This window comes from Mustelus asterias, chromosome 11, assembly GCF_964213995.1.
Source record: "Mustelus asterias chromosome 11, sMusAst1.hap1.1, whole genome shotgun sequence".
Taxonomy (NCBI): Eukaryota; Metazoa; Chordata; class Chondrichthyes; order Carcharhiniformes; family Triakidae; genus Mustelus; species Mustelus asterias.
The window spans coordinates 29,744,074-29,888,252 of NC_135811.1; the positions used below are offsets into that span (position 1 = coordinate 29,744,074).

Genomic DNA, 144,179 nt, shown 5'->3' on the forward strand with positions numbered 1-144,179 from the left:
TTATGCTGCAACTGTACAGGACCTTGGTGAGACCACATTTGGAATATTGTGTGCAGTTCTGGTCACCTCACTATAAGAAGGATGTGGAAGCGCTGGAAAGAATGCAGAGGAGATTTACCAGGATGCTGCCTGGTTTGGAGGGTAGGTCTTATGAGGAAAGGTTGAGGGAGCTAGGGCTGTTCTCTCTGGAGCGGAGGAGGCTGAGGGGAGAGTTAATAGACGTTTATAAAATGATGAAGGGGATAGATAGAGTGAACGTTCAAAGACTATTTCCTCGGGTGGATGGACCTATTACAAGGGGCATAACTATAGGGTTCGTGGTGGGAGATATAGGAAGGATATCAGAGGTAGGTTCTTTACGCAGAGTGGTTGGGGTGTGGAATGGACTGCCTGCAGTGATAGTGGAGTCAGACACTTTAGGAGCATTTAAGCGGTTATTGGATAGGCACATGGAGCACACCAGGATGATAGGGAGTGGGATAGCTTAATCTTGGTTTCAGATAAAGCTCGGCACAACATCGTGGGCTGAAGGGACTGTTCTGTGCTGTACTGTTCTATGTTCTATGTTCTGTGAAGCGTTTTCCTCATTTTACTCCTGAGGGGTCTGGCTCTAAATTTTATACTATGTATCCTAGTCCTAGACTTGCCAACCAGCAGGAATAGTACCTCAATTTATCGTATCTGTTAATGCATTGAAAACTTTGTTCAAATCGCCCCATCACCATCTAAATTCCCATTTAATTTAAGCTCTCCACCTGGCTTAACCTTTGGAGTTCAGATATCATTCTAGTAAACCTGTGTTACACTCCCTCCAAAGCCAATGCATGCAAGCAGATCTGCTTGCTCTACTGAAGGTGTGTTCTATCCAGGGCTTTGTACAGCTGCAACATGACTACTACCTTTTGTTTATTCTTGTTCTCATATTTGATGCAATAACTTACTATCATTTGATTTTTTTTCTGTATCTTTCTATGATATTGTCAAGATCTGTGCACTTGGACGCCTATGTCGCTTTGGCCCTTAACTGTTTCTAACTTTTCAGCAATTAGAAAATATACTGTTCTATTTTTGGGTCTAAAGTAGACAGCTTCACGTTTGACTGCATTGAAATCCGCCTGTCGCAGTTTTTGCCCACCAGGCTAATCTATGAATAATTTTATGCTTCCATCTACACAGCTTACAAAGCCACCTATTTTTGTGTCGTCGGCCAATTTGAATATGCACCTTTCTAACCCATCAACCAAATTGTTAATACAATGAATAGTTAAGGCCCCAACACTTCTTAGTGCAAAGGCAAAATATCACCGATGCTGAAATTTGAAATAAAAGCGAAATGCTGGAGAGATTTTGCTAGTCTTGGTAGCATCTGTGGAGACATGAACAGAGTTAACACTTCAATTCTGATGATGGGTCATAGACCTGAAACAATTTTGTTTTTCTCCTTAGTTCCTGAGTATTTCTAGCATTTTCTGAAAAAAAAATACAGATCCTTGTGGGACACCGAATTACATCTTACCAATTTGAGTATCTGCCCATTATCCCTATTCCCTGTCCCCTTTCCCTCAATTTCCTAATCAGGTCAATAATTTGCCTTCAATTTCATGCACTTCAGCTAACAGTCTCTCACGAATAACCATGTAACTGCTTTCTGGAAGTCCATATAAATAACATTCATAGGCACTCCACTTCTTTGAATTTTTTTGAAGCACTATTTATTGAGATTTATCAGGCATGACCTATCCTTTCTCAATTCCATGAAAACAGCAAAACACTGCAGATGCTGGAGATCTGAAATAAAAACAAAGCACTGGAAAAGCTCGGCAGATCTACAAGCATCTGTAGGGTTGCCAACCTTCCAAAATTGATCTGGAGTCTCCAGGAATTGAAGATTAACCTCCAGGGCGCGACTGTTTGAAACCCCAGAGAAAAATCGTTGGCACATTAAAAAGATTTCTTTGTCAATTTTTAAAAAAATTCTCTTTTCCAGATATAAAAATATTGAAAGAGGATAAAAGGGCTTTTTGGCTGACAGTCAAGTATTGTCCAAATGAGTAATGGATTTTTTGCTTTCCAGTTGGCATAAGGAAGAGACAGTGTGACACAAGGATGGATGTGTTGGCTGATTAATGTTTGGAGAGTGGGGTCAAATCATGATGAAACCTTCAGGAATACATTTAATCACAGCTGACAACCCTAAGTTCCTATGGAACGATAAAAACAAAGTTAACATTTTGAGACAAATAGAAAGGAGTTACAAAACCTTGCTGGCACCCTCTGATTAGCTGAAATGTGTCTAGGTGTTCTGCCACCCTATCCTAGCAATTTCCAATAACAAGTATTGGGTTAACTAGTCTACAATTCCCTGGTTTCCATGTGTCGCCTTTCAGACCACCAAATATTGTAGGACTTAGAACTCTTAAGACCGGATTACTTGCCATCCTGATCCGTATAAACTAGGGACGTCCACTTGATGCATGAACTTTAGCAGAATCAATAGTGTAGATTTCATGTAGGCAACTAATGTGGAGTTTTGGCTCCAAGATGTTAAAATAAAAAATCAGTAGCTGAAGATAATTGCAAGTTATACAATTTGCATGAGCTAACTCCTTAAGTATGAATTTAGTGCAGGGATTATACAAACAAGACATAAAACTATCCACTTTGTACTGAGCAAGCTTTCATCAAATGGGAAATTTGGTTTTGGGGAAACACTAAAAAGTTAAATACTGTCAGACGGTGTAGTCATTTGGTGGAATGCACTATGCAAACAGTGAAAAATTATATTCTGGAGGAAATTTTTGTTTCATGTTAACTGCGAGCTTTCGCACAAGACCCCATTACTAAAGCGGGTCGAGAAAATGTGCAGTGAAAAGGTACCACATTTCCTGCTCTCTCTTTCCTATAAAAATTGGATTTTTATGTCAATTTACAATCTTAATTTTAAAAGAAATTTATTAGGTAGGCAGGAAAAAAGAGTTGAGGCCACAAACCGATTAGCCATGATCTTATCAAATGATGGAGCAGGCTTGAGGTGCCGAACAGCCTACTCCTGCTCCTAATTCATATGTCACCTTGCACCTCCTCCCCTTCTAAATGCATCACTTCATTATCCAGATTTGTGACCCAGTCTGACTTTGGAAAGCTGCCATGTGACCAAATTGTTGATCTCGTACCAGTAACTACAGTTTAGGAATGATCCAGGCAGTGCTTCATTTACAACAGCTGGGCAAAGTTTCTGTTCTACTGCTCAGGCAAAACCTTGGCAAGTGTGGGTCTAATCTGAGAAAAAGCTCCTTTTACAGTAGTCGAATTTCAGGTCTGAATTTCCACAGAGGTTCTCTTAGTTTGCTTTAAATTTGGCGTTACCTCAGCAGTTCAGCCAAAAAGATTGTTTAAATAGTAAAATCATGTCTGTGTGGCACTGCTGTATATTTTATGAAATTCATACTTGCCTGGATGAACTCTGAGATCAAGAACTTGGGTCCCCAATGAACCCCAGACTTTCTGCGCATGCACAGGCTAGAATCAGCTGCATATGTGCAGCTTGTTATCTTTACGTTCTTCTGGCCTCGGGTAGACTGTGTGCCTGTGCATAGAGCAAAAAGAAAGGTGTGAATACTCAGGTCAGGTAATCGGATTCGGAGGACCATCGCCAGCAAGATTCTGAGAAAGGGGGACAGTAAGAGGTCCCAAAAGGAAGGCTCAGGTAAGGGACAAAGACAAGAGACAGAAAAATGTCCCAGTTAAATTCAGTTAAGAGGAAGCGTGGAAGCAGTCCAAATTAGAGGAAATGGCTTCAGAGTGTAGATTTTAAGTGAAGTGGCTCAGAAGAAGCCCTGGAAATCAAAGAGGGCCAAGTAAAAGACCTGAAGATCCAAGAAGGCAGCCACATGTTGGCGACTTTGCTGAGGGCAACTGGGGGAAAGGTACCCCTTTGGAGCAATAATGTTCTGTTTCAGATGGCCGAAAAGCTGAAATTGTGCTTGTAATTTGATGCTGGAGTGTACTCAGGAATCCAGGGGAACAGAATCTCGGAAGGCAAGATTAAAACCCTGCGAGGTGAACCATTGTTGAAGCTGTCTGAGTTGTAGCAACTTTTGGAAAGAATGTCAAGGCAAGATTTTTGAAGGTGAAGAATAGAAGCCCTTCTGAGAGAGATGGAGTTTGTGTGATTGGTTGACTTTGTAACTAATGTCTAAGTTGGTTGTTGAGAAATCCATGGAGTCTGTTTAGGTTGCATCTGTCATTTATTGTATAGTGTGGTGTGTTTGACCACAGTTTTGCCTGTTAATGCATAGTCATATAGTAACCCTGAATGTTGTATTATAAGATGGTTATTGTAAATTGTTTTATCTTTCTAGCTTTGTATAGTAAACTTTATTTTTGTTTGTTTAAAACTTGTGGAATCTTGTGACTTTCTTGACTGAGCAAGTGTCTTGAACCACAAGCTTGGTGTCTAATTCAAAAAACATTATTGGTCCCTAACTGTATCTTACCAACAAGGATCATAACAATTTCAAGTGAAAAGCTGGTGCTACAGAATGATCAAATAGGTCCTTCATCTTTAATGTTACATAGCATGATGTATGTAATATCTGTTTCAATTTACTTGTAGAACCTCCTATGCTGGGAACATATTCGCAGTGCCTCTCCATTGAATTCTCCCAGGGACTAACCCATTAGCTATTAGTCTATCCTCTATTTCGACCAAAATTTCATTGTTAATGGATTTTGCTTTTTTGTTAACCCTCTTACTATTTCAATATTGCAACGGTATCTAATTTCTGTAGTTATGTTTTATTTTCTAGTTCAATTCTTGCCTCTATGAAGCCTTAAATATTTATGGTTTTGTACATTCTTGTATTCTTCCCAGTAATTTCCTTTACCTCTTAGAGTTTGTAGAGATGATGAGGCTAATGCTGTTGATGTGGTGTACATAGACTTCCAAAATGCATTTGGTAAAGTGCCACACAACAGACCTGAGGACCTGAGCCTCGTGGAATAAAAGTGACAGTTATAGAATGAGGATCTGCTCTCTACCATACTGTGCTGAGCCCTTCCGGCTGACCTGCCACCTCTCTGTTTCTAGGTGCAGTTAGAATTCCAGGCCTCATCTGGTCAAGCACAGGCAAAGGAATTTTCTGATCCAGAGATCAGACTGCTGTTAACTGAGCAATATTTACGCACGTGTAGTGGTGTTGAAGGTGATTTTTGATCTTTCACATCAGGGTACTGATGTGTTTGAGCAACTTCCAAGTAGGTCTGATCTAAAATTTGTTAAAGTATCAGAAATTCCATTCTGAGCAATGAGTGGTTTAATGGATGTATGGAATCCCTTTGCATGCAGATGATTTAACTGTTTTCTGCTGATGGGGGAAATAAATCCATCCTGTTTTAATTTAGGTGAATAAATCTTTCCTTTGTATAAACACCAAGGAACAAGCATAGCACTGAGTCATGTAGAGAATCTTCCACAAAGCTCTGCGGTTAAGTAAAAGTTAAACTACCAAATAATGAAAGCTATACAATTCATTAATTGTAACCAATGTGGGGATTGACCCATCTTTGTAAACTTTATTTTGAGGGCTTTCTGGCTTTAAACAAAATGCAAGAAAACATTTTTGGTCCTGCGCATTGTACTTAAAGCTGCCCACTGGTTGAAGGATTGCCAAGTACATATTTAAGCCCTCTCTTCCTTAGAGTTACAAGCTGTACTTTACTAATTACAGTAGATGTGGTAGGTGCCCAAAGCTTTCAGACAGTCTAAATAAAAGCAAGTTACTGCGGATGCTGGAATCTGAAACCAAAAGAGAAAATGCTGGAAAATCTCAGCAGGTCTGGCAGCATCTGTCGGGAGAGAGAAGAGCTGACGTTGAGTCCAGACGACCCTTTGTCAAAGCTAAAAGGCATAGAAAGTCTATGTCTATGCCTTTTCTATGTCTTTTAGCTTTGACAAAGGGTCTCCTGGACTCAACGTCAGCTCTTTTGTCTCCCCACAGATGCTGCCAGACCTGCTGAGATTTTCCAGCATTTTCTCTTTTCCTTGCAGACAATCTGTATTTTGCTGCTGGGTGCCTTTTGAAAAATCTGTCAATAAGGAAGAAGCTTTACTTTCAAGCTTATGGCTGTTCCAGTTTCTGACAAGCCCCATTCATGCATAGATCAACACCACTTTTAAATATAATGAGCAAACTCAGACATACTTGCTATAAATTCTGTTAACATTCTTGAAGCTTTCAGAGAAATTTTGTAGTGAGTGAGTGAGTTCTCAGGAACAGTCTGCACATTGCCTCTGACTTTAGCAGATCTCCAATAGCAACTGTGAAAGCTTCTTTCTCTGTGCCACAGACCCAGTTCTGCTCATTAATCACATTATCACATGAACCTGTCAATCAACTTCCCAAGGAATGTTTTGTGTAAACAAAAGTCTTATTAGTTCTATCAAAGTAACAAATTCATGGCTGAATTAAGAAATTAACTTGTTTATACAACCCTTGAGCTAAATGTTTTCCAGACACACTGCCTATAGAATAGAGCTGCAATTTTAAACATTCTACAGAAACATAAAACCAAACCTGTATCTATAACAACAGTCTACCGTCCTCACACCAGACCAGGTAAGGACGGCAGATTTCCTTCCCTAAAGGTCATTGGTGAACCAAATGGTCTCATGGTCACCATTACTGAGATTGTTTTCAATTCCAGATCCATTAATTGAATTTCAATTCCGCCAGCTGCCACGATGGGATTTGAACCCCGGTCCCCAGAGCCTGGGCCTATGCATTTCTCATTCAGTGACATTACCACGACACCACCTTTTGCCCTTGAGAGTTTTGCTGTTGGCATCTGTTCCTCTCCAGTTCCTCATGCCAGCAGCCAGGCCTGTCAACTCTTTCGTGTGACAATACAATTAAATTAATGTGGAAATGACTACGGACTGAATTTTCGTGTCTCAGCACTGAGCAAATCCATGTTGGGAGAATCAAATGGGAAGTATGCAGGGCCACATTTTTATGCTTATCTGAACCCCAGCACTCTGTCAGGAAACATGCTGGATATGACCTGGCGCTCACTTAATGATAAGGTTAGCGATTTTAAATACCCTCTCAGGTTACTCTCTTCCTGGCGCTGGATGTTATCTTGAAGTTACTGCTCTTTGTTGAAAAACTATTTTTCAGAATTTTTAACTGAAATTCTGGAGTTTGAAATGAGTTGGAACAAACTGCTTTAAAATGTGAGGCTGCTTTCCAAGATGATGGTGAAAAAGGCAAACCAGAACCACCCAAAAGAGTGTGTGAAGAGAGACATTTTGCATCTCCGAAGACATCCAAAACCCATCTCCTGCTGATCGATATCTCACAATGTGAAAATAGTTGTGAGTTCAAAGAAATCTGACTCTGGGTGAGAGTCAGGTTGTTTGTTCCTCTTCAGAATACAGTAAGAAGTTTAACAACACCAGGTTAAAGTCCAACAGGTTTATTTGGTAGCAAAAGCCACACAAGCTTTCGGAGCTCCAAGCCCCTTCAGGTGAGTGGGAATTCTGTTCACAAACAGGGCATATAAAGACACAGACTCAATTTACATGAATAATGGTTGGAATGCGAATACTTACACACACGCACACACGAGGACGGCCTCAACCGGGATATTGGGTTCATGTCACACTATTTGTAACCCCCACAGCTTGTCTGGACCTGCAGAGTTTCACTGGCTGTCTTGTCTGGAGACAATACACATCTTTTTAGCCTGTCTTGATGCTCTCTCCACTCACATTGTTTGTATCTTAAAGACTTGATTAGCTGTAAGTATTCGCATTCCAACCATTATTCATGTAAATTGAGTCTGTGTCTTTATATGCCTTGTTTGTGAACAGAATTCCCACTCACCTGAAGAAGGGGCTTGGAGTTCTGAAAGCTTGTGTGGCTTTTGCTACCAAATAAACCTGTTGGACTTTAACCTGGTGTTGTAAAACTTTTTACTGTGTTTACCCCAGTCCAACGCCGGCATCTCCACATCATGACTACCCTCTTCAGAATAGACAGGGAACTGGAATTTTAAAAAAACCAACTGCAGACCTGTTCTGTGTGTCCTGGTGTGCTGATATGTCAGAGTGTGAGACCCCTGCAGAAGGACAACCAGGCAAAGAGTCCATCTCTTTGTCTCTGTGTTGATTGATAGAGAAAGCTCAGCACAAGCTAAAGGAAATTGAATGGTATTTCAGCCACCCTGCAGAATCCTGTGCCTCCAAACTAACTAAGCAAAAGAAAAAATGCTAGCCTGCCACAGCCAGCTCAACTGGAATCTCCCAACTTATCAGCTGCAACGTATCGCCATCTTGGACAAATCAAAGATTGATTTGTATATAGTTTTTTTCCCTTTCATCTGGATTTTTAATTTCTCCTCATCAGAGTGTGAATGTGTGCTGTCTTTTATTACTTTTTTTCAGGTTTTTTTTAAACTCACTCTTTGACTCGAACACCTGGCTAAATTGGCCCTTGAAACGGGAAAATGTATCCATAGGGGATTCCTTTTAAATTAACCAAAGAGGGAACCTGCAGTTGGTGGGAAGAACAAAATTGGGATCTCGTTCGAGAAGTTATATTGGGGGACCTCACCCGGAGGGTGTTTGTAACAAATTGTGGGCTTAGTGCTGGGATAGTTCCCATAGACAAAAACAAAAGAATTAGAGTGGGGAAAGTAAATTGTTCTATTGAAACCAATTTTTAAAGCTGCCAAAATGTTTCCTTGAGTCGTCCCTGTTAAAGTGTAAAAATGTTCACATTGAGGACGGCACAGTGGTTAGCACTGCTGCCTCACAGCGCCAAGGACCCGGGTTCAATTCCGACCTTAGTGACTGTCTATGTGGAGTTTGCACATTCTCCCCGTGTCTGCATGTTATCTCCTGATGCTCCGGTTTCCTTCCACAGTCCAAAAATCTGCGGGTTAGGTTGATTGCCCATGATAAATTGCCCCTTACTGTCAGGGGGATTTGGACTATAAATATGAGGGGTTACAAGGATGGAACCTAGATGGGACTGTTGTCGGTGCGGGCTCAATGGGCCAAATGGCCTCCTTCTGCACTATAGATTCTATGAATGCCCGTGTCTTTATAGATGGAAGGGAAGGGGCATTGCTTATGGAAAGGTAATGGTCCTGTCCTGCAACGTTAAAAGACCTAGTGAGACACCTGGGATTGGAATTTTGCCTGAAAGCCAGAAAACCCGAAATTTTAAAAGGAGCACCCAACAGTGTACTGGTGAAAATAGAAGACGATGAAACGGATAGAGTAATGATGGATTAAAATTGGAGCAGCAGAGATTAGACTTTCAGTAAAGAGGAAAGAAAGGAGAGGAAGGCACATAGAGAAGAGAGAATGTCAGGAGAAAGAAAGGAATAACACAAAGAAGGGACAGGGAGCAGAGGTAGAAATTTGGGACCGAGAGAGGGAAGAGAGTTTAAACCAAAACAGCTCGAGCTGAGTGGCAGGAATCCCACTGTATCTTTGGAAGTCACCACTAGCTCGGAGATCAGGGCTGAAGCAACCTGGTTTGTTCGTTTAATCACTAAATTTGATCAAGCAGAGGTGGAAGCCTTCATTATCTATTTTTCGAGTGGGTGGCACAGCAACTAAAGTGACCAGTCCAACATTGTCTACACTTCCCGCTGCCTCAGCAAAGCAGCCAGCATAATCAAGGGCCCCACGCACCCCGGACATTCTCTCTCCCACCTTCTTCCGTTGGGAAAAAGATACAAAAATCTGAGGTCACGTGCGCACCGACTCAAGAACAGCTTCTTCCCTGCTGCTGTCACACTTTTGAATGGACCGACCTCGCACGAAGTTGATCTTTCTCTCCACCCCAGCTATGACTGTAACACTACATTCTGCATTCTCTAATTTCCTTCTCTATGAACGGTTTGCTTTGTATAGCGTGCAAGAAACAACTTTTCACTATGCTAATACATGTGACAATAATAAATCACATCTCTCCCTCAATGTCAACAAAATGAAGGAGATAGTCATTGACTTCAGGAAGTGCAGTGGAGGCCATGCCCCTGTCTACATCAATGGGCATGAAGTAGAAATGGTTGAGAGCTTCAAGTTTTTAGGTGTCCAGATCACCAATCACCTGTCCTGATCCCTCCATGCCGACGTTATTGTTAAGAAAGCCCACCAAAGCCTTTACTTTCTCAGAAGACGAAATTTGGCGTGTCCACTATGACTCTCTCCAACCTTTACAGAGGCACCATAGAAACCATTCTTTCTGGTTGTATCACAGATTGGTACAGCTGCTGCTCTGACCAAGACCGCAAGAAACTACTATGGGTCGTGAACGAAATCCAGCCATCACGCAAACCAGCCTCCCACCCATTGATGCTGTCTACACTTCCCGCTGCCTCAGAAATGCAGCCAGTGTAAGTAAGGACTCCACGCACCGCAGGCATACTCTATTCCACCTGCTTCTATCGGGAAAAAGATAGAAAAGTCTGAGGACACATACCCAACCGACTCAAAAGAACAGCTTTTTCCCTGCTGCCATCAGACATTTGAATGGACCTACCCCGTATTACGCTGATCTTTCTCTACACCTTACGTCATGAGGATGGCCTAAACGGGGTGTTGGATTTATGTCACATTATCAGTAACCCCCACAGCTTGCCTCCTGATCTTGCAGAATCTTACTAGCTGTTCTGTCTGGAGACAATACACATCTCTTTAACCTGTGTTTAATGTTCCCTCCACCCACATTATCTGTACCTTTAAGACCTGGCTGGCTGTAGAGATTTGCATTCTAATTAGTATTCTGTAACTTGATGTTGTGTCTCTGTGCACTGTTGGAGAACAGATTTCCACTCCATCTGATGAAGGGGCAGCGCTCCGAAAGCTTATGGTATTTGCTACCAAATAAACCTGTTGGACTTTAACCTGGTGTTGTGAGACTTCTTACTGTGCTTACCCCAGTCCAACGCCGGCATCTCCACATCATCACTGAAACAAGACAGAACTGCAGCCAGTGCCCTTTGCAGAAGGACAAGCAAGCAAAGGGCATCTCTCGATGGAGAAAGCTGAGTAAAAGCCACAAGCTAAAGGAAATAGAATAGCTTTTCAACCACCCTGCAGAATCCCAAGTCTCCAAACTAACTGCTAGCCTGCTAGTTTCTGGAATCTCCTAACTTAACAGCCGCAACATACCGCTATCTACACTCATGCGCAAGCTAAAGACTGATTTGTATTTTTAAAAAACTTTTCTCTGCATTTTTAACTTCTCTTCTCATCTCAGAGTGTGAATGTGTGTGTTGCGTCCTTTATTATTTTTTTCTCAGTTTTTTATTGGAACTAATAAACTTACTCTTTGACTCAAGCATGACTGGTTAAGTTGGCTCATTCTAAAAGGTAAATACATTTGGACTGGGAAGATATCCACAGGGGTAGACATTGCTTTCAAATTAAGCTTGTTGTGACCGAGGTGGTGGTAAATAAGGAAGGGGAGCCAGCGATTTACTCCTCATGCAGAGGCTGAATAAAATTAGGGTCCCATTCGGAGAGTTTAATTAGGGGACCAGGCTTGGGGACTGGTTGTAACAATGTGTCCCTGAAGGTTATGTGAACCCTGCCAGGAAAGCCAGTTTGTAAATCTTGGGAGAAGCCTGCTGTGGAGTTGGGAATCTTTTGGCAGGCAAATTTAAAAGCCCCTGCCAACTTCAACGGTCGTATTTAACTTTTCAGGCAGTATTCAATTGTGTTATTAATGCAGTGATGGATTGTAGGGCCATGTGCTTAATAGGCACAAAACCATTAAATTGACCAGCATTGGTTCAGATGCATTAGAGTACTTTATCCTGCAGGTAAAGTCCTCTTCTGCGTTCCACGGGAACCCTGTGGTTTGTTTTCCATATTGATTTTAATATCCTATTTGAAGCACTTCCAGTATCCACTACATAAAGAACCAATGAGCCGTATAACCTTGGCAAGTCTTTGAATACTTGTGAAATAAAAAGGAAGTTAGCCATTCAAAATTACCTTTGAAAAAATTGCCCCTCTTACAAGCTCACAAAATTGTTGAATCAAATGCACCCATTGAAACTCCCATTGGGGGAAAAAACCTTTCCTTATCTTACCATCTCTTTTTTCCAAATAAACAAATGGTCATTGTGAAATGACTTACTGAAAGATAAACTTATTATATTTTTATTAAACTCCAATCAAACAAAGCCAACAGTCCTCTTCGCTGCTGGGTAAACAAGCTGGGACTGGTTAAATCTATTAAGTCTTGGAGCTCAGTCAAGCATTTGGAATGAGGTCATTTAGCAACTATCCAAAAAGCAAGTTGAAGAGCTGGCCAGACATTTTACACACCTGAAATTTGACTGCTTGGTGATGGGGACAGATTCAACAAGTTTCAATGGGGAATTGGCTGAATACTGAAGAGGAGAAAAGTGCAAGACTATGGGGACAGAGCAGGGGATTGGGACTAATTGAATAATTGTTCCAAAGACGAATATAGGCAGCATGAATTAAATTGTCACCTGTGCTGCAGGGTTCCATGATTTTATGTTCATGCTGTTTGCAGAATGTTATTTCACAAACACTGGTGTTATTTTTCTCCAGAATTTGATATGAACAACAATAGTAAAAGCTTCAAAAAAACTTTCACAGCACTCATCCCCAGCTGCTCAATGGCTAACTTCATAACTTATGTTTAGGGTTAGCATGAGGGTTAGAGTTAACACCTTTCTTCTGGATACCCATTTGTATTATTTTCTCCTTTCAAACTTATGAGAAAAGTGCAACTAGGATTTTGAATAAAAGTTAAATTGCATTACACATCAATGAGGATTAGAGTAATCTGTTTGAATGTGTACATATAAGCTAGTTGCAGCATTTATGTCATTTCTTTTGCTCCAGTTTGCACATTCCTCTGCAACAGACCTATGTTGCAAGTTTTAATTTGGAGAGGTGCCCGCAATCAAACCTCTAACAGACAAGATCAAAACACTTGAAGCAGAAAAAACTCCTGACTAAGCATCACATAAGCTGCAATAACATTAATTTAATTTGAAAGTAATAAAAGGTAAATCCCTTCTCCCGTATGAACAAAAAAGACATTTACAGTGAAAGGAACCTATAAAAAACCTAATTATATAGCACCTTTAATGTAATCAAATATCCCATGGTCCTCCACAGGGCCATTATAAAATAAAATGTGACAGTGCCACATTGGGTCAGGTAACTAAAGGCTTGGTTAGAGAGGGGCAGAAAGTGAGGTTGAGTGTGGAGGAGATGTATAGAGGGAATGCTCGACCTTGGGTCCTCGGAAACAGGAGGCAGGGCCACCAACGCTGCCACGATTAAAATCGGGAATGATTAAGGGATAAGAATGTCTTGGATGGTTAAGGCCTGGAGGAGATGCAGAAGATAGTGATGGGCCAGACCATGGAGTGAATTGAAAACAAGGATGAGGATTTTAAATCAAGATGCTTCTTCACCAGCAGTCAGTTTAGGTCAGCCAGAACATGGGTGATAAATGAATGGGACGTGGTCACAGGCAGCAAAGTTTTGGATGATGTCAACTTTATGAAGGGTAGAATGTGGGAGACTACCATTCGAGTCTGCAGGTAACGAAAGCAGGAATGTGGGTTTTAGCAAGAAAATGAACTAAGGCTAAGTTGAGTTGTGTTACAGAGATGGAAATAGGTGCTCGTCACAATGATGTGAAAATGTGGTCATCTCTGAGTGAAATATGACACTAAGGTTGTGAACTGACTGTTGCTGAGGGAGGGATGGAGTTGGCAGCCAGGGAACAGAGTTTGGTGTCGGGACCAAAATCAATGGCTTCAATCATTCACAGGTCTTCAGGTGATGGTGAGGGTCAGTCTGTAGGTGTAAAATAGGCAGGAGTCACATATAGAAAAAAAAGCATTGCAAGTAACAGATAACAATGGAATCAGTGAGAACCGGCCCAAAATGGACAATACAGAGGGAAGATGGCGTAGTCAACTGTATCACAGGCTTCAGAAAGGTAGAGAAAGTTTGGTTTACCTTTATCAAGGATGTACACAATTTCATAAGACGAGCCACTTTTGTCCTATGGCATGGGTGGAAAACTGGAGGGACTTAAATATGTAATTCCAGGAAAGATGAGCATGGATTTGGAAGGGCGACACAATGGCAGCACTGCTGCCTCACAGCGCCAGGGACCCAGGTTCAATTCCAGCCTTGGGTGTCTCTGTGGAGTTTGCACGTTCTCTCCGTGTCTGTGTGAGTTTCCTCCGGATACTCCAATTCCTCCCACAGTCCAAAAATGTGCAGGTTAGGTGGGTTGGCCACACTAAATTGCCCCTTAGTGTCCCAAGATGTGTTGGTTCGACGGATTAGCCATGGGCAATGTGCGGGGTTATGGGGATAGGGTGGGGGAGAGGGCATAAGTAAGATGCTCTGTCAGAGTCAATGCAGACTTGATGGGCTGAATGGCCTCCTCACCACTGTAGGGATTCTATGAACAGGCTCAATGACTTTGTGGAAGGAGGGAAGTTGGTGATGGAGTGCTGCTTTCCAAGGACAGTGGGGTCAAGGGTTGTTTGCTTTTTAATACAGGGGTGATGATGGAAAATTTAAAGGATAGAGGAATGACACCTAAGTAGAGAAGCACTCACAATATCAGCTAACGTAGGACCAATAGGAAGTTATTTGCTGAACAGTTTAGTGGGAATAGGGTTAGGGAGCAGGAGGTGGGTCCCACGAACAAGGTAAGTTTGAAGGTGGCATGAGGGGATAAAAACAACAAAGGTGTGAGTTCAGGGCAGGGCTGAGGGTGTGGCTTTAGAAGAGGTTTAGCTCGATAGGCCAGTAAGAGGAAAGTGCAAAGCAGAGGGCAGCTGATCAGGTGTCTAGACTTCAGTGACAAAGTGGCTTGTAAGGCCTTGCACTCATTGTTAAATCAGATGGCAGCTGCATGGGCAGCAGGAGTTAATATTTCAGAGCGTAGCTGTTACGGATGATACAGACTGGCACTGCCATTTACAACTTAGGTCTGCAGTAGTGTTGAAGTAAGCGTTCACAAGAGGAAAGGCGTTTGGTATTGTCAACTTGTTCAATAGAATGAGAAAGGAACCATTCAGAGTGAGAGACTGGTACAGCTGTTGGAACGTGTTAGCGTGTACTGCAAGTTCTACTGCAAATACTGCACTTTTTTCAGAAGGATGACAATTTATTTTAAAATTCTGAAATTAGCCAGAAAATGCAGAAGTGAAGATCACAACCTGAAATGTTAACACTTTCTCCACAGTTGCTAGTGTATTTTTATTATTTCAGATTTGCAGCATCTGCAGAATTTTTTATTTTGCGCTGAAATCCCTCTCCTCGCTCTCTCACTCTCATTCTCTCTCTCGCACTTTCTCTCGCACTTGCTCTCGCTCTCTCGGTGTCTCCCGCTCTCTCCGTCTCCCTCTCTTTCTCTCTTTGTGCAGTGATACCATCTTGTGGCACAAAAGGGGGTGAAATTTATTTTTAGGAGAGCAACCCAAGAGATGTACAGACATTAATTGGCATTACCTTATGCAATTAATTACTTTCTATCTGTAAAAAGACTCTCAAATTCTGTATTATTGCAGGGGTTTCCCACTCCCACATCTCTTTTTCCCCTTTTTTTATTCATTCCTGGGACATGGGCATCGCTGGGTGGCCAGCTTTTATTGCCCATCCATAGTTGCCATTGAGAAGGTGGTGGTGAGTTGCCTTCTTGAATCGATACAGTCCATGTGCTGTGAGTTGGCCCACAATGCTGTTAGGAAAGGAATTCCAGGATTTTGACCCAGCGACTGAAGGAACGGTGATATATTTCCAAGTCAGGATGATGAGGGGCTTGCAGGTGGTGGTGTTCCCATGTATCTGCTGCCCTTGTCTTTTTAGATGGAAGTGGTTGTGGGGGTTTGGAAGGTGCTGTCTAAGAATCTTTGGTGAATTTCTGCAGTGCACCTTGTAGATAGTACACACTGCTGCTACTGAGTGTCGGTGGTTGAGGGAGTGGATGTTTGTCGATGTAGTGCCAATCAAGCATCCTGCTTTGTCCTGGATGGTGTCAAGCTTCTTGGGTGTTGTTGGAGCTGCACTCATCCAGGCAAGCGGGGAGTATTTCATCAACACTCCTGATTTGTACCTTGTAGATGGTGGATAGGCTTTGGGGAGTCAGGAGGTGAGTTACTTGCAGCAGTATTCCTAGCCTCTGACCAGCTCTTGTAGCCACTGTTTATATGGTGAGTCCAGTTGAGTTTCTGGTCAATGGTAACCCCAAGTGTGTTGACAATAGGGGATTCAGTGATGCTAATATCATTGAATGTAAAGGGGTGATGGTTAGTGTGTCTCTTATTGGTGATGGTCATTACCTGGCATTTGTGTGGCACGAATGTTAATTGCCATTTATTAGTCCAAGCCTGGACATTGTCCAAATCTTGTTGCATTTGAACATGCACGGCTTCAGTATCTGAGGAGTTGTGAATAGCGCTGAACATTGTGCAATCATCGGTGAACGTCCCCACTTCTGACCTTATGACAGAGGGAAGGTCATTGATGAAGCAGCTGAAGATGGTTGGGCCTGGGACACAACCATGAGAGACTCCTGCAGAGATGTCCTGGAGCTAAGGTGACTGACCCTCGACAACCATAACCATCTCCTATGTATCAGGTATGATTCCAACCAGCGGAGAGTTTGTCCCAATACCCATTGATTCCAGTTTTGCTAGGGCTCCATGATGCCACACTTGGTCGAATGTGGCCTTGATGTCAAGGACTATCACTCTCGCCTCACCTCTGGAATTCAGCTTTATTGTCCATGTTTGAACCAAGGTTGTAATGAGGTCAGGGAGCTGAGTGACCCTGGTGAAACCCAAACTTGCCGTCACTGAGCAGGTTTTTGCTGAGCAGCTGCTGCTTGATAGCACTGTTGATGACCCCTTCCATCACTTTACTGATGATCGAGAGTTGACCGATTGGGCGGTAATTGGCCGGGTTGGATTTGTTCTGCTTTTGTGTGCAGGACATACCTGGGCAATTTTCCGCAATGTCGGATAGATGACAGTGTTGTAACTGTACTGGAAGAGTTTGGCGAGGGGAGCGGCAAGTTCTGGAGCACAAGCCTTCAGTACTATTGCTGAAATGTTATCAGGGCCCCATTGCCTTTGCAGTATACAGTACCTCCAACCGTTTCTTGATATCACATGGAGTGAATCGAATTGGCTGGAGACTGGCCATTCTCACAGCTCTAATTCCCACCCTGGAGGCACGGCAATTTTCAAGCCTCAGAATAGGGTCACTCACTGCGGTAAGTTTGGGAAACGCTTGCTGTATTATTTGTTGTACAATGCAGACTTCAGAGCAAGATTGATAGGATCTTTTAGGTAAATGATTCAACTTTAGTCACCAGCTTACTGGGCATTTTAACAATTTCCATTTAACATTATAGAACCATAGAAAAGTTACAGCACAGATGGAGGCTGTTCGGCCCATCTTGTCCATGTCAGCCGAGGACACCCAGGTACCCTTTCTAATCTCACCTTACAGCACTTTCAGGTATTTTTAAAAAAGAGTTTAGGGTCTCTACCTCCACTACCAACTCGGGCAGTGAATTCCAGACACCCATCACCCTTTGCGATAAAAGAAATGTTCTTCCTCGTCCCCTTGTAGGGAAATTTCAAGAGGTGGCCATTTTGTGTCTTAAACTAAGACAATTCAAAACTCACAAGGCAAATGTCTCTGTTCAAAAGATGTAACAGATTTATTTAACATGAAACATGAAAACACAAGACAGTACAGATGTACAGCTGACCGGAGTCTCTCAAAGGATTAAACAGCTCTACAGACAGACCTACAGAACTCTCTGGAAGAACTGAATGACAGAGTCAAATACAGATCAAATATACTTTTTCATCATCAATAATTCAGCATTCCATTAGCTTAAAATCAATTCCATTTAACAGTTATACATCAATACAGATCTCTGTCCAGTACTTCAGCCAACCATAAGATATCACCATGCTATTAAGTATCTTATTTGTCCAACTGATTCCGGATGTATTCTCCCCTTTTGGCACTAACTACCTCCCTGTCGCCTGGTATAGGCAGGCGCTACCGCAAGGTCAAAATGGACGTTCCCACCGGCTCACTGCCAAGTTGAATAGTCTTGTATTCCTGCGTCCAGGTTCATATTCAATGCCTGAGCAATGAATACATCTATTCATAATGTTGCATAATGCGTCCCCTCTTTGGAATGCCACACGATAAGACTTGCTGACTGGCCTGTTCCCAGACCTTTGATTTTAAACTAATGACTTTTACCATCATTCCTTTTGGTAATTAAGCTTAGCTAAAGCAAACAAGGCTTTTGAAATACATTTAAAATATCAGCATATATGTTTTAAAATCATAACTAATTGTTTTGACTCATTTACTTCACCCACATGTGTAAATTGTTTGTGTTAGCTTTCCCAATAATTATTTAACTCTTTACTGATTCCTTGTCCTCTGAAAGATTGCATTCTGTCTATAAATCTTATGAGCTAGTTAGAAATCCCCTTCTACACCCCTCTACACCTATATCTTGAATCTATATTCCCTGGTTCTAGAATTCTCCTCCAAGGGAAACAACTTCATCCTGTCCACTCTCTCTTCCCACCCCCCCCCCCCCTATAATTTTGTACACGTCTAACAAGTCACCCCTCAACTTTCATTGTTCCAAGGAAAGCAATCCGAACCTATCCAATCTCTCCTCATAGTTACACTTCTAGCCCTGGCACCATTCTTGTAAACCTCCTCTGCACTCCAGAGCAATTCCATTCTTTCTGTAATATGGTGATCAGAACTGCACACAATATTCCAGTTGTGGCCTCAAGTGTTTTATACAATTCCAACAAGATATCCTTTTATATTCTATACCTCTGCCAATGAGGTATAGAATATGTGCATGATTACACTAGTCTTAAAAATTGGACCGTTACTTATATTTGGTCCCTTTTAATTTTGAAGGATGTGTTAGTCGATGGCCGAGGGAGCTGAAATCCTGTCCATACAGAAAATGATACTGGCGTTGGACTGGGGCGGGTACAGTAAGAAGTCTCTCAACACCAGGTTAAAGTCCAACAGGTTTATTCGGAGCGCTGCTCCTTCATCACACAGAATTTGATTTGATTTATTATTGTCACATGTATTAACATACAGTGAAAAGTATTGTTTCTTGCGCGCTATACAGACAAAACATACCGTTCATAGAGAAGGCAACGAGAGAGTGCAGAATGTAGTGTTACAGGCTAGGATGTAGAGAAAGATCAACTTAATGCAAGGTAGGTCCATTCAAAAGTCTGACAGCAACAGGGAAGAAGCTGTTCTTGAGTCGGTTGGCACGTGACCTCAGACTTTTGTATCTTTTTCCCAACGGAAGAAGGCGGAAGAGAGAATGTCTGGGGTGCGTGGGGTCCTTAATTATGCTGGCTGTTTTGCAGAGAAGTGCAGACAGAGTCAATGGATGGGAGGCTGGTTTGCGTGATCGATTGGGCTACATTCACAACCTTTTATAGTTCCTTGCGGTCTTGGGCAGAGCAGGAGACATACCAAGCTGTGATACAACCAGAAAGAATACTTTCTCTGGTGCATCTGTAAAAGTTGGTGAAAGTCGTAGCAGTCATGCCAAATTTCCTCAGTCTTCTGAGAAAGTAAAAATATAAGCCACTTATGATCACAGTGAATGTTTGAAGACTACGGGAAGAGATGTTGAATCAGCTGGAAGCCCTCATAAACTGGAATAGATTTGGCATAGGCTTCATTTAAGTGACAGGAAACAAATGGGAGGACTTGGAAAGAGGTGAAAATCTAACATCTGAATGATATAGCTAACGCTGTACGGTTGGAAACAGTTTACCGACTCCAAATTCTGTTTTATATTATTTCCCTCAAATGTAATATGAATTTTTATTAATGAAACAACATGACTGTTGGAAAATATTCTTAATCAGGTACAGGGAATCTGTTCTGCGTGAGAAGTTCCCACTGCAAGTTACAGATGTTTATATATCCCCTTAAATTTCACCACTGAGGTTCACAGAACTGGCGTTCAGCAGTTAGATCAGAAATTATGGTATTTCAAACCTTACTGTTGGTGTCTGAACGGGAACCACTTCAGGCGAATTTTAGTAAAGTGCTGCTGAGTAAATGGTTTCTCCTCTTTGTGATGTGATGGGGTTACTGTTGGCCCCTTCGTGCAGTGAGTGAGATTGCCACCACTCCGCCCCCCGCCCCACACACACACTCCCCGCCATGAGCTGCAGTTTGCACTGGGACAGGGAGGAAGAGGGGGTAAAAAGGAAACAATTTAAGCTTTAATCCGCCGGCACAGGCTGAAGCACAGTTGATGTGTGGCCAAGAGGCGGATTTGGGGGCGGGTATTAGAGAGGCAGGGCAGACCAATGATTGCTGTTGTGCCTGACAGGGGAACAGTTTGATCTCTTCAGCCGTTTATAAAGAAGCCACTTGCACTGTGCTGAAATTGAACCTCTGGATAAAGTCCCTTCTTCCAGTGGGAGACAAGGGGAAATAACTTTCAACCCTTGGGACAAACTTTTCCCCCCACCCCGCCAGATGGTGCTGAGTTTTTAAGCAGTTGATTGCTAAGTTTCTTGGAAGGAAAGTTTCTTGTTGAGGAGCAGTTTTTAATGAACTTTCTGCCGCGGGATTAATCAAGTTGTGTCTCTGGGTGAAGATGATGCTCTTGTCTGCGCTGCTTTCTACCAGCTGCCTGCTGCTGCTGGATGCCAGGATCACCAGGCGCTCCCCCAGCTGCCCCCAGATGTGCGATGTGTCCAGCTGCCCCGAGCTGCCGGCGGACTGCCGGGCGGGGCTGGTGACGGACTCGTGCGGCTGCTGCCAGCTGTGCGGCGCCGCCGAGGGCGAGTCTTGCGGCGGCCGCGGGGATGAGGCGAGGTGCGGAGAGGGGCTGCAGTGCTCGGTGCCGCCGACGAAGAACCCGGCCAAGCGGCGGATCAAGGGCATGTGTGTGTGCGCCAACAGGGAGCCGGTGTGCGGCAGCGACGGCAGCACCTACAGCAACGTGTGCGAGTTAAAGGCAGTGAGCCGGAGGGCGCAAGCACTCAACCAACCACCCATCATCTTCATCCAGAGAGGAGCCTGCGGACTGGGTAACAGCACCACTCATAGATATGTACAACTGTGTACTGCATGCAACATCATTACTGTACACAAATACACTGTAACTGTAGGGAGCAGTATATAATACTTAAACTTTAAGTTATTATTGTCACATGTAGGCTCACATTCATACTGCTATGAAGTTACTGTGAAAATCCCCCACTCTGGTGCCTGTTTGGGTACACTGAGGGAGAATTTAGCATAGCCAATGCACTTAACCAGCATGTCTTTTGGACTATGGGAGGAAACCAGAGCACCCGGAGGAAGCCCACACAGACACGGGGAGAACATGCAGACTCCCACACAGACAGTGACCCAAGCCGGGAATCAAACCCGGGTCCCTGGCACTGAGGCAGCAGGACTAACCACTGTGCCACTGAGTGCGTGTAAAAAGTGCCTTTCCAGATATTATCAATGGGTCAACAATGCATTAACTATGATCTCTTAGGTCTTTTATTGCATAATTGTTACCTCTTGAGTTAGTGATTGTGACCAGCATTCTTATCTATGCGTTCTTGCACAAGTCTACACTTTCACTAATCTGCCACATTCCATATAAAATATTGGCCCTGAATTTCCATTCCCAAGTGGTGGGGTGGATAGGGGTTGTTCATACCTGGGAGGTGGCCCCCCGCCCCCCCCCCCACCAAAAGTTCTGCACATCAGCTGCCGAGACGTTGAAACTTCCAATGGGCCCTGTGCCTAAAACCATCCCTTACTCCAAACAGAGACCTCAGATGGCCCGACTCTCTGAGCAGAATAGTTACCCAGGAAAAGTTGAAGGATTAAAACCATTTCCAATTCCAGAGTGGCTACATTATTGACAGCCACCCCCCCCAACCACCCCAACCCCGGAATCCCAGCTGCCCTCCACAGACTACCCTCCCAACACCCCCCCCTCCCCCAATACCTCCCAAACCATCCTCCCCACCCCTCAGTTACCCTCTCTACCCCTAATTACCAACTTTCCCCTCACACTTCTCCAACTTCACTCCCAAAACCCTAAAAAGGAGCCTGGCTTTGCTTCCCCTGATGCTGCTGCCCTGCATTGCAGAGTCCCTGGCATAGGTTTCTCACCAGGCTCGAGTCGGACGAGAAACACGCAGCTTTTGGTTTAAGGCCAATAAAAAGGAACGGGGTGCCAATCCGACTGACAATCTGACTGTGATTGCCACTCATCAGAAGTCCTGGCCCAGTTGTGTGTGAGAGAGAGAGTAGGTGGTCTTCCTTTGCAAATTATTCAGGATGTTTTTGTAGTAGTTCAAGATTCTTTCTAAAATTCATTTTATTCCTAAAGTCAGATACATAAATATTTGTTATGGAAATGGGCCTGATTCTTTTTCGAAATCCCAGTACTATACGGTTCATACATTTGGAAATGCACAACAAAATCTTGTTCATTTACAGTTTATGCATTTTCCACAAGTTTAATTGCAGCATTGTTGTAAAATGTTTGTGTTAAAGCTGACATGTGTCAAGTAATGATTGTGGGCTAAAGACAATAGGTTTTTGTTCACTGTTTGGAGGGTAATCTGGCAGAATGCCAGCCTTATATAACCTGCCTAAAGGGCAAACTGGAATAGGTACATGAGGGAGAAAGGAATAGAAGGATATGCTGATAGGATAAGATTATGTAAGGAGGGAGGAGGCTCTTTTGGAACATCAACATCAACCTTTAGAGCTGTTGGGTTAAGTAGCCTGTTTCTGTGCTGTCATGTTTTATGTATTTCTACATCATTTTGTTACACTGCTATCAATAAAATTATATCTCCCCCTCAAGGGGAGAGCAACCTATGGGCATCTGGAGCTGTGGTAACTTCACCTTTTGCCTTTAGCACGGCACTTTATCTGACTCCACCAAATAACAGGAAGTCCTCACTTAACATCACCCTGCAAAACATCATTTTGAGTCAATGTCAATCTCTAATGAATGCCCTGTAATGTATTAGCATGCTGCTGCTGGTGCTGTTTCATGTGAATATCATTGTGTGCCTGGCCGTTCCGTGTAGCTGGGTGAGGTTGGGGAGCACGCAATTGTGACGGGCAGTTATGAGCCTCAGGCAGAATAGTGGCAGCCCAGATTTTTATTTGTGCTGGGCCCAGGTTGAGCTGCCCAGTAGTGGTTTTGAGTGAACCTTTTAAAGGCCAGTAGTTAAACACTCACTGCCTTCTACAATATAGATGGGTAGAGTTTGCACTGTGGCATTTTGTGAACTGTGCAAAACTATGGTTATCTCCCCACCACCATCATGATTGTCTTGAATTGTGTAATATTATTCATTAATTTTACGGTTACAAAGACATGCTTTACTCTAAATTTATTGTCCGGAAACCATTGATTGGATTTTCGTATTCAAGTGATTTGAAACAGCAGCTTCTAAAATAGCTGAAAATTTGCATCACTCTGCCTGATGAATTCCAAAGCCATTAAGTGGAACCAACCCATCAAGTTGCCCAGCAGAGCCAATTACTGTGCAGAAGCATGAATGAGATCACCACCTAATCCATTCACAGAACATTTTGTCAATCATCTGGCTGGGGACTATGCATTAAATGTAATGACCTCTGGCTGAGAGAGGAATCTACCCCAGCCATAATCCAATAACATTGAAACCGTCCACCTGGAAGACACTAGCCATGACCATATTTGTCTCATTGGTTTGTTGGTGGGAGAAAGGATGTTGTGACAAACCAGCTAAATCTTTTTGCATTTAAGAGGCTGTTTTCTCCAGCCCAGAAGCAGAGAGGACTCCAAAGTGGCAAGATCTCTGTGTGGGCTTTGTTCTCCTTTTTTCACCCATCTTGCAAGCTTGAACCATGTCTGCTATTTGACTTTCCAAGTGCCACAGACAGAGATTTTTAAAAAAACTCAACCCAGCAGCTCCTGTCTCCAGAACCGATACATGGGAAGGGATTTTACAGCCGTGCTCACCCCAAAACCAGAAAATCCTGCCCAAGGTCAACGGACCTTTGCATGATCTGCCCCCTGCCCGCTAAAATTCCCATGATGGGCAGGATGGGAAAATTCTACCCATAGTCTGTCCACATCTTCAAACTGCCTTGAAACTGAAACCAGAAGGTGCATTGAGCCCAGGCTGAATCCACCCAAGTCATCAACCTTCGAGAACCATGTGACTTTGGGATTATTTAATATAATTGGGATTTAAAATTATCCCTTAATCTATCCTCTCCCACTTTGTAATGTATTTTTGTATGTGTGAACCTGAGTCTGTGTGCGTCAGAATGTTGGAGTGTTTTTGTTATTTTTCTTAGACAAGATAAGTACAATGAATATCACCCTCTCTTCCTTTGAAAAAAAAGGCGACACAAACTTGTCTGGTTGTGTCTCTTAAACACAGTAAGAAGTCTCACAACACCAGGTTAAAGTCCAACAGGTTTATTTGGTAGCACAAGCCACTAGCTTTCAGAGCGCTGCCCCTTCATCAGGTGAGTGGGAGTTCTGTTCACAAACAGGGCATATATAGACACAAACTCAATTTACAAAATAATGGTTGGATGCGAGTCTTTACAGGTAATCAAGTCTTAAAGGTACAGACAATGTGAGTGGAGAGAGGGTTAAGCACAGGTTAAAGAGATGTGTATTGTCTCCAGCCAGGACAGTGAGATTTTGCAAGCCCAGGCAAGTCATGGGGGTTACAGATAGTGTGACATGAACCCAAGGTCCTGGTTGAGGCCGTCCTCATGTGTGCGGAACTTGGCTATCAGACTCTGCTCAGCGACTCTACGTTGTCATGTGTCGTGAAGGCCGCCTTGGAGAACGCTTACCCGAAGATCAAAGGCTGAATGCTCGTGACCGCTGAAGTGTTCCCCAACAGGAAGAGAACACTCTTGCCTGGTGATTGTCGAGTGGTGTCCATTCATTCGTTGTCGTAGCGTCTGCATGGTCTCTCCAATGTACCATGCCTTGGGACATCCTTTCCTGCAGCGTATCAGGTGGACAACGTTGGCCGAGTTGCAAGTGTATGTACTGAGTACCTGGTGGATGGTGTTCTCACATGAGATGATGGCATCCCATGGGGCGGCACGGTAGCACAGTGGTTAGCACTGCTGCTTCACAGCTCCAGGGACCTGGGTTCGATTCCCAGCTTGGGTCACTGTCTGTGTGGGTTTTGCACATTCTCCTCGTGTCTGCGTGGGTTTCCTCCGGGTGCTCCGGTTTCCTCCCACAGTCCAAAGATGTGCGGGTTAGGTTGATTGGCGATGCTAAAAATTGGCCTTAGTGTCTTGAGATGTGTAGGTTAGAGGGTTTGGTGGGTAAATATGTAGGGATATGGGGGTAGGGCCTGGGTGGGATTGTGGTCGGTGCAGACTCGATGGGCCGAATGGCCTCTTTCTGTACTGTAGGGTTTCTATGATTTCTATGATTTCTTCTATGATCCGCGTCGATGATCCGGCACGTCTTGCAGAGGTTGCTGTGGCAGGGTTGTGTGGTGTTGTGGTCACTGTTCTCCTGAACGCTGGGTAGTTTGCTGCGAACAATGGTTTGTTTGAGATTGTGTGGTTGTTTGAAGGCAAGAAGTGGGGGTGTAGGGATAGCCTTGGTGAGATGTTCGTCTTCATCAATGACCTGTTGAAGGCTAGTTGTCTACCAGATACACTGCAGGAAAGGATGTCCCGAGGCATGGTACATTGGGGAGATTAACCTGGTGTTGTGAGACTTCTTATTGTGTTTATCCCAGTCCAACGCCGGCATCTCCACATCATGTGTCCCTTAAAGCCATGGCACCTAACAGGTAAGCACCTCATTGAATTGGCGAGTATATTGTTTAAATCAAATCCTATTGTGGGGAAAGAAGGGAGCCATTCAACCCATGTTCATCTGATCATAATAGAAGTTTAGGGGACAATATCCATGGGATGGAAACCATAGACAAATAAGAAATTGGAAGTGGGAAATCAAATTAATTCCTAGAAGTATTTTAAAATCTTCCCGGCAGTTTTTTTTGTAGTTTGCAGTACTGGATATTTAAAATGTCCACAATAGAGGTCAGTGCCTTCTCAGAATAGAGTGAGATACTTTGGATACAAGCCCGAATCATTGAAGAGTTGAGGAATGCAGCCAGTATTAGAAATAGGCGCCCATCCAAAAGCTAGGAAATCCAAAATCCTGAAACTCATGGCCACCCATTTTTCATTTGAACCTGGAGAACAGAAGATGGACATAGAATCTGAAATATATAGGCTAGCATTAGCTGGAGCAGCGGAGACTGGAGGGAGAATTTCCGAGAACTCCAAGAATAAAGGAGAGCTGAAAGGAAGGAGGAGAGAGAATTCCAGGAAGGGAAGAGTGAAAACAAGCTCTCCATAGGGAAAGGTAAGAAAGGGAATTAAGGTAGCTTGACCCGAGTACAGAAAGAGCCACTGTATTCAGTGAGGACACCACTAGTGAGACAACTTCCCATAGCTCAACACTGAGTGTCCCATGTATTTACCCCGCTTATCCTCCTGAGTGTTGAGCTCTTAAAATACTCACAACTGATACCAAAGTTTGATGAAGGGATTGTGGAAGTGTTTTTGTCTCATTTGAAAGCTTGCAAAGAAATTAAAGTGGCCAACAGATGTTCAGACAGCTCTACTGCAAAGCAGATTAACAGGAAAAGCAGGTGAGGTTCATTCCCTATTGTACGATGGAATATTGACCGATTTGAGGTGACCAGAAATGCTATCCTGACTGCCTACAAGTTGTACTGCAAAACCTTCTGAACTTTCTGCAAACTTGTATTGAGTTTGGAAGAGTCAAACAACTTGCTCTCAATTGATAGACTCCACCTATGAGAACCTCAGAAACGGGAATTTCCTTGATGAGTTTAAAACTCACTTCTCATTCCATAAAGAGCCTTGTGGAGGAACAAAGAGTCTCCAAGGCCAGGCAAGGAGCCATCATGGCAGATGACGATGAATTAACACGCAAAGACCCTAACTTACAGTAAACATGTATCTGATGATGCCAGGGGGGAGGTAGGTGGGATAAATATGAATCTGAAACAGATTCTCAAAGACATTGGTTGTTTGTAAACTTTGCTTGTGGTGGGAGAAGGAGATTTTTGACATGAAAGCAGAGTGGACACTAGTGTGCTGGATGTTAGAGATTCCTTTAATAAAGATTTACCTGCAAAGCAAGCTAGGTACAGGGCTCATAATGGTGGGCGTTGTTGTTAGCATATCTTCACACCCACACTGTTTTTACATGGTGTGGAGAACAGTGGAAGGATTTCCGAGCTGATTATCAGCCTGTTGAACCATGTTGAACACTTCTTCCGTGGCCAATAAGTCCTGGCATTGGACTTGAACCCAGAACTTCTGGTCCAGGGGTAGGGGCACTACCACTGTGCCAAAAGGCTTCCTATGGTGGGAGTGACCCCAAGCTTGTCCATGCAGAGGGTAGACCTTTTATTGGGAAATGGCTTATCCATTCGGAAGGTAACATGCTCAAAGAGTCCCAGGGCAGTCCACAAAGACTGGGAAAACTGAGGGAAACAAACACAATTCTGCACAGATGCAGAGAGCTGACGAGAGTCTCAACAATCTGCCAGGAGGCGACAGAGCCAGTAAAGATTAAGGAAGCTACAGGAAAGCCAGTAGAATATAAAGGGGCCAGATGGATTCACTTGAAAGCCAAAGTGCTGGAACAGAGGCAGCAGAGGTTGAAGGAAATGCAGCAGATGTATGCATAACAGCGACCTTCTTCCAAGATTTAAATAGGGACCAGGAAATTTCCCAAACAGATCAACAGAAAGTTGTTGAAGTGCCACAGGTGAGTGCACCAGAAGCTGGACAGTTCCCTGTTGGCAATAGTGTCCCAGAGGATATGGGACAGATTGGGGGAAGCCCATTCCTGAAGTAAAGGGAAGGCAATACACCCTAAAACCATGGTGAGCACAAGGGAAATACAAGCGACATCTGTCTGGAATTACTCATTGGAAAATCTAATGGTTGGTTCCAAATTCAAATCTAACTAAATACAGCAATTCAGTTTCAGAGCCCACTAGAGTCAAAATACAGGAGGAAAACCCAGACCCACACAAGGTTCAAGAACAATTTATCACCCACTGACAGCTTAGAAATATGATTTATCAGCACATCAGAAAGAACGCTATTAAGCCCATGGGTTGTTAAAACAGCCATTAAGAGGTTAAGAACATTACAGGAAATGCAACAAGGCAGATAAATTAGCATTGTATTAAATCATACAATCCCTCCAGTATAGAAGGAGGCCATTCGGCCCATCGAGTCTGCACCGACTCTCTGATAGGGCATCTTACCCAGACCCTATCCCCGTAGCCCCATGTATTTACCCTGCTTATCTCCTCCTAACCTTCACATCTTGGGACACTAAGGGGCAATTGAGCATTGCCAATCCACCTAACCTGCACATCTTTGGAGTGTGGGAGGAAACCGGAGCACCCGGAGGAAACCCATACAGGCACAGAGAGAACGTGCAAACTCCACACAGTCAGCCAAGGCCGGAATTGAACCCGGGTCCAGGGCGCTGTGAGGCAGCAGGGCTAACCACTGTGCCACCGTGCCAACCTGCATTTCCCAACTGGAAGTTGTTCTTCTGGAGTTTGTGAAATCCAATGCCCTCAAACTCACGTATTGAGCTTGACCATCCACAAAGCCCAAACCCCCACAAAAGGCTCTAAAAATACCCAGAGTGCTAACACCAGACGTTAGTGAAAACCCAAATCCTCTAATTATAGTTAGCAGGAAAAAAGCTCTGGCGAAGGGTCGTCCAGACTCGAAACATTGGCTCTGTTCTCTCTCCACAGATGCTGTCAGACCTGCTGAGATTTTCCAGTATTTTCTGTTTTGTTACAGCTAACAGGAATTTAGACAGATAAAGGCCAGAAGGCACAAGGTTTCCAAAATGCCTTCCTTAATCTGGACCCCTGCACCAATAGAGATTTCATTATAATTGTTTCTGATCCAAAGAGGGTTTGAGGAGTTTGGACTTGTGCTGCAGCAACTATGCTCTGTTTAAGATGAATAGTTTGAGGATGGATGTGCTTATTCTTTTTTTTAAGAACAACATTGTAGTGAAATATTAGCACAGTAGCATTTCATTTTGCATTGCAGGAGATGCTACAAAACCATGTTTTATTTTTAGAAATGACTTTATGAATTTACTGGCTGGAAACCACTGATGTGATTTATGAAAAAAAAGACTAAAACCACATTCCATTGACGTGAAACCACAATTTATAAGATAGCTGAGATTTTTCCTCACAGTATCCCATTAAAAGCCATTAAGTGGAGCCAACCTGTCTGGAAAACCCACAGAGACATTTATCCTGAGGAGTGTGAATGGGATAATCTCTGAACCTATTCACAGAATATTCCAATGGGGACTGCATCTGAGATGTAATCACCACAAACAACAAAGTGTGGCTGAGAAAGGAATCAGCCCCAATAATAGTCTAAAAGCAAATGACTGTGGATGCTGGAATCTGAAACAACAGAAAATGCTGGAAAATCTCATCAAATGACAGCATCTGTGGAGAGAGAATAGAGCCAACGTTTTGAGTTAGGGTAACCCTTTGTCAATAATTGTCTGATCAAGTTGAAATCATCCACCTGGAATTCACCAGCGATGACTATATGTGGATCATTGGTCTGTTGGAGGGAGAGGGTGAAGTGAAAAGCCAGCAAATTCTTTTTGTGTTTAAGGTAGCTGCACTTTGCTGTCACTACAACTGCAGGGGTGCATTCACCCTGCTCGCTGTCTCACTGGCTACCCAGCTCCTGACCATTCACTGCCTCCTCCTCGCTCACAACTCTTGCTGTCTACAGGCAGCGAGCGGGTTAGAATGCATTGTGGAAAAAGATTAGGAGTGGGCCAGTGAGGGTGAACAATGCGGTGAGTGGGTCGGTGGGGGTAAGCAAAGCGATGAGTAGGCTGGCAAGGGTGTGTAAAGTGATGGGTGGGTTGGTGAGGGTCAACAAGGCGGTGAGTGGGTTGGTGAGGGTGAGTAAAGGGGTGAGAAGGGTGAGCAAATGGGTGACAAGCATTCACCAGCCCCACAACAATGACACAAGCAGCACCATGTATGTGCCAGTGGCAGAGTGGGTGCCAACCTCCTGTTCTCTCTGCACAAAGATGACAGCAGCGGCACCAACTCTCTGTTCAGTGTGGCAGTAGGAGATATTGTTTTAAGAAACTGTTTTCTCCCGACCAGAAACAGAGAAGCAGAAAAGATGTCAAAGTGGCAGGACCCTTGTGTTTGCCTCATTCTCTCTTTCCACTCATCCCACAAACTTGATCCCTGTCTGCTATTTGACTATGTATGTGCTGCAGACAGAGATTTCAAAAAGAACTGAACCCAGCAGCTGCTGTGTCCAGACCAGATAAATCATCCGACTGCATCTTTAAACCACCTCAACATCGAAACCAGGACCGCTGAATTCAGCCTGGGTCTACCCAAGTTATAAACCTACGAGAACCATATCATATCGTCTTTATTGGCTTTAAAATACGAGCCCAGAATTTCATTAGTTTTAAAATAGTTCAAGAACTGGGTTTTGTTGTTAGACACCACCTCACAAGCATCTGGCCCCATCAAGGTGAGGAAAACATTTACTTTATCCTCAGTTGCTATTTTATTTGCTTTCAGCCAAACTTGTACCAGTCCTCTTCGTTAGGTTTGAATTCTACTATCAATAAGCCTTAAGTGTCATCTTTTTCCAATCATACACCCTGCTGACTCAGTATTATCTAAATACGATGTACTCACAGAACAATCTTTCAAATTGTGCAATTTCCTCAAAATCAACTTTAGAAGTTCTAAAAATGTCTCTCAATGTTCTTCAGTCCTTAATTTCACAAATTGAAGTGCAAAAGAGAATTCCATCCCATCTTCATTGATGTCTTTCTATTGAATATTGCACTGAGTCAGACTAACATGTTCGCAATAGTAGGCAACCATTATTGAACAACTTTGTTTACACCTCCTCAGCAGTGAGGACGGCGGAATGCAACAATCAGCTGTTACAATATGTAGCAGAGCATTTTCCAGGATCCAATTGATGATGTTAGGTGAGGACTTCCTGTACTCCCCAGATGGTAAAGCTGAAAATCCATCAAGTGTACCAGAGTCAGAGCTAGATATATCAGGCCAAAAGCTATTGAGATGTCGATAAATAAGACACTAAACCCCAAGTAAGTGCTTTCGGTGAGAAGACATCTATTCAATCTTGACTTTTTAAAGCTGGAACTTGAAATGGTAAATTTACTGAGCGGATGAACTGAAACATCTCAAAGAGTCATAGAGGTTTACAGCATGGAAACAGGCCCTTCAGCCCAACTTGTCCATGCCGCCCTTTTTTTTAAACCCCGAAGCTAATCCCAATTGCCCGCATTTGGCCCATATCCCCCTATGCCCATCGTACCCATGTAACTATCTAAATGCTTTTTAAAAGACAGAATTGTACCCGCCTCTACTACTACCTCTGGCAGCTTGTTCCAGACACTCGCCACCCTCTGTGTGAAAAAATTGTCCCTCTGGACGCTTTTGTATCTCTCCCCTCTCACCCTAAACCTATGCCCTCTAGTTTCAGACTCCCCTACCTTTGGGAAAAGATATTGACTATCTAGCTGATCTATGCCCCTCATTATTTTATAGACCTCTATAAGATCACCCCTCAGCCTCCTACGTTCCAAAGAAAAAAGTCCCAGTCTATCCAGCCTCTCCTTATAACTCAATCCATCAAGTCCCGGTAGCATCCTAGTAAATCTTTCCTGCATTCTTTCTATTTAATAATATCCTTTCTATAATAGGGTGACCAGAATTGCACACAGTATTCCAAGTGTGGCCGTACCAATGTCTTGTGCAACTTCAACAAGACGTCCCAACTCCTGTATTCAATGTTCTGACCGATGAAACCAAGCATGCCGAATGCCTTCTTCACCACTCTGTCCACCTGTGACTCCACTTTCAAGGAGCTATGAACATGTACCCCTAGATCTCTTTGTTCTGTAACTCTCCCCAATGCCCTACCATTAACTGAGTAAGTCCTGCCCTGGTTCAATCTACCAAAATGCATCACCTCGCATTTGTCTAAATTAAACTCCATCTGTCATTCATCAGCCCACTGGCCCAATTGATCAAGATCCCGTTGCAATTGGAGATAACTTTCTTCACTGTCCACTATGCCACCAATCTTGGTGTCATCTGCAAACTTACTAACCATGCCCCCTATGTTCTCATCCAAATCATTAATGTAAGTGACAAATAACAGTGGACTCAGCACCGATCCCTGAGGCACACCACTGGTCACAGGCCTCCAGTTTGAAAAACAACTCTCTACAACCACCCTCTGGCTTTTCCAACGCCGGCATCTCCACATTCTGTCAAGAAGCCAATTTTGTATCCATTTAGATACCTCACCCTGGATCCTGTGAGATTTAACCTTATGCAACAACCTACCATACGGTACCTTGTCAAAGGCCTTGCTAAAGTCCATGTAGACAACATCAACTGCACTGCCCTCATCTACCTTCTTGGTTATCCCTTCAAAAAACTCAATCAAATTTGTGAGACATGATTTTCCACTCACAAAGCCATGCTGACTGTCTCTAATCAGTCCTTGCGTCTCTTACTGCCTGCAGATCCTGTCTCTCAAAATACCTTCCAACAATTTACCTACCACAGATGTGAGGCTCACTGGCCTGTAGTTCCCAGGCTTTTCCCTGCAGCCCTTTTTAAACAAAGGCACAACATTTGCCACTCTCCAGTCTTCAGGCACCTCACCCGTGACTATCGATGATTCAAATATCTCGGCTCGGGGACTCGCAACTTCCTTCCTAGCCTCCCACAATGTCCTGGGATATACTTCATCAGGTCCCGGGGATTTATCTACCTTGATGCGCTTTAAGACTTCCAGCACCTCCTTCTCTGACTGTTACTTGCGCATCTTGCATTCAACTTCTCTCCAATTCATTTGCTAACTTGGATGAAATGTAAAATGAAGTATCATTTATGAGTTTATTTGCAAATTAAGATGGGTTTTGTGCGAGAGAGAGAGAGAAGTCAGTGCCATTGAAATATAAATTTTGAATGAACATATTGTGAATGTGGTTCCAGGTTTTGGCAACTATTTCTAATATGTTTTGTGATGATCAATTTACCTAGATTGAAGTTGATATTCTAATATTAGGTTTGGAGGTACCTTGCCCTGATTAACTGTGGCCATTGCGGAACTCTATCCAAACATTCTGGTCATGTCCCTGGCTTGAGTGTTGCTGCTGGGGTCCTGAAGGTCTCATATTGCCCTCAAATTTTTCTCTGCTTGTATCCCTTCCAAAAAAGATGAAGGTGCATGGAACCTCCTGATTTATTCCAACACTTTTATCAATAAAGGGATGACTTCATCAGATATGTTATAATGTAGCTTTTGGATACATTACCTGGGATATTTACCAATCTGAGTGACAACATGAGCTTCACATGATCACATATGACTTCTTTCCAGAGACTCACTCCACCATTATCATTCCCATAATCTACCTATTTACATCCTCCATCATACTCTTTTGGACCTGGTTAAATAACTACTTACATGATGAGCCCAAGAGACTAGACATTAGATGACACCCAGTGAGCATTCTGATCCATTCTTCTCAAACTGATGCAAGCTTGATGACAACCAAGGGTTCACCATCACCTTTTTTGATCCTCTGTAAAATTTTTATTTTAAATATTAGAATATTTAAGCTTAATTAAGGGCGACTGTGTGAGCTAGCTGAAGTGGGGAGGTGGGGGGGGGTGCGGGGCGGGGGCAGGAGGGGGGAGGGGAGCAGGAAGGGGGGGCGCAACTTTTTCTAATTTACATTGATGACTTCAATGAGGGGAGTGAGGAATGGATGCCAAATTTGCAGATGACACAAAGATAGGTAGGAAAGTATTTTGTGAATTGGACATTAGGAGGTTGCAGATGGAAAAGGTAGGATAAGTGAATGAGCAAAAAGCTGGCAGTCAAGTATAATCAACGAAAATGTGATGTTCACTGAGACAGGAAGAATAAAAAGCAGAATATTCCTTGAACAGAGAATAGATGCAGAATTCTGAGGTGCAGAGGGATCTAAGTGTTTTCATGTATGAGTTACAAGAAGTTAGTTTGCGGTTACAGCAAGTAATTATGAAGGATAATGGGAAGATATCCTTTGTTACAAGGGGGGGCTGAACAACACAAAAAATGTTGGAAAATCTCAGCAGGTCTGGCACCACTTGTGGAGAGAGAACAGAGCTAACGTTTCAAGTTTGGATGACACATCATCAGAGCTTTATATTAAAGTAAGAATGCTATGCTTCAGTTATGCAAAGCCTTGGTGACACCACATCTTGAATACTGTGTGCAGTTTGGTTTCCTTATTTAAGGGAGGAGGTAAATGCATTGGAGACTGTTCAGAGGAGGTTTACTAGACTGATGCCTGGAATGTCTGTCTTATGAGAAAATGTTAGACAGACTGGGCTTGTTTCCACTGGAGTTTAGAAGATTGAAGGGTGACTTGATTGAAGTATATAAGATCCGGAACAGTCTTGACAAGGTGGATATGGAATGGATGTTTCTTCTTCTGGGTGAGTCCAGAACTAGGGGGCACTGTTTTAAAATTAGGGGTCGCCCCTTTTAGGACAGAGATGAGGAAAATCTTTTTTCCCTCAGAGTTGTACGACTATGGAACTCCTGCCTCTGGAGGCGGGGGTCATTGAATATTTTTAAGGCTGATAGTTTGCTGTTAGGCAATGGAATCAAAGGTTATTCAGGGTAGAAAGGAATGTGGAATTTGAAACAAAAACAGATCAACCATGTTCTTATTGTATGGTGGAACAGGCTTGAGGGGCCGAATGGCCATTCTCTTCTCCTATTTTGTATGTTTGTATGTTCTGTTCACAAAATATATATAGCCAAGTAAAGCGCTCACTGCATTCATCCATAAGAATATGGTACGTAACTGGCAACATACCATAATTTAGTAAAATATGTAAAAATAATTTGATTGAAATTAATTTTTTAATTAATTTAATTTTCTTTAATTTTGTTTGTGAAAAGCTCTGGGCCTGTTTTTCAGTCTTCTTTGTTACAATTTAAAAGAATGCATTTTCAAAGGGAATCAAACAGCCAAATTATTGAGAGGACTTTGCACAGGCTTTCCTTACAGATATCCGATAAGCACCTCAGCAAACACATAGTATAGCAAAATGCCAACCAGTTGGACAAGTTAATAGTATCCTGGAAATCTAGGGGAAGATCCTCTCTGTGCACCATGTTTAGTGATGTTGTAAACCTGATCTGTATGAATGGTTTATGATTTTGTAGCACCTCACACATGGGGACTGTTAGAATGTAACCGGTGACAACTTTGTTTTGGATGTAATGTGACCAATGGGAACAAGATGTAAGGGTCAGCTGATCAGCCGATTCACTATAAATAAGAAACTATGTAGAATTGCGGGGAGCTTGGAGTGGACCAGGGCGAGGCCCCAAGTTTGGAGTAATGATGTTTCTTTATTAAACCCTTTCTTTGATTTATAAGTTGGAGTAAGTTTTGTTATATTTTCATTGGCTGCATTTTGAAGAGTTCCTTCTGAAGAAACAGGGACAATCGTTCTCCCAGTTTATAAACTCATTGAATTGCATGGATGCACCACCAACATTTCTGAGCATTGGACAATAGCAGAACCATTTCATGTTCAAAACTACAACCTCGGACGCCTGAACTTGGCACATCTGCCAAATACTAAATGACCATGAATTTTCTGTAGCCTGATTGAGCAGTATTCTGATTTATAATGACTGCTGTTGGATAAGAGTCAATGGAAAATGGTGGGATGGAAACAATCCAGCGGATATTAAGAAAACACTTTGTTCTTTGCAGTGACTGGATGGTGGCTTAGTGCTATTTGAAAACATGTTTTGGAGGCTGGTAATTGCCTGTGTGTACACAGAACTGCTTTTTGTGTCATTGTGTTATTCAGCCAAACCTCACCCTTCCTTATAAAAGTCGGGATTGGGTGGCATTCTAGCACTTTGTCAGTCGAAAGTTATCTAATCTGAATGGCTACACTGTTGTTAAAGATCATGTGAAGCCGGCTTTATAAAACCCCACATGTTTTTTTAAAATATGATGCTTCAAGTAATTTTGCATCATTTTGAAGATAACATCAGTATTTAGGCATGGTGAACTTCTGTACTCAGCCCAAAGATCATAAGGATAACATAAGTTGAAGCAATGTTACTGCGAACCAAACGCCACAAACCTGGAGTAAGTAGAAATACATTGGCTTCGAGTTTCCTGTCCCAATAGTAACGAATGCTGAGATGTTTGACGCTATTAGGCTATGACACCATGGCTTCTGGCTATCTCACAAGCTGATGATTCTTCCATACTGCTACTTGGGTGGCAGAGTGGTTAGCACTGCTGCCTCACAGCGCTAGGGACACGGGTTCGATTCCTGGCTTGGGTCTCTGTCTGTGCGGAGTCTACACATTCTCCCCATGTCTGCATGGGCTTCCTCTGGTCCGAAAGACGTGGGAGGAAACCGGAGCACCAATAAGGTACAAATTATACCTGCCCATTCTGCATATGAAGAGAAAATTCCCCAGTTGCCTGTATTTCCATTAGGAGTTTTGTTCTTAGAAAGAATATACACTGGGAAACATATTCTAAAGCTGAACCTCTGCAACAACAACAAAATACACATCTCCAGTCCAAGTTCAAACAGTGCATTAACTTAAAATGCCAAGTAAAAATTAAATCTTTCAGACGTTTTGCTGAAAAAATTCAAAGGGACTGAACTGACTGTATTTTCCAGATTATTTTGTATATTTTAAAATGAGCTGCTTTAAGTGTTACATTTTTCTAAATAAATACCACCTTTGCAGCAATATAACTGCATGTTTTGCAGTGTTTAGGCAATTTAACAATAAGAAGGAGGCAGCAGCTGTAGAAGTGTTGAACTCTCCCAGCAGTAAAAATGAAGGCAGGATGAGGATTGAACCCAAGGCCAGGCAGGATGACAGCCTGAGGGGTCTCATTTCTTTTCTGCCCGGGGAGAGATGGACATGTTTCTGAGTTGAGTAATGGCTGTTCCCCGTGAGAGAATAAACACAATGTTGGATGGAGATAACACTTTTCACCAAAACGAGAGTTGGTAGAATTTCTTGGAATAACGAATAGTAATGATAAATAACTGAATAACTAAATACATCGAATAGACTGGAAAAGGAAAGTTTTTTTTTAGAACGTGTCTTTGGGGAGGGGGAGTTACTTTTATATTCACCCAGTTGTGGGATGTCTTTGCCTTGGCTCAGTGGCAATGCTCCCGCTGCTGATTCAGAGACTTGAGCACATTATTTAGTGTGACACATCAGCACAGTATTGATGGAGTAAAGTAGGAGGGGCCCCTTTTTTGGATGAGATATTAAATCAAAGCCTCATCTATCCTCTGGTCACATGGCATGCTTGAAGAGGAGCTGTGGACTTCGAATCATAAAGAATAGAAAAAGACCATTTGATGTATTGTGCCTTGGCTGGCTCTTTAAGAGAACTACCTAAATTATCCCACTCTCCTGCTTCCTCCCCCATTGCCCTACAATTTACTGCCCCTTTAAATATTGTCTATTGCAAGTCAATACTGAGTCTGTTTCACCAGCCTTTTCAGGCATTGCTATTCCAGGTCGCCATCACTCTCTGCATAAAAAATTCTCACCTTGCCAATTATCTTAAATCTCTGTCCCCTGATTACCAGCTCTTCTGCCAGTAGGGAATGCTCAATGTTAAACTCCTTTATTAAATCTCCTCTTAATCTTCTGCCTTCTAAGGAAAACAATCTGAGCTTCTTGCATTTCTCCACATAGCTAACATCCTTTATTCCTGGTCCTGTTCTAGTAAATTCTGTCTGCGCCCTTCCCAGGGCCTTGGCATCAGTTGTTTGTAAAGTCTGGTGTGCAGGTTGTCACACTGCTCCAGCTGTGACCCAACCAATGTTTCATAAAGAGCTGGTGTAACTTCCTTGCTTTCTTTGCTTGATTTTAAAATTCTCATCCTTGTTTTCAAATCCCTCGATGGCCTTGCCTCTCTTTACTTTGTAACCTCCTCCAACTCCAGAATCCTCTCTGGTATCGGGCTGTTTCAATTCTGGTCTCGAGCACCTGCAATTTTAATCGCTCCACCGTTGGTGGTTGCACCCTCAGCTGCCCAGGCCCTATGCTCTGGGTACCCTCCCTCCAACTCTCTGCCTTTCTTACTTTATTTTCCTGGTTTAAAAAACTTCTTAAAACTGACCTCCTCTTTTGTCCAGCTTTTGGTTATAGAATCATAGAATCCTACAGTGCAGAAAGAGGCTATTTGGCCCATTGAGTCTGCACAGTCCCATCAAGCCCTATCCCCATAACCCCATGCATTTACCCCAGCTAGTCCTCCTGACACTAAAGGGCAATTTAGCATGGCCAATCAACCTAACTCGCACATCTTTGGACTGTGGGAGGAAACCGGAGCACTTGTAGAAACCCACGCAGACACGGGGAGAATGTGCAAACTCCACACAGACAGTGACCCAAGCCAGGAATTGAACCCGGGTCCCTGGTGCTTGCCACTGTGCCGCCCCAACATCTGACCTAATATCTCCTGATGTGGCTGGGTGTCATATTTGTGTTCTGCTCTTGTGATGTGCCTTTGGACATTTTGTAATGGTTCAGGTACTACATAAATATAAGTTTGCTGTAACTTTTGTACTCTCTGCCAAGGTGATTAAGAAGGCATATGGCATGCTTCCCTTCATTTGCTGGGGCATTGAGTACAAGAGTTGGCAAATCATGTTGCAGGTATATAAAACCTTGGTTAGGCCGCATTTGGAGTATTGCATGCAGTTCTGGTCGCCACACTACCAGAAGGACGTGGAAGCTTTGGAGAGAGTGCAAAGAAGGTTCACCAGGATGTTGCCTGGTCTCGAGGTCATTGGCTATGAGGAAAGGTTGAATAAATTAGAATTATTTTTCACTGGAAAGACGGAGGCTAAGGGGAGACCTGATCGAGGCACAGACAGGGTGGATAGTCAGACACTTTTTCCCAGAGTGGAATTGTCAATTACAAGGGGGCACAGGTTCAAGATGAGAGGGGGAAAATTTAAGGGAGGTGTGCAGGGGAAGTTTTTCACATCGAGAGTGGTGGGTGCCTGGAACGTGCTGCCAGAGGTGGTGGTGGAAGCAGGCACATTAGCAACATTTAAGAGGCATCTGGATGGGTACATGAATAGGGAGAGAATAGAAGGATACGGATCGAGTCAGGGCAGATGGGTTTTTTTTTAGTTTAGTTAGGGCATCATGATCAGCATGGACTTGGAGGGCCGAAAGGCCTGTTCCTGTGCTGTACTTTTCTTTGTTCTTTTCTTTGTTCTTCTTTGATATAAACTCCCTCATGATGGGCAAGGGCAGGAATGATTAAGAAATGTGGAACATGTCCCCAATCTGCTGCATTTCACTGCTTTACAGTAATGGGCTTCATATTGTGTGGGAATACTGTTGTCAAGAAGTGGGACACTTCACTAGTATAGTAGCATCAGGCTGCCATAGTGCAATGGGGAGGCTAATTTATTTCAATAGATGCCACTCGATTGTCTCATTTTATAAAATCTTTTTACTTGCAGGTCAGAATGACCCAAATAGCCTGCGACATAAATATAATTTTATTGCGGATGTGGTGGACAAGATTGCTCCTGCTGTGGTTCACATTGAACTTTTTCGAAGGTACGTACATCTTTTATTGATTTGCTTCATGTAATTGCTCGAGAAGTCAGTTTGTTAATAATGTTTCTGCAGACAGGTGATGACTAGAAAAGGATTTGCTGTCATGTATTGAGACAAAGTTTCTAAACCTGTGACAGTGCAGGAGAAGCTTGGGGACCTTTTCCTAAACCATGTATGATGTGATGCTCACATGTTATCTGTACATTAATTAAACTCTATACTGAAATAGTCCACTGAGAAAGTTGAGAAATCATTGCTTCCAGTTCTAAAAAAAATTCAGCTCTCACCTCAGGCATGGTGTACTGTCCTAACTATGTTAGGGGTGTGGGTTTTAACAGAAAGAAAGGAATCTGGGTTGCACGCGTAGATTCAAACCTACACACAACAGGTTTTATTGAAAGATATGCTCTCTGCACTGCAGAATACAAACCTGAATGTAAAACAGCAGCCTGTGCAAGCACCCTAATGACATCACCCTCAAATCATGTGATCAGCTCTTAAAGCTACCTGCAACTCTTTTAAATATATAACAAATCATCCATCAGACAATCTCATTCCAAATGTCAGCTTGGGTTTTGGGATTTCATATGCAAACATAATCAAAAAAACTATTGTAATGAAGATCTGATTCATACAAGTAAATCACTGAGGTGGAATGCAACATATATATGAGGAACATTGTTAGTATGGCCTTTCAAAATTCTAACTGTATTCTAAATCTGTCCCATACAATAAACATATTCCTTCCTTAACATGCAGTAACTTGATGATAACCAGCATGGGGAAGGATTTGGAAATTAAATGAGATAGATGGTGCACAAGCAAAAGCAAACTTTACAAAGCTGTTCTTCATCATCATCTCTTCATTCCTGATATCTAAAGAATCACTGAGTTAGTAATGAGCATCCTTCATGGACAATTCACGCACCCCAAACCCCATCTCTTCATGTCACACTCCATCCAGACAACCACCAACACAGTGGTTAGCACTGCTGGCTCACAGCGCCAGGGATCTAGGTTTGATTCCCAGCTGGGGTCACTGTCTGAGTGGAGTCTGCGCATTCTCCCCATGTCTGCGTGGGCTTCCTTCGGGTGCTCCAGTTTCCTCCCACAGTCCGAAAGACGTGTCGGTTAGATGCATTGGCCATGCTAAATTCTCCCTCAGTGTACCCGAACAGGCGCCTAGGGGATTTTCACAGTAACTTCATTGCAGTATTAATATAAGCCTACTTGTGACACTAATAAATAAACTTTAAACCATACTCAGCGATGGGCAGCCGAGGTCAGTGAGTGGGCCGCATGAGTGCCCCCCCTTCAACTCAGTGGGCCACAAGATTGAAATCAGGCTTGTTCACTAATCATGACCCCGTGAATAAGATTAAATACATTTAATACACACCAAATATTTCAAAGCAAATTATAGAAAATGTTCAATTATTTATATATTAATAGAACTTCAAACGGTAAAAACAAAATAAATATTTATATTGGATGCAGAGGGAGCACACGGTTCTCACAGTCAATGCTGTATGCAATCAGCACGCACCTCAATTCATTTGCCCTTGCTTGATGTGCATATCACTTCAATCATACCAGCAGGAAAAAGCCTACGTGGACAGAAATCAGCAGAATGTGGAAATCCTGCACGTGGGCAGCAGTCAACAAAATGTCTTGTGGGCCGCAAACAGAACCCTTACTGACCTTACTCCTACCTGTGGGAAATATCTAATCAATTAAGAACCATTGGCTTATACTATTTACAGGTTCCTGAGATCAGGAACATGCCTCTCCTGGAATAAGTGACTTGAGTGTTATATAGAAACATACATAGAAATATACATAGCAAATAGAAGCAGGAGAAGGCCATTTGGTCCTTCGAACCTGTTCTGTCATTCATTATGATCATGGCTGATCATCAAATTCAATATCCTGATTGCCCCCATTCCCCCTATATCCCTTAATCCCTTTAGTCCAAAGAGCTATATCTATTTCCTCCTTGAAATCCAACATTTTCGCCTCAACTACATTCTGTGGTAGCGAATTCCACACATTCACCACACTCTGGGTGAAGAAATTTCTCCCCACCTCAGTTCTAAAGGGTTTACCCCTTATCCTCAAACTATGACCCCTAGTTCTGGACACCATCAGAAACATTCTTTCTGAATCTACCCTGTCTAATCCTGTTATAATTTTATAAGTTCCTATGCGATCCCATCTCACTCTTCTGGACTCCAATGAATATAATCCTAACCGACTTAGTCTCTCCTCATATGAAAGTCCTGTCATCCTAGGAATCAGCCTGGTAAACCTTCACTGTATTCCCTCTATAGCAAGAACATTCTTCCTCAGATAAGGACACCAAAACTGCACACAATACTCCAGGTGTGGCCTCACCAACGTTCTATACAATTGCAGCAAAACATCCCTATTCCCATACTCAAATCCTCTTGCTATGAAGACCAACATACCATTTGCCGCCTTTACTGCTTGCTGCACCTGCGCACTTACTTTCATTGACTGATGCACGAGGACTCCAAGGTCTCGCTGAATATCCACCTCTCTCAATTTACATCCATTCAAATAGCAGACAGCCTTCCTATTTTTGCTACCAAAGTGGATAACCTCACATTTATCCACATTATACTGTATCTGCCATGCATATGCCCACACACTCAGCCTGTCCAAATCACACTGAAGCACCTCTGCATCCTCCCCACAGCTTACCCTCCCACCCAACTTTGTATTATCTGCAGATTTGGAGATAATGGGTGTGATTCTCCAAAAAATATTCTAACTACCTAATTCATGTAAAAACCGGAGTAAATCCAGCTGTTTTTTTCAGCAGGATTTTCAAAATGAATCTCCCACACTCTTTGCATCACAGATTGCCCTAGCATGAATCACACTAAAAATCAGTGGACAGGGCCAATTCCCGCTGGAGAGGCCGACAGCATAGTGCTGAATGGGCCACTGCCCATGCGCTGATCTGTCAGAGTGGAGATTGGTGCATGTGAAGTAGCCCGGCACTGCTGGCTCCCCGATTACTGGCCAGCTTGATCACTGGCCAGCACGGCAACCCTGGATCACTGTCCCTCCGATCTCCCCACCTCCTAACCTCTGGCCTCCTGGATATATGAGGGCCAGCCTCGACTGCCCTTCTCTCTCCCCCCCCCCCCAATCCCCCCCCCCCACCCCCCCGCCCACCCCCATGGCCTGCCTTGATCTCCCGATTTCTCCCCCCCTCCCCCCCCCACCGGCAGCCCCAAGCCCCACTGACAAGCCAACTCAATACCTGGTGGGCAGTGCCAATGTGTCCCCCAGCATTGACACTTTGCCCCTTAGGCACTACAAAGCTGGCAATGCCCCTGGGCAGAGAGAGGGTGCCCTCTCCCTTACCCCCAATCTCTTGGGAGGCCCCAATAGCCCCCCTTCACTCCAGTGGGGTCGGGCCTCCAGCTCCCCGCTAGTGGGGAGCTGTTGTAAACCCTGCTGGAGTGAAGCACTCCTGGCGGGGGTGGTGAGGATAGCAGACCTGGAGACTTCAGTCCTGGGCCTGCTAATCAAATTTAAAACCGTGCTGATTTCTGGGCGTGGAGCTGATGGCACCCGAAATCCAGGGGCCACAAATGTCTGGAGGCCATAGTGCCCAGCAGTGCAGCGGACTGGGAGAATCACCCCCCAATACATTTACTTCCCTTGTCCATATCATGAATGTATAATGTAAACCATTGGGGTTCCAGCACAGATCCCTGTTGGACCCTACTTGTCAAAGCCTGCCAATCGGAAAAAGATCCATTTATTCCAAATTGTATCAATGTACATATAAATCGAATTGTTGCTGCTATCCCTTCCCACTAATCAGCAAACGCATAGAACTTAAAATATTATGGGGTAAATTTATATTGATTCAGTGTGCTTTAAGTTGTAGGATTGACTGCGGCAAATCATTTAATTGGTGGAAATCACATTTGTATGCAAATAAATGGATAAGAATCTGTATTGGATACAAAATATTATGTAAATAAATGGTTTAAATGAACTTGTGTAAATACAAATATCGAGAGCAAGTTGGTAATCTCTGAACTAAAGCACTTAAATAAGTTTTGCAGTCAAACATTATATTGTTATACTGGGACAAACAGTAACAAATTTAATGTAACCTAGTCAAGTTTTGTTGTATGTTTACTGCAGATACATATGTACGCCGAGACTTTTGATAGATTTTCAGTCCAGACACAAAAGGTACACGGTAAACCCAATGTAGTTATTTAAGTTATTTGTTAATTCATTTACTTTAGGGCAACTTATTCCAATCGTGAATTGTCCGTTGCAAGTGGCTCAGGCTTCATTGTCTCTGAAGATGGATTGATAGTGACGAATGCCCACGTGGTTACTAACAAGCATAGAGTGAAGGTGGAGCTGAAGAGTGGAGCCACATACAACGCCAAAATAAAGGACATTGACGAAAAGGCAGATCTTGCTCTAATTAAAATAGATCCTCCGGTAAGTTTTCTATTCTGTTAAGACATGGTTTAACAATAAACATTATTTACTATCTATGACAGATTTCTTTTAGACTTTTACAGAAACTACTGATTCTCACTGCATTGACCGACTATCTCCTAAAAACTCCAATCTTTCGTAGTTTCAGAGTCAGATTGCTAAATTGTCCGTTTTATCATCAGAATGCATTAGAAGTTCACAACCACAGAAACTGCTGGAAAATCTCAGCAGGTCTGACAGCAGCTGTGGAGAGAGAACAGAGCCAACGTTTCGAATTGGGATGAGCTCTTATTCCCTCTCCGCAGATGCTGTTAGACCTGCTGAGATTTTCCAGCATTTTCTGTTTTTGTTTCAGATTCCAGCACCTGCAGTAATTTGCTTTTACATTAGAAGTTTGAGTATAACTCCATAGGAAGGTGTTCCGTTTATAAAACATGTTGTTGACCTGTCAATAATGATGCACTTACAATTACGTAGCGTGTTGACACGTTTAATACAATTTAAATGCTGCTTAGGACACGACTTGCTGCCTGTTTTGCACAAATAATATGTTTCTGCTTTAGATGCAGTCAGGAAATTGCACCAAAATCGCTTTTGAAGAGGTTAGGGTCAAAGTTTCTGTTAAAATTCATTTGCATAATCACAAACGTATGGGGCCGAATCTTCTGTGGAGTGCCAATCACCATCGGATTGTTATTCTGCTCCTGTTTTCCTCCTTTACACTGGAGCTCCACATTTCTTGTCCAGACCCCTGAACTGGGCCTTCTGAGAAATGTGGAATGTTCTCTTGTAGCTTAGGAACATCGGGACCATGACCCAGTTTTGTAGCTTCGTTGCGTATTACCCTCAGAACATTCTGAATTGATGATGTAGTTCCTTTAGGAAGTGCTGGTTGATTTGGGAGGATATTGGTAAATTGTACTTCTTGGTGAACATGATTGAAGTATTGTTTCTACAGGCATATGATGAAACGTAGTTCATATGTAGACATTCAAAATTATTTAATAGAATTTAATAGGACGGCACAGTAGCACAGTGGTTAGCACTGCTGCTTCACAGCTCCAGAGACCTGGGTTCGATTCCCGGCTTGGGTCACTGTCTGTGTGGAGTTTGCACATTCTCCTCGTGTCTGCGTGGGTTTCCTCCGGGTGCTCCGGTTTCCTCCCACAGTCCAAAGATGTGCGGGTTAGGTTGATTGGCCATGCTAAAATTGCCCCTTAGTGTCCTGGGATGTGTAGATTAGAGGGATTAGTGGGTAAAATATGTAGGGATATGGGGGTAGGGCCTGGGTGGTATTGTGGTCGGTGCAGACTCGAATGGCCTCTTTCTGTACTGTAGGGTTTCTATGATTTCTTTCTTTCTATGAATTTGAGCCAACAAGTTAAATTGCAAATTTCCTTTTCATCCATGAAGAAAATTTGAGGCATTCTTCCCACCAGTGCCATTCCCCCATGCCCCAATTTCCTGGCCAACATTCATGCCTTAATCAGCATCATGCAATAAAGATCAGGGAAATGATCTGGTCATTATCACATTGCTGTTTGAGGGAGCTTATCATGTACAAATCAGTTGCTTTATTTCTTACAACAGTAAATTAATTTTAAACTGTATTTTGTTGTCTGTAAAGTGCTTCAGGACATCCGGAGGTCACAAGACGCGATTTAAATGCTACTTTCTTTTTCTCGTTTTTATTCTTTTGAGAGACTGTGAAGCACCTGGTTAAATATTCACTTGAAGAGAAATTAGCGGCTGATTAAACATGAATCCGATAAGGCCTGGGTGGGATTGTGGTCGGTGCAGACTCAATGGGCCAATGGCCTCTTTCTGCACTGTAGGATTCTATGATTCTATCCTTTAATTACATATTGGTTTTGTAACCTAGTTTTGTCAATTGATTGGTTATTATTGTAACAAAGAGTAAGCATTCACTCCAGGATTTTAAAAAACCTCTCGAAACTGAAATTATCTGAATTGATTACATACACTAGGAGTGTGTAGGGAACTTGCATCAGGTGTCCTCATTTGCAGATGTTTTCAAAATGTCATTTCATATACATTAAGCTGGATTCGCCAAATAGCTTGAGATTGGCTGTACCTCCTGAGGTCTTCCTTTTCTGACACTAACCTGAAACCTGCTGAAGCTGGACCCCTGTCAGTGCATTTGATTTCTGTTCATTGGCTATCCCAGTTCACTACCATCCCAGAATATTTTCCATTGAGGAGCAGATATCTTGATCTTAGGATCTGTCGCTCTGACGGCCTTTACGGGGGCGGAGGCAAGGTGGCTGCTGTCGGGTTGGAGATCGCAGCCAGATTTTGGCAGGGGTGCAGGAGAGAGATCAATGTCTTGCAGTCCCCAGTCTGTGACTCCCTCCTTATGTGTATTGCAGCTGCTAATGTATGACATTTTGGGGATGGATAGAGGTATGTTCATTCATACCTGATGCACTGGTGCAGAGAGATGTTCAGGATTGCCAACATTTCTAGCGACCTGACCAGGTGACACCACGAGCCCTCATTGCTCAATCTCTTCACTTCTCGGCAGCTCTGGAGATGCTCCCCCAGCCCTAGTTCTCCCTGACTAGCAACTTTCGATTGTTCCTGACACCCACTCGTTATTCCACAGATTTCCAAATAATTGGTCTCCGTTCTCTGCAGTGAAGAGAGTGATCCAGTGGGCTGGAGGCAGGGGCTTACACAGTTGAACTCAAAGCAATGGGTACCTATAAACTGAATGTGTGGTAGAATGAAGAGTTCTTTACCCAGCGTCAATAACAGCAGAGACACCGCTCTATCCCAGGGGTAAAGCCGTACAAAATTCAGTCCCAGAAGCAGAGTGGTTTCTCTATCGAAATGAACACATTTGGACACTTTTTAATGTTGGTAAGCAGGAGGACCAGAAAAAGTACTGGACAAATTAGATGGAGGGTGAATCAAGAGAACAAAAGGTGAACCTTGTGGACTAGAGGGAGGCAAGAGCAGGGGAAAGACTGAGGAGAAATCATAGAATGATAGGTTGAAAGATGAGTAGCTGGAGTTTGATTTGAGTTACAGGGAATAGGCAGGTGTTGAAGCACTGCTGGGATGGCCTCGAATCATGGTTTTCCAAGTTACCGTGGAGGAAGCAGGAACAGGGGATTTCAGTATGTTATTTGTGAGCAGTTTTGGGCCCCATATCTAAGGAAAGATGTGCTGGTCTTGGAAAGGTTCCAGAGGACGTTCACAAGAATGATCCCTGGAATGAAGAATGAGGAACGGTTGAGGACTCATTGGAGTTTAGAAGGACAAGGGGGTATCTTATTGAAACTTACAGGATACTGCAAGGCCTGGATAGAGTGGATGTGGAGAGGATGTTTCCACTAGTAGGAAAAACTAGAACCAGAGGGCGCAACCTCAGGCTAAAGGGACGATGCTTTGAAACAGAGATGAAGAGGAATTTTTTCAGCCAGAGAGTGGTGAATCTGTGGAACTCTTTGCCGCAGAAGGCTGTGGAGGCCAGGTCATTGAGTGTCTTTAAGACAGAGATAGATAGGTTCTTGATTAATAACAGGATCAGAGGTTATGGGAAAAAGGCAGGAGAATGGGAATGAGAAAATATCAGCCATGATTGGATGGTGGAGCAGACTCGATGGACCGAGTGGCCTTATTCTGCTCCTATGTCTTATGGTCTTATGAATGCTGGATGAAGAGATCTCCATTGCACAAAAGCTGTTTCTTCAACTTGTTGCCACTTTGTGCTAACTTGCAGGTCTCATGTTTTAGTTGTTAGCGGACTTGGTGCTTTGAATGCTGCCTGAAGTTAGTAATTTGTGAGTTTCCATGATTTCAGGATGAAGCTTACAGTGCAAGCTATTTAGAACTGTCAATGAATGTTCATTTATCAGCTATCTTTTTTGGGGGGTGTCTGTTTGTATAGGTTTCACTATATCTAGTCATATGGTAGTCCTTACTCAAATATATAAATTACTAGTCTAGATAGGGGCATGGTAGGGCAGCTCAATCCCATGGAGTGCACATCTTGTTCCTTGTGGGAGCTCCAGGACATATCTAGGGTGGAATCTTGAGCCCATACTCTCGGGACGTGAGATCACCGGAGGGGGTTCAAAATCGGGTGAAAAACGAAAATTTCAAATCTCACCAGTGTGATTGCGATTTCCGATTTTTCCTGTACCCTCGCTGGTGACATAATTATGAGCATATACCTAAAATTAGATTTTAATAAATTTGCGTCTGTTTTACCACCCCCTCACCAAATTACCCCCTCACCAAATTACCCCCCCCCCCCACAACTAGATTTTCATATCTTGCGCAACGTAATGGGATTGTTGATGATGGCGATCATCGTGGGGGAGAGGGGGAAGGGGATACTGGCGATGATCATGGGGTGGGGGGGGATGGGAGTAAGCTTTGTGTTCTGATTGGGGTGCCCTTTAAAAAGGACGCTTTGATCTCAGTGGAGTCTGTTCCCGGCTTTAAGATTCCCCGTCTTGCCAGAATGATGGCGTAAACCGCACCTCCCACCCCCCCACCCTGTTTATTTTCAGACTAAGAGGCTGAAAATCTGAAGAGAAAGCTGGTCAGTGGAGCTGAAGATCTTCACCCCAGTTTGCTCGCCAGATCTGGCACTTGGCCAAATTCTGGTAAGATCTCCTCCCCTAACATTCTGGGCATCCATGTGTGCAGGAGATGCTGTCAGCTGGAGGAACTCGAGTTGCTCACTCTTTGAGTCATGCTTCATTGCCGAGATGTTTGGGAATAGTGCATAAGCACGGCTTGACGTTAAAATGAACTGCTACATTTTCACCCAACATCTTTCAAGCCTGGCATTTCTTTTTTTGAGATGGATGTCCTGGAAAGCATCATTTTCCAGAATAAACCAGTTTCATTTCCATGAAGCGCTTGTTGAGGAGTATCTCCCCCCTTCTCGATGATGTCACTGAATGTTTTAATGAAGGACTTATTGTCATCGGCACTGGCAACTTTCCCACTTACAACAACATTATGCAAAGTCACAGATTTGTTAAATCTTGCAAACCATCCACAAACAGCATTAAGTGGTCCCATGTTTAAACTGTCATCACACTCTTTCTTATCATTGTGTGAACTCTTAGCCATCTCTTGAATAAGTATTAAATTTAGAGGTATGTGTTGTTGAGTTCAAATGGTTCGCAGTCTATCCATGTCCATCATAATTCCACGCTGATTGTTTCTACTTAACCAAACAGCAGCCAAATGAGTTGTTAATTTACCAAACTCTATTATTTTATCAGTTTTTAGTTATTGATTTTCCCTGTTATTGTTGGCAAGTCGAGAGTTCTAGCAATATCCATTGCATCTTCACCAGTTTCAGAGCACTTTACAATATCTAATTTCACTTGAAGTCTAACTTGTTTTTGTTCTCCTTTCTCAGCAGAAAGCATTTCGTAATAGAAACATAGAAGATAGGTGCAGGAGGAGGCCATTCAGCCCTTCAAGCCTGCTCTGCCATTCATCATAATCATGGCTGATCGTCCATAGCCTAATGCTGCTTTTTCCCCATAATCTTTGATCCCATTTGTCCCAAGTGTTATATCCAGCCGCCTCTTGAATGCATTCAACATTTTGGCATCAAATACTCCCTGTGGTAATGAAATGTTTCCTCATCTCCGTCCTAAATGGTCTACCCTCTATACTCAGACTGATTCTTTTTTAAATCTTATCATGAATTAATTTTATGGGTAAAATTAATAAATAATCCTACAACAATTCAAGACAAGATGATGACAGATGATGGGCAGGATTCTCCAATCTTGTCCGGGTCCCTCTGCAAGTGAAAACGGAGAATTTGGTGTTCCAGTCAAAACTCCATTCAATTTCAGCGGCACTGGAGAATCCCAGCAGCGAATGAGGCCGGAGATTTTTGGCAGATAGCTATTTTTTTGTGCAGGTCACAAAATGGAGTGGCACACACTCCATACTGTACATGGTGATGATCCTTTAACAAGACCATTTAACCTGTGGTCTTTAGGGGATCACTGGAGATCACTATTGGACAGTGCAACTTGTCCCAAAACAGCTTCCAATCTGTCTGAAGCTGTCTGAAGCTCATAACCATGTCCTAAGATTGCCTCACTCGAGATACAGTTCTCTCAGACTCAATTGGAGTTACACACCAATGTCCATCCGTACAGTGACATTAACATGAAACAACAGTGATGCAATGTGAATGCAGAGTATTGAAGATCAGTGCTAATGTAAAATGACGCAGGTCAGGACAAAGTTAGGACTTGTTGTATTATGTGCAATTCCACGCATTATTTTTTAGGAAAGGTGAGGAGACTTTGGAGAGGGTGCAGAAAAGAATTACGAGAATGGTCCATGGATGTGGGCTTCAGTTGCCAACAGGCTCTCTTCCTTAAAGAAAAGAAGGATGAGAGGAGATTTGATACAAGAGAAATTATCTCATTGGTGGGAATGTCAATCGCCAGATTTAACCTGAGTGCAATGAGAACCAACTGCGACATAGAGGCCCATAACTTCCACCGAGTGGTAATCAGTGGCGGATTGCCACTCCGTAGTAACTCACCTACACGAGAATTTCAAAGCACCTGTCTTGCTCGGCATTCCAGACTCAGGCCAGGTGCGAGAGAAGAAGCAAAACAAGTTAGTGGCTCTGGCAGCGCAATGTAAAAGGAGTAGTGCAATGGAGGACACGCTCCTTTTTGCATCTCTAGCTGCCATAAAGCAAGTGCATTTAAAATCCCATTGAAAGGGAGAAGGTAGGTTTCTAAGGAAAGTCGATGGGAATTCAGGGTGGGGGTTCAGACATTGGGGGGAGACCTGGAAATGGGGAGTGGATCCAGACATGGTGGGGAGGGTTGGGTGAAATGGTAGGGGGGAAGGAGGGGGGTGGGCACGAGGTCAGGTCAGATGGGGACACAGGGTTGGGTCAGACATGGGAGCACGTGGTTGGAAGATGGGGTGGAGGGGGAGAGGCAGACATGGTGAAAGGGGTCAGTCGGTCATGGGTGGGGGTCAGGACACTGGATGGGGGTTGGAGCGGACATCGAAGGGGGTTTGGGTCAGACATAGCGAGTTGGGACATGGGGAAGGGGAGGGGAGGGCCAGGGGTGTTGTTGTTTAGCTCGGGGGTGTCATTTGGGTTGGAGGGGTCGGGTCGGAGAGCTATTGTTTGGGTTGGGGGAGGGGGGGTTCGGACCATAGGTATCGGGTCGGGGAGGGGGGATTGGGTGGGGGTGGTTGGGCCCCGTTGTGTCAGGCGGTCAGGTCGAGGAGGGGTGTGGAGAATCCGGTGCAGCTGGGGATTACCATGGGGGATGGGGTGCTTACTTGTTGCTGTGTGGTGTGGTGTGCAAGTCCCTTGGTGAGTCAGGAGTGTCCCATATGGGGCTCAGTCTAGGATTTTTAAATAGTTATTCTGAAGTTTGAAGTATTTTATTTTTCTTCCTACTCTTTCAGTGTAACTATGCATGTAAAACTGGCAGAACCATCCGAAGTTATCAATTTAAATCATTTTGTTGGATTGTTCCCAGTGCAATTATCCTGGTGAAGTTAGCTCTTCTGGACAATTACTAGGTAAACACTTACATGGGAATTTCCAAGAGGGATCCTTCAGCGTATCTTTGGGTATCCTCCAAATCCAACGTTAGGGAGCCAGGAAGTTATGGCCCAAAGTGAAATGCTTGATGCAGGAATTGTTTAAGATCTGGAGTGTACTGCTTGTGAGTGTGATGAAGCCAAATTCAATTGTGAGTTTCGAAAGGGAATTAAATGAGCACTCGGAGGAGAGAAAATTTCTGAGATTATGGGGAAAAAGTGGGTTAGTCGGGTTAACAGAGCCGCTCTTGCTATGATCTGACATGGACGTAATGGGCCAAATGGCTTCCTTCTGTGCTACAACTATTCAGCGATTCTATGCTAATGTAAATTTATGTACATTTACAAACTGACTTGTCAAAACACAAAATATGGGTAAACATGATCCAAACATTTAACTTGCAGAATATGACTAGAAATGATGTTCATTGTTGAAAATAGGATTCTGAAACTAAGATATCCTGATGCTGAAAGCAACAAGGATCTATAATTTAGAAATTGGGACTATGGTTGTGGAATTGAGGTAATCTTTTCTCACTACCATGATCAGTTATGTTTAATGATTTGCTTACTATACTATAGCTTCTGATTGACTGTTTAAAAAAAATGCCATTCCCACAATGAAATATGATAGATAATCATGCTGGCAAAACACTACACTTCAATGGTGAAATTGTATTTATATAATTCTACTGCATTACTAAAACACTTCAAAGCACTTTACATGCAATTAGTTTGATTGAAGTGCAGTTAAAGTTGTCAGCCATTTGTTGACAATTTGGTTCCGCAGACAGCAAAACAGTGAATGACTGATGAAGTTGTTTTTATGGTGTTAGCTATGGGAGTAATGTTCGTCTGGACAACTCTCTACTCTTACTTTAATAGTACTGTAGGATCTTTAACACCATCTGAATCACTCACTGAATTTGATATATTGCCCAAAGGATGGCAACCCAGTCATGGTAGTGCTTTCTCCATATTGCTTTGAAGTGTTGACTTAAATTGATTGCACAATTTCTGAAGGAACTTGAAACCTCAACCTCTGACTTGAGAATGCAAAACCGACACTGACTCATTGTTGAGAAATAATATAAAATTGTTTTTCCAAAAATGTGTACGTACAGAATAGACAGGAGAAGCTGTTCCTGCACTAAAAGGATCAAGATCGAGAAGGGACAGATTTAAAATGATTTGCAAAAGAAGGAAATGTGATGTGGAACAGCGAGTGGTTCGGGTCTGGAACGCTGCCTGGAAGTGTGGTGGAGGCAGGTTCAATAGAGGCATTCAAGAGGATATTAGATGATTATATGAATAGAAACAATGTGCAGGGGGATGGGGGAAATGCAGGAGAATGGCACCAAGTCATGTTTGTTTGGAGAGCCGGTGCAGGCACAATGGGCCAAATGGCCTCCTTCTGCACGTAACAGTTCTGTACTTTTGTAAGTTTGTAACTTGATCTTAGATGATCAGGATTCTGTTACTGTCATCTGCTTTAAAATACTTTGAAATCTAAACTGCAACTTAACACCCAATGTTTCTAACTCTTCATTATTGTTCAGTCCCCTTTTATTAATGCATCTTTTAGCAATGTACAGATAGGAAACTACGATAGTTGGACCTCTGGCTTGGGTGGACAAAAGTTGGAAGAACCAGTCAGCTCTCTACACAGATTGATGGGTTCTTGCAAGTCCTGCATGGTTGGTTAGATGGAGCATTCCAAACATGTTTAGATGTGTTTGCTAGGTCATTTGTTTGGAATTTTTTAATGATCTTTTAAAAAAAAAGTTAATGAAATTTATTGTGTAGCAGAAATAATTAAAAAGAATCTCCTGTTGATTGACATTTTACCAACTGAGCTATCAGGGCGTCACAGTGCACAGTGGTTAGCACGACTGCTTCACAGTGCCAGGGTCCTGGGTTCGATTCCCGAATTGGGTGACTGTACAGTCTGCACATTCTCCCCATGTCTGTGTGGGTTTCCTCCCACAGTCCAAAAGACGTGCTGGTTAGGGGCATTGGCCATGCTAAATTCTCCCTCAGTGTACCCGATCGGGTGCCGGAGTGTGGCGACTCAGGGATTTTCACAGTAACTTCATTGCAGTGTTAATGTAAGCCTACTTGTGACAATAATAAATAAACGTTTACCTTTAAACCAATCGTGAGGACTTTAGCATCAGAGATCTTTGATTTGTCATAAAAAGGAACACCAGTATTAATGATTAATAAACTCTAATTTCTGCTTTCAAAATGTGATGTCTGTAACTTAATGTACATAGCTTGTTTCAAAGGACCGTGTGAATTCCAAAATATTTTACTAAGTAGGAGTTAAAATTGGGGTTGTGTGATTAGTCTTTGTGCTTTATATTTTCAGGGTTGAGGGTAATTTTCACTTCTTGCTTACCACTGTGCTTTACAGGTTTGACTGTTAGATATGCATGTTGGATAGATTTCCTATGAATGCACTGGACAGATTGTTTCAACCTCTGTGTTTTGGCGACTTGATTTAAAAGCAGCTGAGACTGGAGTGAAATTGATTTTCAACAGTATAAATGAACAGCACAAATGAACCCCTGGAGTGTTAGGACTTGATCCAACATTCAGTCAGCAAGCTGTACATAATAGTATTTAACATCTGTACAAATAAATTTTGCAGCTGGCCAAGAAACCTCCCATTCTACTATTTTTACTTATCATTGAGCGAGATCTATGTTGGGAAACAGCACACAGCCTTAGCTCAGGTGTGATTACTTGTGATGAAACCCAACAGATGTTCCTTCATTAGAGAGCCCATTATGGCTGATTTTACTGAAGTGAGTGCATGCTCAGTGATTTCTCTTCTATCTGTTCTTTAGCTGTACTTCAATTTATGTTTGCAGTGTCATCATGGCACCCTCTTGTTTCTTTTACCTTCTCATTGGTTAAACAGCAGTGGAATTTGAAGTAGAGGCAAATAGGTTAGTTCAATGGCTGAGGGAACTCCACTCCACTGTTGGAAAACCCTGCTATCCGGATTGTCTGTGTCCTTGACATTGACCCACTTCTCTCACCCATCAACCTCCTGAGTTGGGAGAACCTGCCCCACTTTTGCTAGATTTCCATGCTTCCTCTGCCACTTCGTGGATCCTTTGAACACTTCTCATACTTCAGTGTCTCGATTACCTTCGCATTATCACTTTTGCCCTCTTACAATTTCCGGTCCCCCCACACTAGCCCTTTCCAGGTCAATCTGTGTCTCTTCATACATGTCGTTTTATCTCTTGCCTTGTTCCTCCATTCTCCTTGCTCTTTGTCCGTTCCTTTTTAGCTGCTGTTCATCAATAATATCCTTCAATTCTGCAGATTGTTTTATACCAGAAAGGTCACTTGACATGCATTTTCTCAAAAGGTGTCTCTGGCATTTTATGTTTTTGTGACATTTCCACACTGCTTTCTAATGTAGAGAGCACTTTTGTTATTGTAATATTTTTTACTTTGTCTCTTTATTGTCCTTTTCCAGTTGGCCCAATTCTTGTCTGTAAATCAGTATCCAATTTTCATCTCATAAAATTTCATTTTTATGACACAGCTGTGCTACCGGGGCGGCACGGTAGCACAGTGGTTAGCACTGCTGCTTCACAGCTCCAGGGACCTGGGTTCGATTCCCGGCTTGGGTCACTGTCTGTGTGGAGTTTGCACATTCTCCTCGTGTCTGTGTGGGTTTCCTCCGGGTGCTCCGGTTTCCTCCCACAGTCCAAAGATGTGCGGGTTAGGTTGATTGGCCATGCTAAAGTGCCCCTTAGTGTCCTGAGATGTGTAGGTTAGAGGGATTAGTGGGTAATATGTGGGATATGGGAGTGGGATTGTGGTCGGTGCAGACTTGGGCCTGGGTGGGATTGTGGTCGGTGCAGACTTGATGGGCCAAATGGCCTGTTTCTGCACTGTAGGGTTTCTATGATTTCTATGAAATTAAATATTGAAAAAAAACCTGGTTTTGTGAATGCAGTAATGAAAAATGGCAAATATAACCATCATAGAACAAAGGCCAGTTGTGCACATGTTATTTTTATTATTTCTCACTTTTCTTTTCCAAGTTAACTAGTCACCTAAGGACAAAAGGTTTAACCGGTTATAGGTGAATTCATTAGCAGCTGAAGAATTAGCCGGAATTCTCCAATCTCGTACCGCCGCCACTGCTGCCAGCGAGAACGGAGAATTTGGTATTCAGCCAAATTCAATAATTAACTTCTAAAATATTGTAGACGTAAAATGAATTAAAAGCCTTGACAGAAGTAGTTTTTCTGACATTAAACACAACCTTTAATTGCTCTGTTTGCTTTTCCAGACTTGATTTTGTGAACAATATTGACTGCCACTGATGAATGGTGGCTGTCCTTCCCACAACCCCAAGCGGCCCAGAAACCGCTCTATCCACTCCATTCACAGCAGCGGAATCGGAGAATCCTAGTTGCGGGCGAGGTTTGAGAATTCTGGCCATGTTTGGGAATTTTACTGAGAAATAACTTTATTCAAGCATCTGAAAGAATTTGCAAAGAAAAGCAGATCTCACAATTAAAAAAGATTATAAACAATACAGGAATCTAGAATACTTGAACAGTTAGATATATTTTGTATAATGTAATCACATAAAGGCTGCTCTGAGCCTACAGTCTGAGCCTATATAGCCTTTATAAATATTATTTATCACAATTAAAAATGTTCAATTTTCCTCAGTTCTCACCAATAAAGAGAAAGGTAACACAGTGGCACAGTGGTTAGCACTGCTGCCTCACAGCGTCAGGGACCGGGGTCACTGTCTGTGTGGAGATTGCACATTCTTCCCGTGTCTGTGTGGCTTTCCAAAGATGTGCAGATTAGATTGATTGGTCATGCTAAATTGACCCTAGTGCCAGGGCATTAGCAGAGTAAATATGTGGGGTTACAGGGATAAGGCCTGGATGGGATTGTGGTCGGTGCAGACTCGATGGGCTGAATGGCCGCCTCCCGCACTGTCATGATTCTTTGATTCTATGAACAAAAGCAAAACATTCCAATGCAAGAAATAAAAACACAACGTGTTGTAAAACACTCAGCAGGTCAGGCAGCATCTGAGGAGAGGGAACTAAAGTTAATGGCCGGAATTTTCTGGTCGTTCCCGCCCCACTGCGAGCGAGGACGGAGAATTTGGCGCTCAGCCAAATCTCCATTCACTGCAGGCAGGACCAGAAAATCCCGCTGGTGTGAACGGCTGAGAAATTCCAGCCAATGTTTCAAGGTGACGACCTTTTACCAGAACAGAGGAGTAAGATATTAACATGAACAGCACAAATTTAAATAATGAGCTTTTTCTCTCAGATTGGGTGTCATTAATTAACATTAAATTTATTCAGAATTACTGTGCAACATCAGACAGGTTTGATCACGTATGGTTTTAAGAAAATTGCTTTGCATTGAATCACCAAACCACAGTCTCACCTGTCAGACTCCAATCATGTCCAAGGACAAGTCTGGACAAATTGCATCCTCTGAGTGGCTAAATAACACCAGTGTTGTCCTGATAGTGTTTCTTGTGTATGACTGAGAAATTTAGAGTGGGGGGAGGGTTGCAAATTCAAAAGCTGCCATTAACCCTCCAGGTGTAATGGAATACATCTGTATATTTGACTTTCAATAAATGTGTAAGCAATCTATTGGTAGGCAAATCCTATACTAGTTCTAGCTACAAATTTTTCTGTTAAATTATTCACATTGGCGTTTAGGAGCTAGTTGAATTTAGTATTGTTACAATCGACAGACTAGCAGTTCACAGCACAAAGTGTGATCACTATTTAAATGCTACACAGAATTTACTGTAACATTCTCATTTCTACCGGCTGAAAATAATGGACCTTGTGCCTAGGATGGTTGCTTGAATTGACAGATGAGGCAGAATTTAATGCCCTACCCTGAGGCGGGGTTGGCGGTAGGGGGACATTTAATTGGGTGGAGGTGGCAGGAGGGGACAAATTTGCTTTCATGCTTCTGCCCCAATTAAGTCCAGGACAGGACGACCCGTGGCAGCTATTACATCCTGCTGCTAATTGAGGCTAATGGTTGGGAATTAGTGCCCAATTAAGGGTCTCGTCCCACCACTCCTGGTCTTAAACCAGCGGCGGGAGAGGCAGTCACCATGCGGGAAGCTGGAAAATTAAACCCTATCGAGGTTGCTTGCTGGCTTCCAAGGGCACCTAGTGCCCGATCAGGGGATTTGACAATAGAAGGGGGGTAACCCATTGAAAGTCATCCCCCTACCCTTGCTATCGACCCACATTCTGCCCTCATACCTGCAGCCTTGGTCTCTTGGCAATCCTGGGTACATAGCTGGCAGAGGCTGCAACATGCCCCAGAGGCGCTGCCTGCAATGCACAGTGGCCAGCCTCTGATTTGGGCCAACGGCCCTCAGAGAACAGGATTTCTTCCCCTGGGATCCCTGACTTTGTGGAAGGGTCACCGCCACTGTCCATTTCCCAAAGAAGACAACGTACATCTCTTAGCGCTCTCCAGCCAGTGGGCAAGACCTCTGTCATCTGTGTTTAATATCACCCGTGGTCATGGAATTATACTGATTCAAGATAAATAAAATACAGAATTCCCTCTATTACTGACATGCTGCAGCTTGTATCACCACCTGGTGATCGTGGGTGGATATTGCCCTTATCCGTGGGGGGGGAGGGGGCAGGAGGCGAGGGTGGGATGTATTGTTTTAACTCCGATCAGGGCACTCTTTCTAAAGGGCACCCCAGTCTCTGTGGAGCTGGCATTGCTGGCTCTAACACAGAGTATGAAATTCCACTATGATGACTGATAAAAAAATGCCTTCTCAATGTATTACTATATTCGCATCTGCCACATGGACCCACTTTAGCTTATAGTGCAGATAGCCAACTGGAGAATATGTTTATGTCTCTGTTCGAGACGCCATCTTCATTTTTCTTCATTAGTGGAGCTGCAGAAACAGATGGAAATGCTGCTGTGATTGGGGGGGGGGCAGATTCTCACCAATTAATGTTTACAGTGACATTTCACTTATCTGGATTCCAATTATCTGCGGCTCTGACCGTCTGCCAGATTTTTCACAGCGGAAAATGTTGACCAAGCTGATGCTTCATTACACAGCCAGATAATGTAAAATTCTGACCTAAATTAGCAGAGAAAAAATTACACTTGAATTGATATTGTTAGCATTGTGTTCATTTTCTGACCTAGGCCATTGATGTGCCCGATGTGAAAGATTAAAGCTGCTTTACTGCCAGCTCTTAATGGCCAAGAGTCAGGCAGCTGGATACAAGCTAATTATAAATCTGCTGGGATTTGCTAAGTTTGGCTGCGAGTAAAGATTTTTTTTGTGGATCTTTATGGGTTCACAGAATTAACTAGTCCTATCCGTTTTATAAGCCGCCAGCTAACTACATGAGAACTACATTTTGAAAACAGAACGTGACTCTTGAACAATATAAAAGCTAGGATATCACGGTGGCACAATGGTTAGCACTGCTGCCTCACAGCACCTGGGACCCAGGTTCAATTCTGGCCTTGGGTGACTGCCTGTGTGGAGTTTGCACGTTCTCCCCGTGTCTGCATGGGTTTCCTCCGGGTGCTCCGGTTTCCTCCCACACCCCAAAGATGTGCAAGTTAGGTGGATTGGCCACGCTAAATTGCACCTTTGTGTGAGGGGAACTAGGTAGGGTAAATGTATGGGGGGTAGGGCCTGGATGGGATTGTGGTCGGTGCAGACTCGATGGCCCGAATGGCCTCCTTCTGCATTGTAGGATTCTATGATTCTATGCTCTGGTTTCCTCCTGTAGTCCGAAAGATGTGCTGGTTAGGTGCATTGCCATGCTAATTTCGCCCTCAGTGTGCCGAACAGGCACTGGAGTATGGCGACTGGCGGATTTTCACAGTAACTTCATTGCAGTGTTAATGTAAGCCTACTTGTGACACTAATAAATAAACTTTAAGTTGAATATGCTTGATTGTGATTAACGAGTCTTCCATCGGCATATTTCTTTAATTAGCTTTTCCCCCAATTCTTTTTGAACTCCATTTAATCATCTTCACCTGAACAGCATCAATTAATCACTAATGGATTGTTCTGCAGATGCCAGTAACTCTCGAGAATCTCACTCAAGTAGCCATACTTCACACATGTCAACACTCTGTGTGGTAGAAAGTTATTTGATCATGAGAAATTATATTTCAATTCATTCCCAAGCCAGATGAAGTATGAAGCTAGACACTAATACTTTCCTTGATAATGGGCTTATTCACAGAATGCAGCATTACACATGTCTGCTTTCTATCTACTAAGTAAGAAATCTCACAACACCAGGTTAGTAGCACAAGCCACTAGCTTTCGGAGTGCTGCCCCTTCATCAGGTGAATGGGATTTCAGTTCACAAACAGGGCATATAAAGACACAAACTCAATTTACGAAATAATGGTTGGAATGTGAGTCTTTACAGGTAATCAAGTCTTAACGGTACAGACAATGTAAGTGGAGAGAGCGTTAAGCACAGGTTAAAGAGATGTGTATTGTCTCCAGCCAGGACAGTTAGTGAGATTTTGCAAGCCCAGGCAAAAAGGGGCAGCGCTCCAAAAGCTAGTGGCTTGTGCTACCAAATAAACCTGCTGGACTTTAACCTGGTGTTGTGAGACTTCTTACTGTGTTTACCCCAGTCCAACGCCGGCATCTCCACATCATTCTATCTACTAACTCAGTGTCCAACAGTCTTTCTTTGTAAGTACTTTAAGTATTTAAACTATGCCCTTCTCCTGTGTGTAATGAACATACCATTAACATGGCATAGCCAAAGCTGACCTGTCCACACACGACATCTACACAAATGCAATTTGAACAGTGGTCAGTCAGCAGCAACCATGATCAGGAAATTTAGTCCATTTTCCCATCCCAGCAATGGAGCTAGAGACCATTTATTGCACTCCCACTGACACCCCAGCTGAAATTTATTAACTCAACACAGACTAGAGATTGAAATTGAAATCTCTCTGGTCTCTATGCTTCAACCACTGACAGACTTAAACAGCTGAACCTCTTTTAATGTATGTGTCTATATTGTACCAGTAGCTCCAGGTCTACCTATTTTAGTCATTTTATACCTGCTGTCTGGGCATAATAGACATTAGTTATGCTGCAACATTCTTCATGGTTTTATTAGCATTTTAAAAAATTGTTTGATTCCTATGTGGTTTTTTCAAGTAATTACAAATGAAAGACAATGGTTAACTAATTATGATTTTCTGCACCAGAGATTTAACTGATGTCAAGAACATAAGAACTAGGAGCAGGAGTAGGGCATCTGACCCCTCGAGCCTGCTCAGCCATTCAATAAGATCATGGCCGATCTTTTCGTGGACTCAGCTCCACTTACCCATCCACTCACCATAACCCTTAATTCCTTTACTGTTCAAAAATCTATCTATCTTTGCCTTGAAACATTCAACGAGGTAGCCTCAACTGCTGCACAAGGCAGGGAATTCCACAGATTCACAACCTTTTGGATGAAGAAGTTCTTCCTCAACTCAGTCCTAAATCTGCTCCCCTTATTTTGAGGCTATGCCTCCTAGATCTAGTTTCACCCGCCAGTGGAAACAACTTCGCTGCTTCTATCTTATCTTTTCCCTTTATAATCTTATATCTTTCTATAAGATCCACCCCCCATTCTTCTGAATTCCAATGAGTATAGTCTCAGTCTCTCCTCATAAGCCAATCCTCTCAACTCCGGAATCAACCTAGTGAATCTCCTCTGTACCCCCTCTAGTGCCAGTATATCCTTTCTCAAGTATGAAGACCAAAACTGTACACAGTACTCCAGGTGTGGCCTCACCAGCACCTTACACAGCTGCACCATAACCTCCCTGTTTTTAAATTCCATCCCTCTAGCAATGAAGGACAAAATTCCATTTGTCGCCTTAATTACCTGCTGCACCTGCAAACCAACGTTTTGCAATTCATGCACAAGGACACCCTTATAGCATTTAGTTGTTGAATAACTATAGCCTAGTCAGTGAGGGTTATGTTTAATGGTCATTGATTTATTGGTATACAAAGTGAGTTGGAGCATGCTTAAAGTGAACCATTTCAATGATTGTGTAGTCATAATGCATTGTTTTTGTAGTTCTTTTGATTTTAAGGGTGTACTTGTTTCTTTTTTCCACAGCTAAAATTCTGTACTTTTGGCCAAGTCCATTTCAAAATCTATTTTTCATAGTCACCTTTTGTTTGTAATTGAAGCATGTTCTATCGTTGGTTTTGATAATTTGTTCTGACAAATGATTGCAGTGCTTGCCAAACTGGTACTCAGCACTTTTGTAACAGATTATTAGCATAGTTAGACCATACACATCAATACCTAAAGTTAAATTGATCTGTTAAATTAGCTGAGATGGTGAAACCTGGAGCTAGTTTTAGAATGGCAGGTCAGTTCATAGAAACATAAAATCCCTATGGTGCAGAAGAGGCCATTCGACCCATCGAGTCTGCACTGACTCTCTGACAGAGTAATTTACCCAGAGCCTCCACCCTGCCCTATCCCTGTAACTTCACACTTTTACCACGGCTAATCCATCTAAACTACACATCTAGGGGCGCTAAGGTGCAATTTAGCATGACAAATACACCTAACCTGCACATCTTTGGACTGTGGGAGGAAACCGGAGCACCCAGAGGAAACCCACGCCGACATGGGGAGAACGTGCAAACTCCACACAGATGCCCAGGGCCAGAATTGAATCCGGGTCCCTGTTGTTCACTATTAATTCTCATTCCCATTACCGGCAGTAACCATTCTGAATCATAGCATTGAGAAACCTATCCATTTGTTTTACTGACTTACAACAGTTCATAGGAAGAGTAGACCCCAGGGAATAATTTCATTTCTTCAGTTGCTAACTTTATCAGTAAAAGAATCTGTATGTGTAGAGGTGCTGTTTGAGTTGGCATTTTTATTGATGCAGCTGACAGAAGAATCTTTCCTTCATGAATTTAGATTTACAAAAAAGCATTGTGATGGAAAAGGCTTGGTTCTTATTGCTGAGTTAGATGATTGAAAGCATCATGAAGCACAAAATCGCAAAGTAAACCAATAGGTGCCAGCTGTACTTTTTCAGAGTCTCGCCCCAGGCTACAGATTTTTGAATGCTTCCATCAATGGGAGGCTTTAAATTTGAGAGAAAAATGCTTTGTCTCAGCTTGCCAGCTCAGTTGATGTTTTTGCCTGTGTAATCCTGGATGTCAGTGACTAAAAATAGTTAATCCATTTTCTGAAAGTGTGGGGCCACTTGATGGATGTATTACATCCATCAAGTGGCACAGAGTGGTAAAGAAGGCATTCGGCATGCTTGGTTTCATCGGTCAGAACATTGAATACAGGAGTTGGGACGTCTTGTTGAAGCTGTACAAGACATTGGTAAGGTCACACTTGGAATACTGTGTGCAATTCTGGTCACCCTATAATAGAAAGGATATTATTAAACTAGAAAGAGTGCAGAAAAGATTTACTAGGATGCTACCGGGACTTGATGGATTGAGTTATAAGGAGAGACTGAATAGACTGGGACTTTTTTTTCTGGAGCGTTGGAGGCTGAGGGGTGACCTTATAGAGGTCTATAAAATAATGAGGGGCATAGACAAGGTAGATAGTCAATATCTTTTCCCAAAGGTAGGGGAGTCTGAAACTAGAGGGCTTAGGTTTAAGGTGAGAGGGGAGAGATACAAAAGTGTCCAGCGGGTCAATTTTTTCACACACAGGGTGGTGAGTGTCTGGAACAAGCTGCCAGAGGTAGTAGTAGAGGTGGGTACAATTTTATCTTTTAAAAAGCATTTAGATAGTTACATGGGTACGATGGGTATAGAGGGATATGGGCCAAATGCGGGCAATTGGGATTAATCATAGAATCCTACAGTGCAGGAAGAGGCCATTTGGCTCATCTAGTCTGCACCAACCACAATCCCACCCAGGCCCTATCCCCATATCCCTCCATATTTACCCACTAACCCCTCTAACCTATGCACCCCAGGACACTAAGGGGCAATTTAGAATGGCTAATCAACCTAGATTATCTTAGGAGTTTTTAAAAAAAGGGCGGCATGGACAAGTTGGGCTGAAGGGCCTGTTTCCATGCTGCAAACCTCTATGACTCTATTAGTCATTGCATCCTTTGGTACAATGGAAAGTCTGATCAACACTTGATTTGAATTGAACACGGAAAGTCTCAAATACAAATTTCTATTGTTGTAAGGCTGTCTATTTAATAAGGAAGGTGTAGAATTTACTTCTGGCATATTAAAGCAATCATCCCGTCTCGGCTGTTTGAAGACTGCTGGCCGTATTTTATCTGTGTCAGTTAGTTGCAGTTGGGGCCCTTTAGCGGATGGCCACACACCCCTGGACTGTCAGCCAATGTGAGGGTGGCAGTTCAGTAGCCTTAGCAATGCCACTTACATATTTTAACCTTGTACCTTTCTACACTCTCTCTGTGTGTGGGTTAGATTTATAGTTCACTGTTTAAATTATCTGTAGACCTTTCCAAAACCAGGTGAGCAAGTATTCAACTTGGACATTGCAAGTGGACTTCTCACCTACCACCCCTTGGTCCTTCCTGGACAGACATCCAGCCGAGAGGGCAGAGAGGTGAACTGCATTCCTGTTTTTGCCTTTTTGCCACTTGGACATTGACTACCAATAGCTGAATCACGGCGGTTTGAGTGTTTCACCTCTTAATGTTTCTGCTCTCATTACTGGGTCACAGCCCTGCATTCCAACGCTGACACTGTGGGCAAAGTCAGGAACTTGCAATTGAGACAGTGACATGTATCCCATCAGTTTGAGAAGTGGAAAAAAGTTTTCAAAGAATATTACAACATAAAATTTTGTGGGAAAAGTTCCATCCCTTTTTTTTAGTCATAATTAATCATATTTTTTTCTCTCTTAATAGCCTTCAGTGTTTACATTGCAATGTAATCAAGCATCTACCCTAACAATTTTGCTGTCTGTTGCTAGGGCAAGCTGCCAGTGCTGCTGCTAGGTCGCTCCACAGACCTGAGACCGGGCGAGTTTGTGGTTGCCATTGGAAGTCCATTTTCCCTCCAAAACACAGTGACCACAGGAATAGTGAGCACAACTCAGCGAGGAGGGAAGGAGCTGGGACTACGGAACTCAGATATTGATTACATTCAGACGGATGCAATTATCAATGTATGTTTGACACAGATGCACTTCTTATAAGTTAAGGTTTTTTCCCACAGACATTGCCATGGTCCATATTTTGATCTGAAAATTATTTCTGATTTCTTCATAGTATGGAAACTCAGGGGGTCCACTGGTGAACTTGGTAAGAATGTTTTCTTTCTTCTTTCTGTGACAAACGCCTCATCTTCATTAAGTTTTAATTATTTGTCTCGTTAGCTCTAGTTTTGAATTAATTTTATTCGCAAGTTGTTTTGTTTAATAAGCACTGGGATTTCGAGCCTAACCCTGTGCTAACACATCAATGGCAGAATGTGACTGAGTGACACCTCTTCACAGCCACAGTTTAAGACTGAATGGACGGTACTGTGATATCTTCTGCGTGGTGTATATAGATACTCTGCTATACACTCTGGGTGCTCTCACTTCCATTAACTATGTCATTCTACCCCACATTTCTCTGTTAGTATGAACTCTGTTGAATGCAAATTCCATTTAAACATCATGGATTCTCTATTCTGACAAATTGCCAAATAATTGCATTTTTGTACATTGTTTCATTTAGGACGGTGAGGTTGTTGGAATTAACACCTTGAAGGTGACTGCTGGAATATCATTTGCAATTCCATCAGACAAAATTCGACAGTTTCTAGTTGAATCTCATGACCGACAAGCGAAGGGTATGTCACTCTTTACTTTGTTTCAATAAATTGTACCAGACCTTGTATGCAACAGTGCAGTGTCGTTTTAAAATCTGGATCTGAGGTAGTTTAGTTCTAGTGTGATTGTGCCCTGGCACTCTGCTGTGAAGTGGCGTACAAGATGAGATTCCACATAAGGAGGATTCTTAGAATCTCTACAGTGCAGAAAGAGGCCATTCAGTCCATGGAGTCTGCAATGACACTCGAAAAGAGCATGTTTCCCAGGCCCTCCCCTCTGTCCTATCCCCAAACCCCACACATTTACCATGGCTAATTCAAGCATCGTTGGACACTAAGGAGCAATTTCCCATGGTCAATGAACCTAATCTGCACATCTTTGGACTGTGGGAAGATACCTACGCAGACGTGTGGAATGTGCAAAGTCCACACAGTCACCCGAGGCCGGAATTGAACCCAGGTCCCCAGTGCTGTGAGGCAATGGGGCTGTGCCACCGTGCTGCCTTAGGAAAATTGGAAATAAATATCAGCATGTGATATTCTTGTACACCAACTAAATGCAAACTGCCGGGAACCTCTCACTGCTTGTCCAGTAGGGCAGAGCAGGGTACATACATTGAAGACACCATTTCAAAACATTGGAAAATATCATGACAATTCCATCTCCCGAAAGTACAACTTGGTTCTGAAATAGATACTTGCTGAAGGCTCAGTCAATTCCCACATTGGTTATTCCTGTCTGTGATCTGGATTCAAATCTAGCCTGGACTGATGGGATTAAAGCCATTTCTCTTTTGTGAGTGTTCCTCCAAGCAAAGTGTTTGGCCGGTCTCTAGTCTGTTCCCAGTGGGCGCAAGCCTTGTTTGCCTTTGAGTAGCTGAGAAAAAGACTTTTGAAGGAAAAGGAGATAACCATTTGTGCAGGGGAGGATGCACAGATGTGTGCAACTTTCAGGGAAGTGGGAATCATTTAGAATTGCTCTGTTAAGAAACATAAGAACACAACAAGGAGCAGGAGCCTACCCCACCATTCAGTACAATCATGGCTGATCCCATCTCGGCCTCAACTCCACTTTCCTGCCTGTTCTCCATAACCCTTCAACCCATGACTAATTAAAAATCTGTCTGTTTCCTCCTTAAATTTACTTAATGTCCTAGCATCCACTGCACTCAAGAGTAGCAAATCCCACAGATTCACCACCCTTTGGGAGAAGTAGTTTCTCCTCATCTTTGTTTTAAATCTGCTACCTCTTATCCTAAAACTGTGACCTCTTGTTCTAGATTGACCCACAAGAGGAAACATCCGCTCTACATCTACTTTGTCAATAACTTTTATCATCTTATATACCTCAATTAGATCTCCTCTCATTCTTCTAAACTCTGGAGAGTAAAGGCCTAAACTGCTTAATCGCTCTTCAAAAGACAAACCCCTCATTAGTGGAATCAATCTGGTGAACCTCCTCTGAACTTCCTCTAATGCCATTACATCCTTCCTCAAATAAGGGGACTAAAACTGTACACTGTACTCCAGGTATGATCTCATCAATGCCTTGTATAATTGCAGTAAGAAGTTTAACAACACCTGAAGAAGGGGCTTGGAGCTCCAAAAGCTTGTGTGGCTTTTGCTACCAAATAAACCTGTTGGACTTTAACCTGGTGTTGTTAAACTTCTTACTGTGTTTACCCCAGTCCAACGCCGGCATCTCCACATCTTGTATAATTGCAGCAACACTTCCTTACTGTTATACTTTATTCCTTTAGTTATAAATGCCAAAATTCCAATTGCATTTCTTATTAGCTGCTGTACCTGCATATCAGCCTTCTGCATCAGGCATTAAAGAGCAGAAACCGATGCCTTGGCATGAATAGCCTCCTTTTCTGCTGTAAACTTTGATCACTCCGAGTCTTACCAGAGCCAAGTTGAGACCAAATTCAAAGCGGCACCCAAACAGACTGCATTGATGTATTGCGTAAGGAAGGGGAAAATAGTCTCATCTCTCCACACACTTCAAAGTTTGAAAATGAGTCCTGGAGATCGATATTTCAACTTCTCACCCCCTGCCAAGGGTTTTAGTATTAGACTTGCAATCTTCTCATATGAACTGATGCATTATATACATATGTTTCATGGTCAGAATTCTCTGGTCTTGTATGCCCCACTACCGCTGCCAGTGAGAACAAAGAATTTGGCGCTCTGCCAATTCTCCATTCACAGCAGCGGGACTGGAGGATCTCAGCTGCAGGTGAGGTTGGCGAACTCCAGCCCATATGGCCATAGGGGCTGCACAGTGGTTAGCACTCACAGCGTAGCCTCACAGCGCTGGGGATCCGGGTTCAATTCCCGGCTTGGGTCACTCTCTGTGCGGAGCCTGCACGTTCTCCCCATGTCTGTGTAGGTTTCCTCCCACAGTCCAAAAGACGTGCTGGTTAGGTGCATTGGCTGTGCTATATTCTCCCTTAGTGTACCCGAACAGGTGCCCGAGTGTGGCGACTAGGGGATTTTCACAGTAACTTCATTGCAGTGTTAATGTAAGTCTACTTGTGACTAATAAATAAACTTTAAACTTTAACTTTACATATGTTACTGGGGCAGAATGGAGCCAGTTTTGTTGTGTCTATATTGGTGTATAGGTATAGGTTGATTTACAGAGAGAAAGAGAGAGAAATAGAGTTTAATCGCACAACGTTAGAATATAAAACTGAGGAAGGCCCACTTACTTTTTCCAGTTCAATTTCAAGTCTAACTCTCAAACTCTGCTAAATTTATAGATTCTTTATTTTATTTGGAGAAGCAATGCTACTATAATTAAGAATTTTGCCTTTTTCGGTGAATAACTAGTTTAATTGAATCACCTAACTTCTAAATTTCAAATGTTTTGTGACGAGGGGCTTTCCACGTGGATAAGAGAGCAAATATATATAATCGAATGATTGAACTGAATGTCTAAGAAATTGATTGCCACAATATCATAACTTCACTTTTGGCAGGCTGGGGTGGAACTGACAGAACGCACTCTGCTCAATTTTACTACCACTTGTTGTCTAACAATGGAAGGCCAGCCTAGTGACACAGTGGTTAGCACTGCTGCCTCACAGCGCCAAAGATCTGGGTTCAATCCAGGCCTCGCGTGACTGTCTGTGTGGAATTTGCATGTTCTCCCCATGTCTGCATGGGTTTCCTCCGGGTGCTCCGGTTTCCTCCCACAGTACAAAGGTACGCAGGTTAGGTGGATTGGCCATGTAAAATTGCCCTTAGTGTTCTGTTCTTGGGAATGTGAGTGTTGCTGGCTGGGCCAGCAATTAATGCCCAACTTTGAGGGCATTTTTAAGAGTCAACCACATTGCTGTGGGCCTGGAGTCACACGTAGGACAGACTAGGTAAAGACAGCAGATTTCCTTCCCTAAAGGACATTAGTGAACCAGATGGATTTTTAAGACAATTGACAATGGTTTCATGGTTGTCATTAGACTTTAATTCCAGATTTTTATTGAATTCAAATTTCACCATCTGCCATGGTGGGATTTGAACCCGAGTATTACAGAATCACAGAATACTACAGTGCAGAAGAGGCCCTTCGGCCCATCGAGTCTGCACCGACGCATGAAATGCCCTTACCTGCCCACCTAATCCCACTTGCCAGCACTTGGCCCATAGCCTTGAATGTTATGGCCAATCCAAGTATTCGTCCAGGTACTTTTTAAATGATGTGAGGCATCCCGCCTCCACCACCCTCCCAGGCAGTGCATTTCAGACCATTACCACCCTCTGAGTAAAAATGTTTTTCCTCAAATCCCCCCCTAAACCTCCCACCCTCACTTAACTTGTGTCCCCTCGTAACTGAGCCTTCAACTAAGGGGAACAGCTGCTCCCTATCCATCCTGTCCATTACCCTGGGTCCCTGGAATACTAGTCCCGCAACAATATCACTACGCCACTGCCTCCCTGGAATAGCGGAGTAAATACGTGGGGTTACATGGATAGAGTCTGGGTAAGATAGAAAAAATGGGTCATGCAGACTTGATGGGTCGAATGGCCTCTGTCTGCACTGTAGTGATTCTATAACTTCGATAACTATCAACCCCAAAGTTTGCAGAGAAAGCAGCAAATTTTGTACCAAGGGTGAGCAATCCATATTTCTGGCAGATTTTATTGCATGCTGTTTATCCCATGCTGTTTATTAAAGAGCAGCAATGCTCTGAAGAAAAGGGAGGTGCAACTGGCTCCGACTATAGGCAATAATAATCCCCCTGCAGATACTGTCCTTCCAGACTGGCACAAAGTTATATTTACACACTGATGCCAAAAGGAAACTGGGGGCTGGAGACTGTGTCAACACAATTTGTGACTTAAGCTGTAAAAGTCAGTGAATACAAACTCGGGAAGCCATTCCTGGGCTATGCACTTCTGGGCTATGAATGGAGTTCTTTTTTACATTGGATTCAGAGCTGACTATATGTTTGTTTTCCCCTAAAAAGGAGATTTTAGACATTATTTTTGGAACATTAAAGCGATGAATCAGGTTGATATAAAAATGGGAGTTCTTAAGAGTTGTAATCTTGTTCATCCTTTGGGGCAAAGATGACCATGTTCATTATCTGGAGTTTTGGTAGGGGTTCCAGTGGATGCATAGGTGATTGCTAAGGTCACCAGAAGATACTACAGATAGGACAAGATACCACAATCAATAGAGCTTTGGCTGAGTTGCTGGCTCTAAAATTCCTCTCCTTGTCTTTTCCCTTTGCCTCTGATGTGTTCTTGTAGTTGAAGGAAGCCATGCCTCTTTTTATTCATTGTGCCAGATGCAACAATCATGGACTCTTAAGTTGATATCAAACTCATAAATGAAGCCTTCAGTGCACTTGTAGTGTTTCCCTTAACCACCTTGAAAAATATATGTGACTCCAGATGGGGCTGACTCTTAATGGTACCTCATCAAATGCCTTTTGGAAATCCAAGTACACCACACTGTGAAATATGACCTTGGAGACCTTGAGTTATCTCAGATTGAGACAGTTGTAATACTTTGTTAGTGAAGTGGGTGGCACGGTGGCACAGTGGTTAGCACTGCTGCCTCACAGTGCCAGGGACCCGGGTTCACTTCTGGCCTTGGGTGACTGTGTGGAGTTTGCACGTTCTCATCTGTCTGTGTGGCTTTCCTCTGGGTGCTCCAGTTTCCACCCACAGTCCAAAGATGTGCAGGTTAGGTGGATTAGTCATGGTAAATATGTGGGATTATGGGAATAGGGCGGAGGTTGGGCCTGGATGAGATGCTCTTTCGGAGAGTTGTTGCAGACTCGATGGGCTGAATGGTCTCTCTCTGCACTGTAGGCATTCTATGGAAGTGACTGTTGTGAAGATTAGACAGTACAGCAGACTTCAGGAAGGTTTTACAGTGAAGTGTGGCAGCAAACGTGTGAAGGAGTTACGGATCGTCATAATGTAACAGTAGAGAGCGAACAGTAAGAATACAGCAGAAAAGGAGACAATAGTATTGTGAAGCAGCATAGACAGTAACAACACAACAGTGTAGCTGGAGTTGTAGCCGTGTAATTAGCACAAGATTTCATGGTGCAACAGTATGAAAGGAGCTGTAAGGTACCTTTTCAAAATCCCATTTGCAAGGATGGATTAAAACATGGATTCAAGGGATTCTAAACAAATATGGGGCAACTGCCAGTGTCCCCAAACAAAAATAGGTCTCCCAGTAAAACCCGCAGATGAAATGCACAAATACTGCAGAAAAAACTCAATACATCCACTCAATCAAAATAATGAAGCATTGAGAATACTGTCTGAAGATGGTGAGTCAGAGTCTTGAGATTCCTGTTTTAATGGATGATAGAGAACTGTGAAGAGGGGCTCAGCCCCCCCGCCTCCCCCCCCCCCCCCCCGCCCCGCCTCCCCCCCCCCCCCCCCGCCCCGCCTCCCCCCTGACCCACCCCTCCAACCAATCCCCCAGGAGTTCCTAAATCAATTCTGTACATTTTATACAATACTAGTTGGGAGCCACTGCAAGAAGTGTTACAAAGCACCATGACTTGGGTTAAGTGGTCAGATTACATCTAGAATTGTATTAACAATACATCAGAACATTAAAAATGTACTGAGACTATTTGTCACTTGCAAGTATTGGAGGCATCAAATTGCATTTCATTTGGTGCAGTTGTTAATTGCACATTGGTTGTATCTGAGAAACTGCTATCAGATTTCAAGCCACAATTTATGTTTTATGTCAGAGAACAATAACCAATACTCAAGCACAACATGACTTCTATTTGATAAGATACTAGAAGCTGAACTTGAGTCCACTTTTCGTGGTACTATGCCACCTGTTGCCAATTTTAAAAATTGTCATCAAATAAATCTGGCTGCTAATGGCTCAGATTTCTAATCATTACAGATAGATTAAAGAAATGAGCCAAGAGTTAGCTACATTGTAGATGGGGGTTCTGGCCATCTGTAATGATTGCTGCCCTACATCAGGAAGCCACTTTGTCCCCTGTTTCATAACTGTAATATGGCAATGCCAAGCTGTGGTTTATATTTCTGTTGAGAACATGTTGCTCTCAGCATCATGTTTACCCTGTGGGGAAACTCTAAGCTATGTTCTGATTCAGATCATTTTATTAAGGGGTGTGTTCATAACATGAACATCATCTTTCAATATTAATCTCAAAGATTGCCAAGTTCGGGCTGGAACAGCTTGGGAAACGGTTACGTGATTCATTTTGCAATTACACACTAAATATTATTGTCAGGATTCCTCTGGTTGCTATGTGTAGCAATATTATCAATGTTTTGTGAGAATCTCCACTGCTTTGTGTCACTAGCGAAACTGTAAGCACGTTTTAAAGGAGCACATTTATTTTTGAACACCAATATTCTGATTGGCACATTGAAAATCCAGGCAGACAAAAGTCGTGTGAAATGTGTTCAGAAAAACTATTTCAAGTTACCAGATAAATGTTCGTTTCTAAATAAGTTAGATATTCTTTTTACAGGACAAGCTCCAACAAAAAAGAGGTACCTGGGAGTTAGAATGATTACACTTACTCCTGCGTAAGTAATCCGTAAACTTATATCTTTATAGAGTAGAGCTGTGGCAATGTGCTAGTTTCTGAAGGGTGCAGAGTTGCATAATATGAATGCTGAAATATATTGTATACGTGCTGCTTCATTGCTAACACGACTCGGTCTTCTGCAATATGCAGCTGCAAGCTACTTGACATCTTCATGGTTGGTGTAATATGAATATGTGCCAGTGATGGACAACATGGTAAGCTTGTCACCATTGGGTCAAACAGCCAACCCCTGTCGTACTGACAAGCTTTTGCCTCCCAGCAGCGACTGACGCTGTTTGGTTGTGCATTGAGTTTTGCTGCTTAGCCCCTCGTCCTGCTCTATGAACAGTCACCATACAATTTGCATAACATGGGATTCTCTGGTCCCGCTGGCAGCGCAGCCCTGCCCACAGGTTTCCCGGTGGCATTGAGCAGCTACAATGAGAATTCCCATTGACAGCAGTAGGATCAGAGAATCCCACCACTCCGCCTTGCACCACGGAGAAACACGCAGCTGGGAGGCAGGAGAATCTTGCCCAACTGCAAAATACTGCAGAGTGTTAGGATGTGATGAATGCTTGCAGTTGAATAAACATTAATTTCAAAAAAGATTTTGTTGGGGGGGAAGTGGAGAGATTGACTTGTGCTTTGCAGTTGCTAAGCTGTGTTATTACAATCTAATTGACACGGGTGGCTGATGGGAAACTGAAGTTATGACAACAGAATGTAAAATGGATGAAAAGTTATTAGCTGACCACTTGTAGTAATTTCCATGGGTCTTGGGCATACTTGTGATGTTGAGTTGCAACTGATCTGTCCTTTCAAAAAAATGATTTTTGAGTGGTAGTTGCAGGAAAAAGCTGCATAGGACCATCTAAATGTAGGTTTCACGAGGGAAATCCTGGCTCGTACTTTTGAGGTACAGTCAGATTTTCAATGTCAAGAAAGAATCAACTGTCTTTCTAAATATAGTTTTAATGCATATTGTGATGATTTGTAAAGATCATTCATTTGATGTCCAACTTTTTTCTTTGTATGCAGATTTCCAATGGTGGTATTTGAGAGGGGGGGGCTTGCAGCACTAGAGAGAATACAAGGCAGTGCAGGGATGTAAACCGCAGAGTGAAGTTATATTTGAGTGGTATGGGGACTGGGAGCTAGTGTAGGTCCTTGAAAACAGGTTATAGGCTAGCGAAATTCACTGCAGAATAGAATATGGACAGCAGAGCTTTGGATGAACTGAACTCTGGGGAAGATGGAGGTGTCTGGTGAAGAGAATATTGGATCAAGTCTGGAGGTGACAAAGATATGGAAAAGGGTTTCGGTAGATGAGGGAAGGGCAGAGCTAGATGGCTTTACGGATGTGAAAGTAAGCAATCTTTGTAATGGAGATGATGTGAGGCCAGAAACTTGCTCAGAACTGAATAGCACGCCAAAGTTGTGAACAGCCTGGTTCAACCTGAGACAGTGGCCGGGGAGGAGGATGGGAGTAAATTCCAAAGTCTTCCCAGTGTTCAACAGGAGGAATTTGCATCTCTTCCAAACCTGGATGCCCAACCAGAAGTCCAACAAAGCAGAGGCACTGGAGGGGTGGTAGAAATGGGGGTGTCATCAACTTGCCTGAGGAAGCTGACCCTGTGACTGTAGATGACAAGGGGAAGCATGTAGGTGAAGAAGAAGAGAGGGCCAAGGATGGATTGAAAGCAATGTTATAGGAATGAGAAGGACAATCACCAGTTTATGCCCTGTCTTTGATCGAGTAGAACCAAGTGAGTAATGAGAGAAGTATATATCGCTGACCAATCTAAATGAAAGGTATGTTGAGAGAATCATTAGCATGCTATTCAATGGCTTTTCACTTTAAAATTTATGAAACAAATCGAAGCAGGCTATTAACACAATATAATGCACAGCTTATAAAAGATAACTTCAAGCACATTATCTATTCGTCTTGGCATCTGGATTGGGTATCTCAATGGTGGGAATCATTTTGTGGTCATGGAAATATAAAGTTGTCACTAAATTCAAAGAATTTGGTGCAGGTTTCAATTTGGATCTGTACGTGTTGCTGAATCTTGGTTGTTTTGCAGCCTTGCAAAGGAATTGAAAGAGAGGCAGAAAGATTTCCCTGATGTCAATGCCGGAGCCTATATCATCGAAGTCCTCCCACGAACACCAGCTTCCAGGTAAGCAAGGGAAACAGCTTCTGTGTGTTTTACGTATGGTGCTGAAAGACCTCATGTGAGTCCTTCTGGAAAGTTATTAGAAAGCTAATGTGCAAACTAGAGAATTGCATTTGCTTTTACTTCATAATGATGGGTAGTAGTTTCAAATGCACTGCACGTCAGTAACGATGAGCTAAATCACACCAATAAATGGCAGTTTCCGGTGAGAAAACAGTTTGTTTCTCTCCAGAGAAACAGGCCAATTTTCTCTCCAGATCTTATGACACTTTGCCAAAAATAATCAAGAGGGTGTGTTTATACAACACACTGGCAAAACCCAGCTGCACAGAGATCGGGGCACCATCTTTAAAGGGTTCCCCAATCATAACCTGAGTATACCAACCTCCTACCCCCAATCCATGAGGTCGTAAGGGCTCCCCTCCCCACTGCCAATCAGTCGGCACTCCTCCATCCCCCCACCCTGATCATCAGCCCTTTCCAAACATCAGCCCCTTCCACCACCCTCCCCCACCCGATCATTGGACCCTTCTTCCCCCACAACGGCTATCGTCGTCATTCCAGCTCTTCCATCCGCTCCCCGCCATGAAGTTCGCACTGGGGCCTGCCCCTTGGCATAGGTTGGCACTACCATGTTAGCACTACCAGGATGGCAGTGCCAGCCTGTGCCAAGAGCCAGTGCCAGGGGCATTTGCAGGCCACTGTCTGGCTCCAACCCTCTTCCCTGGGGACTATACTTAACTTTTGCACTCCCCCGGGAGACCCCCACAACAGGTTCATATCTGTGTGAATCTGTTGTAAAACACTCTGACGTGATGGTATGTCTGCACGGTGTCAATATACATCGGAGGTCAATATTTGGCAAGGGAGCGGGTAATAACATTTAAATACATTCAAATTCATGAAAAGCAGATGCATGCCCATTATGAGTGTGAACTTGGTAATGTTGCCAGTGAGGGGTGGGGAAGATCCAAAATCACGAATTCGCCAGCAAGAACTGCAACTTCCGGATTTGAGCCCCCGCCGGCATTCGCATGGACAGTGAGCGTGGGTTCAAGAGCACCCCCAACATTCCTTAAAATTAAAATAATCAACTGTTGAAATGTCTCCAAGGACCTGCTGCCTTTACACAAATCAGTTCAATGTTATATGGGGCAGGCTTGCATTTGGAACAGAAAGGCTTTCAGTTTGAAGTGAATATTTTACATAAAGATTCAGGGGAAATGTACATAACTGGTTATAAAAAGCTGCTGCTTATCTCTGAAGACCTGATCCACTCTAAGGTGGGGTTTCAGTGATTCTTCAAGGGTATAAGATAAATCCGTTCCAGCAGTTCGAAAAAGAGCCTCTGGAAAAAGTAGCTTTAATGTTTGTTGCATCTGGCATTGAATTAACCATCCTCTGGTCTTATTTAGATTAAAAATTCTACGCTTCTTAGGGATCTTCTGGCATTATTTGAGAAATGGAAAAGGGAATAATTGTTCTGAGCACTGTATGGAAGGACAATGCAAAGACAGGATGACTAGATTCAAGTGTTTGTATGAAGTAGTGAGGAAATTTATTCTTCCCTCATTGCTGCAGCTTTTTAAATAACTGAGCTTCTGAATGTTTGCTAGCTCTTGCCAAAGAGTATATGTGACTAACATGATGATGGATGGATTCCATCATCTCTATTCAACATCCTGGAAAATATCTCAGTGTTATAGACCAAGTTACATTAAAATAAAACAGATGGTGCTGATTTATGTGAAGCCATTTAATACAGGACAAATGCTGAACATAAATTTCAGTGCTCAAATATCAGCAAATTATCTTAGTGTCTTTTTCAAACTATTGAAAATTAAACTTGTACTGAAAAGAAATCTCATTTATATATCAGGGATTGTGTATGAGTTTGGAATGGCATGATAGTTACTCTGAGTACTCAAAAGTAATTTGTCATCAGAAAAGTATTGAAATATTAAAAGTTAATTGTGTAGGCACAAACTTAGTATAAATTGCCAGATGTTTCTTGGACGTAGCATAAATCTTTTTTTGTTCTTGTGTAGTCTCAATTTTGCACAGTGGGGGTTAATTTGCCTGTTTGGGAATAACGCATGGTACCTATTACACAGCAATTCCTTGTCCTAATCCTATTTCTAATCCTATACAAAATGTTCTTTTTGCATTTCTAAGTGTACAAATACTTAAGTCAGTTCCAAATACCAGTATGATTTAAAAGGGAATGCTACTCTATTCATTGATAAAGGGAAGTAGCAACTACCTGTTGTGTTGTGAGCATATCCCTCACTCCATTCCTTTTTGTAGAAACATTGAAAATAGGGGCAAGAGTGTCCCATTTAGCCCTTTGAACCTGCTCTACCATTCGGTATGATCATGGCTGATCCTCTATCTCAACACCATACTCCAGCAGTCTCCCCATATCCCCTGACACACTTAAGAGTCCAGAAATCTATCCATTTCCTTCTTAAATATATTCAGTGAATTGGCCTCCACAGCCTTCTGTGGTAAAGAATTCCACAGGTTCACCATCTTCTGAGTGATGGAGGTTCTCCTCATCTCAGTCCTAAATGGCCTACCCCGTACACTGAGACTGTGACCACTTGCTCTGGACTCCACCCCCTCCCCCCCCACCCCAGCCAGAGCTAACAACATTCGTGTAATCCAGTCTGTCCAGCCCTATCAGAATTTTATTTCAATTAGATCCCCTCTCATTCTTCTAAATTCCAGTGAATACAGGCCCAGTCGACCTAATTTCTCCCCATGTGACAATCCAACCATCCCAGGAATCAGTCTGGTGAACCTTCACTGCACTCCCTCCATGGCAAGTCTATCCTTTTGTAGATAACAACGAAAAACTGTACACAATATTCCAGGTATGGTCTCCCCAAGGCCCTGTACAGCTGCAGTAAAATATCCTTGTTCCTGTACTCAAATTTTCTTGCAATGAAGGCTAACAGACCATTTGCCGTCCTAACTACTTGCCGTACCTGCATATTTGCTTTCAGTGACTGAGGTACAAGGATACCCAGGCCCCTTTGTACGTCTGTCAGCTGATTACATTAATAAATGTGCCTCCTCTCGCCCTGCACAGTAACTGCCCACCATCCATAGATTTCCTATTCACCTCCTTCACCTGCATCTCCACAGCTGCATCTGAAAGCCTGTGGACTTTGTTGGAAGTCATGTTACCCACGGACATCTTCCTGCAGCTTAAAGGTGTTGGCTCTTCCATTTGCCGACTAAAATTATTATTTGTAAATTTGCCTTCAACTTCCCGATTCTAGTCATTAATTTAAGTTGGGTACAGGTTCAAACTAGGCAAAGAAGCAAAATCTTTTTCAATGCTACCAACGTGGAACTGATGCCAGAAAGTTCTCACTAGTGCAATGGGTAATCAATATTAAAATGAATTTCCCAGTAGAGGGGTGAAGTTTAAAACAGAACTTCAAAGAAAAAAGAACAGTACAGCACAGGGACAGGCCCTTTGGCTCACCAAACCTGTGCTGACACGTGTCTTTCTAAACTAAAGACCTTTTGATTCCACGCAGTCTGTATCCATAAGACCATAAGACATTGGAACAGAATTAGGCCACTTGGCCCATCGAGTCTGTTCCGCCATTTAATCATGGCTGATATTTTCTCATCCCCATTCTCCTGCTATTTCACCATAACCCCTGATTCCCTTATTAATCAAGAACCTATCTATCTCTGTCTTAAAGACACTCAATGACCTGGCCTCGACAACCTTCTGCAGCAAAGAGTTCCACTTGTTACCTCTATTGTCTCAATTACCTGCCTATTCATGTATCTGTCAAGATGCCTCTTGTATCTTCTTCTACCACCTCCTCTGGCAGCACATTCCAGGCATTTAACCACCCTTTATGTAAAAAAAAACTTGCCTCTCACATCTCCTTTAAACTTTCCCCCTTTATCTTAAACCTATGCCCCCTAGTAACTGACATTTCTACCCTGGAAAAAAGACTATGACAACCTATTCTATCCACGCCTCTCATAATTTTGTAAACTTCTATCAAGCCGCCCCTCAGCCTCCAACGTTCAAGTGAAAACAAACCAAGTTTGTCTGATCTCTCCTCATGGCCAATACCCTCCAAACCAGGCAACATCCTGGTAAACCTTTTTTGTACCCTCTCTAAAGCCTCCAAATCCTTTTGGTGGTGTGGTGACCAGAACTGTACGCAATGTACCCCGCTAAGAATTTAAGAAACAGTTGGAAGCCATGATGGGGGGAGCTGTAGAGACCCTTGGGATGGGCCGAATAGCCTTCCGCATCTGTATTTGTCTTATCCAACTTCTCCTTCTACTTGCTGCAGAAACATTATGTGGTTAAGCAGATATAAAAACATGTGTAGATGACAGTAAAATCTCACTGAGGCAGTATGTATGCAAAATACATCCAGAATAATGAACCACTCTCTGCTTTTGTTTCTTTGCAGTGGGGGCCTGAAGGACCATGATGTGATTATTAGTATTAATAATCAGTTGGTAACCTCATCCAGTGACGTCAGCGATGCCATTAAAAAGGATCCAAGCCTGACCATAGTGGTCCGTCGAAGCAATGAAGATGTGATAATAAATGTTGTGACTGAAGAAATTGAACCTTAAAAGTGAGCTGGGTCTCCTTGCCTTTGTGAATAAAAAAAACAAAGAAACTGATGCTTCCTGGATGAACGCAGTCCCTAGGTAATGGCTGGAATTCTCCGACCTCGCCCATGGCTGGGATTCTCCAGTCCCGCTGAAAGTGAATGGAGTTTTGGCTGAATGCCAAATTTTCCGTTCTCGCTGGCAGCAGGGTGAACAAGATCGGAGAATTCCAGCCGGTAGCTTAGAAACCTGTTGATATTTCTATTGGACAACACCATCAGGAGATATCTGCAGCTTGGATACATTTCTGTGTAGAATTACAAGCTGAGATGATCTTTGATCTATTGTAAATTAAAGTCTGTTTCCTCCATGCATTTTCTTAATTCGTCTTTTTTCAACTTAATCTTGTTGTAATCTATTTTCCTTAAACTATCAGTGTGAGCAATTCACTCAGAATTTCCACAGCATAAGATTGGAGGGTTATCATTATTGATATTGGAACCAAATCCCTTAAAATACAGTTAATTAGCATTCACTATGTGAGAGCAAATAAAATCTATGACGTTGCTGGCATGGGCCTGGCAGGTTTCAAACGTTGGCACAACTTTTTTTTACCTCAAGTTATCAGAGTGCTCAGGCCAGGCTGTCCACCAGGTGGGTAAGTGGACCGTGAAGTAATTGTGGAAATTTTCTTGATCTCCCCCTTCCCCAACCCTCAGCCCATGTTTTATCCAGACCAGACATTTCACAAGGCTGAGATATTAAGGAGCCAAGTTACTCCAGGTCTTCTTCAAAGCCAGTTTTCACATTTTTCAGGATAGGGACTTGAGGATGAACTTCCCTCTGATATTCTCTCCCATTTTAAATGAGCACTTTTCCTATAGTTATTGTTCTGCAGCGGTTATGTGGAGAAAATGGGAGACAGGGAGATTGTCTATCCAATGGGCCTGATTTAGTGACTAACTGATTTCCATGTCCCACTTCCTATTCTGCTGGGAGATCCCCTGCACCAAGAGGGTGTGTGTTTACATTGGTAACTCCTAGTTAAATAACATTTTAGATGAAGCTTGATGCACAGGTTAGGAGAAAGTCCCATGCCAAGACTAAACCCAGGAATAACTGGGAATAATTAGCTGAAGCTGGGCTTTATCTGGCCAACGGTTAAATCCATTAAATATTCTAAAGGAAAACATTTTTTGACCAGGGTATGGCTCCCAAGTAGCATCTCAAAAATGCATGCTCCACAGGAACAATAGATACTAATCCTTTCCCACGTTTTGTCCCGAACCGTGCTGAAACTGAACATCCTTGCTGGTGGCTGAACATGGCTCTATCTGAATATTCAGAAATGTGAATTGCTTATAAGTGAATTTCAGCAAGTTCAACTCCGAACCTTTTCTCTCCATTTGTACTGGGAGCAGATCATGGGACTACTTTCCCATTTAAAAACTGGTGCTACTGCCTCCTGATCTGCTGTTTCCACAATGTCTGGTTAAAGGGTCAAACTTGTATTGCCAAGAAAGATCTTTATTGTTGATTCTTTTAATAAATCTTTTTTCTGCTTTCGTGCTTATTGCAGACTGCTGTTTGTCATTACACTTGGTGCTGAAGTGTTTGGTATTCTGCCATAAAATAAGCTCCACATTCAATCAAACAGCGTCTGGAGTGACATGTAGGCCAGACCGGGTCAGGACAGCAGATTTCCTTCCCTAAAGGACATCAGCAATTAGCATAATGCCAAGCCATAGGTGCAGGAACAAGCAAGACAAATGTGAGCACAATGAACGATGGAGCACAGGAATGGGAAGAAGTTGTTTGATTGCCCCTGCCCTCTCTGACTGGGATCCTGCTCACCCCTTCCTTCATCAACCAATGTTGGTTGATAGAAGCAGTAAAGGCTGGTCCAGGATCTAGTCACCTTTGAGAGGCTCAACATTTAAATAGGAAGCGGGACTATAAACAAATGGACAACTTAATGGCTGCATTTTTAATCTTTATCCAAAAACATCTCTCCAAGAGTGACTGACATTTCATTCAAACCCTTTTTCAGTTCCAGTCCAGAGTAGATGACAGCAGTTCAAGCTTAAAATTCCCATGATGTCTTGCAGATGCCTCATTTGCCCACGGAAGTCTGTACCAGATCAGTTAAAAAATCTTTCTTACATTGTGGGGTGAAGACAGATGAGTTTCATGTAGATTAGTTACCTGTGGTGGAATACAGAGCACCAGTCTGTAAAATAGGCACCGACATTTACTGCTCTCCAAGAGCAAACTGGTTGCCAAGTTCTAGCTGAACGGACTGACTTTTAGGACCATCCTCTCTGGCTCTGTTTTTGTATTTCACCATCTCTTCTCCATTTCTTTATCCTTTCTGGGTTCTACATGCTTTGCAGAAGTTTTTAGGGATGGAAACTTTGCATCATCGTAAATCTTTGGTGGTCCGTGTGATTGTGATCTTCTCACATTACCCCGTCTGTCTGCAGGAGGTCGATAAACACAGGATTGCTTTGATTCCAGGGTTTTCTGCAACCACAGTGACAAGTGCTGGTGCTGGAGTTATCTTGTTTCAGGACTTGACTGCCTTGTCTCCTTCTCCATACGCAATATTCTCCACCAACTTCACCCTGATCTTTAATTCTTCTCACCATCTTCTTCCTCTCTTTCATCTCTGATGTGTAAGGCATAGATTCTCAAGCCACTGAGATCACCTTCTGGGTGGCTCTGGCCGGTCCCGGTCCCTCCTGCTCCACCCTGTCCCCCTGAGTCACCGAGTCGAGATGGCTGTAAGTGGTTCAGCTTCGGCCCTGTTCGATGAGCTACTCCGGGTCAACTTACTTTTGCTCAAGTCAAACTCCAACCATTCCTCATCCTCCCTGACCCACTGCCATTGGGGATTCTGGCACTCACTTTCCACCACCTGCTTTTTCTCCTCCTCCACTTCTTTGGCCACTCCGGGGACCTTTGACAGGAGCCACCGCTACTGGTGTGAGGGAGACAGCAGCAGCAGTGGCGTGGGCAGGGGTGGGTCCAAAGCCAAGGTGAGGGCTGGGCAGATGCCTCAGTCAACACCGCAGCTTTGGCCAGCCCGGGGGAGGTGCCGCCTTAGCCACTTTGTTTTTGTCTTTCTTCTTCTTGTCTCTTTTGGTGAAGGATTTGTCGAGGCTCTTGTCATCCCACTCGGCGATGCTGAGCTGGGAGTCGGGGCTGGGCTGAAGCCGGACACTCTCAGCTATCCCAGCTTGGTGAATCAGGGAGACAGGATAGCACAGGAGGGACTGGGAGCCGGCCAGATCCACCTGGAGTGGGCTGGACAGGGGCATGGAAACCAGGGACAGAATTGGCAATGGATAGTCTGCACCTTTTTACCACCTGGGTTGCTGGAATTGCCCCTCTGAAACCCCGCTGGCTGGCTGCAATATCCACACCATTCCACCTGTTTTAACGGGAATTGAGTAAAATGTGACTCTAATTGAATCCCACGCTCTAAGGGGACTTGACCAATCAGAGTCCGATGAGTGCAAGAAATATAAAGAGTCTATCAGCGAATGCAGAGCTAATAGGCTCTGATTGGTGCCCTCACAGACACTGGCCAGCACCCCGCCCCCACCATTGATGGATCCTGTGCCCGGGCACGGTGTGTTTCATTGTAAGTGTGTCTCTGAGTGGAGGATCCAGTTCCACGCCCCCATTCTAAGTATGTCAGCACAAGGCGTCCCAGCCAAGTTTGTGTCCACTCTTGCCTACAATCTTTCATCTTTAGGCTTTGGCATGATGTTCCTTCTGCTTGCATTCAAAGTCAACTTAGGGAATAATCTTCACACCTCCAAAGCTGTGTAGGTTAGGTGGATCGGCCATGCTAAATTGCCCCTTATTGTCAGGGGGTTAGTAGGGTGAATAAGTAGGGTTATAGGGATAGGGCCTGGGTGGGATTGTGGTCGGTGCAGACTCGATGGGCCGAATGGCCTCCTGCACTGTAGTGATTCTATGAAATGTTCAATGCTTTGTGCAGTTATATTGTGCTTCTTTACATTAACCAACTAAACTAACTCAACAAACTGTGTGATAAATTAAAAATGAAGATCCTTAAAGGGAAACTGCATCAAGGTAAACAGCAAGCCACAAATATCGTGTTTGAGCTGAATTTTGTTTAAATTGACATAGATTAATAAAGGGTGCAAATTTCAAAGAACGCTGGTTCTCACTAGGCTACATAAACATTATACAGATACACTCAGCCCAAAGAGTTTCAACCTGCATAGTTAAAATTGCTGCATTGAAGCTTACCACTTATCTTTCCAACTCAAATCCTGCCTGCCAACATCTTAACCGTTCTTATTCTCCGCAGTTAAAGCATATGTCTGACTCAAGGAGAGATCTCTCTTTTTTTATTCTTTCACAGAATGTGAGCATTGCTGGCAAGGTCAGCATTTATTGACCATTCCTAAATGCCCTTAAGAAGCTGATAGTGAACGGCTTTTTTGAACCACTGCAGTCAATATGGCGTAGGTCCACTCACAGTGCTGTTAGGGAGCGAGTTCCAGATTTTGTCCCAGAGGTGATGAAGGAGTAATGATATATTTCTGAGTCATAAATTGGAGGGGATTTTGCTGCTGGAGATGTTCCCATGCATCTGCTCCATGCTATTTGGGCTCCTATGATATCCATTGTCCCCTGATGACATTTCAGTGAGCTAATATGGAAATGTATTGATCGGCAGGAAGAATAAAAATGCAGGGTGCTATTTAAATGGTAGAGAAGTTGTAAAACAAAGGTACAGAGGGATCTGGCTGTCCTCATCACAAGACGTTAGTATGCAGGTACAGCAAGCAATAAGGAAGGCCAATGGAATGTTGGCGTTTATTGTGAGGGGAACAGATGGTAAAAGTAGGGATGTTTTACTGCAGCTGCACATGGGCCAGCTGAGACCACATCTGGAGTACTGTGTACGATTTTGGTCTCCTTATTTGAAATAATTATATTATAAGCAGTTCAGAGAAGGTTCACTCCACTCATTCCTGGGTGAAAGACTTATCTTATGAAGAAAGGTTGAACAGGTTGGGCTTTTATTAACTGAACTTTAGAAGAATGAGACATTGAAACATAAAAGATCCCAAGGGGACTTGACAAGGTGGACGTGAAGAAGACGTTTCCTCTTGTGGGGGAGACTAAAACTAGGGACACAACTTAAAATAAAAAGCCTCCCTTTTAAGACAGAGATGAGGACATTTTTTTTTTCTCAGAGGGTCATTAGTCTGTGGAATTATCTTCCTGAGAAAACAGTGGAGATTGGGTCATTGAATTTATTCAAGGCTGAGTTAGATAGAGTTTTAGACAAGAGAGTCAAGAGTTATGGCGGCCAGAGGAGAAAGTGGAGTTGAGACCACGATCAGAACAACCATGATCTGATTGTATGGTGGAGCAGACTCAAAAGACCAAATTACCTCCTCCTGCTCCCATGTTCCTAATGAACAGGCCGTGTTGGCAGCACGGTGGCGCAGTGATTAGCACTGCTCCCTCACAGAGCTAGGGACCTGGGTTCCATTCCCGGTTTGGGTGACTGTCTGTGTGGAGTTTGCACATTCTCCCCATGTCTGCGTGGGTTTCCTTCAGGTGCTCTGGTTTCCTCCCACACTCCAAAGATGTGTGTGTTAGGTTGATTGGCCATACTAAATTAAGTGTCAGGGGGATTAGCAGGATAAATGTGTGGGGTTACAGGAATAGGGCCTGGGTGGGATTGTGGTCAGTACAGATGCGATGGGCTGAATGGCCTCCTTCTGTACTGTAGGGATTCTATGGATTCTATGAAACTATCTACAGTGGTAAAATGTGGTGGGGAGCAAGTGGAGACTCTCTGAGATAATAGTTAACTCTAATTTCCTGTCTGTTTCTCATAACCCTTGACTTGTTGCTCAAAAACCTGTCAAATTCAGCCTTGAATATATCCAATGCCTAGCCTCCCCTGGAAACAGAGGGGAGCCGTAAAGTGGTCATTTTCTGGTTGGCAGGATATAACGAATGGTGTCCCACAGGGATTGCTGCTGGGGCATTAACTTCCAACAATTTATATAAATGACATGGTTGAAGGGACAGAAGGTATGGTTGCTAAATTTATTGATCACACAAAGATAGATGGAAAAGTAAGTTGTGAATAGGATGTAAGGAGGCTACAAAGTGACATAAATAGGTTAAGTTTGTGGGGAAAGGTCTGACAAATGGAATATAATGTGGGAAAACATGAAATTGTTCATTTGGCAGGAAGAATAAAAAGGAAACATTATCTAAATGGTGAGAGATTGCAGAGCTCTGCGATTCAGAGGGATCTGGGTGTCCTAGTGCATGAATCAGGAAAAGCTCGTATGCAGGGTCAACAAGTAATTAGGAAAGCTAATAGAACGTTGCCATTTATTGTGAAGGGAATTGACTTCAAAATTAGGGAAATTATGCTTCATTTGTACAGGGCACTGTTGAGATCACATCTGGAGTACTGTATACAGTATTGGTCTCCTTATTTAAGAAAATATATAAATATGTAAACAGTTCAGAGAAGGTTATTCGACTTATACCAGGAACAGACAGGTTGTCTTATAAAGGCAGGTTAAACATTCATCCACTAGAGTTTAGAAGAGAAAGAGGTGATTTGATTGAAATCTTTAAGATCCTGGGGAGTATTGGCAGAGGGGATGTGGAGAGGATGTTTCCTCTTGTGGGAGAATCTAGAACTGGGTCACTGTTTAAAAATACAGGGTCACTCATTTAAGACCGAGGTAAGGAGAATGTTTTCTCTCTGAGCGATGTGAATCTCTGGACTTTTCTTTCTCAAAAGGCACTGGAAGCAGAGTCTTTGAATATGTTTAAGGCAGATCTGGATAGATTCTTGATAAACAAGGAGGTGAAAGGGTAGGAATATGGAATGAAGGTTAAAGTAAGGTCAGCCATAATTTTATTGAATGGCAGAGCAAGCTTGAGGGGCCGAGTGGTCTACTCCTCATCCTAATTCATATGTTTGTATGTACTGCGCTCTGTGGAAGAGAATTCCAAAGACTAAGAACCTACTGAGAGAAAAAATATGTTCCCTCATCCCACTCTTAAATGGGTGACCATTATTTTTAAACTGTGCCCCTGGTTTTGATTTCCCCACATGAGGGAACATTCTCAGTTATTACCTTGTCAAGCTCCCTCAGAATCTTTTATATTTTAATTAGGTCACCTCTTGTTCTTCTCAATTCCAATGAGTATATACCCAACCAGCTCAACTATTCCTCATTCCTTCATCCCAGAAATCAGCCTAGTAAACCTCTTTTGACCACTTCCAATGTAATATATGGCTCCTTACATAAGGAGACTAAACCTGTACACCATACTCTACGTTTGGTCTCATTATGCCCAGTACAGTTGTAGCAAGACTTTCCTACTTTTATACTCCATTTTCTTTGCAATAAGGGCCAACATTTCATTTTGCCTTCCTAATTACTTGTTGTAACCGCATGCTAACGTTTTGTGATTCATGTGCGAGGACATCTGGATTGTTCTGTACTGCAATATTCTGCAGTCTCTCTCCATTTAAGTAACACTCTGCTTTTCTATTCTTCCTGCCAACGTACACAACCTCTCACATTTTCCCACATTATATTTCAATTTTTGCCCACTCAAATTATCTACATAATTTTGCAAGTTCTTTGTATCCTCATGACAACTTACTTCCCTACCTATCTTGTATCATCAACACGTTTGGCTAAGATACAGTAGATCCCTTCATCCAAGGCATTAGTATAAGTTGTATATAGATGCGGCTCCAGCACTCATCCCTTTGATGCTCCACCAGTTGCAATTCGCCAGGTTGTAAATAACCCATTTATCCTGACCCTGTTTCCTGTTTGCTAACCAATCCTCTATCCAGGCTAATATATCACCTCCAACACCATGTGCACTTAAGTTGTGTAGTGACCTTTTATGTGGGCACTTTATCAAATGCCTTTTGTAAATTCAAATACATTACATCGACTGGTTCCCCTTTATCGACACTGCTTGGCCAAAGAATTTGATTAAATTTGTCAAACATGATTTCTTTTCCCATAACCATGTGGACTCTGCCTGATTATATTATGATTTTTGAAATGTCCAGCTATTACTTCCTTAATAATCGATTCCAGCAATGACAGATGTTAGGCTAACTGGCCTGTAGTTTCTTGCTTTTTGTTTCACTTGTGGTTTTTCAATACACTGGGACTTTTCCAAAATCTAGGGAATTTTGGAAGATTATAACCAATGCATCCACTATCACTGCCACCACTTTTTTAAGATCCTAGGATGCAGGCCATTAGGTCCAGGGGACTTGAGCCTCTAGTCCCATTGTTTTCCTATTAGTTTTTCTCTAGTGATTGTCATTGGTCAAAGCTCCCCCTACCTATTGCCTCTTAATGGTCTACTATTCTTAGGGTACTTAGGTGGGGCAGCACGGTGGCACAGTGATTAGCACTGCTGCCTCACAGTGCCAGGGACCCGGGTTCGATTCCCGGCTCCATCTGTCTGTGTGGAGTTTGCATGTTCTCCCTGTGTCTGCGTGGGTTTCCTCCGGTGCTCCGGTTTCCTCCCACATTCTGAAAGACATGCTGGTTAGGTGCATTGACCCGAACAGGCGCTGGACTGTGGCGATTAGGGGAATTTCACAGTAACTTCATTGCAGTGAAGTAATGTAAGCCTTACTTGTGACTAATAAATAAACTTTACTGTCTTTGTCTTCTACTGTGAAGACAGATATAAAATACTTGCTCAAAGCCTCTGCCGCTTCCTTGTTTCCCATTATTAATTCCCCAGTCTCACCCACTTATTGATCAATGTTTACTTCAGCAACTATTTTTCCTTTTATATATTTGTAGAGACTTTTACTGTCTATTCTTATGTTTCTTGCTAGTTTTCTGTCATACTCTAATTTTTCCCTCTTTATTATGTTCTTCGTCATCCTTTGCCAGTTCCCAATCTTCTAGCCTAACATTAATCTTCACAGCATTGTAGACCTTTTCTCTCATATGGTACCACCCTTAACTTCCTTAGTTGGCCACGTTGAAAGAGTTAACTAAAATGGGTCAATGACCTTTTTTTTACCTCTAACCTATATGGTGGGATTTTACAGCCTTACTCGTCCTGAAATCGTAAACTCGCGTTGCAGGTCAACGGACCTTTCCATGGTCTGCCCCTCGCCTGCTCTGATTCTCGTGGCGGGCGAGGTGGTAAAATTCCAGCCAGTGTCTAAATCTTGATGGAGGGGAAGGGATCAATTCTTACTTTCAGTAAAAAGCATACAGAGTTATAGCTTCTTTTCATTTGACACCATGAGACCTGTGTACAATCAGCACCCTTTCCTTTCCTTCTCTCCTATGTGCTCTATGAATGGTATGATTTGTCTGTATAGCGCGCAAGAAACAATACTTCCTAAAAGATAAAAAAAAAGAAACAATACTTTTCACTGTATCCCAATACACGCGCCAATAATAAATCAAATCAAAAACGATTTTCTATAGATTGTGACAGTTAAGCTAATAATTAGATATCTCTCCCTTCATATGGCGAATGAGATTAAACTATATGAACGTTTTCCAAACATATTTTAAAAAAGATATGGTTTTATCTTAAATAAAAAGCATTAACTGTAATGCTGGAAGAGAGCTGGTCACTCAGTATAAATGGGGAGGACAGATAGATTAATGCTTTGGGCCTTTGGAATCCTGTTCTTTACCTATATGCTAACTAACTTGCTGTGTGCGACCAAAAATTTCTGTTTTTATTTTGTTCCTATTAACGCGGTGATACATTTCAATGTGCTGAATATAATCGTGCCATGCCTCTATTAACAAAGGAAGAAAGTTTAATAGTTTCATAAATGATGTAATTTTTTTACAGGAAAGCGGTAAGAAAATGTCAGATGTTTCCTCGATGACAGCAGAGATGGGAAAATGGAAAACAAATCAAGCAAAGCTACTCTCACACACTTTCAGAAATCTGCCCCCTTGGGTAGGAAATGAAAAACAGAAGAGAGAAAATAATTTGCCGCTTTGGAAAAGAAACGGTTGCTTTTTCTAAGTGTTTTCCAATGTTGTAATTCTCAATTCTGTGATGAGTGACACAAAATAACATGTGGACATTACATTGGCCATTGCAGCTGAATAAACATTCCCTGATGAATTTGGAAGTAGATTTGTTAATACACTTGCCTTACATTTTGAATGAAAAAGTTTATCCAGTTCAGTGCATTACTTCTTTGTGTCCATATCTCAACATTGTGATGAGTTCACGGGATTCAATCTGGCTTGATCTTTCATGATCAAGCTGTCTCTCACACTCAATATTATTTTTAAAGTCAGGATTTTTAGTTTCGCCGTCAGCCTTGGCTGAATGATAGCATTCTTGATGATGAGTCAGGAGGTTGTGGGTTCAAGTCCCATCCCACAGACTTGAATGCATATTCTAGGTTTGGCACTGAGGTCAAATACTAAAGGAGTGTTGCAATATCAGAAGTTTCATCTTTTGGTTAAGCTAAAGTTCCATCTGCCCTGTCAAGCATGATATGGTTCAGGAGCAGTGAAGTTTCCCTCAGTGCCCTGGCAATTGTTAACCCTGAACCAAAACCTAAGACAGATTATCAGGGCATGTCCTTATTGCTGTTTGTGGGGTCTTGCTGGGCAATATTTGGCTGCCTTATATTGAAACAGTAACATTTATTAAATACTTCATTGTGTTAGGGTATGAGTTCGGAAACACCAAGGCATATTGTGAAGTTAGACTAGACCCCAACTATTTGTTCATTTGGCATTAAGGTGAGGATGAGGTTTGACTCCAGGTATGATTCTACCGACACACTAGGAAACTTTTATCAAATCAAACGTTATTTAACAATACAGTTTAGCTATAACAAATTAATCATATTAACATTTAACATTTGAACATTACTTAAACATAAGATACAGTTCTTAACAGCTAACTTATCTTTGTTAGTTCCAATTGAAGCAATATTCCTCTTACAAACTTAAAGCCCCTTTTCAAAATCAGTTAGCAAAAAACTCAGGCTTATGTGCTTGTAATTCTTAACAGACCTAGAGCTTTCTGAACACCACTGGAGAGAGAGAGAGCCACCGCTTTTAAACAGCTCAGGTCAGCAACGGCTTTTGATTTAAAGCTAAGCTCCTCCCATTAATCACATAACTGTCAATCAACCTAATCAAAACCCTACTCTGAAACCCCAAGGAAGATCTAAATAAGTGCAAATGCATTAACTCTGTTTAGACAAACAGACCATTAGCGTACAGTCATTATCTTGCATTCTAAACTGCCTGTTTTCCAAGACAAATTGGCACCGTGTAAAACAGAGCTGCATTTTAAACATACCCCTTAAAAGAAACATGATAAAAATACATTTCATAAAGGCACCGTATTATCACAATTGGATACAAAATGCTTCAGGACACCATGAGATTGTAAAAAGCATAACATGCATTTTATCCTTTTCCCATATTCTCCTCAAAAGCTAGTTGTCTAGATGTGTAGATGCTGGTGGCCCTCTCATACCTCACCTGACAGTTCTTCCTGTGTGACCCCATATATTTACCCTGCTAGTCCCCCTGTCACTAATGGACAATTTATTGTGGCCAATCCACCTAACCTGCACATCTTTGGACTGTGGGAGTAAACCGGAGCACCCGGAGGAAACCCATGCAGACACGGGGAGAATGTTCAAACTCCACACAAACAGTGGCCCAAGCTGTGAATTGTACCTGGGTTCCTGTCGCTGTGGGGCAGCAGTGCTAACCACTGTGCCATTGTGCCTTCTTCAGGGGTGCTGAATTCAACTAATAATTCATTACAAACCTGGGACTGAGTCTGCAAACTCGTGGATCCCACAGATTAATATGACATCACCAACTACTGAATCTCAGAAAATCTCCAGTCAGCAAGATGCACATCACAGTCGATTTTAACCTTTCACTGGCTAACGGTGGAGTACCCCTCCCAGGGGAAAATAGATGGAAGCCATTTTGTGGTCTGTGCCTTATTTAGTTTAAATAGCAGTGGGAACCAAGTAGGGCTCCCAACATCATTGACTGCTGGGAGGGCACCTGGCCAATAGAGAAGTGGGTTGGTTGGGGGTATGAAGGGGTATGAGCTGGTCATGGTGATGGAGGGAGAATGCTAGTTGCTGTGATGGCCCAGATTGTTTACATTTGCTCTTCTTGACTTCTGAGAAATACTTTGAGACAGTTTTCTTTCACAGTGGATAAATGCACAGACATACTGTGCAGTCTGTAACGCAATGATTAATATCTTGGTGCATTTTTTTTATAACCTTTATGTCAAAACGTTTCCCACACACTAAATTACATTTTCAAGTGCAGGATATACTTGGCGGCCTGTGTCTAGTTTTGGAACCTAAGACACAAGCTTTGGAGATTCTTCTGAAAAAATCACGAGATTGATCTCAAATGTTGGAGGACTGGGTTCAAAGAAAAGATTGGCAAAGCTTGGGTTTTTTTAGGCTTGAAAATAGGTCACTGATAGCAGAGAGTCAGAGGACATTTTAAAAAACATTTCAAAGTAAATCGTGGCATCAGAACAAGAAGACATAGGAAAAACATTGAAGTAGGCTTGTTTTTAGGCACAGGGGTCCTGACCCCAATAACCCCTGGCCTGCTCTTGCTGAGGTATGCAGTGTGTGCAAACTTCATGCTGTCTCCTCATTTCAAGGATTTCGACATGCGATTCGGTAAAAAGGCTATGTTGATTGGCTGCACAACCAAAGGGGTTCCAGAAGGATGTGTGACTAATGCATTTTTTGGCTCACTTGTATGTCTTAAAGGCAACCTGCTCCTCTTGAAGGGGAGCTTCACTCATTATACAGAAAATGCTGCTAATGGTGCTTTCTTTCATTCTTTCACAGGATGGGCCACCATTTGTTGAGAAGGTGATGAGCGCCATTTTGAATCACTAAAGTCCACGTGGCATAGGCAAACCCACAGTGCTGTTAGGGAGGGAGTTCCAGGATTTTGACCCAGCGATAGTGAAGGAACGGCACTATATTTCCAAGTCAGGATGATATGTGACTTGGAGGGGAACCTGCAGGTGATGTTTTCCCATTCATCTGTTGTCCTCCAAGGTGATAAAGATTGCATGATTGGAAGGTGCTGTTGAGGGCGTTTTAGTGAGTTGCTGCAGTGCACCTTATACAGGGTACACACTGCTGCTGCTGTGTATCGGTCATGGAGAGAGTGAATGTTGAGGATGGTGGATGGGATGCCAATCAAGTGGGCTGTTTTATCCTGGATGGTGTTGAGCTTCCTGAGTGTCGTTGGAGCTGCACTCATCCAGGCAAGTACAGAGTATTCCATCACACTTCTGACATGTGCTTTGGTAGATGGTGGGCAGCCTTTGGGAAGTAAGGAGTTGAATTACTCAACTCAGAATCCTCAGTCTCTGACTTGCTCTGGTAGCCACACTAGTTATTTGGCTGGTCCAGTTCAGTTTCTGGTCAATGGTAACTCCGGGATGTTGATAGTGGGGGATTCAGTGATTGTAATGCCATTGAATTCCAAGGGGAGATGGTTCAATTCTCTCTTATTGGAGATGGTCATTGCCTGGCACTTATATGGCATGAATATTACTTGCCACTTATCTGCCCAAGCCTGAATGTTGTCCAAATGCAGCAAGACCTGGACATGAACTACTTCAATATCTGAGGAGTTGGAAATGGTCCTGAACATTGTGTAATCATCAGTGAACATCCCCACTTCTGACCTTGTGATGGAGGAAAGGTCATTGACGAAGCAGCTGAAGATGGTTCAGCCCAAGATGGTACCCTGAGGAACTCCTGCAGTGATATCCTGGACTGAAGTGCGTGTGGAGGAATTGGCTACATGGAGAAGCACATCAGGTAGAGCAAGAGAAAGGGCTTTCAGTTTTTCCAATGCTGCTTGAAGTTACTAGTAAAGTAGATCAAGAGAAAGAAGTCAAGTTTCTGCAACAAGATACACGAGAGAAAGGATTGGGAGCAGCTGGCCAGAGAGGCTATGTGCCAGAGTATGGCCCTGGCAACTGTACCACAATAACTTAAATGATCTCATACAGATGGTAAAGATCAGCAAATGCATCTTCAAAGGACAATTCCTACACATTACACCAGCAGCCTCTCACACTGCTAAATACACCACACCTCCATTAGCACTTTCGGGGATTCAGGCCTAGCATTCAGAAATGTTACCTCACCCTCACATGGCTTTCAATGCTGCCAACCTCACTCCCACCACTTTCTGCTTCCAGCTATTAATCCACGATGGACATGTCACCGTTACACGGGGTTACACAATCACTGATATTCCTCTTTTTCTCTTGCAGGATAAACTGGCACATAACTGGAAGGAGCAGAACTGGAGGCTGAGGCTCTGAAGCCCACCCAATAGCTTGGTGCTGCTGTGGAAACTCAGCCTGAAGTCATGAGATTCCTGCTCATTGCCATGGAGATTCAGACTGCTGCCATCATGGCTGCAGATGTCAGTATTCAAGGGACATGCAGGCTCTCACAGTAGTTGAACCGTCTGTCCTTCAACAGATTATTAGGATTGTAGGTGATTCATCTGCTGTCTTCTCTCAGGATGACAACATTCCAGCTCCCACTTATGCAATAGAGAAGGAAAAAATGGACTAGAAGGAGTGGGCAGGGCTTAACTTGCCAGGAAGGCTGCCGCAGCAGCAGAGGGTGCCATTACGCAAGTGTAGACCTATGGTTGGACATATGCAATGGCAACCAGCAGAGAGCTGGAGGTCTGAGAGATTAGTCAGCAATCTGCTGCAGCAGCTGGGCTCAACAAACCCCTGATATTTCCAGGCCGGGGTGGGGGGGGGGCACGGCTGATCGCGAGCGCCCCCCCCAATCTGGAAATATCACCCCCACCCCCCCACTGCTGCCCAGACTGACCATGCCCCCTCTCCCCCCCCCCCCCCCCACCGATTGTGTGCAGACTAGCAGCAGGGTCCCCCTCCCCCTTACTGATCGCATGCAGAGTCGCAGTGGGCCCCCTCTCCCTACACAATCGGGCCACCCCTGTACACCTTTTGTGTGTCCCGCCCCCTCAAACCCCATCTCCAGTGGGCACTGCCAAGGGATCAGGCTGGCACTGCCCAAGGGACACCCTCCTTGCCCTCGACCTCTCGGGGGGGAACCTCAATGGCCTCCGGTTCTACCAGCGAGGCCAACACGACTGGTCCCCATTCATGGGGACTATATGTGATCCTCACTGGAGAGAACCTTTCCCAGTGGGGTCACAAAGGCAAGTGAGCCTAGACAATTGCATCACTATTCACATGAGCATTAAATAATTTATTCAGCCTCTTGCCGGAAATGGGCAAGAGGGTGAATGCGTGGATATCCAGTGCTGGTAATATCGCGAGAGGCGAGAAATCGGATGGTAAAATCTAACCCCCGGCCCCCCCTCCCTCCGCCCCCCCGTCTAGAATTGAGGGGCCTTGATGCCTATAAATATATATGTAGACCTTGATATTTTTAATATCTAGAAATCTATTGATTTCTGGCTTGAATATATTCAAGGATTGAACTTCCACAGCTCTCTCAGGTAGAGATTTCCAAATATTCACCATCCTCTGAGTGAAGAAATTACTCCTCAGGTGGGATTTTACAGTCTCGCTCATCCCAAAACCTTAAAATCTTGCCTGAGGTCACCGGACCTTCCCATGGTCTACCCTCGCCCGGTCCGACTCCCGGGGCAGGTGGGACAGTAAAATTCCAGCCCTCATCTCAGTTCTGAATGACACAACTCTTATTCTGAAACCATGTCCCCTGGTTCTTTACTTCCCCCCTGCCAGGGGAAACATTCTTCCTGCCCTTCCTTCTCCTTTTCCCCTGAGGTGGCTTCAGAGAGTCTTTTGGCAAGGATTGCACCTTTATAATAGCTATGTTGTGGACACCCGGGTTGGAACTTTCCGGCTATTCAGGCGGACGGAATTTTCTGGTCCCACTGACGGCGCATTCCCACTGCAGGTTTTTGCTGGGCGTGGGGCACAGCCAATGGGAAATCCCATTGACAGCGGTGGGACCAGAAGATCCCATCGCCGGCCAACAGCACGCCATCTCCTGCTGTGAGAAACACACTGTAGAACAAAGAACAAAGAACAAAGAAAATTACAGCACAGGAACAGGCCCTTCGGCCCTCCAAGCCTGCACCGACCATGCTGCCCGACTGAACTAAAACCCCCTACCCTTCCGGGGACCATGTCCCTCTATTCCCATCCTATTCATGTATTTGTCCAGACACCCCTTAAAACTCACTATCGTATCTGCTTCCACTACCTTCCCTGGCAGCGAGTCCAGGCACCCACCACCCTCTGTGTAAAAAACTTGCCTCGTACATCTCCTTTAAACCTTGCCCCTCGCACCTTAAACCTATGCCTCCTAGTAATTGATTCTCCCACCCTGGGAAAAAGCTTCTGACTATCCACTCTGTCCATGCCCCTCATAATCTTGTAGACTTCTATCAGGTCGCCCCTCAACCTCTGTCATTCCAGTGAGAGCAAACCAAGTTTCTCCAATCTCTCCTCATAGCTAATGTCCTCCATGCCAGGCAACATTGTGGTAGAGAGGCCAAAGAATCCTGCCCCTGGTCTATGACTACGACAGGCATGTTCCCACCACCTAAGGGGTCCAGACAGTGGAACCATTGCATGACAGCATCAGTGATTCACTCTCCCATGTTTCTTGTGGCTACATAGATCTTGTTATCGTGCAGTGTCCTCAATATGATCAGGGTGAGGAGAAGGGTCAGTGGGCCCATATTGGCAGAATGTGAATCAGATCAGCCTCAGATGTTGTTTGATAATATGACCTGCCCACTCTTCACCTGTCCTGGCACATGGATGGCACGTCTGTGCTGCCATCCTCGGAAGTATGACTCACTGCACAGGCCACTCTGGAAGTGTCAGAAAATGATATAATGGTTCTCATCCATAGCCCCGACCCCAGTGGCACGACAGATTTTCCAGCCTGAATATTGACGGAATATTCATCACAGCAAAGAGTTTTCATCATGTGAGGTTTATGTCTGAGTAGGTTGAACCCAGTTTGTAGCAGTGGAGAGTCTATAGAGAGTTCCAGGGCCCCAGCTGACAACAGAAAGCCCCTGGGAAGAAAAAGCAAATAAAGTTAATTTTAGAAGGTGTCCTACATTTCTAGGAGGATGTATAACAAAAGAGATTAATCGTCTGTGACTCTGTCCTCCCTGCTGACTATTGGAGTCCTAAATTAACTGAATGCAATGTGAATCCACAGCACAAGACAAGTCACAATTATAGACAGATTAGTGCTTGTTTGGAACTTGCACTCAAAGATAAAAGTATGGTTAACATACATCAAAATGTCTTATGTTTACTAAAAGATAAACACTGGTGCAGCAAGGGATGTTTTGATGAAGTTGTGGTTAAGGCATATGGAAAAAGCTTTCCTATGTGGGTGTATTATGTGTAGGGAAATTATAAACACAATTGCAAAAGAACATTGCTACCAACACAAAGTTTATAAGATTGTTATGTTTATGTATGTCTTGTTAGCTTAGGGTAAAATGGAGGAATGAATGATCAGTGCTGAGCTCTGCTGACAACTAACCTGGGTGGCTTGGTTGCTAAAGGTTAAAGGGGGTCCCAGGTTGTTTTACTGCGAAGAATGCTGTAAAAAAAGACCAGAGTGGCTATGCTGATGGTGGATAAACTGTTTGTTTCCACATCCCGGGAAGGAGTCAGGAGGGTCAGGTTTTGTGAACAGTTATACTTTAATCTGTCCATTTAATTCCAAGGTAATGTAGAGTTGGGTGTCTGGAGGATAGTTAAGGTGCATTTCACCTGGACAGACAACCAATGTGATTCATGTTGCCATGGAGATTGGCTTTGAGAGGGGAAGAGTCCATGGGAAAGCATAGTAGAATTACAGGTTTTCCTAAAAATAACGCTAAACCTCACAGTCACGGTTAGTCTTTGATTTGATTTATTATTGTCATATGTATTAGCAGACAGTGAAAAGCATTGTTTCTAGCACGCTATACAGACAGAGCTTACAGTTCATAGAGAAGGAAATGAGGGAGTGCAGAATGTAGTGTTACAGTCATAGCCATGGTGTAGAGAAATATCAACTTAATGCGAGGTAGGTCCATTCAAAAGCCTGACTGCAGCAGGGAAGAAGCTGTTCTTGAGTTGGTTGGTACGTGACCTCAGGCTTTTGTATCCTTTTCCCGAAGGAATGCGTGGGGTCCTTAATTACGCTGGCTGCTTTGCCGAGGCAGCGGCAAGTGTAGACAGAGTCAATGGATGGGAGCCTGGGTTGCGTGATGGATTGGGCTACATTCAAGACCTTTTGTAGTTTCTTGCGGTCTTGGGCAGAGCAGGAGCCATACCAAGCTGTGATACAACCAGAAAGAATGCTCTGTAAGAGTCTGAGAGAGAGCAGAGAGATTGAGACAGCAAGGCCGGAATTCTCTGGCCGTTCACGTCAATGGGATTCTCAAGTTCCGCCCGCGGGTTTCCCACCGGCGTGAGATGATGTCAGTGGGAATTCCTATTGACAGCAGCGGGGCCAGAGAATCCCAACGCTAGCAAACAATGCACCACCTCCCACCGGCAGGAAACACGCGGCTGGGAGACCGGAGAATTTCACCCCAAAGCCGGTATTTTACGACTTTGCTTGAGTGAGGCTTGTAAAATCGTGCCCGAGGCCAACGGAGAATTCCGTTCTGCGACCCACGGTAAAATCCTAGCCCAAGTCTCTATTGTTTACTATGCATGATACAGGTGGGGTCCTTGCACTCAGATTGAAGAGAACCTGGTTGTGAGTGTTTAAATAAAGATTCATCTAGCTTTGGCTGGAAGGAGGAAACTCCAGGGTAACACACACTGTGAAACTCAGTTTGGGGATTAGATATTATCTGGCCGGAAACAGAACAAGGAGTTAAGAATCAATTTTGACTGGTTCCTGGAGAATGAAGGGTGGAATTTTTCAGCCACGCCCCAAGACTGGATATTCCCGCCCGAGGGCAATAGGCCTTTGCCTGGTGCACCAAATTTTCTGTCCTGCCCGCTACGATTCCCGGGGTGGGACGGGAAAATTCCACTCGAAGTGTCTACTTACGGGACAAAATAAAGTCTAAAGTATATTATGTTCTTATAACACTAGAGGGAGATTTTCAGTCCTTTTAAATGTTAAATGGGAGATCTTTCCTGCAGTTGAGAGTATAAGTTGCTGACTGAAATGGTGTTAATCAATGTTGTTTTTAGTTTGCTTGTTACAGTAAAAGTCTTAAAATCTGAAATCTTGTTGTGTAGACATTTCAGCCTTTCAATGAAAGATCAAACTTATTTTAAAAAGTTATCAGTTTCTCTGGGGGTCATCACATGTTCACTGTTTTATTACAAATGGTGGACCAAGAAAATTTTTTTTCCTCCACTGCAGGGTTTCCCAAACTTTCCCAGCCATGGAATGTTTTTGACCTCCCAAGAGTATACCCAGGGAATCCTGAAAAACATTATTGCTGCATTGAAGGATCGTAAACTAATGATTTTTTTTGTGCAATAGGCACAAACATACAAAAACTTAATTTATGGAAACATTTTCTCTATTTCTAAAATGTATAAATTTACGATAATTAAAAAGTTATTCTAAACAAAACGTACTAAAACTTACCTTTTTGTCATTTTTAATGGGAGGAGTGTTGCGGCTCCTTTGGTTCAAACGGGAAGAGTGCTGCTGGAATGCTGGGGTCCCACACTCACCCTCCCACACACACACACACACTTTCACTCACTGCTCTTGGACATACTTACCACTCTCTGAGGCCCCCCCACCGCTCATTCATTGCCTGGAGCCTGACTGCCCGCTCCACCCCCATCTCTTACAGGCCTCAGTCTTCCCAACTTGCAGGCCCTGCTGCCCCCCCACCCCCGACTCTGCTTTCCCCTACCCTGCAGCTCTGCTCTGCCCCTGGACCACGCTCTCCCCTGGGGTCCCACTCTCCCTCCCCGGGTCCCGCTCTCCCCCCTCCCGGGCCCCGCACTCCACCCGGACCCCGCTCTCCCCCCCTGGGGTCCCTCTCTCCTTTCCTGGGCCCGCTCTACCCCCCCCTGGGCCCCGCTCTCCCCCCCTGGGCCCCACTCTCCCCCCCGGGCCCGGCTCTCCCCCCCCCGGGCCCTGCTCTCCACCCCCCCTCCTCCCCCGGGCCCCACTCTCTCCCCCCCCCTGGGCCTTGCTCTCCCCCCCCGGTCCCCGCTCTCACCTCCCCGGGCCCCGCTCTCCCCCCCGGGGCCCCGCTCTACCCCCCCGGGGCCCCGCTCTCACCCCCCCACCCGGGCCTCGCTCTCACCCCCCCCCGGGCCCTGCTCTCCCCCCACCCCCCCGGGCCCCGCTCTCCCCCCCCCCCCCCGGGCCCCGCTCTCCCCCCCCCGGGCCCCGCTCTCACCTCCCCCGGGCCCCGCTCTCTCTCCCCAGGCCCTGCTTCCCCCCCCCCCCCACGGGCCTCGCTCGCCCCCCCCCCCCCGCCACCCTGGCCCTGCTCTCTCCCCCCGCCAGGCCCCGCTCTCTCCCCCCGCCGGGCCCCGCTCTCTCCCCCCCGGGCCCCGCTCCGTCCCCGCCCCCCGGGCCCCGCTCCCCCCCCCCGCCGGGCCCCGCTCTCCCCCCCTGGGTCCCGCTTCCCCCCCCGGGCCCCGCTCCCCCCCCCCCGCCGGGCCCCGCTCTCCCCCCCTGGGTCCCGCTTCCCCCCCCCGGGCCCCGCTCCCCCCCCCCGCCGGGCCCCGCTCTCCCCCCCGGGTCCCGCTTCCCCCCCCGCCGGGCCCCGCTCTCTCCCCCCCGGGCCCCGCTCCGTCCCCGCCCCCCGGGCCCCGCTCCGTCCCCGCCCCCCGGGCCCCGCTCCCCCCCCCCCCGCTGGGCCCCGCTCTCCCCCCCTGGGTCCCGCTTCCCCCCCTGTCGGGCCCCACTCTCACCCCCTCTGGGTCTCGCTCTCCCCCCCCCCCGGGCCTCGCTCTCCCCCCCCGCCCGGGCCTCGCACTCCCCCACCGCCCCCTCCCCCGCCCCGGGCCCCGCTCTCTCCCCCCCCCGGTTACCTCTCTCTCCCCGCCCCCGGGCCCCGCGCTGCCCCCCCGGGCCCCAAACTCCCCACCGGGCCCTGCTCTCCCCACCACCCCCCCCCCACCCCCCCCGGGCCCCGCTCTCTCCCACCCCCCCGGGCCCCGCTCTCCCCACCATCCCCCCCCGGGCCCCGCTCTCTCCCACCCCCCCGGGCCTCGCTCTCCCCCAACCCCCCACGGGCCCCGCTCTCTCCCCCCCGGGCCCCACTCTCTCCCCGCCCCCTGGGCCCCGCTCTGACCCCCCCCGGGCCCCAAACTCCCCGCCTGGCCCCGCTCTCCACACCACCCCCTCCACCCCCGGGCCCCGGGCCCCGCTCTCCTCCCACCCCCCCGGGCCCCACTCTCCCCCCCCAGGCCCCACTCTCCCCCCCTCCCCACCGGGCCCCGCTCTCCCTCCCCCCCCACAGGCCCCGCTCTCCCCCCGTCGGGCCCCGCTCTCCCCACCCCGGGCCCCGCTCACCCCCCCCCCCTGGGCCCCGCTCTCCCCCCCCCCTGGGCCCCGCTCTCCCCCCCGGGCCCCGCACTCCCCCCGGACGCCGCTCTCCCCTGGGGTCCTGCTCTCCCTCCCCGGGCCATGTTCTCCCCCCTCCGGGCCCCATTCTCCCCCCGTACCCCGCTCTCACCCCCTTGGGCCCCGCTCTCCCCCTTGGGCACCGCTCCCCCCCCCCCTTGGGCCCCACTCCCCCCCCCACCCCCTCGGGCCCCGCTCCCCCCCCCCTCGGGCCCCGCTCCCCCCCCTCGGCTCCCCCCCGTCGTCGGGCCCCACTCCCCCCCCCTCGGGCCCCACTCCCCCCCCCCCTGGGCCCCACTCTCCCACCCGGGCCCCGCTCTCCCCCCCCGGGCCCTGCTCTCCCCCACACCCGGGCCCCGCTCTCCCCCCCCCAGGCCCCGCTCGCCGGCCCCCTCCCCCCCCGGGCCCCGCTCTCTCCCCCCCTGGGCCTCACTCTCCCCCCCGGGCCCCGCTCTCTCCCCCCCGGTCCCCGCTCTCTCCTCCCCGGGCCCCGCTCTCCCCCCCCGGGGGCCCCGCTCTCACCCCCCCGGGGCCCCACTCTCACCCCCCCGGGCCTCGCTCTCACCCCCCCCAGGCCCCGCTCTCCCCCCACCCGCCCCGGGCCCCGCTCTCCACCTCCAGGCCCCGCTCTCCCCCTGCCGGGCCCCGCTCTCTCCCCCCCCGGGCCCCACTCCCTCCCTGCCCCCCGGGCCCCGCTCTCCCCCCCCCCGCTGGGCCCCGCTCTCCCCCCCCCCAGGCCCACCTATCCCCCCCCCCACCCTGGCCCCACTCTCCCCCCCCGCCGGGCCCCGCTCTCCCCCCCTGGGTCCCGCTCTCCCCCCCCCCCGGGCCCCGCTCTCGGCCCCGCTCTCACCCCCCCCCCTGGGCCCCGCTCTCACCCCCCTGGGCCCCGCTCTCTCCCCCCCTCCAAGCCCTGCTCTCCCCCCCCTCGGGCCTCGCTCTCCCCCCGGCCCCCCGGGCCTCGCTCCCCCCCACCCCCCGGGCCCCACTCTCTCCCCCCAGGGCCCCACGCTCTCCCCACCCCCCGGGCCCCGTTCTGCCCCCCCCGGGCCCCACTCTCCCCGCCCGGCCCCGCTTTCCCCACCCCCCCGGGCCCCGCTCTCCCCCCCCCCCAGGCCCCACTCTCCCCCCCTCCCCACCGGGCCCCGCTCTGTCCCCCCCAGGCCCCGCTCCCCCCCCCACCACAGGCCCCGCTCTCCCCCCCGCCGGGCCCCGCTCTCCTCCCCCCCGGGCCCCGCTCTCTCCCCCCCGGGCCCCGCTCTCCCCCCCGGGCCCCGCACTCCCCCCGGACGCCGCTCTTCCCCTGGCCCCACTCTTTCCCCGGCCCTACTCTTCCACTGGGCTCTGCTCTTCCCTGGGCCCTGCTCTTCCCCCAGATCCTGCCCCCCCCCAGGCCCCGGATCCCGCTCCCCCGGGCCCCAGGCCCTGCTCTCCCCACAGGCCCCGCTTCCCCCCTTGGGCCCCGCTTTCCCCCCTTGGGCCCCGCTCTCCCCCCCGGCCCCGCTCTACCCCCAGGCCCCACTGTCCCCCCAGGCCCCGCTGTCCCTCCAGGCCCCGCTGTCCCTCCAGGCCCTGCTCTCCGCCCAGGCCCCGCTGTCCCTCCAGGCCCTGCTCTCCGCCCAGGCCCTGCTCTCCCCCCAGGCCCTGCTCTACCCCCCCAGGCCCTGCTCTACCCCCCCAGGCCCTGCTCTACCCCCCCAGGCCCCGCTGTCCCTCCAGGCCCTGCTCTCCCCCCAGGCCCTGCTCTACCCCCCCAGGCCCCGCTGTCCCTCCAGGCCCTGCTCTCCCCCCGGGCCCTGCTCTCCCCCTGGGCCCTGCTCTCCCCCCAGGCCCTGCTCTATCCCCAGGCCCCGCTGTCCCTCCAGGCCTTGCTCTCCCCCCAGGCCTTGCTCTCCCCCCGGGCCCTGCTCTCCCCCCGGGCCCTGCTCTACCCCCCCAGGCCCCAGGCCTCACTCGCACCTTTGCCCTGCTGTCTCTGCTCAACCAGATTGATGCAATTTAAGCTTGTCCAATCAGAGGTTGGGTTCTGGAGAAGTCACCCTCTGATTGGATAAGCTGGAAGCAGCACGGAACTCAAATTGTAGAAATCTTCCTGTCTTTGTGTGGACCCCTGGGAGGCTCCCATGGAATCCCAGTGTGTGAACCCCTGCCCGAGTGGGTCAGAGCCTGAATCTGACTTGTCTCTTCATAACTATGTATAAAATATAATGTTTCATTTTCGATAATTGATTACAACTAGCTTAATGAATAAAAATAATCAAAAAAAAGTGAAATTAATCAAATTTTTCTTCTATATAATAATTTGCAAGTGAATTTGAACTTGTTTTCTGAAATAAGACCTAAAAACAAACTGGTCTTGTAATTGTTGCTTTTTTCCTTCTTACTTCTCAAGAAAGCGAATACTTTACCGCAACGACTTGTTGGATTTCCAATATCCTTTGTGGACTTTGAGGGGGAGGTGATGGTCTAGTGGTATTATTGCTCGACTACTAGTACAGAAACTCAGCTAATGTTCGGGGAGCCGAGTTCAAATCCCGCCATGGCAGATGGTGGAATTTGAATTCAATAAAAAAGTATCTGGAATTAAGAATCTACTGATGATCATGAAAGCATTGTTGATTGTTGGAAAAACCCAAGTGGTTCACTAATGTCCTTTAGGGAAGGAAACTGCCGTCCTTACCCAGTCTGGCCTACATGTGACTCCAGAGCCATAACAATGTGGTTGACTCTCAACTGCCCTCCAAGGGCAACTAGGGATGGGCAATAAATGCTGGCCAGCCAGCGACGCCCATGTCCCATGAATGAATAAAAAAACCAGCTGTGATCCCCTAGGATTAAAACTGACCAGAGTTAACAGTGTCTATTTGAGGGCACCTCATTTACATGTGGTTGGTATGTGGTTACAGGGTCTGGTCCAAATAACACCTCCTCCTCAGAGACGTCAGCATTTCCCAGACCCAGGCCTTCACCCCCAAGACAAGAGCAATCTTCTCTTTGGCCCCCTGCCATACAAGACATACTTTTTCAAATATTGTGACCATGGGCCCGATTTTACAGTTGCGTCGCGCCCGTTTTCGGGCACGAAAACGTGGTAAAGTCAGGTGTGAGGCCATTAATGCGATCCGTGCAGATTGCCACTTGACCGAAACCCGGGAATGGCGGCGATTCAATTCACACCCAAAACAGGTGCAATGGTGATTTAAAAGAATTTGCATACATTTAAATTGAATTAATGAACTGTCCGCCCAACTTTATCAGCATTTCCCCCTTTACCACCGTGTTTGCCAATCCGGAACGGCGCCGTAATGGACCTGCTAAATAAAAGTCTGATTCGGGCGCTCCAGCTGCTGAAGAGTGCGTTCCGAGCTTCCATCGGCTCTCTGACTCAGATCGGTTGGGGAGGGGGGCAGGGGGGGGAAGCGGGCCAGATCATTCTCTGGTTGGGGGGGAGGAGGGGAGTGAGGCCAGATCATTGTCTGGTGGGGGGGGCGGAGGGAGGAGAAGGCGGGTCAGATGTATCTCTGGTGGGGTGGGGGAGGAGGCGGGTCAGATGTTCCTCGGGGGGGTGGGGAGGAGGAGTGGGTGAGGCCAGATCATTCTCTTGGCGGGGGGGTGAGTGATGCGCGACAATTAAGCACGTGGAACCAAGGCTTCGATATTGAAGGCTTTTATTGTGTAACAATGGAACTACTAACACGAATACACCAGTTCAGACTGAAGGGGTCCTGCCGGAGCAGAGGGTCTTATACCTCGCCACCGGAGGCGGGACCCCACTGGAATGTGCCATGATAACACTTATAACAGGTAAACACCCTAACCCAACAACATTGTACAACCCCCACAGTAACAACACCCTAGCCCAACAGTAACATAATAACAACCCCCAGTGGTGAACCAACGATGGTTCACCACATTCACCTCTCCTTTAAGAACAAAAGGTGGCGGGGTGCAAGAAAAAAAACAGGTCATATAAACAGAATTCACAAGTCCAGACGGTCTGGAGGACCGCACCGACGCTGTGATCTCCTCAACACCGGTTGCGAAACCGGAGCAGGTGCTTGCGGTGACGTTCTTTCCAAAACAACGTCTGGCTGTCCCCTCAAGGACTCCCGGGCCGGCTGGCCCTGGTGAGGCGATGGTGCAGGGGATCCTGGAACCTTTGGTGGTGGTGGTGATGATGGTGGCGCCGATCTCCGAGTCTCAGGCAAGCTGTACATGGGAGTAAAAGTGTTATGCACTGGTCCCGGTGCTGACTGCGCCACGTCTGGGGAAGCAATGAGGAGTAGTGGATTCGTGACTGGGGGAATAGGAGCGACAGGAGTTGCTACGTCCCCTGCGGGCGCCAGGTCTCTAATGGAGACAGTGTCCTCTCGCCCGTCAGGATATGCCACATAGGCATACTGAGGGTTGGCGTGGAGGAGTTGGACCGGTTCGACCAAGGGGTCGGACCTGCGAGCCCTCACATGTCGCCGCAGAAGGACGGGTCCTGGGTATGTCAACCAGGCTGGCAATGAGGTTCCCGAGGACGACTTCCGAGGGAATGAGAACATCCTCTCGTGGGGAGTAGCATTGGTTGCCGTACACAGGAGGGAGCGGATAGAATGGAGCGCATTTGGAAGGACCTCCTGCCAACGGGAGACTGGAAGGCCCCTGGATTTCAGTGCCAGTAGGACAGCCTTCCAGACTGTAGCATTCTCCCTTTCCATCTGTCCGTTACCCCTAGGGTTGTAGCTCGTGGTTCTACTAGAGGCAATCCCGAATGAGAGCAGGAATTGCCTCAAGTCATTGCTCATGAATGACGAGCCCCTGTCGCTATGAATGTAGCAGGGGTACCCGAACAGGGTAAAAAGCTCACTGAATGCCTTGATGACGGTGGCAGTCGACGTGTCCGCACAGGGGACAACAAACGGAAACCGGGAATACTCGTCTATTATGTTGAGGAAATAGACATTCCGGTCCGTTGAGGGAAGGGGGCCCTTAAAATCCACACTCAGCCTCTCAAAAGGGCGAGTGGCCTTGACCAATTGTGCCCGGTCTGGTCGATAAAAGTGTGGTTTGCATTCTGCGCAAATCCGACAGCTTCTCGTCACTGACCTGACATCCTCCACCGAGTAGGGCAGGTTGCGGGCTTTGACGAAGTGGTAGAGTCTGGTGACTCCAGGATGACACAGATCATTGTGGAGAGCCTTCAAGCGGTCCTCCTGCATGATGGCGAATGTTCCGCGCGAGAGGGCATCCGAGGGCTCATTGAGCTTCCCTGGACGATACATAATATCGTAATTATAGGTGGAGAGCTCAATTCTCCACCGCAAGATCTTATCGTTCTTGATCTTGCCCCTCTGCGTGTTGCTGAACATAAACGCCACGGATCGTTGATCCGTGATCAGGGTGAACCGCTTCCCTGCCAGGTAATGGCGCCAGTGTCTGACTGCCTCCACAATGGCCTGAGCCTCCTTCTCCACCGCTGAGTGCCGAATTTCGGGGCCTTGAAGGGTGCGGGAAAAGAACGCGACGGGCCTGCCTGCCTGGTTTAGTGTGGCGGCTAGGGCGAAATCAGATGCATCACTCTCCACCTGGAAAGGGATGGATTCATCCACCGCGTGCATCGTGGCTTTCGAGATGTCGCTTTTCAAAGCCTTGAAGGCCAATTGGGCCTCCGGCGTAAGTGGGAAGGTCGTGGACTTAATGAGCGGACGAGCTTTGTCTGCGTAGTTGGGGACCCACTGTGCATAATACGAAAAGAACCCGAGGCATCTCCTCAGTGCTTTCGTGCTAGCGGGCAAGGGAAGTTCAGTAAGTGGGCGCATACGGTCTGGATCAGGGCCAATGACCCCGTTTTCCACCACGTATCCGAGGATGGCTAACCTGCGCGTACGGAATACGCACTTCTCCCTGTTATAGGTCAGGTTCAGGCGAGATGCAGTGCGCAGAAAGTGTTGGAGATTCGTGTCGTGGTCCTGCTGGTCATGGCCGCAGATGGTGACGTTATCCAGGTACGGGAAGGTAGCCCGCAACCCGTTCTGGTCCACCATTCGGTCCATAGCACGCTGGAAGACCGAGACCCCATTGGTGACACCAAATGGAACCCTGAGGAATTGGTATAGACGACCATCCGCTTCAAAAGCCGTATATTGTCGGTCCTCTGGGCGGATGGGGAGTTGTTGGTAGGCAGACTTAAGGTCTATGGTAGAAAACACTCGGTACTGCGCAATCTGATTGACCATATCAGAAATGCGCAGGAGAGGATACGCATCCAGCTGCGTATAACAATTAATGGTCTGACTATAGTCGATGACCATCCGAGGTTTGTTCCCGCTTTTGACTACCACGACCTGCGCTCTCCACGGACTAGCACTGGCCTGTATGATCCCTTCCTTGAGGAGCCGCTGAACCTCAGATCTAATAAAGATCCGGTCCTCAGCGCTGTAACGCCTACTTTTAGTAGCGATGGGCTTGCAGCCAGGTACCAGATTTTTAAAAAGGGATGGTGTAGTGATTTTCAGGGTGGATAGATTGCATGCGGGGCGCTTTGGGCAATTTGGAGGCTGCGGCTGATTCCCTACTGCCAGTGAAGGGAGTGGCCCACCGTACTGTAGGATCACACTCTTCATGTGGACCATAAAGTTTAGTCCGAGGAGAATTGGCGCACAAAGGTGAGGTAACACAAGGAGCCTGTATTGCTCGTAAATTGTGCCCTGTACCTCAAGAGTTACCATACATCGTCCTTGGATCGGTACAGACCGGGACCGTGATGCCATGGAAATTGTCTGCTTGGCAGGGAGAACCCGGAGTCCACACCTTTTAGCAGTTTCAGGGTGTATGAAACTTTCGGTGCTCCCACTGTCAAACAGACAATTCACAGTTCGACCACTAACCTTTATATCCATCATGGAATTTTCAAGTCTGTAGTGCCTGGTCTGGTCCAGGGAGATCGACGCCACCGTTGGCCCCTGGGCGTCACTGCATGCTGCCGATGTTGATGCTGAGGACCCCTGCTGGTCGCTCCTAGTCGTCGTGGACCATGATGGCCGCCCCCATGAATCGCACGTGGGCGAGGGCGCCAAACGCAGTGACTCCTGGTGGTCTTCCTCCTCCTCCGTCAGCCACGATGGCGCCGTCCTGGGTTCGCACGTGGTCGGACCTCGTGGGTACTGCGACGCCGAAAGAGATTGTCTCCGTTCTGGAGGGTTACAAGCTGCACTGCCGTTTTTAGGCTTGGACCTGCAGACTTTGGCGTAGTGGCCTTTTTTACCGCACTGGCTGCAGATTGCCGTTCTTGCCGGACACTGTTGCCGTGGATGCTTGGCCCCACCACAAAAATAGCATCGCTGGCCACCTGGAGCTGCCGCCGTCGTCGGATCGATCTGGGAGCGCGGGTTAGCGGGGCGAGGAGGGAGCTGAGCTTGCTCCAGCCACGTTGACTGCACGTGGTCCTCGGGGTACAGCGCCAAGCTCTTCGACGCCGCTTCCAGCATCACAGCCATCTCCATTGCTTGGGTCAAGTCGAGTTTCCCCTTTTCCAGCAATTTAAGCCTGATGTACGAGGACCCTACCCCTGCTACGAACGCGTCTCGGGCGAGGTCGTACATATATTGTTCGGCTGATACGTCTTTACAATCGCAACCCCTGGCAAGCTGCAGGAGCTCATTGGCGTAGTCCTCCATGGTTTCGCCCGACTGCCGACGTCGTGTAGCGAGGAGGTAACGAGCGTGTATCTCGTTGGGTGGCTTCGTGTATCGTTTTTTTAGGAGCTCGACGGCACCCGGGTAAGTGGGAGCTGCACGAATGGCGAGATAAATCGTGTCGCTTACCCTTGCGTGGAGGACCTGGAGTTTATCACTGTCTGTAGTGATAGCTACCGAGGCTGCCAGGTAGTCCTCGAAACACTTCCACCAATGGTCGAATGTGTTAGCGGCACCGACCGCACGTGGGTCCAGTGTCAGACGATCCGGTTTTAAGATCTGTTCCATACTCTTTTTTTGTACAGCTGTGAGTTTTCTGTTACACAATAAAATTGATGCGCGACAATTAAGCACGTGGAACCAAGGCTTCGATATTGAAGGCTTTTATTGTGTAACAATGGAACTACTAACACGAATACACCAGTTCAGACTGAAGGGGTCCTGCCGGAGCAGAGGGTCTTATACCTCGCCACCGGAGGCGGGACCCCACTGGAATGTGCCATGATAACACTTATAACAGGTAAACACCCTAACCCAACAACATTGTACAACCCCCACAGTAACAACACCCTAGCCCAACAGTAACATAATAACAACCCCCAGTGGTGAACCAACGATGGTTCACCACAGTGAGTGAGGCCAGATCGTTGTCTGCGGGGAGGGGGGGTGGGGGGGGGGGGGTTGAGTGAGTGAGGCCAGACCATTCTCTGGGGGGGAGGGATGAGTGAGACCAGATCGTTGCAAGATGTATTTCAGGTGGGGGGGGGGGTTGGGGGAGCAGATGGATCTCTGGCGGGAGGGCAGTTGGATCTCTGGTGGGAGGGCAGATATATCGCTGGTGGAGGTGTGGGGGGCTAGGGGGTCCGCTGCCACTCTGTGGGCGATCGGTGGGGGGGGGCGGGGAGGGGGGCAGGGGTGGCGATCAGTCTGGGTAGGGGGGGTGGGTGGATAAGGGGGACAGCGATGTGTGTGCGTAGTGGGAGGGTGGATAAGGGGGAGAGTGATGTGTGTGGGTAGTGGGAGGGTGGATAAGGGGGACAGTGATGTGTGTGGGTAGTTGGGGTGGGTGGATAAGGGGGACAGCGATGTGTGTGGGTAGTGGGGAGGGTGGATAAGGGGGACAGCGATGTGTGTGGGTAGTTGGGGGGGTGGATAAGGGGGACAGTGATGTGTGTGGGTAGTGGGGAGGGTGGATAAGGGGGACAGTGATGTGTGTGGGTAGTGGGGAGGGTGGATAAGGGGGACAGTGATGTGTGTGGGTAGTTGGGGTGGGTGGATAATGGGGACAGTGATGTGCGTGGGTAGTGGGGTGGGTGGATAAGGGGGACAGTGATGTGTGTGGGTAGTGGGGTGGGTGGATAAGGGGGACAGTGATGTGTGTGTGCACCCTCGCTCCCGCTTTTTGCTCCCGAGCCGCTTTCTCCGCTTTCTGCGGCCCGGGAGCGATCTGACACGGGCGCGCTTTTTCAAATTTGTTTCTAACTGCGCATGCGCAGTTCAGAGCTCCGATCGTTTCGGCCGCGCTAAGCCCCGCCCACAACGCAAATGGGACTGGAGATTTTTTTTCAGGCTGAGTGCGTATGGGGAGCGCCTGAAAGCAGGTTTCTAAGTTGGATCTGCATCACGCCCAGATTCAGCACTTAGAATGAAAATGGTAAAATCGGGCCCCATGTCTTTGGGGCCGAAGACATTCTTCATGCCTGGTCCATCCTTCCAACATTTACCCATCTGGAGGCTGAGTCCTTTGTACGAGCCTCCAGTTCTACACTTGTTCCTGACTGAGGAAGAGCAATGCAAACTAGGGTAGAGAGTTCCTGTCCCCAGCTTTGGCTTTAGGGCTTCTCCCAAAGTCAAAAAGGCTTTGTAATGGGTTGGTCACAAAAACAGCAGGGAACCTGGTACATTTTCAGTGGCATCTGCCAGACTTATGTTGGAGCTACGTTGGGAATATAGTGGAACTCTGACTTACACTTACACACTCACTGTCGCATTGAAATAGCTGGGAGCAGTTCACATAACTGGAACGCAGTGACAGCTGTTCTATAGGAAAATGCAACAGTCATTGTCGTCCCTCAATGTCTCACAAAGGGCAATAAGATGAATCACCAGTGAAGCTGTTTTTGCTGGTGTTTATTAGTGAAGGAATGGTGGTCAAAAAACCAAACAGAACTCATTGCTTTTTGAATCATATTATGTAATCATTAATGTCTAACTGAGGAAGAGTGAAGATAAATGCATGCATTTCGATTGGTAGGGTATGGGTCTCTGCCCCAGGGTATCCTTGTTGGAATCTCTTTTGTTTTCCATTTATATTTAATTTAGTCATTGGCACAAAAGGAATGCTATCACAGCTTACAGCTGACGACTAATTAGAGTGCTTGGCAATCTGAGAGGAAGAATGTGAGAGCTTGCATTTTATAACAAGGGACCCACTCCTGGCACTGCAGCCCCAAATTCCCTGTGTTTAGATTCCTAAGTAAGTTAGAATGAGAAATATTTTTAAAAAGTAATATAATAGGTTAAAAGCAGCAGAGAACATGTGTAACCTCTCACTGTTTGTCCAGGACTGCCAGACTGCTTTATTCTTCAAAGTTATTTGGGGCCAAATTAGAAAAAAATCCAGTCTCTAGTGACAAGTCCAGTGCTCCAAGTTCCGCTGCTGAGTTGGGCTGGCTTGCCAATATCAGTTGTGTCTCGCGATACTGTGGACCTGCGGTGTCAGGTTACCAAGGTAGAAAGTTGGCTGGTTTAGGCAGGTTCGTTGCCAGGCATCTTGATGCCAAAGATACCCCACCTACTCCTACATCACCTCCCCACCCCTCATGTCCCCCTACACACACACACTGATTTCAAGGGGGGTGGGGGGGGCTGAGGGGCGATCATGAGTTGTTGAACTTGATAATGGATAATAAATAATCTTCAGCCAACCATGCAATTCCTTTCATCTGGTTCCTCACATGTTATTCCTCAATATCTTGGAACGTTCTACCAGTTTTCAATGAATCTTACAATGCCAGAATAAACAGCAATGAAGTGGAACACTTTCGTGCTTAGCTTCATGGGACAAATGAAAGATGAAGTCGAATCACTTCAAGTAACTGATACGAATATCTGCGCATCTGAGACATTTTACAAGTACTGGGTTCAGGTCAAACTTTGGCCAAATGCAGTGGAAGAAAATACTTATTTTTTTGAAGCCAACAAGAAAAAAAACACAGATGATAAGAAACCCAGCACTCAAGACAAAACTATAGTGACTTTTAAGGGATATCTGGATAAATACATGAATAGGATGGGAATAGACGGATATGGTCCCCAGAAGTGTCAGGGGTTTTAGTTCAGTCGGACAGCATGGTCGGTACAGGCTTGGAGGGCCGAAGGGCCAGTTCCTGTGCTGTAATTTTCTTTGTTCTTTGTTTTTAAATTACTGACTCGTCTGTCATTGTCAATGGAAAACAGAACATGTTCATAATTATTATTTCAATTTTAGAAGTGCCTAATCTAATATTATGTTATCTTAAAACAGGAGCTAAACCGATAGTACAGTTATGATGGTTTTTCTGACAAGGAGACAATAATTTAAGGAACTACCTAATTCAGTTTCAAAGTGATTAATTGCAAGGTATATAATCTCATGTGAAACTTGTACGAAGTGATTAATTAACTGTTTTTAATAGCTGCAGGTGCTCTAAGGAGAGTGCCATGTTCATGTCTATGTTGTAAAAAAGAACCTTTGAATTATTGCCTGATGAGCTTCACACCTCCCTTTCCTCCTCATACCAATATAATTTTACATTTAAAAAAAATTACTAAGATTACTGTATTCAAGACTGGTTTTTCAACTGATTTCCCTGTGAAATATTTATGTATCAAAGTAACCAACTCTTATTTCCCAATTGAACATGAAAGCACAATGACATTTTATCTACTCTCCCTCCTGCTTTTTAGTTGTCAGACGGGTCTGCTGGAGAAAGGCTGGACCTTAGTTCTGTTTTAGAAGACCATTGAGAATCTTTTTATGCATAACTAAGCAGTTTTCTCCCTTAATACTCAAGACAAGTCTAAGAACAAGACAAGTTGCTTGTAACAATTGCGCTTCTAGAACAAAGAACTATTATGGACTGTCCTGGAACAAAGAACAAAGAAAATAACAGCACAGGAACAGGCCCTTCGGCCCTCCAAGTCTGCACCGACCATGCTGCCCGTCTGAACTAAAAACCCCTACCCTTCCAGGGACCATATCCCTGTTTAGTAATATTCCATGACATTGTATGAAGTAACAATTATCATCTAATTCTGTAATGTATAAAATATTTCACCTCTGGGCATCCACGATGGTGAGGAAATTACAAGTCCATTGCCACTATTGTTACTTACAAATGCTTTGGAATATAGCCGGGATTTCTTGTTGCAGGCGCTCCATCATACTGGTGTTAACCGCTTTATCAGGGGCACAAAATGGGCGTGATTTTCTGTTCCATTAAAACACCACCCATTATAAAGCCTGCCACTTTTTCTGTCATTATTTCTAGTAACTTGGAGAATCAGATGGATTAATAGTGAGGCAGTAACGACAAGGTGACATCACGTGCCCATTTTCCATCTTCCTGTATCATTAGCACCAGTTCAGGTTGTCATTTGACTAAAAGACATGGCCTGCTCTGTTTAGGTGCTGATAACAAGTTACACAAGCCAGCAGTTAAATTAGGAGGATTTTTAGAAACATTCTTCTTTCATATTGATATTTGTTCTTGGTTTATCTTGCTGCTGCCAAACTATTTTTACATCTGGCTTCTTGCTAGTTACTGTGGGGCTACCATTTTCCACTGCCCCCTCTCCCACTTTACTCTGAGCACAAAAGTACAACAGGTTTCCCATTGTGAATTCCTATTTATTTTTACCTTTTGGAAGTAACAGAGAAGGATCTCAGGCTAGTCTGGCACTCAGCAGACACTAGACATTTGCCTGCTTGCATCTCTCTTTCAACAATTATGGACTGTCCTAGAATAAAGAGCAAAGAAAAGTATAACACAGGAACTGGCCTTTCAGCCCTCCAAGCCCATGCTGATCATGATGCCCTAACTAAACTAAAAAAACACTGCCTGCCCTTACTCGGTCCATATCACTCTATTCCCTCCCTATTCATGTACCCATCCAGATGCCTCTTGAATGTTGCTAGCGTGCCTGCTTTCACCACCTCCTCTGGCAGCGCGTTCCAGACACCCACCATTCTGTGTGAAAAACTTCTCCACATCTCCACATCATGAAGCATCTCCACATCATGAAAAACCTCTCCCATACATCTCCCTTAAACTTTCCCCCTCTCAGCTTGAACCTGCGCCCCCTTGCAATTGACACTCGCACCCTATGAAAAAGCCTCTTACTATCCACCCTATCTATGCCTCTCAGTTTTGTAGACCTCTCCTCTTGAACTCTCTCTTCAAAGTTGTTCTTTGTTCTTTGACATCAGGTGCTTTCTTTTTGAAAAAGAATGCAAAGGGTAGGAATTATCAATTCCCCCCATAACATGCAGAGAAATCTGTAGCATGTGCAATGACAAGAAAATGCATCAAGCAATTATGGTTCAGGTCAGGGGTGAATGCAAGTAAGGATGTTAATGAAGGAACATTTTAGATGCAGGCTTGGGGCAAAGGGTGCTTAATTAGTTTATTTGTGGTAACCATGTTAGAGACTTTAATGTATTATGAGGAGCATTGTAAAGAGCAGGCTTGCTTATAAGAAATAGTAACCTATTAGTTTTTTTTATTAGTATCACAAGTAGGCTTCCATTAATACTGCAATGAAGTTACTGTGAAAATCCCCTAATCGCCACACTTTGGCACCTGTTTGGGTACACTGAGAGAATTTAGCATGACTAATGCACCTAACCAACATGTCTTTCGCACTGTGGGAGGAAACCCAGGCAGACATGGGGAGAACAAGCAGACTCCACGTTGACAGTGACCCAAGCCAGGAATCGAACTTGGGTCCCTGGCACTGTGAGGCAGCAGTGCTAACCACTGTACTACCCTGCCGCTGATGCGCGATTAATTCACTCGGGAGGCTAGGACGTACCCGGGAATAAAGGCTTTTATTCACAACAAGAATAGAGCATACTGCTTAACAATACTATCCCAGACTAAGGGCCACTAGGAAGTAGCAGTGACCTTTATACTCCTATAAGAAGGCGGAGCCAAACGGAGTGTACCACAGAACAATGCTAACAGGTGGAACACCCCAACCCTAACCCCAACAGTAACAAGAGTAACATATGTACAAGTAGGGCGGCACGGTAGCACAGTGGTTAGCACTGCTGCTTCACAGCTCCAGGGTCCTGGGTTCGATTCCCGGCTCGGGTCACTGTCTGTGTGGAGTTTGTACATTCTCCTCGTGTCTGCGTGGGTTTCCTCCGGATGCTCCGGTTTCCTCCCACAGTCCAAAGATGTGCGGGTTAGGTTGATTGGCCAGGTTACAAATTGTCCCTGAGATGCGTAGTTAGAGGGATTAGCGGGTAAATATGTGGGGGTAGGGCCTGGGTGGGATTGTGGTCGGTGCAGACTCGATGGGCCGAATGGCCTCCTTCTGCACTGTAGGGTTTCTATGATTTCTATGATTTCTACCCATAGTGGTAACCATCTATGGTTCACCACAGCCGCCCAACTGCCTACTCTTACCTTTCCTGATCTGGTAAAGTCATTAAATGTTTTGGGATGTTGAGTTGCAGTGTATGGGCTATTGGAATTGGCACTGGCCACCTTGACCATTTCCCATCACTAGGGTTGAAGTGGTCCTTTTGGGACCCTATGCCCATGTTGTGAACTGAGCTTCCCTCCTCTTCAGTCTCAGTGCTGCAGTACTTTTGCAACAGAATCCACAAAGCGGGGGTGGGATTGGAGTTTGGGGGAAGCTTTCTGCCTGGTATCTGATCTCATAGACATGCTTACACTGCTGTGTTGATAACCCTTTACACTCAGCAGCAGATCATCATTTTCCACTTGATAATAGATGAACTTGCCAACCCTGGGAATTATGTAATTGTCATTACATGAAGTGGACGTGGGGTTTATTCTTCTCCATTTCTGGTCAGATTGGCATCTGATTGGAAAAAGGCCCAAGTGTCAGACTACACAAAAAAATGCAGCTGTTTATTTGAGCTAACATTCCTTAATTCAGCATTGGATGATCACAATCCTAAAGCAATACCACAGGAACAAATAATTCATTGGCGATTTCTATCTGCATTGTTCCACCTACTTGCACATATTTAACTTTTCAAACAGGTTGGACAGAGTGGCACTGTACTCTCCTGTCAGACACCATCCCATGAAAATTGTTTTAAACATTTAAACATTTGAACAAAATGAAGTGTTTCTTGTTAAATCTGCTAATGTTAATATCATTATGAATGAAACTCCTTAAAGACAATGTGGAATGCATATTTCTTTTCAATGTACTAATATTTTTGGAAGAGTCTCCTTTTTCTAGTAATATTTTAGATTTGTTATTCTGGAGCATGCGAACGAACGGACTCGTCACAATGGTTTTGGTGAAAAAGATTTAATAGAAATTCCACACCATCTTATGAGTTTTTTCCAGGACATTTTGTTTAGGTACTTGATGAGGTGGGGAAGGGTTTGCCTGTAACACTGTAAACACATGCTTATATTTTGCTTCACAAAAGTATTATATGTGGGGTGGAAATTATTTTCCATGTGCTGTCTCTCCATGTTTAAAACGCATTGATTACAAGGAATTGCGGTTTCCGTCCTCCAGAAGGGCCTCTATCTTTATTTACAACTAAACTTAAAGTGTCCTCAGGCAACTTTTCATTTGAGATTTGCCAAGAACGTAATATATTATTTAATATCCTTGGACAATTTGAACACTAATTAACATGCTCACTACTGAAGCCAATAGTAGTTCATATAGGTTTGAAGTTCCTTTCCACAGAATGGATTTTGGGCTAAATTTTCCGTTTTTGAGGCTGAGTGTGGTGGTGGGTAGCTCTGGTGGTTCCTTCCCTATTGACCAGGACAGCGGGATCCTGAGCCAGATTCTGCACTTGGAATCTCATTAATCATCCACAAGTACATTGTCCTCTGAGTCCCCCGGTGGGCCAGCAGCTGATTCACCCGCCTGCCATCAGCTGACACATTTGAAGATCTTGGCGCCATATTGAGTTACCAGTCCAGCACATTCATGTTACTCTCTCCAGTCCACCTGTCTTCACCAGACTGTGCAGGATGTCAGCAACCCAGAGGGAAAAGACTAGCAGCCTCATGAAGAAGTTGTTCCTCGATTCAACCACTCTTCCCCTGAGCCCATCACCTGTGAGACACCTTGCCCCCACTTGAATCTCTACCCACTGCATCTGGAGTTTTTATGCATCCCCTTCCAGCAAATAATGTGATATCACTTTGACCCCCTTCTTAGTGAGCTTTTCATGTGGCTTTGTTAGGGTCCAGCTTTACTTTTCTTCGTCTTCCTTCTGTCTTCCATTGTTCTTCTTCATGTACATCCTTGCCCTTCTGCATGCCATCATGAGCCCTCACCCTACCCCTCGTGCACAGCCCTCCTTCCCTTTGTCTTTGTTAGGCCACCTCCACCCTCCGCAACTTCACCTTGCACTCTAGCCCCCCCTCCCTCCTGTGCCCCCAGCTGAACTTCGGATCTTTGTTGTGGTGGCTTCACAAGTCCCACAGAACAGTGCTGTCCCGATAGACACTAGTGTGTGACACCAGGAGGGAGGAGACCCCTGTGCTCCCCAACCCCAGGTGCAGTACTGATCCGAGACCGTGACAGAGGAGAGTCCATGGATCCAGCAGCACGGTGCTGTCCATGAAGACCAACTTGGCTTGGAGATGAAGAGCAGGAACTGATCTGCCTGGAGTGATGAACAGCACATCAGGAGCAGTGCAACACTACGGCAGAAAGCTGTTGCACCCACTTTACAGTCTCTGACAAACTGACGACTGCCTTGAGTACACCATGTATTAGCAATCAGGTTTGATGCTGACGTGTTTTCCCCTTGGTGTGACACAGGATTGGAAGACGTGATGGGATGCCGTCGGGCAGCAATTTTAATGAGCATTCATAAGATGCAAATAAATGCAAATGACGTTCCCACCACCAGCCAGTGGGAAGAACAACCCACCATTAACGCACCTTTGGGAGAATTGCAATGTGATTTTATGCCGGCCGGTTTCCGACATTTTATCTTCGGCTGATAATCCTTTCCTGCCCACTCGCTACCGGCAGGTTGGGAGACTTCCACCCAGTGAGTTATGAGTCTAACAAAATTAGAACCATAGAAATCATAGAAACCCTACAGTACAGAAAGAGGCCATTCGGCCCATCGAGTCTGCACCGACCACAATCCCACCCAGGCCCTACCTCTTTTTCAGTAACTTGAAGGAAACTAAAAATTAATTGTAACTCTGACTAAAGGTGCTTACAGCTTCATTCCCAATCCACAGCTCTGGGGAGCTTTAAAATAATTTTTATTCAAATTTATAATTTAAAAGCTTTCTTGGCATTATGATAAAGAAATACAAGCAAGGGTTATTTCTGCAGCCAATCCACCCTGAACTTTGAACATTTTATCTAAAATACCTGCAAGAAGAGAACTATTACTCACATCAGATTCATCAAATAAAATCACTTTATATCTGTCAATTAACATATATTTAGGTACTACCATCGCACAGACATCCTCTTTCTTCCTCAAAGTAATTAAGCTGAAGATCGAGGGATGCAAGTAAAGCTGTCAATACATTGAAAATTTTGGACAGCACAGAAAAACTAATTCTTTTATCCATTGGAGTGTATCCGAGCCATCAGTTCTTTTCAATAGCTTTACTAAATGTAAACAGTGTTTAATGTGAATTTACACTCTTGAGAGTCTCTCAAGAGAAAATCATAAATTAGCCAAAATAATTGCAGTTCAGCTAGAAAATTGTAGACTCCATTTACTTGCATGTGAAAGAAAAATATCGAATGGTTATAGCACAGAGAGAGGCTATCTTCAACACTGGTGCCCCACAAGGCTGTGTCCTCTGCCCCTTACTATACTCCTTATACACCTACGACTGTGGGGCCAAATTCCTCTCCAACTTGATTTTCAAGTTTGCTGATGACATCATGACTGCGCAGGTTTCCTCCGGGTGCTCCGGTTTCCTCCCACAGACCAAAAGAAGTGCTGGTTAGGTGCATTGGCCATGCTAAATTCTCCCTCAGTTTCCCCGAACAGGTGCTGGAGTGTGGCGACTAGGGGATTTTCACAGCAACTTCATTGCAGTGTTAATGTAAGCCTACTTGTGATACTAATAAATAAACTTTAAACTTTAAACACTGGTACCCCACAAGGCTGTGTTCTCAGCCCATTACTTTACTCCTTATACACCTATGACTGTGTAGCCAAATTCCCCTCCAACTCAATTTTCAAGTTTGCTGGTTTCACCACAGGAGTGTGTCGGACCTCAAACAATGACGAGACAGAGTACAGGAAAGAGATAGAGAATCTGGTGAACTGGTGCGATGACAATCTCTCCCTCAATGTCAACAAAACAAAGGAGATAGTCATTGACTTCAGGAAGTGCAGTGGAGAACATGCCCCTGTTTACGTCAATGAGGATGAAGTATAAATGGTCGAGAGCTTCAAGTTTGTAGTGTACTGATCACCAACAACCTGTCCTGGTCCCTTCATGCTGACGCTATAGTTTAGAAAGCGCACCAACACCTCTACTTTCTCAAGAGGCTAAGGAAGTTTGGCATGTCAACTATGGCTCTCACCAACTTTTACAGATGCACCATAGAAAGCATTTTTCTGGTTGTATCACAGCTTGGTATGGCTCCTGCTCTGCCCAAGACCGCAAGGAACTACAAAGGGTTGTGAATGACGCCCAGTCCATCACGCAAACCAGCCTCCCATCCATTGGCTCTGTCTACATTTCCCACTACCTCGGAAAAGCAGCCAGCATAATAAAGTACCCCACGCAGCCTGTACATTCTCTCTTCCACCTTCTTCCATCGGGAAAAAGATACAAAAGTCTGAGGTCGTGTACCAACCGACTCAAGAACAGCTTCTTCCCTGCTGCCATCAGACTTTTGACTGGACCTACCTTGTATTAAGTTGATCTTTATCTACACCCTAACTATGACTGTAACACTAAATTCTGCACTCTCTCCTTTCCTTCTCTATGTATGGTATGCTTTGGCTGTATAGCGCGCAAGAAACTATACTTTTCACTGTATACTAATATATGTGACACTAATGAATCAAATCAAATCATTCGGTCTGTTGTCTCGATGCTGACTCTCTGCAAAAGCAATTCAGCGAATCCCACTCCCGACTCTTCCTCCACAGCCCTGCATCCAATTCCCCTTTGAAAGCCACAACTGAATTTGCCACCATCACCTTCTCTGGCAGTGTATTCCAGATCCTAACCACTCGCTACATAAAAAATGGTTTTTCATGTCACCTTTTGTTCCTTTACCAACCACCTAAATCTTTATCATCTGCTCTCAACCCTGCTGCTAATGGGAACAGGTTCTCCCTATTTACTTTGTCTAGACCCCTCCTGATTTTGAACACGTCCATTAAACCCCTTCCCTACTTCTCTTCTCTAAGAAGAACATCCCCAGCTTTTCCATTCTATCTTCATCTCTTGAAGCATTCTCACAAACCTTTTCTACATTGTGTCTAATGCCTTCACATCTTTGCTAAATTGTGATGCATGGAATTGGACTGAAGTTGGGGCTAAAAAAGTGTTAATATAAAGGATCATCGTAACTGCCTTGATTTTGCTATTTATGCCTCAATTGTAAAGCCCAGGATCTAATTTGTCTTTTCATTCACTTTCTTAACCTGCCCACCACCTTCAATGATTTGTGTACATATACCCCACATCCCTCTGTCTACGTAGTCCCTTTAGAGCTGTCCCCTTTAGATTATGCTGTCCCTCCTCATTCTCCCTATCAAAATATGTCATTTCACATTTCCCTCCTTAAAATATCTCCTGCCACCAGTCCATCAATTCCACTAGCCCGTCAATATCCTCTTGAAGTCTTTCACCATCATAGAAACATAGAAATTGGAGCATGAGGAGGCCATTTGGCCCTTTACGCCTGCTCCGCCATTCATTACGATCATGGCTGATCCTGCCTTTCGCCCCATATCTTTTGATCCTCTTTGTCTCAAGCGCTACATCTCACTGCCTCTTGAAAACATTCCTCACAGTTCACAATACTTCCCAGTTTTTTGCAATCTGCAGATTTTGAAACTATGCTCTTTAGAACCAAGTCAAAGTTATTAATGTAGATTAGGAAGGTCAATGGTCCTTCTTTGGGACCCTGGGGAACAGCACTGTGTACCTTTCCCCAGTCTGAAAAACAACTGTTCGCCATTACTCACTGTTTCCTGTCACGTGAAGGAAATATATTTTAATTACATTTTCCCACATTACAAACAGAAAAAATGTTTAAAAGTTCCATCCTGGCAAATCGGCGATATGGTTTTGCTTGCCCGCTGCTCAGTGACTCAGTTGTGATTCAGTCTCTATGAGCAAACTTGTGGCCTTAAGTCACGCAGATTTCAACATTTAATAAAAATAGGGTGCAAACCGACAAGGAGAGGAAGAAATGACTCCAACAGTTTAAACCAAAATATATATACCACTTATTTTAAAAGCTAATTTGCTATAATGTCACATGAGGAATCAAGTTTTGCAATACCTGAAATAAAAAAGGTTTTGGTGAGTTGACTGAGTGGATTTCTGTCTTGTGAAATAACAGGAAGGTTTCAGAAAAGGAATTACCATACAAAGTGAGAAAGAATTGAAAACATCTTTAGGAACTGGTCTGTGGTTAACTTTTGTGCCAAAAAAGCAAGCTGGTTTTCAGAAAGAGCCCTTGGAAACTAGGGAAAGCTGTGGAATGCTTGCTGGATATTTAACTCTGTTGAAACTGGAAAGATTTTACAAACCTTTTGTAAGTCCATAAGATGTAGGAGCGGAAGTAGGCCATTCGGCCCATCGAGTCTGCTCCACCATTCAATGAGTTCATGACAGATCATGGCAGACCTGATAATCTCCAACTCCACTTTCCCAATTTATCCCCATAACCTTTACTGATTTAAAATCTGTTTATCTCAGCCTTAAACATACTTAATGATCCAATCTCTGCAGCCCTCTATGGTAAAGAATTCCACAGATTCACTACTTTCCGAGAGAAGAAATTCCTCCTTATCTCTGTCTTAAATGGGTGACCCTTTACTCTGAGATGACGCCCTCTGGTCTGAGACTCTCACACGATGGGAAACAAACTCTCAGTACCTACCCTGTCAGGCCTCTTGAGAATTCTGTATGCCTCAATAAGGTTGACTCTCAGTCTTCTAAACTCCAACCTACTCAACCTCTCCTCATAAGAAACTCCCTCCATATACAGGATCAACTTAGTGAATCTTCTCTGGACTGTCTCCAATGCCAGTATCTATTTCTTTAGATAATGGGACTAAAACAGTTCACAATATTCCAGGTGTGGTCTAACTAGTGAATTGTATAGTTTAGCAAGACTTCCCGATTTTTATACTCCATTCCCACTGAAATAAAGACCAACATTCCATTTGCCTTCCCGATTACCTGCTGAACTTGTATGCTATCTTTTTGTGGTTTAAGCCCAAGGACACCAAATCCCTCGTGCTGCAGCTTTCTGCAGTCTTTCTCCATTTAAATGATATTCATTTCCTTTATTCTTCCTAAGAAATGTCTAATTTTACATTTTCCTACATTATATTGGATCTGCTAATTTTTTGCCCACTCATGTAACCTTTCTATATTGTAGACTCGTGTGTCACCATCATCACTTGCCTTTGCCCCTATTTTTGTGTCACCTGCAAACTTGGCAATAGTACATTTACTTCCCTCGTCCAAGTCATTAATACATACTGTAAGTAATTGTGGCCCCAGCACTGATCCCTGTGGCACTCCATTAGTTATATGTCGCCATGATAAAGATGTACCTCTTATCCCAACTCTCTGTCTTTTACTAGTTATCAAATGCTCTATCCATGCTAATATACTACCCCCAACTCCATGGGCTCTTATCTTATTAAGTAGCCTTTGTGCGTTATCTTATCAAATGCTGTTTGGAAATTCAAGGATACCTTTATCTCTCCTGCCCCTTACCACCTCAAAGAATTCAAATAAATTTGTCAGGCATGATTTCCCTCTCATGAAGCCATGCTGCTCTGTTTGATCATAGTATCCATCTTTAAATGCTATTGCAGCCTTTACAATGGACTCTAACATGTTCCCAATGGCAGATGTTAAGCTAACTGGCCTGTAGTTACCTGTTTATTGTCTCCCTTCCTTCTTCAATAAGACTATTACACTGGCAGTTTTCGAATCCTCTGGGACTTTTCCAGAATTTAAGGGCTCTTGGAAGATCACTACCAGTGCATCCACTATTTCCTTTAATATCCTATGATGCAACCCATTAGGCCTAGGGGACCGATCAGCCTTTAGCTCCATTAGTTTTTCTAGTTTTTTTTCTCTAGTGATAGTTATTGTATTTATTTGCCAGCCCCCTGCCCCCCCCCCCCGCCCCCCGCCCCCCACCCCCCCCAACCCCCACCCCCGCCACTATTGCCCCTTGATCATTTAGCATTTTTGGAATGATTTTATTTTTAAAAATTATTTATTATTGTCACAAGTATATTAGTGTCTTCTACTGCGAAGACTAACTCCTCTGCATTTCCTGGTTCCACATTATATTTTCCCCACTCTCATTCTCCAAAAGGCACATTTTTGCTTTGGTTTCTCATTTCCTTTTTACATATTCAAAGCAGCTTTTACTGTCTATTTTTATGTTACTTGGTGGTTTACCCTAATAGTTTATCTTCTCCCTCTTTATTTTTTTTTGTCATCTTTTGTTGGTTTTTAAAACTTTCCCAATCCTCTGACTTATCACTAATCTTTGTCTGTTCGTAAATTTTTTTCAGTTTAATACTATCCTTAACTTCCTTGGTCAATTATAATTGATTTATCCCCTTCCTAGAATCCTTCTTCCTCACTAGGATATATCTTTGTTGTGAGTAATTAACTTTTTTTCAAACATATCTGCCATTCCATGGCCGGTCAACTATCTTTCCTGCTAAATGTCTTCCCAGTCCATTCCACCTAACTTTGCCCTTTACCTTATTTTAGTTTAATACAGATGTTTTTGACCCACGTTTCTCACTCTCAAGCTGAATGCTAAATTCTACCATGTTACGGTCACTGTTCCCTAGGGGATCTTTTACTCTGAGTTTGCTTATTAAACTTGCCTCATTAAACATTACTAGTTCCAAAATAGCCTGATTGGATCCATAGTATATTGTTCTAGGAAACTGTCTCGAATACACTTTATAAACTCTTCCTCATGGCTACCTCTGCCAATTTGATTTTCCCATGATTAATGTACTGCCTTTTGACATGCCCTCATTATTTCATGATTTATTCTCTTTTCTACAGTATAGCTACTGTTCAGGGACCAATAGACTACTCCCATCAGTGTCTTCTTCCCCTTGTTAGTTCTTACCTCCACCCATTATGGATCTTCCGATCCAGGATAATTTTTTTGCCATTGTTCTTATTTTATCCCGTACTAACAAAGCTACTCCATCACCCTTTCCTTCCTGCCTGTCCTTACGAAAAGTCACATACCTCTGAATATTTAGTTCCCAGCTTTGATCTCCTTGTAACCACGTTTCTGGAGTGGCTGAAAGATCACAGCCAGTAACCTCATCTTTCTATATCATTTTGGTAGGACTAATTTAAATGTGGATTACAGGGTCAAAGGTAGGGTTCTGAAGACTGTGGAGGAACAGAGAGATCTTGGGGTCCATATCCACAGATCTCTAAAGGTTGCCACTCAAGTGGATAGAGCTGTGAAGAAGGCCTACAGTGTGTTAGCTTTTATTAACAGGGGGTTGGGGTTTAAGAGCCGTGGGGTTATGCTGCAAACTGTACAGGACCTTGGTGAGACCACATTTGGAATATTGTGTGCAGTTCTGGTCACCTCACTATAAGAAGGATGTGGAAGCGCTGGAAAGCGTGCAGAGGAGATTTACCAGGATGCTGTCTGGTTTGGAGGGTAGGTCTTATGAGGAAAGGTTGAGGGAGCTAGGGCTGTTCTCTCTGGAGCGGAGGAGGCTGAGGGGAGACTTAATAGAGGTTTATAAAATGATGAAGGGGATAGATAGGGTGAACGTTCAAAGACTATTTCCTCGGGTGGATGGAACTATTACAAGGGGGCATAACTATAGGGTTCATGGTGGGAGATATAGGAAGGATATCAGAGGTAGGTTCTTTACGCAGAGGGTGGTTGGGGTGTGGAATGGACTGCCTGCAGTGATAGTGGAGTCAGACACTTTAGGAGCATTTAAGCGGTTATTGGATAGGCACATGGAGCACACCAGGATGATAGGGAGTGGGATAGCTTGATCTTGGTTCCAGATAAAGCTCGGCACAACATCGTGGGCCGAAGGGTCTGTTCTGTGCTGTACTGTTCTATGTTTAACGCTGGGAACATTTGCTGCTTATTATATAATCACCGAAAATCTCCGTCCTCATTCATGGCTGGGATTCTCTGGTGCTGCTGAAAGTGAATGGAGTTTTGGCTGGAACGCCAAATTCTCTATTCTCACTTGCAGTGGGGCGGCCTTGTATGAGATTGGAGAATCCCACCCAATACACTGTTAATCAATGCTGTTATTCAGTAGCTCCCAATCAGAGGAAGCAATTTAAACCCCAATTTTAAATATCATTCAGTCCTCAATTCATTAGAATTTCAATCTGGGATAAAAGACTTCAAAACTGTAAGCTATTTCAGGGAGAGAAAAGCGAACCATATACATGATGGATAGATTTTGGGAAGCCTTCATCAAACAAACCATCTAATATTTCACACAAAAGTCAACTTTGTGCAATCCCCTGGTGTCTGTTTTGCAGGTGGCTTTGCCAACCTTAACACTACCGGAGTTGGTAAACGCAGTTGGCTGGATGGCTGGTTTGTGATGCAGAGCAATGCCAACAGCGTGAGTTCAATTCCCGTACCAGCTAAGGTTATTCATGAAGGTCCCACCTTCCCAAACTTGCCCCTCGCCTGAGGTGTGATAATCCTCAAGTTAAATCACCACCAGTCAATTCTCCTCCTCAAAGGTGAGAACAGCCTGCCTGGGACTATGGCGGCTTTACCTAGTACCCTTGCAATTAGCATTAGTGGTTGGAGCATGGCTGGTGAAAGGATTCTGACATTAAATGGGGAGGACCACAGATGGCCTCTCGCAAGAAATCCTCAAGCAGCTCTAGAAAAGTCTGAGAAAAGTCATCTTTGTCCAGAACCATTGCAGCATAATATAAAGGCAAAGTACTGCAGATGCTGGAATCTGAACAAAAACAGAAAATGCTGGAAAATTTCAGCAGATCTGACAGCATCTGTGGAGAGAGAATACAGCCAACGTTTCGAGTCTGGATGACCCTTCATCAGAGCTCTATACCCCTCATAATCTTATAAACCTCAATATGTTTGCCCTCAGCCTTCTCTACTTTAAAGAAAACAATCCAAGCCTATCCATTCTCTCCTTATAGCTCAAATGCTCCATCCCAGGCAATATCCTGGCGAATTTCCTCTGTACCCCTTCTAGTGTAATCACATCCAACCTATAGTGAGGTGACCAGAATTGCACACACTACTCCAGCTGTGACCTAACCAATATTCTGTGCAACTCAAACATAACCTCCTTGCTTTTAAATTATATGTCATGACTGATAAAAGCAAATGTCCCATATGCCTTCTTAACTATCCTATTCACCTGCTCTGCCGCCTTCAGGGATCTGTCAACAAGCATCCTGAGATCAGTCTGTTCCTCTGAGCTTCCAAGTGTCCTGCCATTCATTAAATGCTCCTTTATCTTGTTACTTCTTCCAAAGTTCATCACCTCACAGTTATCAGGGTTAAATACCATCTGCCACTGCTCTGCCCATCTGACCAACCTATCTATATCTTCCTATAGCCTACAACCTCCTTCTTCACTATTAACCACTCTACCAGTCTTTGTGTCATCTGTAAACTTGCTTAACATTCCCCCCACATTATCATCTATATAGTTTATGTATATAACAAACAATAAGGGACCCAGCACTGAACCTTGTGATGCACCATTAGATACCGGTTCCAAGTCACTCAAACAGCCTTTTACCATCACTTTTTGTGTCCTATTACTAAACCAGTTCCATCTCACCAAATTTCCCTGAATTCCATGTGCTTCAATCTTCTCAATCAGTCTCCCATGTGGGACCTTATCAAAGGCTTTGCTAAAATCCATATAAACTACATCAACTGCACTTCCCTCATTCACACACTCGATCACATTTTTGAAACATTGGGGGCGATTCTCCCAAAAGTACTGAATTGGTGGGAAAACTGTTCCAGATCACAACTGTTTTCTCAGTTCAACTTCACACTCGAATCTCCCCACTCTGTGCACTACAGGGGTCCCAATCGTGAATATCATTAAAAACCCAGCGGGGGGAGAGGCCTATTCACCCCAGAGTCTGACAGTTCTGGAACTCTGCACATGCGCAGTGGTCCCGATCTGTCAGTTTCCCTGTTTGATGGCCAGCTCGATCGCTAGCCAGCCCAGGACCCCCCCTCAACGGCCCGATCGCAACCCCCACAACAATTCCCAGGCCAGCCCTGACCCCAACCCCCCCACCCCCAGCCCTGAGTGCCCCGACGTCCAGCCCACCCCCCCAGCAGTGGCGACCCCCCCCATCCCTTTCACCTCAGCAGACCCTCCCCCCCCCAAGCTGGCCCCCCGGGGTCAGACCTCCTCCCCGGGAGGCAGACCCCCTGGCAGACCATACCCCCCGAGCCTGCCCCAATTGCTGCCCTCCCTCCATCCCAGACAGATCTCCATGCAGATTGGCAGCAGGACCCCCCACCCCCATCGATCACCCCTAGGCCCCACTCACAATAGGCCCCACCCCTTGGCACGTCCCGATGCTCAGTGGGCACTGCCAAGGTGCCCCCTGGGCATGGGCACTTTGCCCCTTAGGCATTGCTGGGGGCACAGGCTGGCACTGCCAGGGTGCTCATGCCCAGGGGGCACCACCCACCCACTGCCCAACCCCCTGGGGGGGGCCCTGATTGCCCCCCCCTTCATTCCGGCAGGGTCTCCCGGTAGTTCCCTGAACATGGGGAGCTACTTTAAACCTTGCCGGAATGAAGTACTCCTGGCGGGGTGGGAGATTCAATCGGGACCGGCAAGTTCCCGATAATGACATTTAAAATACATTTTGAATACATTAAAAACAGATTCAAATGGCTTACCTGTCTTCCCGCTGGTTTCCAGCGTGGTCTGGTCTCTGACTGTTCGCCGACTCTGGGAGATGCGCATGTATTCCCGGCGCATGCACAAATCCCGGAACAAGTCCGGCGACGCGCATCTCCCACCCCGACCTGCCAGAAAGGTTGCGGGTCGGGGTGGGAGAATCGCCCCCATTCTATCAAATTTGTTCGGCATGACCTCCCTTTGACAAAAAAAGCAAAATACTGTGGATGCTGGAATCTGAAACAAAAACAGAAAATGCTGGAAAATTTCAGCAGATCTGATAGCATCTGTGGGGAGAATCTGACAAAGGGCTATCTGGGCTTGAAAAGTTAGCTCTATTCTCTCCCTCCAGATGCTGTCAGACCTGCTGAGATTTTCCAGCATTTTCTGTTTTAGCTCCCTCTGACAAAGCCATGCTGACCATCCCTAATTAACCCATGTCTTTCTGAGTGGAGATTAATTCTCTCCTTCACAATTTTCTCCAAATAGTTTCCTTACCACTGACATGAGAGTCACCGGTCTGTAATTCCTTGGTTCATCTCTACCACCCTTCTTGGAAAGTGTGTTTACTGGGGTTTGTTTGTGAGTAGTGAAGTGGCCTACTTATCGGTCTGGCAGCTTCATCAAAGCCCGGCATAAACATCATTCAAGACTAGACTTTGAGCTGGTCATGTTCTGGATAACTGTGAAAAAAATCTAAAATAAAGAATAGGAGTTTTATGATGGAATAAAACACTCACACATTGTAAAGGCTCAGTGAACTGCCCTTCTTTCTCTCCCTTTCAGAGGTGAAGAACTATAGCAGCTGAGAGTTACAGGCTGTCAGTTAGTGATTGGGATATATAAGAATGTGGTCAGAGTCAAAGGCTACCATATTTTCTCCCACAATTTATTTTTGATGCCTCTGAGATTACCGGTGCAACTCTGAATGGATTTGGAGCTTACTGGCCATTTGATTCGGATGTGGCTAAGTAAATAGCTAACTGCGGCCTATAAAGCAATAACTCATTCAAATGTAGACATATGACATACTTGTCATGGCTCCAAGTTGGCCAGATACTTCACTTTTCCAAACAGCTGCTTCCCTCTCCCTCTGTTGATTCAGCTGAGAAAAATTACACATGATAAATATTGTTTGACTTCTGTCCGATCATGCAATTTGAACATTTAAATGGACAACACAACATAATTTTTGTTGACCATTGACTCATGCTACTGATGCATATGAAATGAATTATAGGCAGCAGCTTCTGTAGAGGTGAAATTCATTTGGATATCTCCCACTCTACCAGTGTAACATCGGCGGAGATCCTGTTTAAACCTGCAGGTCAAGTTTTCACCAAAGTTGAGATGGCAGAGCAGGAGAAACTCCAAGAAGGTTGCTCACCCCTCTCTTCCCACTTTCCCTGGTCTCATCTCCCCACTGGGAGACCATGTGCATTTCTGGTCCTGGATTCTGGCACCTTGAATTGGGATCTGATTGTAGCTCCGGTTTGAGCTACTGCTGTTGCTTGGACTACATGGCTGCTGGCTATTTGGATTGGCTGACAACTCTTTGAGGCAGGATCCTGTCTGCGGGGCAGTCCGTGTTAGCGGAGGGTGTGTTCCCCACTGACTCCTCCATGTCCTGGTGGGAAACATCGTCATCCAAAAAGTCCCACCCAACATATCAGACCACCCACCACATGGAGAGCTGAAAGAACCACATTCAGTAAAGCTCCAGCATTCTCAGCCGAGAAGTGGGAATATTTCAAACTTATGGGAACCAGCAAGCATTACATAAACCTTCTGACATCCTGTCCCTGGAAAATAAGAATTAACTACACTATAGCACACCAAACAACATTGGCTGTTAATGCACAAATAACAATTGCAATAGTCATTTCTACGTTCAAGTAATCGCTCAGGCAATCCCAAATGCAGAAAGTTGGCCATTCTAAATTATACAACACGCATGTTTTCAGACACAGAATCATGGAATTGTTACAGCACAGAAGGAGGCCATTTGGCCCATTGTGTCTGCATCAGTTCTCCAAATGAGCATCATGGCTTAGTGGCATTCCCCTGCCTTTTCCCCACACATTGTTTCTATTCAAATAATCATCAAATGCTCTCTTGCGCAAAATAGTGTTTGGAACTGTGCATGCCCAGTAGCCTCAGTCCGAACCGAATGCATGTGCCCAACTCGTCCTGGCACCTGGCCAATCAGTGCCAGGGAATACAGCAATACATTAAACGGGTTAATCCTTTCACCAAAGTAATAGACAGTGGAAAGTCACAAAAACGTTTTAAATATTAATCCACTAAGATAATCAATGCTAATTTCTCGGTTTTAAACTTTAACAGTTGGGATGTAAACAAGTATAAGTAGAGATGTCTCTCGCGCAGGAAGATTGCTATTTGAGGTAGGCAGTGTAAACAGGATACTGCTTGTTACTGATCACTGTCAGCCATACAGCTACAGGACAAATATACGTGGGAAAATGGGGGAAACCAGTTTGAAGTGATAACTTCTGATCTGACAGTGATCAGTAACAAGCAGTATCTTGTTTCCACTGCCTACCTCAAATGGCAATCTTCCTGCGCGAGAGACATCTCTACTTATACTTGTTTACATCCCAACTGTTAAAGTTTAAAACCGAGAAATTAGCATTGGTTATTTTAGGGGATTAATATTTAAAACATTTGTTTGACTTTCCACTGTCTATTACTTTGGTGAAAGGATTAACCCACTTGGTGCAATTGATAGCCTGATCCACACTGATTTCTAATTCCAGTGGAGAGGTGACAAAAGGCTAATTAATTCAATATTGTTCACATTACACTTTCACTTGAAGACCAGTTTCACTCCTGGTGTTCTTACAGATACCTTCTGAAGTAGCTCCCGAGTAAAAGAACCTGTAAAAATAATTTGGCACTCATGTTCCACAAGGAACATATATGAAAGATTCAGGATCACAGCAAGTGATGATGAATGGTTAGATATCACGTGGAGCAAATCCCGCACTCCCATTCGGCATTCTAACAGTAAAGGTTCCCCATCGGAACGTGAAGTCGGAAGATTACCCTGGAGTAGCTCAGGCTTGTTTCTTGCAGTTTGAAACTTTCCAAGCAGAACCCAGGCAAAAGGATTCGGAATAAAATCGGTTCAAGAATCCCTCTCCATATTTTCTTTCCACCATCCCAACGTTGTAGCTTTGTGTGAGTGCCAGTAACAACAACCATCAGTCCTCATTGTGAGGCTAATACCGCAGCAACAAGTTATGAAAACAGTAAGCAATAGTTCTATTTCACTATCTGTACTTAAATGTCAATTCCCAATGTGGGAAGGTCAAGGAGCGGGAAAGATTTCCAATTTTAGCTGAATATACATTCTGTGTGAAAATGCTTCCTGACTCCTCATCCGATATTTCTTCCAATTATTTTAATGCTAACTCAGCTGTAACTGAGATGGATGTTCTTTGACTGAAGTAAATGTTGTATGAATAAGTTTTCACTGTCAGAAAGTGCAATGGAAACAACTAACAAACTAGCATTCTGCTTTAAACTGCGGACATTTCAAAATTCATTTAGTGAATTGGAGCCACAGTTTTTCTTCTCTTTCTTGGCCAAATCACTCTCCTTCCTTCTCTATGTTTGACTTTCCTTTCCACTGACTTGTACTATGGTTGGTACCTTTCCCTATTTCATAGCTTTTAAGTATATTATTTAGTTTATTTAGGAATGGATTTGTTAGTATTGGACATTCTTCTGGTTTTTTTGAATTCCCTCTCTTCGTTGGGACTTTGTTGAGTTAAGTTGAGGCTAAAGTCAGATCAGCCATTGTCTTATTGAATGGCGGAGCAGGCTCAAGGGGCCGAATGGCCTCCTCCTGATCCTAATTAATATGTTTGCATAAATTTTAAAAAAACAATTCATGGGACATGGGCGTTGCTGGCTGGCCATCATTTATTTCCCATCCCTAGTTGCCTGAGGGCAGTAGAGAGTCAATCACATTGCTGTAGCTCTGGAGTCACATGTAGGCCTGACCAGGTAAGGATGGCAGATTTCCTTCCCTAAAGGACATTAGTGAACCTGATGGTTTTTCCGACAATAGTTTCATGGTTATCCGTAGGTTTTTAATTCCAAACTTTTTTTTATTGAATTCAAATTCCACCATCTGCCATGGCGGTATTTGAACTCAGGTCCCCAGAACATGAGTTTCTGGATTAATAATCTAGCGATAATACCACTAGGCCAACGCCACCCCTTAATTTGCTTAATCATTGTTGCCGCTTTTCCTTCTGTAGCCAATTATTCAGCACACATTGGATCTATCTATACTCATTCAGCAGCGATATTCCCAGTAAACTTCTCATTGATACTTATCGTCCACAGAGGCAGTTTGAAGGTACCAATTCCTTGAAATAGACAGGTCGTACATAACAAAGAAAATTACTTGGAGGCACCACTTGCTGAGTAACCAAAATACAGGTTAAATTCACTGGATAAGGAAATTATGTTCCTATGTAAGCTTCTCATCCAAACTCTGTTGGCCGTCTCATAACTTGCTTCAAGTCCCGTTCACCCATCACCTGTGCTTGCTGAACTATATTGGCCCTTTGCTATCCCTATAATCTCTTCCAGCTCTATCACCTTTCAATGTATCTCTGTCCCCTCAATTCTTAACTCTTGTGCGTCTCTGATTTTCATCGCTCCACCATTGATGCCCGTGTCTTTAGCAGTCAAGGCCCGAAGCTCTGGAACTATCTTCCCTAAATCTCTCCTCTCTACCTCGTTTAAGACATTCCTCAATATCAATCACTTTGACCAAGCTTTTGGCCATCTGCCCTGTGTGACTCAGTGTCAAAGTTTGTTTGCTTACACCGCCAATAAAGTGCCTTGGGGACGTTTGACTGCGGCAAAATACAAGTTAGTGTTGACCATGAGATGTAAATATTATGAGATGTAAATATTGAGTGCAGAGCCATCTGGTGGTGAATAACTTGAATGCTTTTCAAGTCCGAGGACAAGAGTGAGTAATATTGATGTTAATACAAAGAATCCTGCAGGAACAAAGAGAGTAAATATGAGCTTGGGCAAATGGTGTGATTTGGTACTGGGAATTTAAAGCTGATTTGATTCTTTTTCTGATAAAGTAGAAAAGTAAAGACAAAAGATATACTATTAAATATATTAAGGACAAGTATTAGGGAACTCCATAGTCTGCTGTTCAGGAGTAGGCCTGATTTTCTGTTGAGTAAAAATTAAAAATGATAGTAACATCTGTGTTGATGATGTCTGGCAATAAAAGTAATTATTTATTAACACTAGTAGTCTTAAATGTGCTGGAAACGGTTGTTCCCATGTCTCCATTCCTCATAGGAAGAAGTGAGCTAAATTGGATAGTCCAAATTCTGGAGCAGACATCACGATGCACGATTATCTTACCCTTGATCACAGTCATGCAGTCATCTCCCTGTTTGTGACATTACGGTCTAGCACAGAACTTCCTGCAGAGTGGCAACAGCTTTCTGAAAGTACCACACAAAGCCAGTCCTTAAAATGAGCTGCATTCTGGCTGCAGCAGGGAATGAAACCACTTAGATTACATTTGAAGGCTTTCAGGAAGGGCATGAACTGGATCAACAGGCCAGAGACCTCCATAGATTTTCAGATGCTGTGCTGGGGTTTGCTGCTGCGGGAAGTTGACTTGGGGAGAGAGGTTCTCTCCTCTCCGGGGGCCAGGAGAGCTTCTGGACAAGTGCTCAGAAGGCAGTGGGAGCAGGTGCCCAGGCCAACAATACCACCAACCTGGCACTGAGGATGTTGATGCAAGAAGTTCAATGACCTTATAGGGGTGTTCAACGTCATTGAATGCATGTTTTCACCATATTTAACCAATTACATCACCAGTTTCACACACTGAACCATTCATCACAACTTGTCAACCATCCACATCAATCACGTCTCTCACATTCACATTGAGATGGAATCTGTAGTTTCAAACGATAGTCTTTGAGACAGACCCTAATGGAAAGGTGAAACTGAGAAAGGAAACTGAATCTCTCAGTTATATGAAAACAAAATACTGCAGATGTTGGAGATCTGAAATAAAATCAGAAAATACAGCAAAAGCTCCGCAAGTCTGGCCGTGTTTGTGGAAAGAGAAACAGAGCAAATGTTTCGAATCCGTGTGACTCTCCCATGGAATTCAGAACCTTTCTGTTTCTCTGGAAACCAGGACTGAAAGTGTGATTGAAAACCAAAGCTTCTGGAGAAACTGAATCTGGTTGAAATCATGTAAAAAGACTCATCCCATCTGAGCTCAGATGATGATCCCAGTGATGCAATACGGGCAGGCTGATGAAGAAGGAGGCTGGATTTAGGGATTGGGAATAGTCAATTGGCAATTGCTGCAGTTTGTTTCTGTTACTTGGTGGTAGCATTAATGGATCATTGCCTTTGTAAGCAGAGTTACAAACATGTGCCGTTCTTGTGAAGACTGCCAGTAGGTTGGTTTTATGATGTTGTCGGCTGGGTTTCAGGGTAAATCTCAGAAGAAGAGGATCTGGAATTCTTTGTGAAAAGTACAGAGTTTTGAAGCACTTTCTGATTGACATTGGTGACATTTATATGCGAAGTGGACTGCTGAGTAAATTGATAAGATCTGTCTTAGTTGTAGCTGCCATTTAATGTGTAATTTGTAGTTTATAATCGACCACAATTTGCCAGTTAATTCATGTTTAATTTATGTTGATTTTGGGTTTTATTGTTAAAGTAAAGGCTATAAAAAGCCAAACCTTTCCCATTGGATTTCTCATTGAGGTCGTTAAGTGAATTTGACTCATTTGGCTTGTTGATCAACAGAATATGCTTCCCCCCACACTCACACACTTCACACGACTGTGAGCTCCACACTCACGTCTCAAAGCTTCCACAGTCTGCCAGCTATTCAATTGTGACAGACATCAAACTACATCTCGACACACTCACCGACACACTTCCCTCTCTTTTGCAGGACAAAGTGGCCTCTATTAGTTAGCAGCAAACAAGTTGGGGGTGGGGGTACGCATGGATGCTTGTGTTGACCCTGATGTAGGAGACAATACTGAGGATAATAGCAGCAACCATCACTGAGACTGTGACTGTTAAATCACTGCGTACTGAGGGATTTCCTCAGTAATTACTCCACAGCCAGGCGTCAGGGAACACAGATCTTTTTCTATAGACATGTAAAGAGAAAAAGATTGACAAAAATTAATGTTCCTAACCCGTACAGTCAGAAACAGGAGAATTCATAACGGGGAATAAAGAAATGCCCAAGGAGTTAAATTTGTACTTTGCTTCAGTCTTCACAAAGGAAAACATGAATAATATACCAGAAGTTCTGAGAGAAACAAGGTTTAGTGAGGAGCTGAAGGAAATCAGCATTAGTACAGAAATAGTTTTGGGGAAATTGATGGGATTGAAGGTAGCTAAATCTCCAGGCCCTGATAACAGGGTCAATTGGATTGGTAAAAAGCTTCATTGACCCTTGATAGCCTATTAGAATTTGGTGAGTGGGCTGCCTGTATTATGGGGGTGAGCTCAAGGGTGGTGGGAAAGTGGTGGGGTGTGCATTCCTTCAAATGGAAACATGCCTGGCGGGTCATGTAAAATGCAGCCTCTTATTATATGAACTGGATAGGCTGATTATTACACAGTCCTGCTTATTACCTGGCACAGTGGTATGACAGGGTGGGATAGATGTGGCATTGCCCTGAGGAACATACTCTTTACCTTTGTCAGCTCTGCTCCTGGGCTCACCTCAGCTTGGCCTGTGATCAGTATGGGATACAGTATGAACAGGAAAAACCTGCTTACAGATTCTCTCAATCAAATGCCCCTGACATGTTGAGTCCAGATTGGAGGTGTAGTGGACAGTGAGGAAGGTTTTCAAAGCTTGCAGAGGGATTTGGACCAACTAGAAAAATGGGCTGAAAAATGGCAAATGGACTTTAACGCAGACAAGTGTGAGATATTGCACTTTGGAAGGACAAACCAAAGTAGAACGTACAGGGTAAATGGTAGGACTCTGAAGAGTGCAGTTGAACAGAGGGATCTGGGAATACAAGTACAGAATTCCCTAAAAGTGACGTCACAGGTGGATAGGGTCGTAAAGAGTACATTGGCCTTTATAAATCGGAGTATCGAGTATATAAGTTGGAGTGTTATGGTAAGGTTATATAAGGCATTGGTGAGGCCGAATTTAGAGTATTGTGTACAGTTTTGGTCACCTAGTTACAGGAAGGATGTAAATAAGGTTGAAAGAGTGCAGAGAAGGTTCACAAGGATGTTGCCGGGACTTGGGAAGCTGAGTTACAGAGAGAGATTGAATAGGTTGGGACTTTATTCCCAACCTATTCAATGTATGTAGAAGAATGAGGGGAGATTTGATGGAGGTGTATAAGATTTTGATGGGTATAGATAAGAGTATAGATGGGTATAGATAGATAGAATGAATGCAAGCAGGCTTTTTCCACTGAGGCTAGGGGAGAAAAAAACCAGAGGGCATGGGTTAAGGGTGAAAGGAGAAAAGTTTAAAGGGAATATTAGGGGGGGCTTCTTCACGCAGAGAGTGGTGGGAGTGTGGAATGAGCTGCCGGATAAAGTGGTATTAACATTTTAAAAAAACTTGGATGGGTTCATGGATGAGAGGGGTGTGGAGGGATATGGTCCAGGTGCAGGTCAGTGGGACTCGGCAAAAAATGGTTTGGCACAGGCAAGAAGGGCCAAAAGGCCTGTTTCTGAGCTGTAATTTCCTATGGTTCTATGGAAATCTCCTGTATAGTTTAACCCAGCCATAGAATTGAAGGGAAATTGCACTGGGCTTGAATCCTTGATCACTGGGATGTTCTACAGCATATGGTCATGGAGATGCCATAGGTCCTACACTGGGCTGTGATTCCATTAAACACTCGTGGACAGACTCCACAGGTGCAATTAATGGACTCTTCGAGCTTTCAATATACATTGCAGGATGACTTGTGCATTCTTATGAAGTGGTAATGCTCAGATTATTTTAAAAATTAACTTTTACGGTTGCCCTTGAGCTGGTGGTGGTGAGCTACCTTCTTGAACCACTGCCATCCCTGAGGTGTAGATGCACCCTCAGTGCTGTTAGGGAGGGAGTTCCAGAATTTTGACCCAGTGAAAGTAAAGGAACAGCGATATATTTCCAAGTCAGGATGGTGAGTGACTTGGTGTGGAACCTCCAGGTGATCATGTTCCCAGGTATCTGCTGCTCTTGTCCATCTAGATGGTATTTGTTCCACATTTGAAATCTGCTACCTAAGGAATCTTGGTGAGTTCCTGTGGCGCAACTTCTAAATGGTGTACACTGCTGCCATTGTTCGTCGGTGGTGGAGGGATTGGATGTTTGTGGAAGAGATAGCAATCAAGTGGATTGCTTTGTCCTGGATGGTGTCAAGCTTCTTGAGTGTTGTTGGAGTTGCACGCATCCAGGCAAGTGGAGAGTATTCCATTACAACCCTGACTTGTGCCTTGTAAATGATGGACAGGTTCTGGGGAGTCAGAAGGGGAGTTACTCACCACAGGATTCCTAGCCTCTGAACTGCTCTTATAGCCACTGTGTTTATGTGGCTAATCCAGTTCAGTTTCAGATGTGGAACTTCTTTTATTTTCAGGCAATGTGTCTTCCAGTTTACCAGCAGCTAAAATGAAAAATTACCTCATTGAAGAGTAGAGGACAGAAGGGTGGGAGTGTGGTAGGGGGATGGGGGAGGGGAGGCTGAAACGGTTATTCTTTGAACTTTGAACAAATAATTAATGAACATTAAGATACAACTGCCCAGTGCGGGTGCCTGAAATGACTTTGTCCATTACATCAGACAGCTTGCTTACCCATTTCAATAAACAAGTGACAAAGGAATTTGATATGAAGGCATGAATTGGGTGAGCTTTATTACACACACGTCATTCTCCCCGCCTGATTTTTGTCTCCATATTTCAACCAGGAACAAAAGACAGAAACCTGTCCCATGAGGGTGAGAAAGATAGAGAAATTATACGCGAGAGAAAGCCTGGATATCATTGTGGAGAGGTGAATGTCTGATAAGGTGAGATAAAGTTAGGTTCTGTATCCTGGTTAAATGAGATCGATGCTTCCAAAGGATCAATTTTATGACTTGGTGACCTCACAGAATGGTTTTTACGTCAACTCAGATAAACATTAACAGATATGGAGAATACACAACAGTCAAGATCAAAGTGAATTACAAACCAGCTTGGGAAGAATGTCATATTGGATTATTAATAAACATGTGTGTTCATGAGAAGTTATAAAATAGTCCAATTAAATAATGCAAAAACATTGTGCGGATACAAGAACATAAGACTATCTTCTTGGATAAGTGCAGTGAAAAAACACAATAGTTTTCTCTCAAAAAATGCCCTCTCCAATTAGCACTTTTCTACCTTCTACTTGTCACAATGTCATTGCTGTTACTGATCTGCAAAACAGCTCTTTTATGCAGGTGGAACTCTACATTTCACCTATTGTATGTACTACATGTTGCATATACTAGCCATCTGAAGGCTTACATTCTGTGTCAATATTTTATTCTTGCTACTCTTTCCACCCTCTGTAAGGACAGACTGTTATGACAGAAATCTGAGCCATGCTTTCATGAGGAGGGTGAGTCTGGCAAGACTGGGATGGGAAAGTCCTGCCAAACCTAGCAGCAGTACCGCAGGTATTTTATAGCTTCATTTCCCACCCTGTAGTGAATGGACAGGCTAACTGATGACCAAGAGGCCACACTGTTATTCGAAGTCTGCAACTGGAGGTCCTTGTGGATGGTCCCCAGTAATCAGGAGAGGGACAGAGGCCATGAACCAGGGTGGGTGAGAATGGCTGGCATTCAGGATGGGGAGAGGTCCAATTGAGAATGAAGAGGGATGTTGCAATTGGCAGGAGGGAGAGGGTGGGCAATTTGGAGGGTTGAGTGGGGCAAGCTGGTGATCAGGACTGGGGAGACTTAAGGTTTCCTTGATAGTGTGGGAGAGGCCTATCTGCCCAGTCCACAAGCACTGCTGAAAAAGGCACATACATTGTGGTGCTGTCAGCTCCCACCTCTGTTTTACTCCCCAGCCTCTGGGAAAGTCACACCACAATATTTAATGTTAAATTGCACTCCCACTAACATTGTGGAAGATCAAGTTAAATATGTTTGTTAAGCATCCATTTCTCCATTGTGGGACACATATCTCCACCCCCCCTTCCCCCATATGGATACTCACTGCCATATAAAACGTGGTGCGTGCATTGCTACACAACGTGTTGGGGATGCATTTCCTGTATTTAACTCTCTAACTTGCGTCAGCCTTTCCCACCTGTCATGTGGGGGCTAATAGTGAATCATTGGAGTTTGCACTGTGTATTCTACCAGAAGGTGGATGATCCATTTTAACATCAATAAGATCAAAGTCAGCTTGAATGCTCTCTCTCGCGTGAGCTTAGATTGTTTCTATACTATAAGGGTGATTTTGAGCCTGCACTCTCCATCTGGGGGAATGACAACACGTACTCAAAATCCAGAGAGACAGATTCATGCCAGCGAGTTTGCGAGTTCCGATCTCACCGGCTTCTCCAAGCCAGTAGAGTGGCGGGAAACACGCCGCGGGACTGCAGGAAGCTAATTTTGATACATTAGCATGTCATTAGTGAACACTCTCTCTGGGACTTACCCCTTCACTGGATATTCAGCGATTTACATCAGGTCTACATCAGCGTGAACTTGGCATCTTCACCTCTGAGGAGGATTTCGGAGGCGAGCGCTCAGGCAGCGAGCACCCTCCGTGGTGTGCATTGCTCAAGGGGCACCAGAGAGGATTCGTGGGACACAGATAAATTCAACTCAGAGACAGAGGTGGGGGTCTCAGAATCGCCATTTCTGGGAGAGGGGCCAGGAGGGGCAGGGGTCACTTGCAGGCCTTACCTTCCCTTCATGCCGGGCGCCCCTTGCTCCAAACGGGTTGTGAAGGCTGATATGCAGGCAACGCTTCCCATGTCCTGCTTCCTGGGTTCCTGTTCATATCACAGCTGAAGGAATGCACTGGGGGCTGGCGAGAGGGTGGGAGGGATGCAGCTGGAGTGAGGTTCAGAAGCCCCGCTGTCCTCAGGCGCAGACGCACTATGGTTCCCAGTTTTCCTCAGAACTTCTGGTACATTATTCATGTTTTCCTTTGTGAAGACAGAAGCAAAGTACGAAGTTAGTTCCTCAGCCATTTCTTTGTTCCCTGTTATGGGCTTTGACTGCATGGTGTAGGCACTGATGGGAGTTCACGAGTGTGGGAGGAAACCGGAGCTTCCGGAGGAAACCCACGCAGACAGTGAACCGAGGCCAGAATCGAACCGGATCCTTGACTCTGAGAGGCAGCATGACAGACTCCAACATTTGTTCATCTCCACCTCCCCCCAATCCACCTTCCCCCCCCCGCGCCCCCCGCCTTTCAGAGTGACGAGATGGCTTTTGCAAGCAACCAATCGATCTTGCTGTTCTTCTGGTTGCTGCTGGAGCTGAGGAGGAGGACATGGAGGAAGAACTGTGGGCCCAGGAGGCCCGGGCCATCCCACTTGCAGGACCGGAGGGAGACGACCATCAGAGGCAGGAGGTGGCCGCCATTTACCCAGAGCGGGGGCTTCGGAGAAGGAGGGAGCAGAGACCCCGGCAGTTCCGTGCACAAGTGTCCTTCGAGGAGATGTTGGACACCGTATGCCGCCGACGTCTCCGACTCCGAAAGGATACCGTGCGACACCTGTGCAACCTGTTGCAGGACCTGGCGCCTCGGGGCAGGGGGTGGGGGGCACCCACTCTCAGTGGCTGTCAGATTGACAGTTGCTCTGAACTTCTATGCGACTGGCGCCTTCCAGAGCCCGAGCGGAGATGTCTGTGGCATCTCCCAGTCTTCAGTCCACACCTGTGTCAAGCAGGTCACTGAAGCCCTGTATGCCCGGGCTGGACAGTACATCAAATTCAACCTGGACCAGGCCCATCAGGAAGCCCGGGCTGCGGGGTTCGTTGCAATTGCGGGGATGCCAAATGTGCAGGGGGCGGGCGACTGCACCCATGTCACCCTCAGGGCCCCCCTACAGAATCCACGACAATTTGTCAATAGGAAGGGGTTCCACTCCCGGAATGTACAAATGTTGTGTGACCACAATATGACCATCATGCACATCTGCGCCAGACATCCAGGCAGCGTGCATGACAGCTTCATTATAAGGAGCTCGGACATCCCGCAAGCATTTGAGGAGGAGCCCAGGCTGCGGGGGTGGCTCCTGGGTGATATGGGTTACCCGCTTCGGACATGGCTGATGACGCCTGTGCGGAGGCGTGTGACTGAGGCGGAGACCCGCTATAATGAGGCCCATGTAGCCACCCGCGCGACAGTGGAGAGGTGCATTGGGCTCCTCAAGATGCGATTCCGGTGCCTGGACCGATCTGGAGGAACCCTCCAGTACAGCCCCCTGATCTCCTCCCGCAGAGTGGTGGTGTGCTGTGCCCTGCACAATCTGGCTCTGCAGTAAGGTGACCTCTTGGAGGAGGAAGAGGACGTGGAGAATGACCAGCCGGCCATCACTGGAGAGGATGACCAGCAGGAGGAGGAGGAAGGGGAGGAGGAGGAAGAGGAGGATGAGAGCACCTTGGAACACCTGCCAGGTGGTGCAGGGCTGGCATCTCAGCTGAGGCATGCGAGGGTGGCTCTGATAACCAGGCGGTTTGGTCGCTAGGCGATGGTGATTGTGGGTTCCATCACCCCCCCTCCCTCCACCCCCCCACCCCCAAAAGGTGCCTTCCATTTATCCTGCACATTGTCACACCAGAGTGGTGGGCCTGGGTACTCTGTGCTCGCGATATTTTTTCCAGGCAGGGGGGTGATGACAACTTGCTAAGCACCATTCTGATGATGCCCTGGTACAAACCAGTCTGACTGCTGCCTGAGATCCACATGCACGCTGGCACCTGGGCCCACGCCTGTCTAGTGGGTAAGGGATCCGAAACCCCCAAACAGGGCCCTGGGGCAGGTGGGTTGGGGGACGGGAGGTCATCACTCATGGGGTATGAGAGACCAATGGCTTCCTTTTCTCAGTGACACCGCATTGAGGGGCCACCTCAACTGATCTCACCGTGAGGCATCCATCGGGTGATCGTCAATGGGGCAGGGATCCTATTCGAGACAACCTATTCGCAGGTGGTTGTGGAGAAAAAACATTTATTTACAATAAAGGTGTTCAGATAAGCTGGTGAAACTCAAATACTTGTGACAAGAAAACATTAAGGTGCCTCCAGTCCTTTCTAACTAGTGCAGCCCGTCACCCGTGCCATCTCAGTGCAACTACAACTTCCTCACCTTACGCTGCCTCGCACTCTGCCTCAGTGACTCCCCAGAATGTGCATCGGAGGTGGAGGGGGCCAGCTGCCGACCTCACCCCGTGGTCTGTGATGCACATGGTGGGCGTCCTCTGGAGGCCCTGGACCTTGAGGGCCCTGGCCGGCTTCCAGGTGTCTGGGATGTTTCCATGACACCCTCTTCATCCCGCTGCCCCTGAGATGCCCCAGTGTCAGGAACGGGAGAGTCGGAAGGTGTTGCCATAGCCACAGTCTCCTGGCTGGAAGGCCCCGGCGTGGGCTCGCGCCTTTCCTCCTCTCTTGGGATCCCTTTTGGCCCCTGGGTCACTCCATGGGATACTGGTGCTTCTGCAGTCAGCTCCAGAAGCTCCGGCATCACCTGGCACTGCCAGTCCTGGAGGACCACCTGCCTCCTACCCATGGTGGTCGACCCCTCCGCGATGGCCACTTGAGTCGTGGGCCATCTCTCAATGGCCGCAGCAAGTGCCCTCTGAGACTGGGCCATGCTCTGCAAGCCCCCAGCCGTGGCCCTCTGAGACTGGGCCACCTTCTCAAGGGTTGCTGCCATTGCCCGCTGTGTCTCAGTGCTGTCCCTCTGGGTCTCCTGCAAGCTCTCGAACCTTTCAGCCATGGGCCGCAGAATCTCAAGAAGCCTGCTCAGTCCCTCCGCTGTGGCCTGCTGTGACTTGGCCATTGCTTGGAGCCTGCCACCCATGGTGAGGATCCCCTGCCCCAGGCTTTCCACTGCAGATGCCACCCTTGCAGTGTTGCCATTGGAAGCACGCATGACAGGCAATAGCTGTTCTGCCTGAAAGCTTTGGGACTCCTCCCAGCAGCTGCGCAGTTGGTCCAGTGTGGCCGTCAGCATCTCCAGCAGCTGAGGGAGAAGTGATCTCAGAGGCCCAGCATGTAGCCTGGGGCCAGCTGAGTCCTCGCCTCCAGCAGCCCCCCGCATGCCAGAGGCCTCAGACGTTTCCTCCTCCACCCGATGTACATCAGCAGATGTGTCGTGCTCACCAGAGAGTGACCCAGAAGCCTCAACACTAACTGGACCCACCGACGTGTCTGTTTCTGCGATGGTGATTTGTGAGGTAGAAGCTGACGGATAAACGGTGCCACCCTCGGAGGTCCCTTCACCAATATCCTCCAGGGACTCGTCCGAACTATCGTTCCCAGGATGGATGGGAGCTGTAGCCAGGGCCTGCAGTCCAGAAGGCCCTGGGGCATCAGGATCTTTCCCTGAAACACAGGACACAAGGTTAAGTGCAAGGGAGGGAGAGGAATCCGGG

The 144,179-nt window shown here is 45.1% G+C and overlaps 1 protein-coding gene and 1 pseudogene across 2 annotated transcripts; one reads left to right on the forward strand and one right to left on the reverse strand.

Moving 5' to 3' along the window:
• Nucleotides 1-20,466: 20,466 nt before the first annotated feature.
• htra1b (HtrA serine peptidase 1b) lies at nucleotides 20,467-89,999 on the forward strand. Of its 2 annotated transcripts, XM_078223352.1 has the most exons (10): nucleotides 20,467-21,177; nucleotides 39,850-39,949; nucleotides 44,248-44,452; nucleotides 65,083-65,277; nucleotides 65,381-65,413; nucleotides 65,834-65,948; nucleotides 72,929-72,986; nucleotides 75,079-75,174; nucleotides 79,629-79,799; nucleotides 89,674-89,999. In XM_078223352.1, exons 1-9 carry the CDS (start codon nucleotides 20,742-20,744, stop codon nucleotides 79,795-79,797), a joined length of 1,407 nt encoding a protein of 468 aa, XP_078079478.1. In that variant the 5' UTR covers nucleotides 20,467-20,741; the 3' UTR covers nucleotides 79,798-79,799; nucleotides 89,674-89,999. The 2 variants fall into 2 exon arrangements, with proteins under 2 accessions (XP_078079478.1, XP_078079477.1); XM_078223351.1 differs by lacking the exon at nucleotides 89,674-89,999 and having other exon boundaries at nucleotides 79,629-81,348.
• Nucleotides 82,028-83,096, reverse strand: LOC144500860 (protein CDV3 homolog; annotated as a pseudogene).
• Nucleotides 90,000-144,179: the final 54,180 nt, after the last annotated feature.

What these genes read in the sequence shown, in the direction of transcription:
- htra1b (XM_078223352.1), top strand. Translation starts at nt 20,742, where the DNA reads ATGATGCTCTTGTCTGCGCTGCTTTCTACCAGCTGCCTGCTGCTGCTG. An exon ending in GAGAGGAGCCTGCGGACTGG is followed by an intron (nt 21,178 to 39,849) that starts GTAACAGCACCA and finishes TTTTACTTGCAG; the next exon opens with GTCAGAATGACCCAAATAGC. An exon ending in CCACGAACACCAGCTTCCAG is followed by an intron (nt 75,175 to 79,628) that starts GTAAGCAAGGGA and finishes GTTTCTTTGCAG; the next exon opens with TGGGGGCCTGAAGGACCATG.